The sequence below is a fragment of the Cygnus atratus genome, chromosome 1, assembly GCF_013377495.2.
Source record: "Cygnus atratus isolate AKBS03 ecotype Queensland, Australia chromosome 1, CAtr_DNAZoo_HiC_assembly, whole genome shotgun sequence".
NCBI lineage: Eukaryota > Metazoa > Chordata > Aves > Anseriformes > Anatidae > Cygnus > Cygnus atratus.
The window spans coordinates 197,542,381-197,660,526 of record NC_066362.1 but is presented as its reverse complement, the minus strand read 5'-3'; the positions used below and the strand labels follow the sequence as shown (position 1 = coordinate 197,660,526).

General features: G+C 43.8%; 6 protein-coding genes across 16 annotated transcripts; 4 read left to right on the top strand and 2 right to left on the bottom strand.

Annotated features, from left to right (window-relative positions):
• The first annotated feature begins 3,214 nt into the window (after window positions 1–3,214).
• Window positions 3,215–30,493, top strand: PANX1 (pannexin 1). Of its 2 annotated transcripts, none has more exons than XM_035542688.2 (5): window positions 3,215–3,498; window positions 13,722–13,861; window positions 25,130–25,353; window positions 26,033–26,703; window positions 27,860–30,493. In XM_035542688.2, the coding sequence occupies exons 1-5, from the start codon at window positions 3,318–3,320 to the stop codon at window positions 27,943–27,945; spliced, it is 1,302 nt and encodes a 433-aa protein (XP_035398581.1). In that variant the 5' UTR covers window positions 3,215–3,317; the 3' UTR covers window positions 27,946–30,493. The 2 variants fall into 2 exon arrangements, with proteins under 2 accessions (XP_035398581.1, XP_035398582.1); XM_035542689.2 differs by lacking the exon at window positions 3,215–3,498 and adding an exon at window positions 12,842–13,100.
• A 23,467-nt stretch (window positions 30,494–53,960) lies between these two features.
• On the bottom strand, window positions 53,961–57,752 carry GPR83 (G protein-coupled receptor 83). 2 transcript variants are annotated; one of them, XM_035542568.2, is made up of 4 exons: window positions 56,759–57,752; window positions 56,338–56,463; window positions 55,957–56,090; window positions 53,961–55,190 (listed from the first exon to the last, which is right to left on the bottom strand). In XM_035542568.2, exons 1-4 carry the CDS (start codon window positions 57,143–57,145, stop codon window positions 54,566–54,568), a joined length of 1,272 nt encoding a protein of 423 aa, XP_035398461.1. In that variant the 5' UTR covers window positions 57,146–57,752; the 3' UTR covers window positions 53,961–54,565. The 2 variants fall into 2 exon arrangements, with proteins under 2 accessions (XP_035398461.1, XP_035398462.1); XM_035542569.2 differs by lacking the exon at window positions 56,338–56,463.
• A 3,106-nt stretch (window positions 57,753–60,858) lies between these two features.
• MRE11 (MRE11 homolog, double strand break repair nuclease) lies at window positions 60,859–82,698 on the bottom strand. Of its 4 annotated transcripts, none has more exons than XM_035542492.2 (21): window positions 82,620–82,698; window positions 82,158–82,272; window positions 81,246–81,378; window positions 80,375–80,535; window positions 79,714–79,801; window positions 78,656–78,797; window positions 77,103–77,217; window positions 75,777–75,962; window positions 75,056–75,227; window positions 74,397–74,477; window positions 73,783–73,909; window positions 71,774–71,877; window positions 69,300–69,473; window positions 67,336–67,398; window positions 66,226–66,442; window positions 65,534–65,611; window positions 64,434–64,489; window positions 63,922–63,989; window positions 63,461–63,542; window positions 62,260–62,337; window positions 60,859–61,518 (listed from the first exon to the last, which is right to left on the bottom strand). In XM_035542492.2, exons 2-20 carry the CDS (start codon window positions 82,175–82,177, stop codon window positions 62,293–62,295), a joined length of 2,112 nt encoding a protein of 703 aa, XP_035398385.1. In that variant the 5' UTR covers window positions 82,178–82,272; window positions 82,620–82,698; the 3' UTR covers window positions 60,859–61,518; window positions 62,260–62,292. The 4 variants fall into 4 exon arrangements, with proteins under 4 accessions (XP_035398385.1, XP_035398387.1, XP_035398389.1 ...); XM_035542494.2 differs by having other exon boundaries at window positions 82,398–82,675; XM_035542496.2 differs by lacking the exon at window positions 82,620–82,698 and adding an exon at window positions 82,394–82,534.
• ANKRD49 (ankyrin repeat domain 49) lies at window positions 82,626–85,400 on the top strand. 4 transcript variants are annotated; one of them, XM_035542501.2, is made up of 3 exons: window positions 82,626–82,770; window positions 83,337–83,622; window positions 84,430–85,400. In XM_035542501.2, exons 1-3 carry the CDS (start codon window positions 82,661–82,663, stop codon window positions 84,886–84,888), a joined length of 855 nt encoding a protein of 284 aa, XP_035398394.1. In that variant the 5' UTR covers window positions 82,626–82,660; the 3' UTR covers window positions 84,889–85,400. The 4 variants fall into 4 exon arrangements, with proteins under 4 accessions (XP_035398394.1, XP_035398396.1, XP_035398395.1 ...); XM_035542503.2 differs by having other exon boundaries at window positions 82,708–82,817; XM_035542502.2 differs by lacking the exon at window positions 82,626–82,770 and adding an exon at window positions 82,802–82,915.
• Window positions 85,401–87,622: 2,222 nt separating this feature from the next.
• On the top strand, window positions 87,623–93,692 carry C1H11orf97 (chromosome 1 C11orf97 homolog). 3 transcript variants are annotated; one of them, XM_035542490.1, is made up of 4 exons: window positions 87,623–87,747; window positions 88,417–88,521; window positions 92,220–92,345; window positions 93,553–93,692. In XM_035542490.1, exons 1-4 carry the CDS (start codon window positions 87,657–87,659, stop codon window positions 93,570–93,572), a joined length of 342 nt encoding a protein of 113 aa, XP_035398383.1. In that variant the 5' UTR covers window positions 87,623–87,656; the 3' UTR covers window positions 93,573–93,692. The 3 variants fall into 3 exon arrangements, with proteins under 3 accessions (XP_035398383.1, XP_050568854.1, XP_050568857.1); XM_050712897.1 differs by having other exon boundaries at window positions 87,631–87,822; XM_050712900.1 differs by having other exon boundaries at window positions 87,631–87,822; window positions 93,568–93,592.
• A 7,336-nt stretch (window positions 93,693–101,028) lies between these two features.
• On the top strand, window positions 101,029–104,814 carry FUT4 (fucosyltransferase 4). Its single transcript, XM_035542708.2, has one exon. The coding sequence runs from the start codon at window positions 101,119–101,121 to the stop codon at window positions 102,181–102,183; it is 1,065 nt and encodes a 354-aa protein (XP_035398601.1). The 5' UTR covers window positions 101,029–101,118; the 3' UTR covers window positions 102,184–104,814.
• Window positions 104,815–118,146: the final 13,332 nt, after the last annotated feature.

The following is a 118,146-nucleotide window of genomic DNA, read 5'->3' as shown; positions in this document are numbered from 1 at the left end:
TGGCTCAATGATTCACTGACATTTAACCAATTCTCCCTTTTTTTTTTTTTCTTTTTCTTTTTTTTTTTCCCCACCCTGTTAAATGAGGAAACTACACTGGGGACAGGTTTTTAAAGGCACCTAGGTACCGACCAATATACTTTAGCACCTGATGGAGCTCAGCAGCTGTTACAGTTTTTGTTAATCCCTTTAAAAATCTAGCCCTGAGCAACCTCCTAGAAAGTTATTAGACTTTGTAATTGCTGCTCCTTGTGGTCGTCCTGATTCTTTAACTCTTCTTTGCACCAAGCAGCACTTCACTCCCTAATTTTAATGAAACCAGCAGGAGGCTGATGTCTGTGGTCTGCAGGGAAGAAGGACAGAATCAGGCCGTGTTTAGTGATACTTGAATGTTTATAGCTCATGTTTAATTAGACAGCGATCACTCTTGCCAGCCAGCTGCTCCTGTCAGCTACAGCTCTTGCAGAGGAACTCCAGAACTAACACATCTGTGAAACTGTTTATCCAAGTCGGATTTTGAATGTAAATCCAGGTTGCTGTTCTTTTTTTTTTTATTATATTTTTCCCAGCTCTGTATTTTGAAGTATGTTCAAATCTAGGGAACTTGGCTGCCTGTCCCTCTTACTGCAGCTTAGCAGTGTCCTGGATCCATGTCCAGGTAGCTGATACGTAGAAGTTTCTTGGGTGCTTCTTGGTTATTTCCTGATTCCGTGTTTTCCCCAGTTATTTAAGAGCACACACATGAGGTAGAACTGCAGGACTGAGCCCAAATAGGAGTTATACTATAGCAATAAACACTTCCACACTCACTTACTAAATCTCCTCTTTGAGCTGACAAAAATAGATACCCTAAATCCTGTGATCTTTCTATTTTGTAAACATTGAAATTGAGGTTTTCTGTTCTGTCCAAAAACACTGCACAGAACATTTCATCTCTGTTTACATACAAATTAAAGCCTTTCACTTAAACATACATGATTAATAAAAGAAGTTATTTGGTACTTTTCATTTTAGAATAGCTAATGTGTCTGACTTTTTAGAAACAGAATCATAAATATATTCTGACCACAGTAACCAGCCAAAGTGATGACAAAGATAATAAAGATCTGGTTATTTGTACAAACCTTCGGCACAGTTTCTTTCACCCGGCACACTTCTCAGCTGGAGGGCAGCTGGGAAACAAGAATGAGGCCTCCAGAGGTCCCCAAGGCCTTGGGATGTCACTGCAGCTTGCTGAGGTAAGGCAGGCAGCCACAGAAAGCAGAAGGCATCACAGGGAGCATGAAGCATGGTGGTTAGCATTACCTGCCTGCCTGGAGCAGGCAGCTTGGGTCCAGCTGTGCCCCACATCGTGGAGTTGTGGAAAGCACCTGCAGTGAAGGATGGCATCTGTGCTGGATTGAAGCACCAGCGGGAATGCAAGCAAAGCAACCAAATGACGAGATGACAAAAGGAACAAGTCACCAGGACAATGTATCCAGGGCCACAGGCCCTCGAGGATGGAAAGTCTAGATTGTGTAGTCCAAAATTGTTGGAACTGTCCCAGCACCAAGAGCTTGGCAGGTGACAAACGCAGTCCCAGCCTTGAAAAACTTCCCAGTGGAAAGCTAGGAGATGAGGAAAAAAGTGGCCAAAGGAAAAAAAACCAGACCATGGCAGAATGAATCTTTTTTAAAATTATTATTTTATTTTTTTATTTTTTAAAAGGCAATTTTCCTTTAATGAGGTTTTTGAAAGCCTCCAAGTGTACATAAGACACCTGCATGAATGTAGCCTGCTTACACCTCCATAAGACATTTGAGAAAGTCCATAGTAAAAATTCCTTAAAGAAATGAAATCAGTCTGAGATAAGAGGAAGGAGGCTAAATAACTGGTTGAAAAAGGGAATAAGGGGCCACATTTCATGGTGGAAGTCACTCGTGGGGTGCTGGAAGGACCCCCGCTATTCACTGCGTTCTGTAAGTGATGTGAAAAAGGGTGACTGAGTTTAGTGACAATTGTAAGTGTATGTGGCAAGAAAAATGATACTGAGTGTAAAAAGCTACAAAAGCACCTTGTGCTGCTGAGTGATATAAACTGCACTGGTCAGTTAATGGCAGTTACTTGTGGAAAAAGCAGTCCTAGCCCTATATACATCATTATATGCATAGGCAACTGAGTATCAGCAATCATTAGGAATTAAGAACAGAGCAAACCTGGAAACACCATGGTGCCATGATACAAATGTCTGGGGCACCTGAATCTTGAATGTGGTGTGAGTCCGAGGAAAGGATGCCGTAGCTCAAGAACAGCCCAGAAAGCAGAAGAAAGGAAATCAGAGTTGCAGAACAGTTTCCATCTGAGGAATGATTTCCTTGGATCGGGGCTTGGAAAAATAGAAAGGACAATTGAAAGCAGATAGCACAGCGGTTTTATAAGGAGAGAGTTGAGAAGGGAACAGTTTGTGCCTTTGGGCTGGAGCAGCATGGGCTATGGCAGAGCCACGTGCAGAGCAGAGGAGGTGGCTCTTTAGGGGACCGATGGTCCCCTCTCTAACTCCTGGGCTGAGGATGCTCAGAGCTTACAGAGACTAAAATAAAATAAAATTAAAAAAATAATAATATAAAGGAGGGGGCAAAGCCAGCTAGGGGTTGTTAAAGACGACTCCTGCAAAAAACGACTTGAGATGTGGCGGTGGAGATGAAACACTTTGGCTGGGGGAAATGCTCATGGTGCTGGGTTGGCTGGGGGCTTGGGGCACCTCCAGGGGCAGGAGAGGCTGAGAGAGCTGGAGAAGGCTCGGGGAGGTGTGGGGGGGTTATCAGGGAGCATAAATACCTGAGGGGGGTGAGGATGGGGCAGGCTCCTCGCAGCGGTGAGGACGAGAGGACGAGAGGTGATGGGCACGTACCGGAAGAGCAGAAATCCCAGAACGGCCGAGGTTGGAAGGGACCTCTGGGGATCTCCCAGTCCAGCCCCCTGACGGGCAGGATCCCCTAGAGCACATCGCACAGGATGGCATCCAGGCGGGTTTGGGATACCTCCAGAGCAGGGCACCCCACAACCTCTCCGGACCAACCCCTCCAGCCTTGCGCCGCCCTTGGAGGTGGCGATGCCCGGCTCGGCACGGCTCGGCCCGGAGCATCCAGCAGCCCGGCGGGGGCGGTGTCGTGCCGAGCCGTGCCGAGCCGAGCCGAGCCGAGCCGGGCTGCGGGGGCGCTGCCGAGCCGAGCCGGGCGGAGCCGAGCCGAGCCGGGCCGGGCCGGGCGGAGCTGAGCCGTGCAAAACCGTGCCGTGCCGTGCCGTGCCGTGCCGTGCCGAGCCGAGCCGTGCCCACCATGGCCATCGCGCACATCGCCACCGAGTACGTCTTCTCGGACTTTTTGCTGAAGGAGCCGCCCGAGACGCGCTACAAGGGGCTGCGGCTGGAGCTGGCGCTGGACAAGATCGTCACCTGCATCGCCGTGGGGCTGCCGCTGCTCCTCATCTCCCTCGCCTTCGCCCAGGAGATCTCCATCGGTAACCGGCCTCCCCCCCAAGCCCCGCTCATCCCCCCTGCCCCGGCAGACAAAGGCTTCGGCGGGGCGGGGCTGGGGCTGGGCAGAGAAGGGTTGAAAAGGGGGATTTTGGGGGGGGGGGGGGCAGCGCTTTGTGGGGTTCAGCTGCCACCCCCCGGGGGGTTTCCACTCGGGGCTTGGGGCAGAAGGAGGGTTTGGGCAGTGTGGGGGGTGAGGAAGGGGAGAGAAGCATCCCTGGGAGCGCCGCCATGGAGCAAGCATCAGGCTGGCCTTCCTCTGCCCTCCTCCTCCTCCCTGGGAGCGCCCCGGTCCCCCGAGCCAGACCCCTGGCACCTTCATCCCGTGGGGGTGAATTCAGGAGGGTCCCGCTGCCCGCTTTGTTTCTGGGTGCTGCTCAGCCGTGGGCAGGGGAGACCACCCGAGCTGGGCCTCGAAGGCAGCCCATGTGCTGCGCTGCCATGCCCCGGGCTTGGAAGGAGACCTCGCTGCCTGCCCCGGCACCTGGCAGGGAGAGGAGGCACGGATCAGGCCCCTCAGACCACTTGGCAGGACTGAAAACCCACCGCTTGGGTTTGAACCCTGGAAGAATTGGGGTGCGCAGTGGTGGGGTGTGCTGTGAGCTTCCCCCCGCTACGCCACACTTCTGCAACTGCCCCGGTCCTGCTCCTGTTGTGGGTCAGTGGATGAAGCTGTGCTGTTGGTGAGAAGGGCCAAATTTCTCCAGGATTTTGCACCTCCCCATCCCCAAGGGCTTGTGTTGCAGCCTGATAGCCAGCCCTTTTCCCAGTCTCAGAAATGACCGAGGAGATTTCCAAGCCCAAATGACGAAGGTTTGTAACTTGGGTGCTTGCTTATAAAACCCACTGCGCATAACAATTCCTCATCATTTAAATGGCACTATGTGAAAGAAGATTTCAAAGGTGAATAAGCAGCGCTGTCCATTTAGAGACAGAGGTGAACACACCTCTTCCACGCTTTCAGGAATACTTTGATTTACTGCATGCAGCTGCCTGTCGGTGTTCAGCACGGTACACCCAAGATACATGGTGTATAGCTCTGAGTAAAGCCAGTGACAAGAGACTGGAAGCTGGTATGGGATTGTGAGTTAGTGGTGAATCTGGGGAAAAACATCATGAATAGCATTAATCAGATATCAGAGGGATTACCAGATAAGATGCCCCAGGCCATTGTGTCCACATCTAATTGCACACCTGTTTCAGTAGATGTGGTTTTGACCCAGAACCCTGCGACCTGCAATAACCAGGCAGAAGAGTCGAGGACAGCCAGGCTGGGATTGCCAAGACCAGATCCATGTCCCATGGATGCTCTGGTCAATCAGGGACTGAAAGGATACAGAAGTATCAGACATATTTCTGTAATCTAACCTCCTTTTAGTTTTAGATCTAAAAAAGCTATGTTTTTTTTTTTTCATCATGAAAGAATGAAAAAGAGGACTGTTGTATTAGGGGGCTGTGCAGGTGCACAAACTAGCTCGGATGTGGACCTGGCAGTTCTTCCTTCTGCTTTCCCTCTAAAAGCTCTGGATTCATCTCAGTCTGAAACAGTGGCTACGTATCAAGGTCTCTCTAATGAGCCCTGCAGAAGTAATTTCTTTCATTTTCCTTTTTTAAGTAAAGCCCCAACATGTGATGGTTGAGTTGCAGAGTTTGGTAAAGCTTTCCTTTCTTTTGAATGAGCGACATTCTCCTGTTCACTAACCAAACATTTGCTCCCCAGTGCTTGGTATATAACACCTTTCATTATTAAAATGATTCAGATTGAATCTGCTGTAGTTGCAGATTCACAGAGCAAGAATAAAGTGCGTACTCCATCCTGCATGCCAGGGATATGCCACGTGCTTTATTTTTCCTTGTAATCTTGAGAACCAGTCAGAAGAAAACCTGTGGTTTAAAACCCAGCTCTTCTGTTTGAAGAAGAAATAGATCACTTGTGTGGTGGCAGGCCTCCGGTGTCACTGAAGCTCCACCACGTGGTTTCCATACAGAAAGTGATAGTACGGCAGCCGTGCTGCCCCTAGACAGCTAGTGCTTGTGGCCTTCACGGTGCTTACAGCATAGCAGGCAGGCTGCAGCTCACTGAGATGTTCCCATTAAGGATTTTTGAAGGATGCAGAGGGTCTTGGGTCTTCTGTGAGCACTGCTGTTCAGCCTGTGATGAAATGGAGAGCAGGTGTTTGTCTCAAACACTTCCTGAAATAACCGTGCTTTGAAAAAGCTCAGGGCTGCTAAACCCAGCGAAAATGGTAGGGTGCGTTTTAGGTGTCAGGAAGAGCGACCCAAAATCAGAAGTGGTTGTGAAAGGAGCATGTGAGTCACTGTGTGGAAATATCCCTGCCTCTGGGTTCAAAAATCGCATGCACTTTCCAGAAACGAGTGCTCAGATCCTATTTCTGTTGGGATAGTTGTGTTTTTCCCACCTAAACTAGCACGGCAGCTCTAGCCGTCAACTTCCCCTTCCCTTCTGGTGCCTCATTGCAGCACAGTGTCCGGTAACTGCAATTTTCATCCCACCTGTGGTTGCTGTTGATTGTGCAAAGTGATTAAGACATTTACAAAGGCCACAGGTGTCTTCCGAAGCCGTCAAGTACCTTTGGGTTTTGATAGAAGTTTCAGATAACAAGTGATTCACAGATTCAAATTGCATATCGTGGAGGATTTCTGTGCCAGAGGCATGAAAAACACAGCCGCGGTGCTCAGGCGGGGAGGAGCGAGCCCTGCAGGATCTCCCCGGGGTTAGGAGGCACGTGGTGTCAGATCTGCATGCCGGCATCCTTCTGGGGAGAAAGAGAACTGACGTGAGTTTATTCTTAGTTATATTTCAGACAACCCTGATCAGCTGCAGGTTTGTGATGATTTTAAGCCTGTTCTGGTGTTGCTTCCTTGTGGCTGAGCTGGGCCCTGTCTGCTCTGCGAAGCTTTGCTGCTCAGCACGTGGCAAAGAAGGCTGGAGATCCTGCACATGCCATCTCTGTGTCTGTCTGATACTATTTTATACGGGGAACCTGGAAATAGCACTAGGGTTGTGAGCATTTGAATAGTGCTGTGTGTGCTTACGTTACTTACATTGCTGCCTTACGTTGTTTCCTTAGATTATTTGGCAGCTCTTTGGGCAGATACACAACAGGTTGGCAGGTACTGCAGTAACAGAAACCCTAGAAGTACAGATAAATCACTCATCCCTCTAGAAAAAAAAAAAAAGAAAAAAAAAAAGATGGGGGCACCCTCAGCAATGTATGAGCCAGAGAATCTGTAAGTTTATCCATGCCATTTTTCTCTGACTATGCGTTTAATAAGAGTAGCTCTGAGCCATGGTTGAGATTCCAGTTTTTAAACTGGGTGTTGAGATCTGCTTCCTTACTGTAAACAACTTAGCTGAAGACACAAATACTTATTAGGGAAGCACCGCTTGTTATGGTCACAGAATACTCGTCTTTGTTTGCACGGCGCTGAAATCCTGCGTCCCGGTGTGCAACTTTGCCTCTCTCTGCAGGGAGCAGGGGATTGCAGGGTGGAAGCAGAAACTCCCCTGGCCATACATGGGTGGTTGAAGTCTTTCAGTGCCTCATCTTACGGCTGGGACAGCTTGGTCGTTGTGTGGAGAAGGGGAGGGAGAAGTCTTCAAACCCCTCTTTCCCACAGCCAGCACACCTACTGTGACTGTCGCTGTGTCTCAGGGTGCAGAGGGCTTTGAAGAGCCACAGGGAGGGAGGCAGCACGTCCAGAATATATTCCAGAACAACAAGTGAAACCCTAACCAGGTTGGACAGGGAGGAAATCGAAACAAGCTGCTAGTTTTGGCAGAGGCTTGTTTTTCCACCAAAGTCGTTCTGGGAAAAATGTCGATGGCTGGCGTGGGTCGCAGCTGAAGAAAAGCAGATGTAAGAGCTGTCCACTCAGCGTCAAATACTTACTTCCTTTTCCATAGGAAGGGAATTGGGAATTGTGCATGTGTGCTTAAGCCCAGCAGCTGCTGTCCCCAGACTGTCCCGTTTAACCCTCTGTGTGACAGCAGCAAGCAGGGTGTGTAGTTCAGCTGTGGCTCCACACAGGAGCTGCTGTCAGGGAAGGGAGACAAGGATGGAAGGAGATGGCTGGGGGCAGGAGAAGATGGGCTCAGGGTGGACACCCAGTATCTCTGCTGTATATTTGGTCTGGGCATCGGTTGCGTGTGGCTGATACATTGCTAGCATGACTTACTCCTCTCATTTTAGCATCTGTGTTTATTCTATGATCTAACAAAAGCCCCTGGAAAGCTTCCCAGGATCCAGAAACCATCACGTGCTAAGTAAAGAGACCCAAGAAACTTGGGTATAATCGGTGTGAAGGTCTGGGAAGCGCTACCAGTTGTGGCAGGGTGCTGGGTTGGGAAGTGCCTGGCCGCAGACCGACCCACAGCAGCAGCACGGATCTGTCAAGATGAAGATTTGCTGCACTGAACGAGTCTCGCTGCCCCCCGGTGCTCTCAGGTTGTCCCCACCTTTGCTGTGCTGGAGGGTGCTCGAAGGTGAGGAGCCCTGTGCTATGCTGTGCATGCCATGGGGTTAATCTCCCCACTGACCATTTGGGACTTTCCATCTGGTGAAAAAACCGTCTTTGCCCTGCTGAAATTCCACTTCGTTTCTGGGAGAGGGTGTTTTTTTTCTTTTTCTTTTTTTTTTTCCCCCAAATTGTTTTAGTTCTCATCTCCCCCAGATGGCTGTCTGTAGGCTTTGGGGTGCCTCGGACAGCAGAAAATAGAGGGGATGTAATAGATGGTCTTGATAGGGAGTCTGTGTGCTGCATCTCAGCAGCTTCTGTGGGTGCTGCTGGGGCAGCATTGCACATCCACAGCAATTAGCTCAGCATCCCTCTTCTTGCTTCCTGCTGGGCCCACATCTCTATAAAAATTGTGTTTCTCAAGCAGCTGTGAGAATCAAAGGGATAGGAAGGGAAAAAAATGAAAAAAAAATTGAGAGTAAATCATAACAAATATAGCAAGAAGAAGTCTTAACTTTTGGATTAGGCTCCTTGCCTCTGCTGCTACCCCCTTGCTGACCCTTGCTGCTGATGTGCATCTGCCTTCATGATCACAAGTTGCCGGGACGGCTTTTGGGAAATAATCCTATCTTGTGACTTCCGTGAGAGTTGGGTGTAATTAGGCCAAAGACTGTCACTATGGCAGCTGCTGGCTGGGAGCTTGGAGAGCATATCCAAGTGCTGCCGGAGGAGGCTGAGCTCTGCTCATCTTGCACTTTGTTGCTGAAACTGGGAGCGGTAATGAGAGGACCGAGTCAACCAGCATCTGTCCAGAGCAGCGCTTCTCAGCCCCCTCCGAACTGTGAACTCCGAAGCATCTTGTGTTAGTGGTGCCGACCCAGAAAAGCAACCTTCAGCTTCCTGCTGAAGGCTCTGCTCTTGGTTTTGCCCCCTGGTTCCCCTCAAAGACCTCTTTGGGAGCAGGCTGGGGGCCAGGGACTGGAAACCATCAGTGCAGAGAAATTTTAGGACACGCTAATGTCACCGTGGATGTGGCAGCTATTTGCTGATTATGTTTTTTCCATGGCAGCTTATGCCGTGCTGCTCTTTGCCATGTAAAGAGCCTTCAGCGAAGAGGAGAAGATAAACCCATCAGGGACAGGCCTGCCCAGAGAGCTGGGGCAAGCCTCTAACACCATTTGCTTCAACATCAAGTCTAAATTGTCTTTGGGTGAACATCTTCATCTGCTGGTGAGGAGAATTTTTTCTGCTTTAATTCTGCAGAGCCAGCTTTTAATTTCCTACAGAAATGACAGAAAGCTGCTTTGGGGGCCAGAATGCATTTTAAAAGCCATCTGGCATTGCCAAAGGTTTGGGGTAACAGCAATGTGGGCAGGGGAGCCAAAGGTCCTTAGCCACTGTTCTGAGATGTTGCTCCTTCTTCAGGTGAAGGGACATTTTTTATATTTCTTTATATCTCACTGCTGGGAATTTCATGTACAAGTTCTTTTTCCCATGATTAAAGAAAACTCTGTCACTCTGAAGGCATTGCTGATAAATACCTTGCTCTTTTCCCACTGCATGATTTTGAGACTTCTCTGAGGAATAGCTGGCAGCCCCAAGGAGAGGGACAGATCCTTGCTGGCTCCTCTGACCCACTCTACTTAAATATTGCATCACCTGGGCTTTATGTTCTGCTGTCAGAGTAAACCTTGGTGAACAGAACAGTTTTTTTTTTTCCTGTGCACCCATGTATCTGTCTATAATTCCTTCATAAACACGGTGATTACTCTCCTTCACCCAACCTGCCACTTTGGTCCATAAGAAGCGTCTATAAACCTAATAAAACCATTCCTTCCTGTCTGCTCCTGATGCATGTGTGCACACCCACGCATACAGTCTCTTCTTTGGCATGCATTGGAACATTTTATTTTAATTATAATTAATTTTTTTTTAAATGTCAATGTAAAGAATGTGCATTGGGTGGTGCCTGGCATTCTGTACGTTGTGTACATGTTGCTTGATTTTCTTGTTTGTGGGGTTTTCTTTAGTGGCTGCTAAAGTAGCTAATTCTTCCAAGATAAAAACAGATATTTGCATATCATAGCTGGTTCATTTTGCCTAGTGCAACATTGTATAGTAATTAATAGCCAGGTTTTCATCTAAGCCTATGCAAATCTTTTCGCAGTGATTGCAGTGTAGTAGAAAGCAAGTAATTGTTTACTGAAGGTTTAATCCTGTTACCTACAAACCACCTGATCTTGGTTTAGGAAAAATGGCTCAGCCTATGATTAACATTGATTCTTGGAAGCACTCTCTGTTAGTTTAGTTTCTTAATTAGATGCCAAAGTAGGAAGGGAGGTGCTGAGCCACTGGGGAGGGAACCAGTCCTGCTTGCTGGACATCCCCTCCTGGCAAGGGATGGGTGCGCGGCCTGGGGTGCTGGCCCTCTGCGGGTGTCACTTTGCCCACCAGTGAGGCAGTCACATACAGAAGTGGGACTCTCCTTCTGACCTGGGATTTTCCTTGGGAGGCTGGAAGTGTCTTTTTGTAGGTAGGCTGCTGTTTTGGAAAGCACCTACAAGGGCAGCAGGGTGGGAGCGGCAGAATTGACTTAAATCCTGCTCGTTTGGCATCAATAGCAATATTTCCAACTCCAGTTGGGCCAAAGGAGCCAGCGTGGGCTTGCTGAGCCCTGAGGAATCCCAGCTGGGATGGAGACATCCTCTCTCAGCCACCTGATGACCGATTAGTCCCAAATGAGCTTGCAGGATGCAGGCAAAGCTCGGAAAGATGTCACCAGGACAGGGCCTCCGCCTGTGGCCTGTCCCATGCTGGGTTTTCCAGCACTGGATATGAGCTGCAGAGCAAGCAGCAGCAGGAGATAGGGCTCCTTCTGCCTCAGGCACGAAGGAGACACCTGGGGGTTGTTGCCAAACCAGGCGTGAAGCCGCGGGGAGGCCGGGCAGGGTGGCAGCTCGCTTGGCTGCTCCGTGGTGGCGGTGACACAGGCCTGCCCTCTGCAATTCCTGCTGCCAGCACCAGCTCTAGCTGCAAAAGTGACGTTTTATCACACGCAGGTGCTCATCTGCTGCTATCACTGCCTTAATTTTCTGCAGCACTCATGCGTGGTCCCTCCTTAGGGCAGCCACTTTTGTTTTTAATGCTCCTTTCTTGGCAAAAGTCTAAGTCAAATCCCCATAACTCCCTCCCCGGGGTTGAATCAGTACCAGGAAATGATTAAAAAAACCTCTGTAATGATAACTTGGCCAAGGACTGTGTTGTGGTATCTGCTTAATGAAGGCAGCCGTGTATAATTCCTCATCCTTCTTGCACCTCCCTGTCAGTGTTACAGGCTTGGCTGCTGCTTTTCTATTACTTGTGGGAGCAAAGGGGCAGGAGTGGCTTCGTGTGACCAAGTCAGGAGGCTGTCCCTTTGATAGCCGGGGACTGTTTGCCTTCTATAAAGTGTGTGTGTGTGCGCAGTGGTTCTGGTGAAAGGCATTTAGCCCTTTGCCCAATTTCTCCTCCAGTTCAAACTACAGATTTTCATTTCCTCCAGAATGTCCAAACATAAATTGTGTAGATTCATCGCTGTTACTCCTTTAGAGGGGAGAAGGAAAGGAAAAAAAAAAAGGTGGAAATTGTGATCATTTTCAGCTGCATTCGGTGGAAATTATGCACAAAAATTCCCTCTCTGTTTAAGTCTTGGCATACTGCGGTTAGCACAAAGTTGTAATTTATATTAACAATTATTTACAGCCAGGACTGCAGTAAGTTAATTAAAAACCAGGGCAATAACCGGAGAGTCCCCAGCTTCTGCTGATGTTTGTCTCTTCTCTGCCGGGCTCCCGACTGAAAGTTACAAAGGTTTCCAAAGTCCCTGCTGAAATGCTGGGTATCTGAGGAGCCAGGCTCGCTGCTCTGCTGCAGCCCTGGGATTGCTGCAGCTGTCCTGGTGGGACACTGTGCTTGCACTTCTCTGGAGAAGGAGGCTGGCTGCCTTGCTCATCACTGATTTAAAGACTCCATCACTTTCAGTGGTTTCCCACCCATTCACGAGAACAAACACATTGTTGTTCTTTTTGCAGATAGGCAGACATGGATAAGACAGAGCTTCTTGCTGAACCCTTTGCTCACCCTTTGAAAGGGCCACTTGCATGCTGCTTCACCCAGGGCACAGCCAGCAGAAGGAGGAGGTTTGTGAAGGAGAGCAGAGCAAAAATGATCCCCATGCAGCAGAGAACAGAGACACTCCAATTGCATTCTTTTATTTAATTTTTTTTTCCTGCAGAATATTTCTTGAGCTTCCACGGATAATAGGAATTTTCTGGAAAGCAGAAACTCCCAAAGCTGTGAGAGAGTGCAAGTGGTTGTGCCGTGCCAAGTTTGTTAAATCACGTGAGCTCTAGTCTGATAAACAGCAACTTGTTTTCCATAAGGGAGGCTTGTGACAGGTCAAACCATGTCATTATGATACTACAGCCTCAGAAATAATCGTAACAGTGATTCATAAAGCAAAGCTTTTATTTATAATGCTTGTTCACTACGCCGCATTGTAAAAAGGCGGTACAAGTTACAAGGCTAGTGCAGTCATCTGTTACAAAAGCAGTTTTATTCTCTAAAAGCTAAGCAGCAAAAAGACACAACGAATGACATAATCTTATACAAAAACCTATTCCTATCAAACACACAGGATTGCCCTCTAGCACTGACTTTGATGAATATGTTAAGGAACGAAGAAGGAGGCTGTTCTTGGAAGAGGGCTGCTCATGGAAGAGCTGCCTCCACTTTTCGTGTAATCCGTTGGTGAAACAGCTATCCTGTTTCAGCTTCTAGGAATGCTGGCTGGAAACTACTTTTTACTTTCGCTGTCAAAGCTTCGGAAAGAAAAACAAACCCCCTCAGCCTGTTTTACCAGCTCTCATCTAAGGAGCCACTGATGCTTCACGTCAAGTAACCACTCTTGCACCTTGAGATATGTTGCAGGAAGACTTAACTGGTGCCTGTAGCTGGTTAGAGCACAATTTGACCCTAAGGCTGAGGCTGGCTAAACAGCTGCTGTTGCTGACAATTAATGCCTTGATCTTCAATCTGAAGCTCTGGAGCAGCTGGAGAAGCGCTGGGAGTAAGTGGAGATGACTGTGGTGTGTCTGGTCATGGTCTTGGTCCTGCTAGGAGTTACAGCAGGGAGTCCCTGTTTTCATAGGGGTAACCAGAACCCCTCAAAACGTGTTTGTGGTCTCAGAGGCAGAACCAGTGGCCTGGGACGCACCTACTCTTGTGTTATGGCAAGGGCTCCAGGGCTGGGGGAATGGTGTTTGAGGTCTTGTTTCAATAGACCTGGGCTGAGCAACTGGGAAATGCAGTGGCATGATGGTACATCGTGGTGGTTATTTCCTTGGGAAACCAGCCTTATCTGGTCACGCTTTACGTCTGTTGGCTCCCCTTTGGCCAGCCTGAGGCAAGTGGAGGGAAGAGAGGTCGTGGAGGTTCCAAAAAATATGAAAGGCCTAAGGATGGGTGCTTCTAGTTGCTATCTCAACCTTTAGGAAACATCAGAGAGTCCTTGAGGGAGTTGTGGGAGCAGTTCTGTGGGAATTCAGGGATTCACAGAGCTGCTGTGTTTCCTTCCATCACTTAGTTTAGTAGCTTGGTATACAGCAAAATTACAAGTGTGAGCTGTTCTTTCTAAACTTGTCTTTTTTTAATCTCCTGAGTGCGTGATCACTTCTGCTTTGTTTTCCAGGTGCCCAGATAAGCTGCTTCGCGCCCAGCTCCTTCTCCTGGCGCCAGGCTGCCTACGTGGACTCCTACTGCTGGGCAGCTGTGCAGCAAAAGCAGCCATCCCAGGGCAACCTGGAGAACATACCCCTCTGGCTTCATAAAGTACGTACAGGGCTCCTCGTGGAAAAATTGGCTCTATGTAGAAGCCTGCCTTTGCCTTAAGTTTCTCATTCCTGTTCTCTGGTATAATCCCTGGCTTTGACTTGACTCTGTTTTTAGAGAGAATGTTTTCTTTCCCTTGTTTCCAAAGGGGATAGTGCTGGAGGAGCCATTTTCTGCTTTTAAATAAAGGATCTGTTGTGCTAGAGTAACAAATGTCACCACTTATCTGATTCAAGAGTAATGTTGATGTGTTGTCCTGGAGCTGGGTCCCAATGTGCCTTTAACGGGGCACTTTAAAACCAGGACACAAGACACAGCAGCTGACTTAATGCTTGTATCAAAACCTTAATTTAGGAAAGCAGGATAGTAAAAACATTTCATATTTTTATTGTGTTATACTTGGCCAGTTGGGGAGAGTTGGGCTCAGGGCAGATATGGATTTGGGGAGAGATGAAGTACATCAAGGGTACCAATACATTTAACCCCTGCCTTCTGAGTTTCCTGAGGTGGTTCCCACTGAGTTGTCTTTCACTGCAGGTAAAGCAGCATCATACTGAAGGCACAACAAGGGCCTATTTTGTGGCTAAAAAGTGCAGTAGGTCCTGAGATCCATGAGCTGGCTCAAAGGGGCTAGCTGAGCTTTGGCAGGAGTTACAGACTGACTTAATGCCATGCCTGGAGCTCACTCCCTTGCTTGGGCAGTGCTGATGCTGAAGTCAGAAATGCTGCTGGAGCTCTGCAGGTGTGGGGGTTTGCTACGTGCTACCCTTTTATTACCTCGGGAGCGGCACTGCTGGAGGCTGTGCTGCTCCCAGATCCAAGCTACAGCTCTGTGCTCCAGCAAATAACCCCACTGGTGACAGGGAGCAGGGGAGGGCCTGGTGTTAGAAGGAGCTCAGGTCCAGGACCTGCAGCACCTGTATTTCTGGGTTCTGCTGGCATATCCTGTACCTCAGCTTTTATGATCCGGTCAGCTGGTTGGATCTCCTCGAACAGACTATTCAGGGCTCTCTGGTTCATTTGCTGACCCAGATCACTGACTGTGAGGGTTTACTACTGCCTCCTCCAGTGAGCTCCACTCATAACCTTAACCCAACGGTCTTCCATTTCATGAATACTAAAGCCAGCGTTGTTGGTTTCTGGCCTGAACTCATCATGGCTCAATTAGTGCCTCAGATCACTTCAGCAGAGGCCAGCTGAAGCTGCTGGGACATCTCACAATGCAGTCAGCTTGAGCAGGTGGAACCTCCACCTGCAAGCTGGATGCGTTGCTCCCTCCTGCTGAGGAAACACGTTCTTGTGTTACCTGATTTCTATTCATTGAGTTTATGACACAGCTGATAGCTGGCATGTGCAACTGTAATTCTCTTAGTTTGCCAGCCATGGGTAATAAGTTTTAGTGTCATACTTTTATGACACAGCCCACGTTAATTTGCTGACTAGTGCTGTCTCAGGAATTGATGCAGGGCCCATCCTCTGCGGTAGCTTGATGGTATGTGATGTTTCCTTGCAAAACCCTGCAGACTGGCTGCGAGCAGTGTGTCTGAACAGCTGAGTCAGAGGTTGTAACTGAGCCAGGGTGCCTAGTCCTAACCTCCTAAATCCATGCTTGGCCACCAGCCCTTCCACTGAGCCAGGCACTGGAAGCTGCACATGCTGTTTGGAGGCCAGTGGAATGGAATGGAATGGAATAGTTCAGGTGGAAGGGACCTATAAATGTCATCTAGTCCAACCGCCTGACCACTTCAGGGCTAACTAAAAGATAAAGCATGTTATTGAGGTCATTATCCGAATGCCTCTAGAGCACTGACGGGCACAGGGTACCAACCACCTCACTAGGAAGCCTGTCCCAGCGTCTGACCATCCTCACAGTACAGAAATTTTCCCTCATGGCCAGGCTGATCCTCCTCTGGTGCAGATCTGTGCCATTCCCTTGTGTTCCTGAGGAGCTTCCCTCCTCATGCAGCCTCAGCGCACAGTGAGGCCTCCTCTTCAGACAGGGCACCCTAAGGCTCCTCAGCCTCCCCTCACAGGACACAGTATTAGTTAATATCCATCCACTTGTCATTCATCAATAAGTTTCTGGGCAAGGAGCAGTGTTCAGGCATTAACACAGCCCTCTGATTCCTGCTGTGGCATCTGGAGGCATTTGGTTGTTGATTTTGGTGAATCCAGGGTCAGCAGCCGGCTGCATCCACTGGTTGGCGTACAGCGTGGGCTGGTCTCTTCTGCAGGAGCGTAGGGCTTTGGCTGTCTCCCTATGCTGCAAGGCAGGTAAAAGCTCATTGCTCTGCAGATTTTGGATAGATTTTGGCTAAGTTGTTTTTAAAATGTGCAGAGCAGAGCCTTTGTGGGAGCAAGGTGATGTTACTGAGGAAAGGGAGCCTGCCTGAGCTCAGAGGAGAGCAATGTCACTCCGCAGTGCAAGGGCAGGGATGCTCATGCAGGGACAGCAGGGATCATTGGCCCAATTTTTCTTAAAACAACGCTTGAGGCTTTTTTCCTGCATTCTGAGCAGCAGTACATTTATTTGCAAGGCACCTCAGGTTCTTTTCAATACTGACTCACTTAGTATCTTGCTCTTTTGGCTTGCTGGAAGACTCCATAAGAGATACTTGAGGAGGTGTTATATTATGGTTTTGGGGGCTTGAGTTTGTAGGCCCCAGTTCCTCATTGAAGTGAATGGATTTTGTTATGGCATGCTCTCTGTGCTCAGTCAGAAGTGCTGTCAAGGGTTTGGTGGTGTAGGATGGAAGTAGGACCATGGTGCTTTTTGTCTATTGGCGGAGAAGCCAACTTGCAGCAACTTGCCCTGCTTTTGTTCCAGGTGTCTGGCTGCACTGAAGGATTATCAAAAGCAGGTTGTATTGTAGAAAAACTGAAACCTTCCCATTTCCCTCCTATTTTGGGAGAAATGTTTGCTCTGGGATTTTTTTTTTCCATCAGTAAATGCATGTTTCCATTTTGGGCAATCCCCAAAGCTCAGACCTGTTTACTTGGTGCCAGTTCTGCCCCAGGAGATCTCTCCCAGGGCTTGAATTTATTGGTTGGAAAGCTTGTTTTGGAGTGGAGAGGAGCAATGGGCTGCAGCTCTCTGGGCTGCCTGCTGGTTTGCACATCCCTACAGGATGCCCACTACCTCCCTGGACCCTGCTGCTCCTCGAAGAACAAGACTTTTGAACTTTCCAATGATCTGAAATAACTCTTTGCACTGAATGGATAGTGTACTGAAATGCACAGCTCAAGAAACAATTGATCTGCAGATGGATATGTGGAAGTGAGACAGTGGGGTGTGCCCTGCTTATAATCTAAGCTTAACACTAAGATTTCCTCTGCATCAGCAAGAAAGCTGACAAAATGCCTTTATGGTTGAGTCCTCTGGCAAGACTCATCTTCAGCACTGTCATTGATGGAACTGACCTTGGTCAGGCTTTGCTCTTCTGTTGTCTCTACTTTCTTCAAGGGTTTTCCCTTCAGGCTTAACTCCCCCAAGAGGTTTTCTGCATCTATCTAAATATCAGAACAGAGATACTGGTTTCTAAAGAAGAGTGGTAAAGAGAGACAGATGGAGGAGCCATGTACTTGCTCCTTCTTTGCAGATAGTTTGTTTCTTGTCTCTGAAGATGAGCGCTCCACCTGATGGTCTATTCTGAAAAAACTTAGCTTGATTTTGAGCTGCAATGGAAATAAGCTTTTGGCCATAGTGAGTAGCTGATCTAGTGGAGGAGAAGATTGTACTGTGAAGCCTTTTTAATCCAGAGTGCCCAGAGAAATTTACAGAAACACACACAGGAGAACAGTGAACATCATCTAACTGGCTCTTGATAGCCACCAGACATGATGGCAACCAAGCAAGCTGGGGGACAGTTGGACATTGAGTGATGACCTCTCCCTAGCCCCTAAACCTAGATTGCTGGGATGTAGTTGTCTATGATCTTGTAAGTTTTTTTGAATTGCTCTATTTCTAGTGTGCTGTTAATCAGAGAGAATCAAGGAGGAAGATGGAAGTTAGTAAAACTGAGGTAAAGAGAGTAGGTTCTTCAGAAGAAAGGGATTGGTACCAGTGTGAAATGAAGGTAAACGGTTCATCTGCACGCTGCTATGTGCATGACTGAGAGCAGAAAGAAGAGGTCTTCGCATGTGGCACAGGAGGGAAAAATCAGTCATCTCGCTCAGATCTCTGCAAAAGGGCAGGGTGAGTGCTGTAGGAGGCATTTTGTCCAAAATCTTGTCCAAAAAGTCTTAAGGCATTTTGTACAAAAAATGTGTCTGAAGTCATCGTATGTGTGAACTGAAACTTATCTTTTTCAAAATAACTTTTTGTAATGAAACTGAGATTTACTGTGGACCTGTAGATTGCTTTCTGAGTTATTGTCTGCAAATACACACACACACACACACACACACACACACAAAAAAGAGGAGTGTTTTTCAGTCTGTTGTGGGTATGATTATAATCACAGTTGTTACCAGGTTCTTGTTACTCAGTGTTTATGCAGCTTCTCAATCAGCCGAGGACTCCTCATCTTTCACCTATAAAGCCCCACCCAGAGGGATTAAAAGCTGCCAGTGCAAGAAAACCTGAATGCAGATGTATTTCTAAACCATTCTTTGAGTATGTGGTATTATCAGTAGTTTAGTCACATTAGTCTTACTAGTTGAAGCTGGAAAAGTACAGTTCTTAATCTGTATCATAGCAGAAAGCAGGTAACAGGAGGGATAAAAGAGTGCAGTCAGGGTTTGAGATTCACTTTCAGATCTGAGGTAGGATAACCTCTCAACCACGTGGCTACCTTTAGAATTATGACTCATTTACAGCTCTTGTTCTGCCCTGAAAGCCAGTGAAACATCTCCCATTGACTCAAAAAGGAACAGGATTGTTCGGAGGGAGCTTAATAATATTTCTTCTGGAAATGTTTGTTGCCGTCAGCCAGTTTGGGGCATGTTCCTTTGCTTGGCTCTGCCTGTTGGCACAGAGGAATTAGGAACTGAAGAAGCTGGCACCTCATCATGATTTTATTATTTCGTGAGAACTATTTTGATCCCAAGTCAGTAAAAACACTCCAGTGCTTCTTTTAGTATTACTGTATGCCAATGAATTTTCTCAAGACTGTGCTCTACACCAGTGCAGTTTAACAGCTGTACATTATTGTATTTGAATGTAGTGTTTTACCACTATTAAGTATGGTAGAAATCTGAATATTTGCAGTCATTTTAATAGTGAATAAATAGATAAAGAATAGATAAAGACTGAAGATGCAGTGAAATTAGAAAGCAGTTGTTTTCTTAATGTCACTAAAGTGGTCCTTGCCTTCTGCCAGCTGTCTTTACCCAGATCTCAGCAGGCTTTCTGTAGGTCAGGTCCTATCGAATAGTTTCTGGGCCACTCCACCATTAACAGCTGTATTTTCTTTTAATGACAAAACCATATTTGAGCATATGAAATAGTTATTAAAAAGCCCTTTCAACTTATTTTGTGTGTTTACTGGATCTTAGTGGAGTTGAAGCTAGGGATGTTATATAATAGACTATTTCAGGTTTTAGTCTGATTTTCCTTCATTTTCAGGAGAGTGTGGTGCTAATGTATCTTTAAAAGACAATTCCTTGGTAGAAATGTCTTCTCTGCATGTGCAAATAGATTACTCAAACACTTCTTCTTCAGCCATACATATATTTTGATTGCAGAACTAGCTGATTTCTAAATAATTAATTTAAAATGACTGAAACAGATGTCTTCAAGAAGGCAGGTCAACCTCTAGAAACTCGGAAGGATGCTTTTTAGGGCAAGAGACAGCCTGGGATCTCCTGCTTTCCAGCTTCTTTGCAGCTTGGGGATGATTCTGTTTTCTCTCCTGTAAATAGCTGTGATTGTGTGTATTAGATGTCAGGCTCTGCCCACAGCAGTTTATCTACACTGCACTTGGCTAATCACTGCTATTTAGCGTGACCAGTAGCATGTTGCTGTGTGTTAGCCTCCAGTGATTCAGACGGATACCTTTTTGTGGAGGCATAAATTTGGCAGCTTATTTCCCTGGCCTTCCAATAAAAGGTGATAAAAATCATGCCATGAGAATATTGGGAATTCATTTTAATATTTGTAAGGTTAACACCATATGTTCATTTATCACTGTAGGCTATGCGTGTGCATTGGGGACCGAAATGTAGTGAGGATGGTCTGTGTCATTCTGAATATTTATCTGAACACAGTTGTTAACAAATCCTAGTAAGATAGTTGTTTTGGAAAATGTGCTTTCAGTTTGCGCAGATAATTTTCATGAGAGGAGTCAATGCAGGCACTTGAATAAATGGTCATGGCTTCAAGAGGGCTCAGTGGGTTAAGCAGGAGATTTCTAGAGTTTCTACTCCGTGCACAAGGGTTGTTTTTCCTTTCCATTCATAGTAGATAGTACTGATTTAAAACTGCTCTACCTATTTATGGTCAGTGATATGAGAAAACAGCACATATCTATGAAATGTAAGCATTTTGATGTGTATAGATAATTTGCTTTAAAGATAACCTTCATGGCTGCTTTTATGAGTGCACAACACAAGACTGAAAACCATGTGCTCAGCTGAGGTCTACATCCTAACGCTCCTGTACACCCTGCTCACGTATGGGGTGCTCTTGGCTTTCAGGAGGATTTGAGTGCCAAACTTGTTGGGCATTTGCCTGTCCTTTTATTTTCTCCTTGCAGCTGGGTGGAAATGAAAGTTCAGGGCATCCAGGTGGAAGTGTGGTGTTACAGCCCTTAATGCAGTCTCACTGATGAAGTTCAGAAAAGAGCATCTTGTACCACAGGGTATTTTATCTATTCTAATGTATCTTTTCTAATCTGCTTTTAGAGGACCTGTCTTCAGTTATGCAATGTCATATGCTGCCTTAAACCAGACATTGTGAACTTGCCATTGGAAAGGAACTTGATAAGTTCTACTTTTAGGACAGTAACTTTCCCTGGCATATATTTGATTGTATAGCTCTTGAGGTGAGTGATACTTCCCATTTCATCTAAATACTACAAACTCTTCAAGACTGGAGAGTTCCTCCTTTTGCATTCAGTGCCTTAGAAGTAACTACGTAAAACATGAAAAAACGAGAAGCATATTGCACATGCTTATCCATGTGCGAGTGGCACAGAATCCATTTTGTAAAATGAGAAGTCTTTGTGCGTGACTGTAAAATGTGGTCAGATGAGCTGGATAATTCAAGTCTGTTGTTCTAAAACCTAGGACTCGTGCCAGATGACTTTGCATTTTCACTTCTGCCTGCTAGTTCAGGACCCAAAATTTTAATGATTCAGAACAATTGGCTGGTTATCTAAGCCTGCTGTTAACAAATAGAACACACATCATTCCTTTTTTAAAAAAGACAGATTTTGAGAAGGATGGAGTCTAGCATCAAGTGCTGTGGAAGGGCTGACAAACACAGGCTTTGTTTCCGAACCAAAAGAGCTGGACTAATAATGGTTGTGCTGCTGCTCTGGCTTTGAGACCATTCAGAGAAGAGCTGCATAGTGTCTTCTCATGCTTCCATAAGCTGCAGCTTTGGGGGGTTATAAGAACCTCATGAGGGGAAGTTCATGGCAAACATGCCTTTGCCCCAATAGTCTGATGTTTCTGGGTGAAGAGGCAGTGGTAAAGGAGTCAGGGAGAGGAGGAGGTGCAGGGGAAGAAGGCTGGAGCAAGGTAGGGGTGATGGATGGGACTGGAGGAGGTCTGGGGCAGAGCAGCAGGGCTGATGCCACTGCCACACAAGTGCAGAATCTGCCACCAGAGTCCCTTTCTAGATATGAAGGAAGACATGGGGACTGGGACAATGGAGCTTTTGGGCTGTGACTTCAGCGTATCAACCATCTTGTCTCTTGCCATGCCTCTTGTAGGCCTCTGGGTGAAGAGATCTGAAGGAGTAATCAGATACTGCTCATGTTTTTTTTCCAGTTCTGGGGATCAGAAAGAGAATTCATAAGTCCTCTGACACCTGTAAGATTTCAAGTGAATGAATGGTGAAGCCAAATAGTATAAACTGATGTAAGATGCATTGGTGGCTCCCTACTAAATTAGGTATGCTGTTTCTTTCCCTGCCTGGCACCAGCGGAAGGGTGTTAAGAGGTGTATGACAGAGAAGTGGGTGAAGTCAAATGGTCTTTGCAATCTTCTACAAGCTGACATTTGTCGAGGCCTATGGAAAAGGTTTTGCAGCAATCTGGGCTGAGGAGTGTACATAGGTTTAAGTGGGTTTGTAGGTAGGGGAGGTTATTTCTAGACAATACAGATTTCTGAGGATTTGAAGAACCTGGCTATAAGACCCTAAAGGTATGGGCAGCCTCAGGCATTGGGACTTTGACCTGAGTGACCTGATGGCAGTGTCCACAGTGATGAGTAAGGGCAGGTTCTTGAGCTGTTGGTTTTGAGTTGGACACATTGGAAGTATCAGAGTATTACACCTGAATTGTAAATGATAGACCTGGAGAAAAGCAGATGATCTGAAGTTATTTGCTGTGTAGAAAGAGGGAAAAGAGAAGGCAGAGAGGGCAGTTTCGACAGGCTGGTGTAGGTGGGGGAAGGCTCACATCAAGGGTGCAGCAAGTAGAGCTGAGAGCTGCCACTAAGGACATGACTTCAAGAGAATGAGCTTGCTCAGTTTGCTCAAAATCATTTAGCAGCTCCAAAAAATTAGCAGCACCCAACATCAGGGCTGTTCTGGTTGCTGGTGCAGGTAGGGGCCCTGGAGGGAGGAAATTCCTGATGGTGACTATAGACAACTCTGTGAGCATGGTTTAGTGGTGCAGAAGATGATAGTATGGACTTGGAGGGGGTACTGGGTAAATTACCAGTCCCCAGCAGTGCCAGGAGATCAGAAGGAACCCCTCTAGATCTGTCAGGCCTGGGAGATCAGTCCCCTGCAGTGGACCAGGGACAGACCACAGCCAAAATGCAGCAGCATGGGGTTAGCATTTGTTCCTTGCTGGTGAAGAAGAGCTACCTCTAGTGGGATGTACAGTATAATTACAGTCAGCTCTGCTTCGTTAACTTAACTAGGTTCTTGAAACAAGCCTGGTACAGGGTTAGCCCATTATTATCCCATTCTCTTTCAGAGTAAATGTGAACCTTTTTTTAAGCTTTCTTTCTTGAGGGCTTACCTAGAGACTGAAGTAGCAATTTTGGCCAAGGGTCAAGTGCGTTGCCACTGAACAGGAGGAGTTAAATTATGAATTGTTAAGGGTTGCAATGGAAACCTAGCTTTTAAATGCAGCATTCTCTATTTTCTGTGGTTATTTAATGCTTTTCATTGCTTTGTCTTACAGTGTGTCACCAATTTCCAATGTGACTGCTATGCAGAGAACATGCATATCCTGAAAGCCAGTTCATATTAGTCTCCAGTTGCTGAATGCAGTTCCTTTAAGAAGTTAGTTTTTATTTGGGTGCTAATACATTATATACATTCCTAGTGTTAAGAATTACATAGGATTTTGCTTTAATGGTGAATATTAGAAGCAGCTTTTCTGGATAATGTGCTCAGTAACATCAGATTGTTTATTTTGTGCATACAAAACTTTAATCTCTCCTGCAAACACAAGATAATATTAGGTCCAGGTTCTCATCCTGTTAAGTATCTGCAAATCCATTGATGTAAGTGGAGCTGTCCCACTTGGTGATTAATGATCTCAACCCAGGTTTCTTCTAAAATTCTCCATTAGCTTTTTCAATGAATGTGCACGTGTGCAGCAATAACATTTAAGATAACGTAAATCTGATTCAAATTTGTTTACCACAAATAGCTTAAAAGTCACAGAATCACAGAATCATCTAGGTTGGAAGAGCCCTCCAAGATCACCGAGTCCAACCTCTGGCCTAACACTAACAAGCCCTCCACTAAACCATATCACTAAGTTCTACATCTAAACATCTTTTAAAGACCTCCAGGGATGGTGACTCAACCACTTCCCTGGGCAGCCTATTCCAATGCCTAACAACCCTTTCGGTAAAGAAGTTCTTCCTAATATCCAACCTAAACCTCCCCTGGCGCAACTTTAGCCCATTCCCCCTCATCCTGTCACCAGGCACATGGGAGAATAGACCAACCCCCACCTCGCTACAGCCTCCTTTAAGGTACCTATAGAGAGCGATAAGGTCTCCCCTGAGCCTCCTCTTCTCCAGGCTGAACAATCCCAGCTCCCTCAGCCGCTCCTCATAAGACTTGTTCTCCAGACCCCTCACCAGCTTCGTTGCCCTTCTCCGAGTTAAGTGCAACTATCAGAAGTTGGATGTAATGAATTAAAGGCTAGTCAAATTGCACAGTACATTATGTTAACTAACGACTTGTCTAACTAGATCTTACATCATGTCTCTGTAAGTGTAACGTTATGTATGAATATACACCTTGAATATAATGTCACAGTAGATAGAAAATACCTTCTTTCCAGCAACTGCAGGGAGTTGGAGATTTAATCTCATGGTGGAAAAACTCCTACTTGGTGACGAATAGGAGAAAGAAAGACTTCAAGCTGTTGTGTTTTATAGCTGCATCAGCCCTTTCCCTAAGCAATGGGGACTATGTGAGGGCTGACTTCTCTGCTCTGCTAGCATCAGACCATTCTGATGCCATGTCTTGGTTTCCGTTTAGGAGTTGTCTAAAAATATTTAAATACCCTTACAACCATAGTTATATCCTTTACAGTCTATATGCCATGCACTCTGAACAGCCATCTTTGCTTGTGGGCAGATACAGCGCTATAAAAAGTCTATTCATTAACCTCCTGGTTACTAATGGGCAACAGGAGAGATTTCCACCAGTGTTTGGAGCATTTTACTTGCTATGAGCAGTGGTGGCACATCTAGGAGGGTGAGTTATGTGACACTGCCCTCTCCTTCCAAGCAGCCTCTCTGATAGCTTCTTTGGTTGGTTTTGCTATTTGTGGTTCCCTAGATTAATGCCTCAGAATCATTTCAGGCAGTGCAGTTCTCAATACTCAGTGAAAATGTAATCGGGACTGTGGTAACTTAATTCAGTTTGTTGGTTTTTGGTGTTTTTTTTTTTTTTTTCAAAGCTTTAAGCAGTAGCGAGGTTATTGGAGCTGTCTGAAAAGAGATTTGGCTTCCCTGCATGTCCCTGATAACTGCAAAAATATGTTTTAGTAAAAGCATTTACATAAAGTTATAGGGAATTTAATAGGCTTATGGGGAATTTAATAGGCTTATAGGAAAAGGTGGTGGCAGACTGACTTATTTTATATGTGAGTGGAGCCTAACGTGAAATTTTTCTTCCTTCAGTTCTTCCCATACATCCTTCTGCTGGTTGCTATCCTTCTGTATCTACCATGTTTGTTCTGGCGCTTCACTGCAGCACCTCACCTTTCTTCAGACCTGAAATTTATTATGGAAGAACTTGACAAAGCCTATAACAGGGCAATCAAAGCTGCTAACAGCGTCCGTAGCGGGGACGCCAGAGACCCCACTGACTTAATTCCAACTGCTAATGAAAACTTGACACAGAGGTAAGATACTGGGGCTTGGCTTTCTTTGCTCTTTTCCTTAAGCTCTGAACTGATGTGACACGTGAATTAACAAATAAATTTATAACAAAGGTTTGAATGGTGACCTCACACATTTTTTTTTTTTTAAAGACATCAGAAATCATTACTGTGGGCACTTGGAGTTGGAACTCACAGGTTTCTTTTGTGAAAGAACATATTTGATTAGCCTTTCGGGTTACTAATTACCTGAGGCGTCCTGGTTTCTTTGGTTGCTGTACTTGTTGATTAGTTTTACCCACTGAGCATAAGAAAACAAGAGGGGCTACAATCCTCACTTCTCAGTGTTCTTGGCAGTTGCTCACACCCTGCGAGGCAGAGCCTGTTACTTGTCTTCTCCTGCCCTTTTAAGTCTGAGTCTGCAGAGCTTCTGGTTAAAACAAAAAACAAACAAACAAACAAAAACCCACAAACAAAAAAACCACCATCAACATCAAACCTAACACCCCAACCCCAAAGAAAAACAGCAACAACCAAACAACAAAGGCAAAAAAGCTTTTTTTTTCTGTTAAGTATAATAGAACTACTGTTGATTTACCCCAGTAAGAGAGAACTCAGTCTTGTGTCTGTTTTAGAGTATTAGGCTTACCTGAAATTTAAGATGGTAGCATCTGATCTGTGATTTTTTTTTTCTCTCTTCTAGTTTGTGGGAAATTTCTGAAAGCCACTTTAAATACCCAATTGTGGAGCAGTACCTGAGGACAAAGAAGAATTCCAAATGCTTAATAATCAAATACATTTTCTGCCGTTTACTCACTCTAGTAATTATTTTCCTTGCATGCCTCTATCTGGGCTACTACATTAGCCTCTCCTCTTTGAGCGATGAGTTCCTCTGCACCATCAAAACAGGCATCTTAAAGAATGACACAACTGTTCCAGAAGTGGTTCAGTGCAAGCTTATTGCTGTTGGTGTCTTCAAGGTACTCAGCTATATTAACCTGATAGTCTATCTTCTGGTGATGCCGCTGGTGGTGTATGCAATGTTTGTTCCCTTCCGGTGGAATTCAGGCATTCTCAAAGTGTATGAAATCCTGCCAACTTTTGATGTTCTGAAACTGAAGTCAAAGTGTTTAGATGACTTAAGCCTTTACCTCCTCTTTCTTGAGGAAAATGTGAGTGAACTTAAATCGTATAAATGCCTCAAAGTGCTAGAGAACATTGCAGTTTCAGAGAAGTTTGATGTCATGCAACTTTTGATAAACCTTGGTACAATTAAGACAGATACTGTAGATGGGAAGCCAGGGACAGCTGTGCCAGAGAAGCCTGAAGAAACACCTGTAGAAGAGCTGGAAAAAGATGCAACAGAGCTACAAGGTAAGGCGGCCTGCACTTTCTTTAAAAAAGAACAAGAAAAACAAAACAAAATAAAAACAAAACAAAAAAAAAACACATCCAAATCTGGTGGTATAAGGAATCCATTAATAATTTAAAAAGTAATAATTAATCGGGTTGCATCTGGGTGTGTGTTCCTACCAAAAATGTTTTAATGTATTCTGTAAAGAAATTGACCTGCTTAGACCTTGCTATGTTGTCTGCAATATAACTGCTGTAATTTTATTTACATGCCTGCGTGATGCACTTGGGATAGCAAAAGCTTAGATTAACCTAAAAATAAGCCTGATATTCAGAAACTCTGCTGGTGGAGGAACAAAAAGTGATGAAAAAGGGGAAGTGGAACTGGGGCCAGTGAATGTGCTCTCGTTCCTTCTTAAGCAGAGAGAAAGGAAGATAGTTTGCAAAGTGATTTTCGCCAAAATGGTCTGAGTCAGGATCTGGATTAGTGTACCTGTTCTCTGAATAGTCCCAAATGGACTTCACAAAGTCCAGCACTTGTAGAAGTGGAGATGCTTTAAAACATTTAGCAGCTGACCTTAGTAGGTGAACACCAATGCTGAGGGCAAGTTAAAGAGCAGGAAGACGTGAAATCTTCTTCTTCAATTAACCATGTCCCGTGCTTAATAGAAAAAAAGAAGCATCATCATTCAGAAGGTAACTACTACTGTGCTTTGGTCAAGCACTTCTGGTAGGCTGAGGCTTGGAGGAGAAGTGAATTTATGAAGCAGGGGAAGTAAGAACGAACATTGAGAATGATTTTATACTGTAGAAGAGACACTTCTGGCAGCCAGCTCTAGAAGAGCAGTTTGGAGTACTCCTGACAGACAACAGTCTTCCTTTTAAATGTGTCCTTTTGAAAATACAGGTGGGTCAGTTCTGCTAGGAGGATTAGGAGCCCTAGGTGGAGGTGTCTGCTTAACAAGCTGAAAAAGCTAATGGAGAATCTGACTCATTTTTTTACGTGAAAACAGAACTTCTGAGACTATTTTCATTTCACAAAAACACTTCAAAGGTTTTGGGCTCGCTTGTCTTTAGAGCAGAACGAACTCATGCTTGAATCTCTGTTAAAATGTGTTACAGAGAGAAGCTGATGGTTTGATGGCTTTTCGCTTTTAAAGGTTTGCTTTCTGCTTAGTTTTGACAGGCCATGAAGCAAGTGGTCACATGAGCCCGAGAGAAGATAAGAAACTTCGCCAAAGACTTATTGATTCTTCATGCTGATGCCTTCCAGCCACAGCAGGCAGTTTTGTGCTGCAAGAGGGCTTCTCCTCCGCCTTCGCCGCGCTGAACACAAGGTGCTGCTCTTCGAGTGCAACTGTCCAGGGAGCCTGGCAACTCCTCAGAGGACAAACTGGTTTACAGACTATTTGTTGAACAACAGGCATCATGAAAAAACATGCTGTAGACTTTCATTATTTAAAAAAAAAGAAAAAAAAGAAAAAAAAAGAAACAACAAGAACAAAAGAAACGCTGTTATGAGTAACAAGTGAAATGCATTGAATGCTGGTGAAGCTGACATCAGGAAAGAGCACTATTATGTACAGGGGTGGGAAATATACTCCCATAAATATCAAAAAGGGTTGGACACATTACATTCTGACACGTTGCTCCACTGGGCACAGTCATCATGGTTCTGGGGTGAAAGTGAGGCATTTGGGGGGCTTTCTGTCCTATGAAAGATTGTTGTTTTTTTTGTGTGTGTGTGGTTTGTTTGTTTTTCTGAGTCCGGCTAATCCATGTACCAGGTGTGGCTGGGCACTGATAGTGGCTGTGTCTTCAAAGGAAGAATAGGGGTTTCTCTGTTCAGCCCAAGATGTCTCGATGAGTCATCTCAAGAGTGAAGTGTGGGATTATTCTCTTGGCACTGATGGAAAAAGAAACTACAAACAGTATTATTATAAGGGGGTACAGTAGATTTTAGGGATTTTGATTTTTCTAAGTATTCATAAAATAAAAATGTCAACATTTTTTATACAAAATGATATGTAAGCTAAATGTTAGGCTAATTTTTATTTGGCAGTTGTTTTGGTCTTAGTGACTAATGTATCCTTCTTGGAGTTTGGACTGAAGATCAGAGAAGTTGGCTCCATTTTTGTAATTGTCTTTAGAAGTTTTTTTATGCTTGTACATTTGGAATGTGTTTCATTGTGTTTGTAGCATCAGATGCAATATTAGTCATGCTGTTTTCCGAAACCAACTTGAGAGGACAGTCTTATTTGTGCTAGTGTAGCATCCGAGTGCCTCAGCAGAGCTAAGCACCCAGTAGCCAACATGACATGGACGTGGATATAAAGAAATGTTCTCCCCACACACCATGTGACTGAATTTCAATTGAAGATATGATGCTGAAGTCGGTTGGGACAGACATAGGAAGGGGAATGTTTGTAAAGTAGACAATTGTCCCACTTTGTTATTGTATGGTTTGGGGAATGTAGCATTTGTCCCATCCTATCCAGAGCCTCTACCTTCTGTTAACATTAAAGTGACCTCTGTCTTGAATTTTAGATACCAGGTTAGGTGGGTGGGAGTTTAATTTCCACAGTGACAGTGTGTATCTTCCATATATGTTATGTGCTCCCTTGCTTTTCTGTGTCGTCTGTGATACTGTAACTGAAATGTCTTGTCTGTCACCTCTTCCAGGTTATCTTTGTAGACTAAGTGGTACCTCTGTTTTAGCTAGGTGAGCCTTCTGCTTTCCAGTTCATCTGTGTCATCTGCTGGCTTGTTCCTGCCTGTTAGTGTCCTCCGTGCTGCTGAGAATGGGGGGAAAAAGAAGTAGTTGGAATTACAGCCTTTGCACTGAGCTGCTTATATGCTGCTGCAGATTTCAGAGATAATGCACCTACTTCAATTGGGCCGCTGCTGTTAGACAAGTGGATCCCTAAGTGCTGCCATGATACACATTGTGCTGCTTTTACAAGAACACTTTGGTTATTGTATGATTTTCAGCTAAGACAAGCCTTACTTAAAAGAAAGTCTTAATGCCATAGGATTATGCTAACTTCTCATTGGGCAGTAGCATGGCTGCAATCCTGTCTATTGCATTACCAGCGAGCAGCAGGGTTTATGTTGGTCTGAGCTGCTGTGTTGTACTGCATACTTCTCCCACAAACCTATAGCCACTCTGACCTTTTCTAGGTCTCTCAGCTGTGCTGGTGCCCTTTATCTGTAGGTAAAGCAGATGCACTACTCTGGTTTGGTATGGTTGGTTGGACATGTAATCTGACATGGATTTGCACAACCAGACCCAGCCACGTAATTCTTACTCTTAAGGACTGTCTCATGGGAGCAGCTTCCCTAAAGCTCCCTGATGTGATTGAACTCTGATAAACCTTTGTGTTTCACAGAGACAAGTGTGCAAATACTCCTGAAAGACTAAGCCAAGCCCCTTCCCTTGGGTGGCATGGCTGTGAGCTGTTGGCCACCCTCTGCTGATTCCAGTGCAAACACTCCCGGGCTGTTGTTCGGTGAAATTTGTTTGGTTGTCTTCACGTGCTGTGCGTGTTTTCAACAAGGAGCTGTAGTGCAATACTAAGATTTTGTGATGTGGGTGTGTTTGAACTGTTTGATGTAAGTAATGAGTTTGTAGTCTTTAAAACTCGAAGCTCCTTCAAGTAATATGTTCATGTTTCGTGTTGGATCTGAACCTTACCTTTTACTAATTCCCGTTTTGTATTTAAAAATATGACTTGCTGCGGTCAGTCTTTTGATGTCTTCTAAAGTGTTTAATAAAACATGTATCAATTCTTGGTTATTTAAATAAAACTAACTTGTGAACTACAGCAGTGTAAGTGACTGGGGGTTCCAGGAACAGCCACATCTTGACATCTGAAAAACCTCAGTGCAGGAAATGCAGCCTGATGTTAAAACCTGGGCAAACTCTTTGCACAGTGGTTAAAATTGTGTTAATTTATTATTTGTTCTCATAATTAATTCATCTTGCTCTGACAGTTCTGGTTCAAAATTTATTTAACCTTCAAAAACTGTTGAGAAAACATCAACACATGAAAGATAGCCCATCTAGCAATTTACTGTCAAAAATACGGCCACAGTCTCAGCACATTTGAGCTCTTCAGCTGTATCTTGCTGTTTTAAGATATATTACAGCAACTGCCCGGCTCAGTTCTACTTTTATTGTAGTAGAACTGCTCCTGCCTTATTTTGCCCTTTTAGAAAGATGAGCTAAATTCCAATTTAAGAAATAAGGAAAGGGTCCATCTTTAGCCTGATTATCACTACACACTTTCTACAAACAATTATATCCATCTGTCTTTTTTTAAATACTTTTTAAAGTAAGTAAAATGGCAGTGTTGAGATTCAGGTTTGCTTTGTGCCATCCTTTGAGCCTTCTCCTCTCCATCACTTCGATATTAATATTTCTCCAAATGTGGGAGAGTAGCAACTAGCTCCTCTGCATGCTCTTGCCTTATAACACCACTCAATAGCTCTTAGCTACCTGGTGAGTTTTAAAACTTGTAAAATAAGATGCATTGCACAGGGAAAGAGTAAAAATGCTTATTCTAGTAGCAGATGGTGTGCCTCTAAAAGCAGCTGTGCCCCACAGCCTTTCCTCCTCTGGATGCTACCAGTCACGTCCAGAACGAAGGGTGGGTTCTAGGTCCGTGTGTTGTTTCACCAAGTGGTGGGTGATTTTTCAGTAGGACTGGTTTTAGTAAAGTTTTGATACCAAATTCAGGTCCAGACCTAGAGCTTGTGAGCAAAGGATGTCCTGGCTGTGCTGTGTGACCATGAAGATAGAAATCAAGCAGGTCATGAGTGGTTTTCTGAAGACTGAGGTGGTAAAGAGGGCTTTAACCCCACCACCACGACAGCCTGCTGTGTACAGTGGCTTCTATGTGAGTTACAACTTTCTAAGAAGGAAGCCACTCAGTCTAAATCTTTATTTTTAAATAATGAATGTCATATAACTGATAAGAATAATTTCTACTGTCATGCACTGTGGACTAATTAGTTATCTAACCTTATCATGCCTGCATCAGCTAGACTTCCTCATCAGTATGTGCAAGCCATAGGAAGCCTCATTGCTATTCTTGGCTGAGTCCTCAATAAGAAATCTATTATGATTTCATGATCTAGGGTACTGATTGGGTTTTGAGGTCTCCTGAAGGGAAAATGGCATCAGAGCGACCCACAGCCATGCACTCTAGAAAGGTCAGGTAGTGATAGGACAAGGGGAAATGGTTTAAAACTGAAAGAGGGGAGAGTTAAATTGGATGTTAGGAGGAAATTCTTCACTCAGAGGGTGGTGAGGCCCTGGCCCAGGCTGCCCAGAGAAGCTGTGGATGCCCGATCCCTGGAGGTGCTCAAGGCCAGGCTGGATGGGGCTTTGGGCAACCTGGTCTGGTGGGAGGTGTCCCTGCCCATGGCAGGGGGTTGGAACTGGGTGGGCTTTAAGGTCCCTTCCAACCCAAACCATGCTGTGGTTCTGTGGTTCTATGGCAGCTGGTAAGCACCTGTTGGCACAGCTCAGCACCACCACCCTGGCCATGAGCTGGGTGTGGATGGAGGACTCACAAGGGCATCAAGATGTGCGCAGTGGTGCAGGAAGGCTGTGCCACAGGGACACACAGGAGGGTGCTGAGTTAGATCACTGGTTTCTAAATGCTGTGTGGAGCTTTGTGCATGTGTCCCAAGGAAGTGAATGCACTGTGTTAACACCTGCTTGGAAATCTAGAACTAGCCTTTTTGGTGACTGTGTAAGCCAGTTGTGTGGCCCCAAAGGGTGAGAGAGGACTAAGGAACACACTGGAGAAGTCTTATGCAGATGCTTTGTCCCATCCTAAGTCATCTCAACTCACAACCTGTACAACACTCTTGTACTTCCATGGTGAAACTGTCCCTTCTCTGTCAAACTTCACAGGCATCTACAGCTGAATTGCCCTTCCCTGAATTGTTGTAAGGGATTTTAATTGTATTTTATGATCTACCTTGATCCATGGAAACTATATATTATATACTCTTCTAATAATGCTGCTTAAGAAATCTCTGTGAACTCTACATAAAAAGCATTTCCACTGAAGGGCTTCTGCTCTCATAGAAGTGCAATATATTCTAATGTACCGAAGGAAATTAGTGGTAGCTTGAACCTTTCATAAACCAACAAGGATTTTGTCAGCCTGCCTTTCAGGTTTTGTTCTGCAGCTAGGCTTGTTCTGTAGGCTTGTGTTTTAAGGCTCAGCCTTGTCCAACTTGCTTCTAACCCATGGATGAAAGCATACACCAATTACTGTGTTTTAAAAGATAGGGGAAGTATTATATCTATCTTAAGGAAGCTTGTAATTCAGCTTTTAATGAAGTTCAGAGTGTATTCCCTTCAGTGAATGGTTGTCATCACTACACAAGTGTTTTCATGTGGTTATGACATTGCTCTGGGAACCAGATTATTGCAAACAGAACAAGAGCTGATGAAAGAAATCAACAGAAGTGCTTCCAGTGGCTTTGGTGTGCTCAGGAGTATCTTGCTGTGCTATGGTTTGTGTTGAAATCCCTGGAATACTCCTGGAATAAGAATTAAACGAAATGCTAGGAGGAGCACAGGGTAACCCTCATGCTGTCTGTGAAATCAGCCAAAGAATTAGATTTTTCAGAAAATCTCTTTGTACTTGGAGGTTTGAAAAGGTCCAGGGCATGGGTTTTTATTTGAAAGGCGTAGGAAATTTTAAAATAAATAACAATTTAAAAACAAAACACAATAGCTAAACTTGTTACCTACCGAAGAATAGTATCTCATATTTAAATGTACAGGATCACTATAATTCAAAACTAAAATCATCTCCCCTTTCAGAGATGTTATTTTTCATTTCATCTTGATCTTTAAAATTACACACACACACACACAAAATTATCTGTTCATCTACTTGAAGCAAGAAATCCTAATGAAAAACTGTGCATTTTCCTCAGGTGAAGAGTCCTGGGTGTTGCCGTGGGAGAGCTGCCTATTTACTCAGTTCATGGGATGGGATTATTTCAGCAATCTGTATCTTCTCCTGCACATGTCCATGTCAGACTATGTCGGATTGTTCATTTATTAATACATATCTTGTGCATTTTATTAATAAATATTTTTGTGTAATAAATATAAGTGCTATTAGTCAAGCTGGCATACACTCCTAGTACTTCAACAAGCTGTGGTGGAGCCTGATTTTATTAATAAATGGACAACCTGACATTGTCTATATTTTAAGACAGCTGTCCATTAAAACTTGTCTGTGGAGAGAGGGATGATTTGTCTTTAGATAAAAATCTTTCTTACAGAAGACATAAGGACAATCAGGAATAAAGCCCATCCATCCTGGTGTCCCTTTTTTTCACAGCAGTCAACAGCAGCTACCTAGGGGACAACACTAGGCATAGGCCAAGCAGTCGTAGGTGATGGCCAAGCATATCGTCATACTTTCCCAGAATAGTGTCATCACATTGTTCAGGGACTTTCTGAAGACAGCATCTTTTATTAAACATTTGTATGTGACAATTGCTTGTGGATTTTACTTCCAGTAATTTCTCCAGCTGCTTTTGGAACCTATGAAAACTTTCAACACCTGTGATTCCTACCAGCAAGGCGCTCCACAGCTTAATTAAATGTGCAAAGAACTGTCTATCTCCTCTGGTGATTTTAGACTAACAGTTAGCATCTTAAAAGTTTGATGTGATGGGTTTTGAAGGTTTCTTTCCAGTCTGGGCCGTTCTTTTTTCTATTGTTTTATGGTCTTGGCATCCTCAGCTAAAATTGCTCAACTCCAATTTCTATAATTCCAAGTCAGCAGCACCAAGGAAATCAGCTGCTGAGGTGACCTTTCTTCATCCTTTAGTATCCCAGAACATGCTACTCTGATACTTGCAGGTACTTTCTTCCACCAAGAGTGTCTTGCACCTTTGCATTGACTAAGCCCAGCTGACACAGATACGCTAGCTCAGACAATCTCAGCTGAAAAATGTACTGGGTTATCTCTTTGTGGTTGTTTGATTATAACCCACTGCTGAAACTCCCTCAGGTGAAATTTCTAAGAGTCAAGGATCAATATTTCTGCAGTAGGTTTACTAAATATTTGAACTTAATTTTATGGAAAATGCACCTATTCCCAAAGATTTTTAAATTAAAGCTGAAATTCAAGAAAAGATTTGTAGTTCTGACAGGGAATTATGGGCAGAAATCAGAGCTGTTTGGCGTTATTTTAGCTTGAAGTCCTGTAAATGCTCACGTTTGTGATTCCAGCCTTCTCTGAAAACAGACAATGTGGATTTTGTTACTAATTGGAGAAGGACTCTGTCTGTTTTGTTTAATTTTATGAACTCTCCAGGGCTTCTCAATGTACACGCTGTGCATAGACACACCAGCTACCAAAAAAACACAGCCAAACATGTCTAGAGCTGAATGTGAACCAGTGGAAATTTAGGATTTAGATGTAGGAAAGCATTGGAATGATTAGTATTTCTAGATATTTTTTCAGACTTTTACACTATTCAGGTCCCCTCAAAGAAAACACACTGAAGAAGCAGTTCATTACAGAGCATACAAGTTAGGTGGTGGCATAGGGATGGGATTTGGGAACTTTGGAAGTAGCAATTTTGTCCAAGAGTGGAGGGGTTTGAGGGCAGTAGAGGATATTTGCCAGGCTGAAGCATGAGGTTTTAGTAACCACTAATTACCCAAACCACAGGCTGGCTAAACCCAAATTCTTTTATTATTGTTATTATTATTAATTTTTATTCTTTAGTAGCATTTTGTGGGTATGACTCTGTAGTCTACCTACTGTTTTCTACAACAGACCAGGTTTGCTGCCACATTTCTGAAAGGGACAGAAATTGTTGTAGGTAGCGATAACTTCTGCATGCTTGAGAGAGGAGGGAGATTAAGGAATTATATAATTTCTCAGACTTAACAGACACTGTTTCTTCAGTAAGCAGCAGATGTAGGCAGAGGACTAAATGAAGAACTCGCTTCTTCAGAAAACAACCTAATAAAATCAGTAAGTGGAGGGGCACGTGAACATGCCCATGGTCAGGTTATCTGCCATTATATTATTTTAAAGAGTCGTAGCATCTGATTATATCAGCTCTCCCAGCTCAGCTGGCCAAAGAAGTCCTGTGAGTACGGAACAGGTACATGGAATCTTTTTTATTTTATTAAGAAATCAAATGATTATGGCACTAGCTTGAGTTATTGGGCTATTGTTGCCTGTCTTGCTACAAACTTTCAGTGTGTCTTGCATAATGGTGGTGACTCAGATCCCCTCACTAAAATGAGACTAATAGTGCTTCCCACTTTTACTTGGTGTGGGAAAAAGAGATACAGTGAGTATTGTGACCAATTAAAACGCAAGAGTATGAGGACAATGCAGAAACTTAGAGTAACTTCTTTTCCTAGCAGTTTCACTGGGAGGCCAAAGATAGATGATAACGTGAATTCTGCATGACCAGATTTGTAAACTGTCCTTTCCCTAGTAAGTACTACTAATGAATGGATGTCAGCATTCCCACAAACTAATCGTAGCATCTATCAGCAATGTAGTGTTCATGATCAAGAAGCCCTTGTATGACAAAGCTTGTTGTAAGACTTCTTCACGGTGAGGGTGACAGAGCACTGGGACAGGCTGCCCAGGGAGGTTGTGGAGTCTCCTTCTCTGGAGATATTCAAGGCCCGTCTGGACGCCTACCTGGGCAGCCTGCTCTAAGGAACCTGCTTTGGCAGGGGGGTTGGACCCGATGATCTTCTGAGGTCCTTTCCAACCCCTGCAATTCTGTGATTCTGTGGTTCTGTGATATGCAGTGCATAATGACAAACACAGCCACAGAAAATGCTTCCCACAAGTGTTACATCTTTTCAGACCTGCAGCACTTCTTTTCTTCTCCTTACGTGCATCTGTAAAGCCTTTATCCTCCTCTTTAGCAGCTATGCAATAGCTGTCCCCTGGATTTTGAGGTACTTTCCAAAGGCTAACCAAGCAATATGATCCTGTTTTCTTGATGGAGGAAGAGTTTAAGTGAAGGGTCTACAGGAGTAAGGTTAACTAGGAAGAGTGGGGCCCCTGCATGCCTGTCCTGTGATCTGCTATGATTTTAGTACAGTACTCCAGTTAACTGAGAGTACAGTCAAGACTAATGAAAACTCCTGTGTTTTACCTCAGGAGGAGGCAAAACGCCATTTCTCCTGCCTATTTGGTCCTCCTATATGCTAAAATGAAAGTCTGTGTTTTTAAGATAATTTTCTGTGATTATGTGCTGCTTAACTTGATCGTTGTTGCTGCTAATGAATTTGGATATTCTTGGGGAGTAGACCATTTCTGTGATGTACTCCTACTACAGTTATGTAAACCAAGACAGCTTCCACCTTTTTGAGGCCACTAGATGAGGAAATTACAAGTTCCACAAGGAAAATTGTGATGGGATTTGATCAACATGCTGATGTGCTCGGTCCTTTATCAACATTTTGCAGCATGTTGTAACCAGCATCTGTGCTGCATGCAGCCTGGCACATGGGCTTCCTGCACACCTATGCTTTGCAAAACCACCCCTGATCCACAGAAGCAAGTGGAGCTTTAGGTGAATAAGGCAATGCTCAGAGAGAAGTGACAGCTTCTGTCCTGCTGCTCAAGCCTGCAGCACTGCTCAGTGAAGGCAGAGGTGAGTCAGTGTTGTGGCAGGGGGAAGAATTAGTGCTGTCTCTTCGGAATAAACTTTTCCAGAAACCTTTTCTTTGAGCCCTACTTTATACAGTACACCTTAGAGTGACACAAAAGAAAATCTAGCTGTCTGATAGGCATAATTTGTGTTTCCTGGCTTTCTCTCCTGTAGGGTGCAAGGCTGAAAGCTCTGGAAGAGATTTGCAAAAGAACAGAGACTGCCCTTCTTGTATGACAAGGTGTTCCCAAAAGCTTCATTCCACTTCTTTGGTAACAAAAGCTAGGAGAATCTTTTACTGCCCATTCTGACTCTGCCCTGTGCGTGGATTGGCATACAGAAGGACTTCCAGTTAAAATTAATTAATTAATTAAATGTTATGTTCCCTGTTCGTGCTCAGTCCCAGGTCCCTGCCTGTCTGAGCCCTTCCCAGGCCCTACATCTGCCTCATCAGACCCCTTAGATTGCACTCTCCATACAGGTCAGAAGAACCTGGGATACAATGGTCATTCATGTAAATGTTTCCTTCCTGGCCAGGGCTGTTTCCCTGCAGAGAACAGCTCTTTGTCCCCACCCTCTGGGTTGGACAGGGCTGGATTGTCCGAGGCTGACTATCAAGAGAGATCACCCCAAAGTTTGTCATATACTCTTTGGTCTTGTCCATAAAAGAAGTACCTTCTCTGAACCCAAAGTATCCTCACTTGTAGCTGCATATAGCACACCTCTCAAATGAACCTTACAAAGACCACTGGAACCAGCATTAGGTAATACTGTTCACTTACAGCATCAAAGAAAACCTTGGTGTACAAACTGATGTCTTTGAGAGGGGGGGCCAATGAATGCCTTCAGCTCCTCCAACATTTTTGCTAGTGTTGCTAAACAGTTACCCATGATCTCTTGTTGGACAAGAGCCTGATAACCACAAAACCAGAGGGAATAAGCAGAAATCTTGCTTTCTTAGAAAATCATGCTTTATTGAATCTTAGCACCATCTCAGGTCTCTATGCTTTTCTGTAATGTTGCCTGAAAGGGGGAAAAAAAAAAAAGAAAAAAAAAAGAAACAAACAACAACAACAACAAAACACAGAAAGTTCACATCTACCTGTATGCACAGATCTAGGTCTCTTCAGGTCACTGCCCTCTCCCTGAGCTGCCAGAGAGAGAAACTTTTCATGCAAGAGAGAAACTTTTAAAGACATTTTGCCAAAGAAAAAAAAACCCACGTCTTCTTGAATTCAAAGAAGACAAGGTTGCCTGGGTCATGTTCATGTCCCTTGAAGTTAATGTTACTGAGCTGCTGATATACAAAAGAGGAGATGATAGCCAGCTGGAGAACAATAAAGGAGGCTGGGGAGGTATTCTGGCACACTTCTACTTGAAAAGCTTAAATTATTCTCCCCATTGCTTCAAAGGTGAAATTTGGTATAGATTCGGGAATGGGCTTAGTGTAACAGCTGTGTTTTTAAGTCTTTTAAAAAGATCATACTTTTCTTGTGCTCAGGAGAGTCAGGGAAGCAAACCACGAAAATCTATGGGGGAAAAAAAATCCTTTGCTGGATTTGAGCAAAGTGACTGTAATAGAGACAGAGGAATGGAGAATTGGCTTGGAATGAAAACCCCAAACTGTTGCTGATCAGACTCGGTTCCAGGCATCCTAAATGCAAGATGCACTTGCCCTTTTCTCCCTGTCTCAGATTCAGTGAATGAATTCCTTGGTTTTCTGTGCTTGTGCGTATGGCTTTTGCTTTACATAGTGAGCCGTCTTTATCTCAACCCATGAGTTCTTTTGCTTTTTAACGTTATGATTCTCTTCCCCATTCCACCTGGGGAGAGTGAGAGAGTGCTGTGTGGTAAATTTATTGCTTTTGAACACTGACCTTCTGTGAACCAAGTAGAGCAGAATATAATGAAAAATTACCCTGTAATCCCACACATGAATGTTGTGTCATGCTGGGAAAGCAAAAGTAAGAGCAAAATGGTAGTTTTACTTTGTTACATTACTGTTCTTTTAAAAGCTGTGTGTTTATTATAATGCTGCATAGAGTTAATTTTCTGTCAGTGTCAGAGAAATATTGACTCCAGGGAAACATATTAGGAACAATGTTCACTTTCCAGCCTTGTGTTGAAGTAATGGAGAACTAAAGTTCAGTCAGGCTACAGTTGCCAAAAAGGTATTTGAATTTTAAGTTCCTATATGAAAAATTTCTGAAGACTTTAATCCATGAGCTTTTACTTAAAACACATCAGGATTTTTATAGATTCAGCCAGCTTAGGTATATGTTTCAATAATGAAACAAAACACCTTGGTTTTAAAATTCCACATATTTAAGACATTATCAAAATTATGTAAGAACTGGAAACAGAAAGTGAAAGGTGATTTTTATTCTTTATGAGACAAATTAGCTGATGATTAACTGATGATCTGCTGAAACAAGTCCAGGGAGCTCCAAGGCTGACTGGTCTGGAGAAGCGTGACTTCAGGTTATGAAGTTCTACAAGGTGGAGAAACTTACTGGGAGGAAAGGAAAGGTCTGTATGCAGAGCATTCAAATAATATGCAGAGCATTCAAATAATACCTCATGCCTTTGGATTTGCTTTCCTTCCTACAGATAGATGCTTCCTGCAGATAGATGCTTCTGGTGACAGTTGGCCCTCTCCAAGAGAAAATGTTGCTTAAAGTAACATAGTACAAAACAAAACTCACCTGCCAGTGGTTTGGGATGGATGGCAGCTGAGCCTGCAGAGTCTTTACAGGCACTGCATGGAAACACTGTGCCCTTGACTGAAAAACCCCATACCACTACTTCAGTGGTGCAGGAGAGCTGGAAGGTGATTTTTTCTGTTGAAGGATATCAACAATATCTTTGGCTTCATAGCTTGATACAGAAGCTAAAAACTCTTCTTTGAACATCTGCACCATCATGGCTTTTATACTATGTACAATTTTTATACAATTGCACAATTTTTATACAATCTTGACATTAATTTAGCTGTTATTTCGTAATGGATTTCTTTGAGTGTCTCAAGGGTTGCTACCACCTGCTCCCGCTCAAATGTTTTTTTTTTATTATTATTCTAACATTGCCCTGGGAAGTGACTAATTGTTACTCACCTCTCAGGAAGTTATCTGGCTTGGCAAGCGTGCTGCTGGTGGAGTTACTTGATCTAGCTCATGCAGTGATGAGACACCAAGACTATAATATCTGCAAACACAATTGCTGGTGTTAAGGCTGTCCAAAATCCTGTTCTCCCTTTAGTTATTTCTCTCAGATTTCCTCTGGAAGAAGATGCTCTGGGGAAGAACTGAGCAGGTTTCAGTGTGAGTCAGAATTTGGGAAGTGAAGTGCTCTTTTTAGAGGAACATAATGGCAAGGATGACACTGTATAGCTTGCGGAGGCAGAGATCTTCTGGACATCATTGCACGTGTAAGGCAATCACATCGTAGTCAACTGGATGGCTGACAGAAATGTTATCAAAGCATTAGAATGGATTTTGGCTGTTTTTTTCCTCATAATGGCATATTTGATTGAATGTACTAAAATACAAGTACAGTAGGATGTAAAATACTAGCAGTAATAACTGCTCCAATGGGCTTTCTCCAAGGCAAATTTTGGGCAAGCTTCCTCACTTGAGGAACTACTCCCAAAAGGCAGTGGGGATGAAACCATAGCAACTTGGTTCCCACCACCTGTGCATCCCTCCAACACACCCCATCAGTTTTACCTCTTCAGAGGCCCTGCTGGCAGGCTTCTAGGACATCCAGTACCTGTCCTTAGCTTCACGTTATTGAAAACTACTCTGGCAACCCCCTCACATTATAGTGTTTTGAACTGAAAAGCATACAGAAATATAAATTATGTTTTAGGGTCACAGAGACATCCTCAGAGGTCCAGAGTCAAGTGCTATGTACCATCACACGTCTAGATGGAGCTAGCCCTACACACTGTGGAAACGAGGGAGTTCACTCCTCAGAACCAGGAACTGTTTGTAGGCCTTCAGCTACTGAGCTGGATGGATAAACCTATGTCGTCCTGAACGGCCCTGCACGCAAAATACAGCCTGCAGAAAAGAGACACCTAAGAGGTGGCTGACAGACTGATCTGAAGGAAGTAAAACTGTCCGTGTGTTTGTTTGGTAGACAAAACAGAACTAGTGCAGCCAGCAGGGCTAGGGAGGTGATCATCCTTCTGTACGCAGCACTGGTGAGGCCGCACCTCAAGTACTGTGTTCAGCTTTGGGTCCCTCACCACAAGAAGGAAACTGAGGCCCTGGAGCATGTCCAGAGAAGGGCTACGAAGCTGGTGAAGGGCCTGGAGCACAAGTCCTGTGAGGAGCGGCTGAGGGAAGTGGGGTTGTTCAGTCTGGAGAAGAGGAGGCTCAAGAGAGACCTTATTGCTCTCTACAGCTACCTGAAAGGAGGTTGCAGTGAGGAGGGTGTCGGTCTCTTCTCTCAGGTGACAAGTGACAGAAAGTGAGGAAACAGCCTCAAGTTGCACCAGGGGAAGTTTAGACTGGAAGTCAGAAGGAATTTCTTCATGAAAAGGGTTGTTAGGCATTGGAATGGGCTGCCCAGGAAGGTGGTGGAGTTCCCATCCCTGGAGGTATTTAAGAGACTTGTGGGGGTGGCAGTAAAGAACATGGTTTAGCAGTGGACTTGATGATATTAGAGGTCTTTTCCAACCTTAATTCTATTACTCTATTCTATGATATTATAAAGACAGTTTTTCTTCTGGTCAGGACATTGTGGTGATGACCAGATTCATCCCAGCCTCTCTAAGGATCATTAAAATGCTTTGAGCCTCAGGCAGAAGCTGGGAGGTTTACTCTATCCGTGACTCACAGAAAGCCTTTCAAGCCTGCAAACCAAGAGGACAGGCTGTGGAGGACACATTTCCCAGGAGAAGAAATGGTGGACCAAGGAATCCTCCTGGTTCAGTTTCTCTAGTGACAGCCCAAACCTGCTCTCTCTAAAACCAAAGACTTCAAAGCAGCTGGCTCAGGCTCCAGAGAACGTGTCAAATCTCTTGAAGAAGTGGTGATATGAAGTGAATCTTTATGTTATCCAAGGTGCTTAAAGCAGAGCAGTAGCACAAGGAAGGATCTAATAGTGAAGTGACTGGCATACGTGAGTGAGCAAAACAAGGGGATGCTGCAACCCACAGCCTGAAATCCAAACTCTACAGACCTGTTGGTTTAGCTTAGAGACCTTTTTGCCGTCCTACACTTTAGCATAATACACAACCCAGAGGTCAACAGGGTCTAAGTGTGGGCATCTGGAGGAGCAGAGCCAAAGTCTCACCTCCCCCTGCCACCCCACGTCCTCCATCCACCCACTCTGTTGTGCCCCTGGTAGGAGCGGGAGCTGCCTTCTGCTGGGCTTCAACATCAGGGCAACAGGGGACAGGGAATGTGGGGCAGAACTTTGTCTTCATCCCGAATCAGTGATAAAAGAAAGATGGGGAAATAAGAGAGAAAGCTACAAGAGAGTAAACTCTGAGTTGTCTAGGACCAAGTCCAGACAGCTTTTGAAGGTCTCACTCTTTGGAGGTCTTCCAAAGCCATCTGGACATGGTTCTGGGCAAGCTGCTCTGGGTGGCCCTGCGTGAGCAGGGGTTGGACCAGATGGACCCAGAGGTCCCTTCTGACCTCAACCATCCCGTGATGCTGTGAGTCATGATGTACCAGGCACAGGGGCTTTGGGAAGGTACCAGCTGTCCCAGGCTGTGACAAGTTCTCCCAGCCAGGCCTCTGAGAGCTGTTACAGTGTGGCTGTGCCTTGGCTGGCGCAAACCACTGCAGCTTGGTGGCTTTGCTACAAGGCTGGCAGACTGCGTCAGCAGCGGAGCTGGCTGCGCTCACCGGCACTCGAGAGGTTTATGAATAAGTCAGCCCTGAATAACAGGCAGTCTCCTGGGGAACTGCTCTTCTAAGGCTTTATCTGCGTGTCCAGAGACAGTTTCCAGGCTGGTCTAATTAGAGGTATCAGACATTTCTGAGGCTCTGGGAACACATTTCTTCTAGCTGACAGCTTGCAGTAGGAGCTCGTTGCTTCTTCTAAGTCCACTGCAGCCTAATGGCAGTGGGAATACCTGTCCACAGCTGTGTCATTGCTGTGCTTGAAGCACACAAATGAGTACAGAAAGCAGAGATGAAACTCATCTGGAAAGTCCACGCGTGGGTTGTGGCTCAGTGCCATGCAGATGTATCTGCTCATGTCTAGGAGCTGTACAGCTTTGTTCAGCTCATGCTGAGCTCAGCATGAGCCCCTGTCTCAATAACTTCACTGCACAAAGGCAGCCTGCAAATCAGAGTGAGCTGGGGAGTCTCTGCTTTCACAAAATGCCAGTTCTTAGCTGGCAAAGATGTCAGGCTATCACACTGTGGTCTATTGATGACATTTATGCAGGACATAGCCAGACTGTTTTAATCGTGTTCTATCCAAACTACATCAAAAAACGTCTTGGAGTTTCAATATGCAAATGTTGAAGACCCTCGACAATCATAGAATCACAGAAACATTATGCTTGGAAAAGACCTTCAAGATCATCTGGTCCAGCCATCACCCTGCTACCAATGTCACCCACTAAACCATGTTCCGGTACCCCAGGTCCAACCTTTCCTTGGCTACTAAGATGGTGAAGGGACTAGAGGGGAAGACATATGAGGAGTGGCTGAGGTCACTTGGACTGTTCAGCCTGGAAAAGAGGAGGCTGAGCAGAGACCTCATCACGGTCTACAGCTTCCTCACGAGAGGGAGTGGAGAGGCAGGTGACCTATTCTCCTGAATCACCAGTAATAGGACCTGCGGGAAAGGTGTCAAGCTGAGGCTGGGGAGGTTCAGGCTGGACATCAGGTAGAGGTTCTTCACTGAGAGGGTGGTTGCACACTGGAACAGGCTCCCCAGGGAAGTAGTCACTGCACCAAGCCTGTTGGAGTTTAAGAAGCATTTGGACTGTGCACTTAGGCACATGGTCTGAAGTTTTGGGTAGACCTGTGTGGTGCCAGGAGTTGGACTCAATGATCCGTATGGGTCCCTTCCAACTCCGGATATTCTATGATTCTATGATTTCCTTGAACACCCCCAGGGATGGTGACTTGACCGCCTCCCTAGGCAAACCCGCTCCAATGCCTGACTGCTCTTTCTGAGAAGAAATGTCTCCTAATTGTTTTAATTGTTGGAGAGTAGTGCTCTTTGTTCAAATCTTTGTTTTAATTGTTGAAGAGTAGGGGCATGGTGTTTCCCTTTTTCCGCCCACCAGTGACATCACCCGACTGCCAGGACTTTTCAACTATGATGGAGAGAGTCTTGGCACCTGCATCAGCCAGTTCCTTCAGGACCCTGGGATGCATGTCATCGGGTCCCATGGACTTGTACCTGTTTAGATTCATCAGGTGGTCTTGAACCTGCTCTTCACTTACAGTGGTTGGGACTTTGATCCTCCAGCCTCCATCTACAGGTTCAGGGAAATTAAAGACTTGGAAGCCCGTCTACCAGTGCAGACGGAGGCAAAGAAGTTGTTGAGTACCTCAGCCTTCTCCATGTCTGTCGTTGCCAATTACTCAGATATAGAAACTCACTCCTAGGATAAGAAATTAGCCACCTATAATAGCTTACACACTACTATTTTCACCCCTCAGTCTATTTTCACAAATGTTAAAGGTGCATGGTGGCCCTGGGGACTCCTCCTGTCACCTCAGTGCAGCAGCCCGAAGGAAGCTGGGTCCTCTCTTGTACTCTTCCTCGAGGCTCTGTGCAGAAGGGATGCCACCTCTCACACAAGGGCTGGGAGATGGGAAAGAAGCACTCACACAACCCCTGAGAATTGGCAACAGAGTTCTTTATTGCTGGGACATCTTGCAGGTAAGCCTGCGGGATGTTCGTGGTGTTTGGTGGCTCCTAGCTAATGCTTGGGAAGGAGCCTGAGCGACGACGAGTAGGGAGCTCACCAGGCCCTGCTGCGACGCTGTTGGTGCGCTCTGATGGCAGAGAGCGAAGACATGCCGGGGTAGTTGCAAGTCTGATCTGGCCGAGGTGGATCCACTTCCACTGGTTCCTCCACATCAGCTGGTGGATCCACCTCCATGGGCCCCATGGTGTTTGGCAGAAGGACAAGCCAGTCCTTGCCCGGGACTGCCCAAACGGGATGCCTTCCATCTGGCATGTTTTCAGGCCAGGGTGCCGCACCAAGGGGTCATCCAGTTGCACACCTTGGTCCCATGCCACTGTCCGGTTGATTTTCATTTGTGGGTCCAACGCTGCCGTCTGTTTTATGGCCATGGCTGGGTCCCACGCTGCATTCCGGATTATGGGCATGCCTCTGCTCCCCACGGCTGTCTGCCTGACGCTCCTGCCTTTGCTCCATGCCACCATTGTGCCACTGGTCAGGCCCAGGCCCCCTGTGGCTGTATGGCTGAGGGGGCGGCCTGTTCCCCACATCGTTGCGGTGCCAGTGGTACCGTCTGTATGTGTCTGTGGGCTGCGCGCCACAGGTCCCTCGGGCACTGGTGTCTCTTGTGCCGCAAGCACTATTCCTCTGCCCATGACACATCTCCTTGTTAGGTGCACTCCTTCTCGGTGCTTCCTTGGACTGCATTGCTGTCCTCTCACACCGAGGAGGCCTGCTGCTCGCCTTGTTGCTTCGGCTCTTCTTCCTGCCGCACAAGCCGGCTGTCAGAGTGCCTAGAAGCTCAGCGAATGGTGGGCCAGCTGCAGGGGTCCTGTTTTATAGGGCCCAGAGAAAAGGCGGGGCAGTGGTGGCCACTGTGACCTCAGCAAGCCTCTGCGATGGAGTGGCCCACGCGTGGCCAAAGGTGGCTGTGTTGGGAGCGGCCTGGAAGATGCCCTCACATGGAAGGAGGAGGAAGGCTGGGGGGGCTGAGGGCCCCTTTTGTGGGGCTGGCTCCCCGGGGCCATTTGGTTTGCCAGAGAGAAAGGCTGCCCCCCGGCCACAGGGACTGCCCTCCACCTCCCATCCTGTGCCCTGGGTTTATTTTTAACACTGTTTTTTCAGGTAATTTCATTATATTCTTCATGGAAAAGAACAGAAGCAAGGTGCATATTCAGCCCTAATTCCCATGTGCGCTTTGTACTCTGAGTGAAGAATTTCTTCCTCACGTCACATCTGATCTAAATCTCCCCTCCATTTGTTCAAAGCCATTATTCCTTGTTCCATCACTGCAATCCCTGATAGAGTCCCTCTCCAGCTTTCTTTTAGGCCACTTTTATGGGTTAGGTTAGGTGGCAAAATTGCAGGACCTTGCAAATTGCAGCCTTATCTACCTTCTTCCACATGTTCCACACGACCTTTTCCAGCTCAGGCTTTAGCCTCTGATCAGTGTAACATAGAATCATAGAATCATTAAGGTTGGAAAAGACCTCCAAGATCATCTGGTCCAACCACCCCCCTACCACCAATGTCACCCACTAAACCACGTCCCTCAGCACCATGTCCAACCTTTCCTTGTACACCCCCAGGGACGGTGACACCACCACCTCCCTGGGCAATTGGATGATGGGGTTGAGTAACTGGTCTGCGGTACAGAAATGTAAACAAGAGGATCAACATTTGTGAAGTGCTTGGAGATCCAGACATAAAAGTCTTGTTTTTATTAGCAGTAGCTGGCTAAACACACTCACTAAGGAAATCAGGGGGTTTCTACTCATCAGAAACTGTGATTTTCAGGTCTCAGGAAGCTCCTGCTATTTTTTCCTGTAAGAGCAGTGAAACTGGGGATGGCACTTGATACCCTCAGAAAATGCCCATGAGATAATAACATCAATGTTCCTGAAGTTCCAGGAAATTACTATATTTTTAGCTGTCCTCTTCTCATTCCCATCAATGGAGAGAGGAACATATTCATCCCATGGTGACAGGAGAACGGGTGGGCTGCCCTGTAGTCAGAGAGGATGCCAACAGAAGCTGATATTCAAGTCATGCAGGAGAAATGTGTAATCTTTTCCTTAGCTGATGTTCTCAGGGTGCTTCAAGGAGTCTTGGCGTCCCTGTGCGTATTACAGCGTGAGGCTTTGTGTATGCTCTGCACTGTCAGTTTTGCCTGTACTCCCAAAATATCCCTGCCTCTGGCAGATGCAGCTACATTGCTTCAGCCATCTGTTGCTTTGCTTTGGATAAGACTTGACTTTTGTCCATGAAGCATTAATATTACCACTTAGGCATTATGAGATGTAATACACTAGTATTGGGAAACAGCACATGGTATTTTTATGTTTAGTTTCTCCTCTGTTACCGAGCCCATAGCTGATTTTTGAAATAAAAAAAATAAATAAATCTGAATCTATGTTGCAAATTCTCCAAGCCTCCAACACCCCAGCATGGTTGTACCATAGTTTCTCATCCAGGTTTATTACTAATTATGGCCAGAATAGCAAAGCATATGTGAAGCAAACCCCTTCCATTTACATCCAGTGAGGAGCTGGTCCTTGTCATTAATTTGTCTGCAACAGAACTTTCTCTGTCACAAAGAAACCCACATAGTGGAATAAAACAAGCTGTGCATTTTCCCTGCTGAGCACGGTAGTGTCAGATTGCAGCTTGTGCTCTGCTGCTGAAGACTTTGAGGATGAACTGGCCTGCTTCCCATGGGACTATTGTAAGTGCATGTCAAATACTGTGATGAAGAGTCTGGAGAAGGTTTGAATTCACGTATTTGATGGAAAGACACTGTAAATGGGGCCCTGCAGGCTTCTTCTGTTCAGTACTGAAGCAGATGGCGTCCTACTGAGCACTACTCATTTGAGAAGTGACCTGAACCCAACTAGGTGAAATTAAATAAAACTGAATGCAAAACAACTACTCTTATGAGGGAGAAATCAAATGGAATAATCAGCTAGGCGTTAGGATTTTAGGAAAAAAAAAAAAAAAAAGGATTACTGAGATTTAAACTCACCAAATTGTCACTGATGGTTTTGCAGTAACAAAAACCCAACTACCCCTTCCAAATCCCCCCATCCCTCTGGAATGCCGTAATAGGAACGCCAGATGTAAGGCATGGGAGATGGCCTTCCTGTCCTACTTGGAAGGGGCCGTGGAGTACCTGGAATGGTCTGTTTCAGGCATCAGTTTTCAGGAAAAATGTGTGCACAAATTGAGAGGCTTGGAAAATGGCACCTGTGAGGGAAAGATGGAAGAACTCTGATTTTTGTAGAAGAGAGGGGGAAGAAGTAAGAAAAGTGTTCTCTAAATAAAACTAGTGAGACTACTCTTCTAAAAGGACATGAAAAAGAAGACATCAAATTCATGTGCAAAAGTGTCGAGTTGGCATAAATGCCTAAAAAAAGCTTAACCACAAATCTGGAAAGCCCTGGCGTGAGGGACGTGCTACCTTCACAGCACTGAGGCTAGCTTTAGGTGGAGGCAGGGATGGAGCAGGGGAGCACTAATGGGACACAAGAACTTCTCAGATGCCATGGTTTCAGCAGTGGTGCAGCCCTTCAGTTATTTTTCTGTCATCTGGAGTCGTGACACCCTGGTGCTGATGCACCTCTCATCTGTACCAGGATGGATGCGGAACTCCTTTCAGCAGACTTTTTTTTAAAAGAGGCTGGACAAGCAGCAATCCAAGACATGCTCTGTCTTTTCTCAGTGCAAAGGGGCCGAATAGATTTTGCCCTGACGCCCCTTCCCATCCAGCAGACATTCCTCTTCATCACCTTAAGGAAGGGACGACAAAGGGAGAGAGGGACGGGGGAGGGAGGGAATGAGAGCTGACAGGGAAAAACCTCATCTGACATCAACAAGTGCAAGAAAGGCTTCAAGGATTTGTTCTCCCCTGAGTGCCGCTCAGAATAGCACAAGCTGCCAGACACAGCCTGGCATCATCTTTGTTCCCTTTCAAGGTCTCTGTCTAATTCCTTGTGGAAGAAATTAATAGAATATTGTTAGAAACGGAGAATTAAAATTCATGAATTCATAGAACTTGTAAGTTAATTTTCATAGGCCAGCTGTCCTACAATATTTTTCAAGGAAAGCAAAAAAAAGATTAAAACAGTATTGTTAATAAAAATAATTTCACTTTTGAATACAAATATCACAGCACTGTGTTAAAACCATGAAAACTGCAGAGCTAACCACTCAAAGTTTTGGAGACGCCAGCATTAATGTGCCCTTAATCGAGCTCCCTTATTCATAGGCCAGACGATGCATTCTCTAATTACAAGATCGTGTTTTGTTTTTCCACAGAACTGCAGTTGGGCTGTGTGGTCCTTCTGCAACCAGCTCCATGCCCTGTGTGCACCTTATTGCCCAGCAGATGCCCCTCTGCAGTGGGCAGTGTGTGCCAGGGGCAGAGGGGCTTCCTCGGGGACTTTTCCAAGGCTTGGTTGATGTGGTCAGCCACGTACATGGCCTGGGTGCTGGCGCTGTGCATCTTAAAACAACTTTGGCGATGAGAGGCAGTAGAGATTTGTAATGCAAATATTGGGATGGAGATGGATGGTGTGGGAATGAAAACACACATGCGAAAGCTCCAGAGGAAAGGACAGAGCCAGGGTTAAAAAGAAGACCTCTATCAATAACCAAGGACAGGACTGACAGTAGTCAGACCGGTGAGCTCTGGGGAGCCCACAATTTACCTCGGGGCCAGAGAGCTGTGCTCTGATGTGTCCCCAGCACAGGTGAGCTGGCAGCAGATGACCTGTGGTGTGATGGCCGCAGGAGGACAGCCATAGGGTGACATGAACCATTCCTGTGCCTTCACCCCGACAGCAGTGCAGCCTGCAGCTATAAAGAAATGAAAATGAGGGAACAACGCCAGCAGGCAGTGACCTTGTCTAAGATTTACAGAAGCAGAAGTAGGCAGGGTACCCAGGGAAAAGGTAGCAATAATAAATGTTGATTCCTAAAGATGAAAAAACATCTGTCCGAAACCTACTTCATTGCCAACCAAAAGGAACCCAAGAGGTGTAGTGAGGAGGGGGTGGCCAGCATCCCTTGAGCTGTGTCACACAGGGGTGAGCCTGGCCAGGCCACCTGGACACACAGCTCTTGGTGCTGCTGAGCATGTGGATGTGTCTGTGGGGCTGGGAAAAAGCAATTTGCAAGTCAGATAAAGTGAAATGACCTCAGGCTATGCTCTGATGCTTTACATTCCCTGGGGGAAAAGAAGAGCCTCCTGAGAGTGTGATTCTCACTGTGCTCCAGAGCAACCAACCCTTTCTCACACCAAAATCTCCCAGGCTTGTCCTTGCCATCTTGCAAAGGGCAGCTACCAAACCACCTCTGCGATGGCTTCAAAGCACTGCACCTTAACAAAAATCAAAACGTAGCAGAAAAAGTATAGCTGCAGCAGACAAACATAAACAAAGGAGAAAACAAAAGACTCTCCACCCTGTGCATAAACATATATCTTCTCATCACTCAGACTGTCCCTTCACACTCACCCAGAGGGCACCTGAATGCTGTGTAAGCACCAGTGACTTTTCTCACCTTAGAATACCCTCTGGTCTGCAACAGAGCTGAGGCAGGGTGAAAAAATACCCATGAAGCCTGGATGCCCAATTTAAATTGCCCAGGACGTGATGTTTTTGGAATACTTTTCATCCTGCTGCACTTTGCTTGCTCAGAACACAACCCCTGCTGTTTTCAGCAGCACCAGTGAATGCAAAACGTTCATCCAGGATCCCAAATCAGATATGAAGAAAATGAAGAAGAGTTGATTAGGAAATGCTCATCAGAAATTACCCCATGCCACGCAGAGCACATTGTAGCACTGTGTATTACGTACAGTTTTCAAGGAAACCTTTTCTAGTGCTTTAGCCATGAGCTTGTTGTCCTCCTGCCTGCTTCTGTCCTGTTCTCCCAAAAACTTGTCTACTGGACGCTGAGCACCAGTTCAGGCCTAGATCAGGCTGTTCAGGTTCACTGGCCGTTGATGCTCATTGCTCTTTTCTTTTTACCAGGTCCATCCCTCCCAGCCTTTGTAACTACACCTGCTTCAGTACTTCTTACAGCCCCTCTGTGCCCAGATCCAGCAGGGCACGGGCAGAGCTTGGAGGAGGAAGGTTTTCCTCTCGGGATCTGAGCTGTAACTGCGGGAGCCCTGCTCAGAGCCACCACCGTGGCTGGGCATTGGAGGACGTGGCTGCTGGAGTTATGGCAAGCACTTGCAGTTGTTCAAATGTGTTAACTGCACCTACAGAAGGTGAATCTTAAGATGTCGAAAGGTTGCCTTCAGCTTCAGAAAGCACATGTTACTGAGGTCGGACCACGAGCCCCTGGTCCCGCACAAAGCCACACTACAAGGATGTGCCTGCAGAATCTAACACGTGGATGTACTTGAAAACAGCACCGTCACGTTTACTGACAGGGAAGGAAAGAACAGTGCCGTAAATCATAGCTCATTCCAAATAGTTCTGGTGTGGCAAAGCTGTGCTGAAGCACTGGGTTGGCAGAGCACCACTTGAGGCTCACCTCTGCTGCTGGCCTGTTTCATCGGCCCTGATCCTGGAATCATAGATCATTAAGGTTGGAAGAGACCTTCAAGATCATCTGGTCCAACCATCCCCCTACCACCAATATCACCCCACTAGACCATGAAGACTATTAACCTGCAACCCCTCTCACAGCAAAAGGTCCCTCAGGAGGAGCTGCCAGCACACCCAGCAAGCCCAATAGGAGCCAGGCCCACACACTGGGTGCTTGTCTCTCCAGGTTTAGGCTCTGCAGTGTTCCGTTGTAATCTTAAACTGAAGAAAAGAAGGAAACCCTGAAGAAAACAGGGAGACTGGTAGCCTCAAGCTAGCAGAAGCAAGGTAGATAAGGGATGCAAGTTAGAAAACAGGGAGGAAAACAGCCGAAGGGAGATTCCAGACCGACCCATGGTAACCTTTTGCTAATTAAGGGTCATTAACATATTAAAAACACACCCATCAAAATGTAAACGCATGGAAATGCAGGATTTGGTATCCACCCTCCCACTGGTCCTCTGTAATGCTCAGGGTCAATAGAGATAAGCTAGGCAGCTAAAACAATCAGAAGTAGACAGAGAGAGTTTCACAAGTTAGCTGTGTATAAAAAACGGTGCTCCAAGTCAGAGGTGTGCGTGCTTTGCGAAAGGTCACCCTTGATTCTGCAGGATGATATAATTTATTATTTAATGAAAAGACCTTTGTGTCGATTCCGTCTCTCGCAGCTGAGGCACTGCGATCGGGGAAGGGGTCGGATTTGCAGAACATGGCTGAGGTTACGCCAGTTTTGAAAATAGCTCATCACTGCTTCTCTCTTTCAAGTGCATACTATCAGATTTTCAGGCAGCCAGCAGTCCAGAAGGTTTATGTGTTGGAAAACAGAGGGGAGCTGCTGTCCCCAGACCGGGGAGTGTGGCCGATGGGCCCTGCACAGCTGGGGCCTCACGTTGCAGGCACTAGGGGAGTGGATGGGTCTTGGCTTCAGGGCTCAAAGCAGGCAGGAGAAAACTTTGATTCTGCCCATCAGTGACACAAAGCACTCTGACTCATGGAGCCTTGATAAAGGGTAGGAAAACAACGTGGGATTAAAAGCGAGAGACTGATACTGCCTTGTGAAAGGAAAAGCAGGGGGACAAGGAGAAGCGAGGCGTGCAGGGACGGGCTGGCTGCAAGGTGGGGCGGGCACTGCAGTCTCCTTACGTGCTCGGGTGCAAAAAAACCTGCACAAGACTTAAAATGATTTCAGAATAAGTTTATTACAGGACATTAGGAAAAAGAGGTGGGTTTTTTTCCTCTCTTTTTATTTTTCTTCCCATTTATAAAAAGAAGATTTTTCTCACTTCTCTGCTGGCTGCTGCAAGTTGAATGTGGAATGTGGCACCCTGGTGTGACATTCAAGCTAATTTCCACAGCACAGGAAAAGTTATTGCTTCCCTGTGTAATACAAGGTACAGCTTTTGGAATGCCCTCCCCCCCGCCCCCCTTTTTTTTTCCTTATTCAGAACCAGATATTTTTCTGTTAAGAACACTAAGTTCTACAAAATACTCCAGACAGCTGCAGTCACATCAATTTCTTAACAGCCATCCCATGAAGAACATATCTCACTCATCTTTAAATGCACTAAAATTGTGCATTGACCAATGGAAATCTCACGAAGAAGTGCTCTTCTTTTATTACTTGCTATCACAGATATCATCAAAGCAGTTTATTTATGAACTGATTCCAAAGAGCTAACGTCTGAGCTAAGATAAAATGTCCCAAACGTCTGATCTGAGAAGTCCACGGGTGCTTTACAGGATAAGGGAGCGACATTCAAAGACAAATTAAAAAGTCAAACTGTGGGATCCTTTAGCTACCACTTGAGAACAACACAGGGATGCTCTGATCAAAAGGTCCAAATCCCAACTCAGATTAAGCGATTAATCATCGATGCTCTGTGGATGGTAAATCCATGTTTCTCAATGTTTTTTTTTTTTTAGGATTTAGCTCTCTACCTGAAGAATTTAGAAGCTTTATGAATATTCATGACTATTTTATGAAGGTAAAATTCTGTGTGATTTAGCACTGGCAAAAGATGCTAACAGGTTGGTGTTTGCCATCTACTTACACAAAGAATAAGCATCGATTTTTCACCAGTGCTACCTTAGAGAAAGCATCTGTGATGCAAAAGACCACTCTAATTTTCAGTGGCTGTCTAGCCCTCCACCTCTCGGAAGGTATTTCCACCAAAAAATGGATTTTTAAGATGTACTTGTTTACTCATACTGAGCTGACCTTGACCCATCAGGCCCCTTTAGGAAGAGATGTCTCCCACCCAAGTGCACTGGACTTAAGCCAGCGGCCTACGGTCTACATCTGCCATTTCTGCGGTGCTACCAAGAGATAACGGGGAGGGAGGCTCGATGTGATCAGGCTGTTGCTTTAGCATTTAAATACCAGCAAAATACACACACCACCCCAGCGGTAAAAAGACTCAGTCATGCAGGTAACAGCGGTGTACATGCAAAGAATCCCTCCCTACCACCAGATCTGAAGTCAACGTGACCAAGACAAAAAGAGAGCTCCTTCCCAGCAAGCGTTTCCTTCCTTCCCTTCCAGGGCTCCATATTCTTACCATCAGCCAGCATCAAAGATGCAGCTTCTTCATGCTGCCTCTCACACAGCCAGGCTTGGTGCTGCCACTGCCACCACGCAGGCCAGGGCCCCACACCTTCCCACTTTCCTAGCTCCAGCCAAAATTAAGTGAGGTCCTTCTCAATGCCCCAGGGCCACTGTTTAGCTCACGGCTACTATCGGCTCCACTGCAGAGATGTCTGTCTTTCCTGACGGGATGTTGGAGGCCGAGGGCAGGACGTGAGAGGCCTGCAACCTCCTGAAGGTGCCGTTTTCTGGCCAAGCCAGCCGGTAGGAAGGGAGCGCGGAAGGAAGCCTCTGTTCTGCGGGGCCTGGAGGTTTTCTGCAGATGTTGAGCAAAGCCTTCAGCTCCGATCGGAAACTGTCGTTGAGCCAGCAGTAGATGAACGGGTTGTAGCAGGTGCTGCTCATCGCAAGCCAGTGAAAGGCGAAGTAGAGGGCGTTGTTGGTGCGGATGGTCTGGCTGGAGAGGAGGACGACGTAGCAGTTTAAGGGAAACCAGCAGACTGCAAAGAGGACGACCACGAGCATCAGCATCTTTATAGTCTTCTTGTTCTTCCTGCGAAGGGCAAAGTACTGCTCGGTGGTGACATCTCCGATGGCGTTGCGCAGCCAGAGCTTCTTGGCCACCGTCACGTAGGCAGCCGAGATGATCACCAGGGGCAGGACGTAGAGCAAAATGAAGGTGGTCAGGTCGAGGTACTTCCAAAAGAGGTCAGCTGGCTCAGGGAAATCCGGGAGACACAGGCACCGGGTAACTTCCTCACTGCAAGGAGGAAAATACAGGGCAGGAGATGAGTGCGTAGAGCCAGGAACAGCAGGAGAGGTACCTCAATAACAAGGAGCTAGGAGGGAGAGGGCTCACACAGCAGACTTTGCGGGCAGACCCTTCGTTTATGCACATTTGTCAGTGCTAAGCAGAGCTCTGTTGTCCAAGGATTTGAGCCATGGTGCAGCCGGCAAGCAGCGCGGTGATAATTACTCATGGGCATCCATGACATTATGGTAATTTAATGAATTTCATTAATTACAAGATTTCCAGCTGCACTGAAGCTCTTTCCTGTGGTGAACAGAAACACAGACTCTGCTCATATAAAGGACTGCTTAAACCACTTTACAAATACCTCTGCTCACAACGGCATTTTACAGAACAAGCAGCCGAGGCTGTCCCTTTCCCAGGGCTCAGGAGTCGATTAAAACCTGTTAAGTTTTCCCTCATTCCTGGTCTGCCCAAACAGATTGGTACATCGTGTAAAATGCCAGTGTAGAGAAATAGAACGTCCAGGCCAGATCCTCTACCTTTGTACCCTATTTTATAGGATGAGTGCGACAGAATGAAGATTAAAATATATGTATAAAAATGAGAAGAGGATATTAACCACTGCAAAAGGAAACTGATGTAAATTACAGACTAGATCTGTACCTTGGTGACTTCAACATGAGCTCAGGGCTTTCAGTAGAAGATGCCAGTGTGACCACTGGGAACTTGGCATTTAATGAAACTTCAGAGGAAAAGCAAAGGACATCCTTACCTGTATTCAAAGGTAAAGAGTTTTTGGTAGATAGCGTGTGGGAGGGAAAAACAAGCCGCCATGACCCAAATTACAGAGATGTAGATAACACCTTTTGCAGTAGATATGCGAGGTTTCAGAGGGTGCATGATAACCTGTTCGAAATAAACCAATATTCAGGCTTATGCCATTTCAGGGAATAATTGTATCATTTTTCCGTATTAACTTCTAGCCTCATGCCTATTACTAGACACGGAAATTGAGCATGCAAACTGTGCTGTCCTCACCCAGCTCCCACTGACTGCAAGCTGTGCGTGAAAGCCTGAACTAATTTTCACTGAAATGGGTAAAGGCAGATCCTGGTCCTACCCTTTCCGTCCGCCTGCCTCAGCGGGCTCTCACCTGGTGCCTGTCCACGGCAATGGCTGTGAGGGTCAAGGCAGAGACGTGGAGGGAGCAGTACTGGGCAAACCGACTGACGTGGCACATCCCCTTCCCGAATATCCACGTACTGTTCACAAAGCGAGCCTGGAACCAGAATGCCATTAGCAGTCATGCACACCCCCACATGCTTATATATATATATGATATATATCAGATATATGCATGTGTATATCTGAGCCACCGAGCCACCTCTGGCACAGAATGACTTCTGCTGTGCAAAAGACGTTTTAAAACCAGCAGGTTCTTTCCACCTCAGGTAAATTTCAGATTACTGAAGCTACCAAAGTGATGGCAATCGCTCCAGCTGCCTCCTGTCCCCGCTGCTGCCGCATCCCTCCCCCGGAGAAGGACCGGAGGGAAGCCTCTGCCCCCGCCTTACCAGCGTGAAAGGGGCGTTGAGAAGCATGATCATGATGTCGGCCACGGCCAAATTGACGATGAACAAGCTGGTGGCGGACCGCAGGCGTCTGCTCTTGACGCCGACGTGGCAGACGAGGACGTTGCCGAAGAGGGAGATGACGATGATGACGGAGTACGCCGCGACGAGCAGGGCTTTCGCCGCCACGTGCTGTGAGTCCGTCCTGTGCCGGCTCCTGCCCACGAAGGTCTGCCAGCCCGCCAGCGTGTCGTTATCCCAGGAAAACGAACCCGAGGCGGTCGGGATTCCCAGAGACTCCTCAAGGCTTCTGTTGAGGGGCAACTTTCCCGAGGTCGTGAAGGCGTTAACAAAGTAGGGGAGGGAGAAACAGATGAAAAGGGACAACATCCCCGACGACGATGCTGCGTGCTGCCTGGGATCTCACCCGTTTGCAGCTCGTGCCGTGGCGGGGAGGCTGGCCATGCACTGGGGCTCCTCTCCCGCTCGGCTCCTCGCTACTTTTGCTGCTCCGGCAGGCTCCGTGCTCTTACACAAGCTCGCAGCCAGCATGCCTGCCCACCGGGCTGCGTAGCATCGCCCCGGCTCTGACGCGCTGCTTTTCCACGCGATTACACCCCCCCCGGGCGTTACTCCAAGACAAAGACGCCTGCACTCTGCATGAAAGGCAAAACCTGTCTCTTCGGTCCTCAGCAGCCTTTTTCTCTACAGGCAGCCCCACTCATGCTAATCCGGTGCTGTTTATGAACAGCGATGTGCGCAGCAGCCCTGCTGTCTTCCAGGACTCGTTTCAAAGTGAAGTTCAGCTTTAAAGGACCGACAGGCGAGTTTCAGCCTATGTCACAGCTCAACAGTCACAAATGAGCACAGAGCATAGAAAATCTGCGTATGTGCACTGCTTTTACTGTACTCACAGCATTTTTCCAAAGGCTTTTTTCCCCTCAGAGGGAAATATTTAAATCCCTTGGCAGGGATTTCCTCTTGGCCAAAGGAATAAGCCCTGAGCACCACAGAGAAGCACGCGCATCCATGCCAGTGAAAATACACGTGTGCAAGGTGCTACCCCATTGCCCTAAGTTTTCCCTGGTTTAAGGCTTCGGGGATTACAAACCTGCCCTGCCAGAGCTGGCACGCTGAAAAGGGAGGGCTGGGGACAGATCTGCTCGGGTGGTGCCAAAAAACCCCGGCCAGAGCAGGTTTTGTACATACGAGGCTTTACTTAGGCATTCATTTACAGCCCAGGATCCCACAGTTCAGGTGGTTTTCTCCTCACCATCCCTCAGGAGGCCAACGCTGCCGGGCAGGTGCCACATCCCATCCACAGAGCTCCCCTGCAAGCCGCTGCCAGTATCAGTCACTTCCCCAAAGCTGTCCAGGAGGAGCTCTTTCAGCATTTGTCCCGCTCAGAAATACCCACCCGTAGCAGAGTGCTGAAGGTGGTGGCCAACTAAGATGCCCCTCGATCTGATGCTGCCGGGAAAATACAAATTCTCTCACAACGCGACACGAAGGTCTTGGGAAGTGGCTGAGAGTGGAGCGGGGCAGTATCCTGAAGGGTTTCGGACTTGAACGGAAAGCCAGGTGGCACGCACCTCTCTTCCTCTCCCAGGTCTCCTCCAGAAGATCCCCTCCTTTTCAGTGCTACTGGCCTCTGCACAAGGACTCAGGACTTCTGAGGAATAGCTCGGTTTCCTCCTGCCTTTCTTTCTGCAGACAGCCGTTTCCTATCCCAATGCTCCCCCTGCCCACAAACAAGTAGCGTGAGATTTCCCTGCAATCTTAATTTCTCTCTGCTGCTCTCTCTTCCCTCTGTAGCCCTAGGGATAAAGCAACACACTGCCGGCTTCCACCTTTGCTCAAACAGCCTACTCTTAGATGTTTTTTCTAGTTCTCAAGCTAATTTTTATGTATAATTTTCTGAAGGCAGGGAATGTAGGTACAGCTGTTTTCTGGAGATAAGACTCATTGAAGTAATTTGCATATTTACCAGATGATTACAGGTTGATAGCATCACCCGCAATGCTTTCCTTTATTAAGCAGGAGACACACTGGAGGTACAGAGCAGCACCGCTCCCGCAGGCTGCCGGCCCTTCCCATTCCCAACGACCTATCTATCAAGACCTACTCAGGAGCTCGTCTGCTTTGTCTAGTAACTTCACAAGGATAACTGGCTGTCAGTATGTCAAGGGATGCGTTAGGGTAGAACAAAACCTTCACCCCTCCAGAACTCGTGCCTCTTTCTAAAAGGAAAATCTTAGCAGAACTTCGTGTTTACGTGTTTCTTTTATATGGCTTTTTAAACTCCTGAGATTGTTCAAAACTTTCAAAGCAAAACGTGCGACGGCACAAACATCCTCAGAACTCTTCTAGCTCAATCCACAAGTAACAAACATTTACCGATGTAGCTACTGCTTTATTTTCTATCTTTCTGGGAAGGTAAGGAAGGATCACAGTAGGGTGTGGTATTTCCCTTTCCAAACATTCAGAAGTTTTGAAAGTTCTTACCTGGTCTCTGAGAAACAAACAAACAAACACAAAAGCTAAAAACAACGAAAACCCCGAAACAACCCATCAACACCAGACTCAAGATCAGACAGATCTAGGGCAGAGTGCTGGTTGAAGCTATTAACTGTTTTGAAGGAAAGACATGCTACTGAGATAACAATAGCTTAAATTTCACACCACAAGATACAATTGGCTAAAAAAAAGCATCACTGTATTATACAGCTATTAAGTTTCCTGATGTGATCGAAATACTTCACCTAGCAAATCAGTCTTTCGTAGAAAAGTTTTTACAAGCCTATAACAAAAATAAAACATCGATTACATTTTTCTGTAAAAAAAAAAAAAAAAAAAAAGCAGGACGAAGAGGGCTCAGCCTTCACAAGCTACCCACATATGAAGATGTGATTAGAGAAATGGGCTCAGCAACAGGCCCACCACAAGCAGCACCTGCTTGTGTGGGAAGAGGTGTCCCATCGGTTTGGGACATTTGCACACAAGGTGCTCATGGCCTGTGAGCCTACACGCAGCTGTTACTAGAGAAAAGGCTGTAGCAGCTGTCAGGAAAGTACCAGAACACAGCTTGGCACCTGCTTCTGCTGATTTCACCCAGCACTGCCATCCCCAGCCGTCATCCACTGAGAGCAAAAGGATGTAGCTGTACAGGAACGTCATGATTTAATGATATAGAAAAATACGTATTTATTTTTTGTAAAAGACATCTGTGAAGTGAACTGAAGTACCTAGTGAAATAAAAGGTATTTAGAAAGCACTTGAAATAAAGCTATACAGTTCAAGATTTCAGGTAATCCGAGTCATCATAAGCATCTGTTTGACAGCTCTCTCAACTGCAGCTGTGATTTAGGAAAATAGGCATAGAAAAAACAGCCTGTAACAGAAGTATGAAAGAACACCCAGACAAACTACAAAATGCAATTTGGAAACATTCAAGAAAAGGAGTATTTAAAAAAACAAACTGCACACTGTGCACTCTCCACCCCATTTCCAAGGAAACAACCTTTGATTGAATGTAGCTCTGCTAAACGTTTGAGTTTTCCATGGGCAGGTGGATTGGAAGTTTGCACGAGTGAGAAATGACTTCTCAAAAACTATCCAGTGGGATCTCTGAGAATTAGCAGTGATTTTCTGTGTGTCTTATCCCTGTATAAAAGAAAATCACCTTGATGATTGGGAGTAAGATATTTTTACAGTACAGAAATATCTCTCTATGCACAACAGGCTACATTTTTCTCTCTGAAAGATGCTATTTTTGTATCTTCTAAAAGACAACCTGGGAACAGCTGTAGTTTAACATAATAAATAAAGCTGCTATGAATTTGACAGCTAAGTGAAAAAAAACGTGAAAGAGTCAGAAAGAACCTTTGAAATGATTCTCATTAATCCTACATATTTGGCTGAAATCTTTGCCTAGGATATGCCTGCAGTCGTAAGAGACGGAATCTCCTGAAGAATTTTAAACGGGGTGATTTATTTTTTTTTTCTTTTAGTAACAAAACAGGTTTAATTTGGATAGCAACATGAAGAACCACAATATTTTAAAAAACTCAATCCCTCAGATTAAAGCACTCCATACAATTGACTTTCAGAATTTACTTAACAGAAATAGTTTTATTAAAAACGAAACAAAAACCACAACCCCCATCCTGGAGGGCATTTACAGCAGCTTTTTAATTGCATAGGTAATATTATAAGAGCTTTGATAGCCCTCAATGAAAGGGTCAGACATCAAATTTCCTGATGCAGTATGCAACTGCACTTCTTTGTAAGTTACTGAGCTCTACGCTAGAAATTTGATGGTCTTGATCGTTTTTATGGAAGTCTTCAGGAAGCTCAAGGGACATGCTCTGCTACAGCATATATGCAGACAAAGTAACGACAGTCATGCTCAGCAAGAGCCAGAGCAACATAAATGCCCAATCCCATCTCTTTGATGGAGAACACAAAAATGCAGAAGTATGGCTTCAGTTACCCATTGTATTTGGTATTTCTCTGACACGCTGGGGTGTTAGCTGACGAACACTTCTAGCCTATTCCTTGATTAGCTCTAAAGGCTGCAGCTGCATATCATCATTTTCATGGGAGTGGGGAAAGGGGCAAGGAGAAGCGTGCCGAGGTCTTGGCTCCTTCAACAGAAGGTGTGGTTCCCCCAGGGTGAGTACAGGATCTTCTCTTAAAAGTCTCATTTGGAGAAACATTTGGAAAAACAGTGATGACATTTTAGGATGGCTGAGGCAAGATACCTGAAAAACATCAGCAAAGAAAACTGTAAGAGGCAGTGACTTGCCTGTTACTGGCTCACTGCTTTACCCTTCAAGCAGCATTCCTTGTGAAGCTGTGAAGTCCTAGCTCTTACATCTTATTAAGAGGGTAAACACTAACAAAGCAATTCTACCTGAATTCTTTGGCAGTTCTTGAATCACACAGCAGAAGTCATTCCTGCATACTATGACATTTAGTAACAGTGTAACAGGAGAACTAAACCTACCATTAAGTTGGAAGTATTAGAACATTTTCCAGCTTTATTACTGGAAACTGTAACTTTGGATTAAACTATTACTCTTCAGAGTTTTCATCTGTAACTGTAGAAAACTGCAAGTAAATACAACTTTTGTTTTGCTGGCTGAGTCCATGTCCATATCCATACTTGTATACTACTAAAGATTCACAGCTATGAAAAAAATCAAGTCCAAGGGAGTCTTCTATAAAACATACCATTATGTTATTTACATTTTCCTCCCAGAAAGAAAACAAGTTTTTAGAAGTTTTAGAAAGAATTTAGTTTCAGGGAATACTTCAGAATATTAGATGTTCTAGTCTAATGCCCTAAAAGTAACATAACACCCAAATTATACCGAATTTGGTGCCACCGAAACAAAACCAAAACATTTCATACAAGTGAAGATCGAAGGCAAACCATCATTTTACAGAGAAATGTCATATGGAGCATGCCCTGCATACTACTTTCCATTTTCTTCACTAACTTTCGTGGTCTCTCCTCTACAGTGAGGCAGCATTCATCTATTTCTTCGTGATGTCGTGGCGCTTTGGAATGGATCATCCTGCAATTTGTAAACAGACAGGCATTACTAGAACTAGCATGGATTCCAAGTCATAAAAAGCAAAGTATCTTTAGATTAAACTAGAAAGCCAGGTCACTTTATTTCATGTTTTCTGACAAACTTGTTTTTATTGTTTTTGATATCAAGGAGATTATCTATCAATTTAAATGTCTAAGACACAAACGTGCAGAAAATAGAAACCGAGCTTAAGTCAATGTGGTCAGAGTGGTTGCTCTGAAATGCAGATGTAACCTAGAAAAGCGTTATTGTTCTGAGCAGCATATACTTCAGTCAAGTTTTATCCATGCACATATCAGACATCATGGTTTACTGACGTTTGCATGAATCAAAAATAAAATTTCTTCTTGCATGTTCAAGCAAACGTAATTGCATGTTTCAGGTACAAGGAGAAGAGACAGCATAGCGGAGAGAAGAATAAGAATACATCATCTCTGAAGTGGTCACTGACATTGTTAAGGGTGTGAACCTGACTGTACGTGACGGTCTGCTGTCTATGATAACACGCTGCTTGACAACATAATGTGTGTTCAGTGCAGAACTGTGAATAGATGTTGTACTCATTTACTTATGAAAAAACACTCTTCCTAGCAGTACAAATACATACTGCAAGAACAGATTTTTTAAACCTGAAGACAGATGGGTTTGTTTGTCTTTTTTTGAAGTGTATTTTGATAATGTGCAACAAGAAAGCAGTTAAGAGCCCTGAAAAACAGCCATTTTTAAATGCAAAAAAAAACATGAAAGTCTTCCTTTTTGAAAGAGTAAAATAAAACAAATGAAAGGACAAAGCCATGTACTAGAAGAGATTACAACTACTTCTTCCCCAGTCAATCTAACTTATTGAAGACATTTCAGGAGTGACAATTAACTGATGAAGAACTGAAGGCAAAAAAAGGCTAGATATTTTCCTGGGGTCCCTTTTAGCCTTATTTTTGATGATTATGCATATATTTAATTAAAGCCGGTAATAATAATCTAGTCCTGATAGGAAAAAATAAATATAATAATTTTACTTGGAAATGTTTTGTTTAAATGGCTTCAAAAAAATAAGCTATAGAAATTCAGATACATACACATGCAAAAAGGCCACTATATACCATACCTCATCTGACTCAAAATCAACTCCTCTTGATGTCGTTTGGCTTTGTGAACCTCTTTTACTAAATGAAGATGTAGTTGAGAACCTTGAAACATATAAACACAAAAAAAATTATCAGCATGTTCTCAAATACCAGATATTTTTAATAAATTTCCCTTCAACTTAGATTTGGACCGTCAATACGGAGTTTAATACTGAACAGAAAAAATAATGCGCAGAACGATTCAAATTCTCAAACTTCCATACAAATTCTGATACTTACCTCAGTCGGTAGACCAACTTATTGTTATATGAAGATCACCCACATTAATAGGCAAAAAAAATTACATAAATTCTTTAAGTAATGTTATGAATTAAAAAAAATAATCTATTTCTTCAGGTACTGTATCAGATCCCCGAATTCTGTCTATTACCAGCAAGAAATAAGGCAGTCATGGTAGCACTGACCAAATAAACACACGAACCTTTGATTTACTTTGGAAGAAGGAGTGATATGAATGTCTTCTAGATCTGAGTCATCATCTATAATATCCTGAAAAACAGATACCATTTTTAAAGCTTTTTCATAGAACTTATTCAAAAACATAGTTACATAATTCTGTAGTACAATCACGTAACTATATAGCTTAATTTTTTAGAAAAAGTTACTACTTAATTATAATATACACTTCAGAGGGCTTCAGAGTAAAACTATATAATGTGCAAACAAACATTTGATATTGCAAAAAAAACAAAACCACTCACTTATATACTCTCTGTACCTTAGGCTATGGTCAGAAGTAGAACGTGGTCTTTGTATTTCTCAAATAGACCCTGCACCTAAAGAAGGGTCTACAAATTAGCATGCGGAACTTTGCAGCTGGAACCAATAGCTTGGGAACATCTACTGGGCTGGGCTAACATTTTGGCCATGTATTTATTTTTCAAATGAGAAGAGAGCAAAAGGGTAGCTTCACTCCTGCAAGATGCTTCTTACCTCAGAGAAAGATTTAGATGAATTCTGGAAGGGCTCTGTTTTCAAAGACTTAAAGGCTAGAATAAAAGAAATGTAGTATTTTCAACGTGCTTATGGAATAAAATGCAACGTTACATCATTATTTTCATTAAAGAAAACCTGCTCAGTGTTTGTTTCCTCTGAATGGAAAAAAAAGTCACAAAAATAAAACAAGCGAACAAACCCCAAACCAAAACAACCAAAGGTCCTTGGCAGATAAAGTGTAAGTTAGGTCCCGGCTAGAGTCCAACAGCCCAGAGCTAACCCTCTGTGCAGCTGCAGGTGCTTCCCAGTCTGCCTGAAAAAGTATCGGTAGCATTTGTTATGACAAAAAGAATATGTTACTGTTATTGGGATTCCTCTTTGTCTAACATTTAGTTCACACATTAACACATCTGCTAAAGCTGATTTACGTGCGGTATTTCGGGTCATTTGCTGAGAGTCTGATTAATTTAAACATAAATTTTGCATACACCTTTGGGTATTTTGTGTGGGATTCACATACGGATTTAAGAGCAGTATTTTTTTTTCCTATAATACCCAGATTACCTACGATGTTTCCTCAGAGCCTGCCCTCTGTAGCAAGGAAGGGCTGCTCTCACATATGTGACTTAAACTGCAGGTATGTTATTCTTCCCTACTACAAACTGGTGTTTCTAAAACCTGCTACAAGAGAAGACTAAATGCATTTTTCTTAAAGCTTACTGAACTTGTAAACATCAGTCAAGTTTAAGCTTTTTAACTACTGAAAATATTCTGCATAGAAAGGATGATTTAAGTCACATTCCTTCCGTGTTTATTCCTTTAAAAAAATGCATACAGTACACAGAAAGATGTTGCCTATTCCCAAATGCAGTCAGATATTCCCAGCACATTTCATTTTACCGCCAGCGACAGCAGGACGTAACTACTCTTTTCTTTCTCTCACCACCGTTAGTTATCTTACTTCATTAGAAACAAAAATAATCTCTCCCAACTGAATTGGACTCAGAGAAATAAAGACAATTAAGGCACTTCACCATTAAACACCTTCAATTACAATATGAGAGCAGATCAGAGTAATGGGCAGAACATAGGCCTACCATCCATGATCGACTTATTCTTGGCAGGGACAGACTTGTAGGTTCTGCTGCTAGTAGCTGGCTCTTGGCTAGTGTTTCCTGGAGGAACAATGAACAACATGCAAACCTGTTCAGTGCTCTTCCCCACCCCCCTCCCCCAAAAAAGTTTTTTCCCCCTTCCTGTGTGATGATGTCATATTTATATTAAATATTTATATTTAATAGGCTGCCATAACGGAAGTACTGCTATCACCGTAAAATACACAATCACACATAGCCAAGGAGCTCTTTAATTCATTTTCCTTAGGAAACACACCCCATTTTTTCAATCACCAGCAATAATAAAGTCTCTTGTAAGCTGTATTAAGATAGAGACAATCTGTACCTCCTCGCTATTCTGATCAAACGCATAATGTTGCATATTATTAGCAGCAACAAAGATCTATCCATGCACTTCATAGCACAGACCTCGCAATAATGGATCTCTTATGAGTCTACTACGTTTCCATAGCTGCAAAGAAAGATAATTTTAGTTTAATCACACTGTGAAAAAGTCACAACTTAGGCCTTGGAAGGCAGTCAACTGTGTGTCATACGGTACCAAAAATATTTGAGAATTTTATTTTTCCAATAGGAGTTCTTAAGCAACAGACGAGTCCCCTTTTAAGGAAAAAAAAAAGTCAGCAACTACAATGCAAAGAATTTTTTCTTACCTCTTCCCCTTCGAGACGAGCCTCTTACTGTTGAATTTTGTCCTCTTGCACCTCTTGCCCTACCTCTCCCCCGACCCCTTCCTCGAGTCACTGTTGCAGGAAGGTCATCATCTGAATCACCAGAGGCCTTCGCCCCTGTATCCATGAGCTCTTCATCACTGGAGGCTGACACAAGAACTGCGTCTTCAGATCTGTGAGCTCTAGCCCTGGTCATTGCCTGAAATGCAACAGTAAGTGCTGGAGGAAAAAGAATCCTCAGTGATAAAATGCATCGCTGTTTATCACAGCTAGGATTCAACAACTGAGGCGTAGAAGATCCAAATCCACAGCTTTATGGGAGGCAAGGAAATCTCTCAAAACGCCAGAGAAGTATTTATGCTGTTTAACTTAGATGTGTAGCTCTTAGCTGTGGAGCTTGTTAATGTGGTTGTTGACCAAACTCCACACGGTCAGCAGTTTGGTGAGCAATCTGCCATCCTATATTGGTTACGTACACCTTCGATAACACCCTCTGGACTCCACTGAAGACAGTGGGTGCTTAGACAACTGCTTCCCATGAAGATATCTGAGATTAGCAGAGCTGAACCTCACCACAGGCGTTCTTTTGCTCAAAAATTTCACTCTAGTCCCACAGAGCTTACAAAAACGAGGGAGCACCAGTGCTGTCAGTGGTTGGGAACCCTTTGCAAAGACATACGACATCTAGATACCAATCTCAGGGATATCTACGATCTGGCTTGCTGATAAGGACAATTGTACCACCAGGTTCACCAATAGTACCAACTTCTTCTGTTAAGATCACTCCTATCCACATCTCTACTGGTGATGGGATCACAGTTTAAGCTGACAGAGCTCTGAAGGTCAGCCACCAAGTTCAAAGCAAGGGCAACTGAACCTTCAGCTTCACAAATTTTGACAAGAAAAGGGATTTCAAAGGCCAAATTGAGCAGTAGCTTGGGCACATATTATACAAAGGATGATTTTGAGAAAACTTCTCATCTGCCCTAAGCAGACAGACACTTTGGGGCATGGTTGATGTCAGTCACTTCATTCATATGCAAAAGTCACTACCCCATTCTTCAATCTAAGTCCAAAACTCAAAGGAGTTACCTCACGAACTTCCTCATCCTCCTCTTCGGCGTTTTTTCTTCTACACTCCCTAAATTTTCGCACCTGAATAAAGGAAAGTTCCCATCAAAATAACAGTTCATTTCACACAATAACCAAAACACAGTACGCCTTGATCTCTGAATTAAAGTCAACCTCACGTGAAAGAGGAAGAGTACAATAACTGAACAGTTTGTTTAGAGCCTTTTCACACTAACTACGTTATAAGTGATGCTACAGTTTAAGAATCTCACATTCTGTTAGTAACTCTCCTGTAACTACACCACTGGAAAGAAGAAAGTTGGCACATGAGACACCACGTTCAGGAGAAGCACAGTAACTAGACAGTAAGGGACAGTGAAATATGAATACCTGTAAAGACACGGCAGAGATGAAGAAGCAAGTTCAAAAGCAATGATATCAGGAAGAGAAACACTGATGTACGTACAGCTAAGACAGTTTGACTTGTCAAGTACAGAAAAGTTCCAATGGATGAGATTGTATACTGGTTTTTGCTGGGGTAGAGTTAATTTTATTTATATTATGGTGCTATGTTTTTGATTTCTGATGAAAACAGTGTTAATAACACACCCATGTTTTAGTTATTGCTGAACAGTGCGTACACACAATCAAGGTCTTTTTTGCTTTTCTTGCTGCCCTGCCAGTGGGGAGGCTGGGGGTGCACAAGAAGATGGGAGAGGACACAGCCAGGAGCTGACCCAAACTGACCAAAGGGATTCCCATGCCATGATACTGTGCTCAACGATAAAAGCCGAGCAGAAAAAAAGAAAAAAAAAAAAAAGAAGGGATGTTTGGAGTTCCAGTGTTTGTCTTCCCAAGTAACCATTAGACATGATGAAGTCCTGCACACCCAGAACTGGCTAAACACCTGCCTGCTGATGGGAAGCAGTGAATGAATTATTTATCTTGCTTCATTTGCACATGCAGCTTTTGCTTTACCTATTCATCTGTCTTTATCTCAACCCTAGAGTTATCTGACTTTTACCTTTCCAATTCTCTTCCCATCCCAGAGAAGGGAAGAGAGTGAGCAGCTGTGTGGTCCCTAACTGCCTGCCGGAGATAACTCACAACAGAGGGAAAGAAGATATTAGATCAGAAGACAAAAACCAAAAACAAATAAAAAAACCAACACAAAGGTGGCATCAAAAACCTACAGGAGCTGACTACTGTCTCTAGACCCCTCGTGAATTAAAGCAACCAGCTAGAGACCAGGTGGGCAGAACATTTCTCCCCTCAGTTCCCCACCAAATTATTGGTGCACACACAGTGTAAAGTTATACTACACCGTGACCTGTCCTACCCTGCTTGAATATTAGCTTACAAGGAAATTCCACAAGTTGCCAGAGAAGTTTATTAAGGGTTACTAGCTACACAGACACCAGGTCTGGCTCTGAGAGACCACAGGCTGCAAGCAGTTAGAAACCAGCAAAGCACCTGAAGTATAAGTTTCCTTTATGTTTGTGCTGTTTGTGTACTTTCTCCCAGACAATATGAAAAACTAAGAACAGATTAAATCTACTCTCTTTCCTCACACTAGAGATAAGCGGTCAGTGTAGCCCCAGCCCTTCAAGAAATGAAGGAATTGATTTATGTTTTCCTTTTTCATCTACCACTGCTTACTATAGCAGTGAAATAGCACGTAAGAGTAAGTGCTTGCACACAGCCAGAGAGCAAGTTCTACGTACATTAGCGACGTATGGTTTTTTTATTCATGCATGCACAAATAAAGCGAGACTCAGTATAAGGACACCAGAAAACACACTTTTAACACAAGCTTTTAAAATATGCATCTGAAATTTTACCATACTCATTCCAGAAAATGACAAGAGGCAAGTGTCACACGTGCCCTTCACCCAGGCAAAGCTATTAAACCAGCTTTGTGCACCAACTTCTCTACCATCTGTCTTGATCTCTTTTCCAAAGAGTTAAAAGTAACAGAATATTACCTCCTCATCTATTTTTTCTTCCACTGCATCAATGTGACGCTCCTTAAGAAACCTCTGTGTTTTTTCTAGTTGAAATTTCACAAGCTCTTCTATAGCATCTTTCTCCTCTTTGTCCACAAACTCCTGCACTGCTTCTCCCATTCCTCTTTCCGTTAGAAGTGAAAGCTGTACTTTCTTTATAAAAGGGGAAAACAGTTTGTTAAGTATCTGCCAAAGAATGTGAGAAATATTCCTGTTGTTCCAACTAAATAGTACATTTGGTTGGTTTCAAAACAAGTAACCTGTATTTAAGATTTCAGTCAGAAAATAGCACAGCAATAAGCAAACATTACTCCTCCCTCGTAATATAGTTACAATTCTTTTGTTACTAGCGTGTTACACCTAACTTAGCAGAGTATTTTTCAGATTAGTCAGACAAAACATTTCATAAACAGTAAAGAAATGATGATGCTAGTCATACCCAAAATAATGTCTGAAATGTATTACTGAGAAAGAAGCTAATCTATTTTTTCCTAATCCAACCCTCTTTTCTAAACTAAACTAAGACAGACTTGCAAAGACATAAAAAGCTATTAAAAACAGGCACTGAATTATTACAAATGTTAAATTACTTAGTTTTACTGTAACATTTTAGGAGTGAAAATTGGCAGTTACAGAGCTGGGCAAATTATTGCAAAGCATTAAGAGCTTTAAGCAGAAGTCTACTCTATCGAAATCAAGTTCTGTAAATACCAATAGTTCTCACTCGTTCATCAAGACATATTTATCAAAATACTCTATATCGAGACATTACCAGAGACACTAATTAGTAAAAGTAACAGAAGCTACTAGTGGTGTTTCAAAGCTGCTCTCTTCTCTACATTTCCTCGCCCATACAGTAAGAAGAGACATTCTGGAAAGAAACCCCGTATGGATAGTGATGTTGAAATAGCAGGTTTTTTTTTGTCTGTTAGATAATTTCTTGGTAATAAGCATTATATACGCTTCTTAATGATGTTTGATCCTTCCACATGTCCTTTAGGAACTGTATTGTCAGTCGCATCAGAAGTGTAAAACCCTCCCTGAAATAATGCTTAACAGGGGAATAAATTTTAAAGCTATTATAAAATAAGTTTACAAAATAGTAACGCAAGTGTCTCAACAGAGACTGACTGTAATGATGCAGAATGTTAACGTTGACTTTCAGCAATTAAAGTTTCTTCAGTAGGTGGTGTGTTTTTCCCCCTCCTTCAGAAGAAAAAAAAAATAAATCTTAATTCCCAGGCCTTGACTTACCAGCATCAGTGGAACTGAACAGTTTCCCACATGTCCGATATTTTTGGTTTAACATATTGTGAACATCCATCTACAGCTCTGTGCCACCTCAGGGTGCAAGGACTCGTTTGTTTCCCTAACCAGACAAGATCAGGTGCCTACAAAGCCTGAAGCACAAGCTATCCTAACACAAAGTTTAAGACCCCTAAAATCACACTGGGGCAACAAATACTTCACCCCCACCTTCCTTCATAACCAATGTTAACTTAAAATGTATTATTCCCCTACTGCAAGCCTTCCTGGAACACTGGTGGATTCTTTCAAGTCTTTATAGGTGCTGAATGGTGTAAAGAGGGACAATTTTTGGGAGGCAAACATATTAAAATCAAACTTATTTTTCACAGATACAAAAACCGTACCCTGTGTTTGACCCTGCTTCTCCTCCCCATGGGATTTAGGGATGGCTTACATTCGAAATAGCACCTACTTCTGCACTACTCACCCTGGGTTACATTCCCTATCATATTCAAAAGGCAAGTAGCCCTTCCAGGGCATAATTTACGCCATCCTAATAAAGGCCTGTAATGTATGTTTAACATTAGGCGTGATGATATAAGCCTGGGGATCTTTACCTCAGGAACCCTTCCGTATTCTAATAACCTTCTATAAAGCACGTTCTGAAGTAGCTTCTGAAAGTTATGCTTTATCATTCAGATCAAGCATTTGGGTGGCTGACTCACTGATTATTATTTTTTAACCTCTGAGACTTTGCAGCCCTGCAGACAGAAATAAGGAATAAATCAGGTTTAACGAAAGAGTGGGAAGAAAGCAAACTATCAGGTGCTTTCTTTGTCCTCCATGCTCTGCTTTAATGTCGAACTGCACTACGCCTGAGGATGCAAATAGACTGCAACGTCAGAAATCATTCCGAGTTGGTAAAAGTAACTGGTATGGCCTCAGAATCACCCCACAGTAAATTAAAGTAGCTTCTCAGAGCATGCTGCCTCACGCTTTCCTCCTGTAACAACAGGAGGCATCCGTTAGTGCAGCGCAGGCACTGCAAGTAACATGAAGAGTCACCACGATGTTATCAAAACAGCGTTACGTTCACATATCCTACACCCTTTGTACACAACAATTACTTGTTAACCTAAAGCATATACTTTACCCAGCAATACGCATACAGTTACATAGGAAATTCATAGAAGGTGTAAGGATACCTTCTCTGCTGTCTGAAAATACTGCTTTACGAGGTCTTCCACTCTCAGCGTCATCCCCTCAGAAACAGGTCTGCTGACCAGGTCTCCAAAATTGATACTGCTTCCTAAAACAGAAAAGCATAGTGACACTGTTAGCCATCGTTTATGTAGGAGTTTCCAGCTTGTATTTATTATCCCAATGAAAGTAATAGGAAAAAAGATTAATACAGGCCTCTAAGAACCGTGGTCCCTTTTATACGTAAAGGCTTATTATTCAAGCAGTACACTATTCTATGCAAACAGGTAAACTTAACAGATACAACAGTTGTACACGACAACTACATCTCTAGTAGTTACAAAAGGTATTTCTAACTACTAAATGTCTGGAATTAGAAGCTGAGCACTACATCCTGAAGGTTATTATGAGTGAACTCTGGAAGATCAGGACAGGAAGAGAATTGAAAATGCATCAAAGCACAAGGGACTTTTTATGAGTAACTCTGTTACTAGAGAAGAAACTGTCCTCCAAAGCCTGCTGGTTGGTTTTGAGTAGAAAAGGTTCACGGCTCAATGAGGGTGCCCTGCACTCCCAGGAAACAAGGTAGGAATAACAGACAAATGACTGTCATAATCAACTGAGGTTACTGTATGCCGTGAAAAGCAGTCTCAAATGACTGCAGCCTGTTTCTAGACATTTGCCACACGCAAGCACTAAACGCTGTTTTGTTAGCCTTGGTATATAAGCAGCATTACAAAAGAAACAATAACAACTTCTGAACTATTAAGTCTAAACATTACCCTGCACTGAACAATAGCGTTATGTAGACATGTAAAGGCAATTTTGACTGTTTTATTAGCCACCTAACTCGTAGAAGTTATCAAATAAAGTAACGCAGAGAACCATGGCATTCTTTCTAAGTTTCCTTCCTGAAGCCGAGATGCACACTAAGCAGGGAAATGAAAATGTGTAGATAAAAGATGGTAAGAGACCTATCTTGCATTCTGCAAATGTTGATGAAGTTATTTAACTCGTCAAAAAAAACACAAGGTAAAATAAAACAAGAGCAACACAGCATAATTAAAAAACCTTCACTAAAAGCAGTTTCCATTTATGAGCCATCACGTTTTGAACTTTACAAAACTGACAATGTAAATAAAAACTGTCAGTGGAGTCGGAGTACTTACAATGCACTAATGTGCAATATTAACAGTTCTTTAGATTAGCACAGTATGTTCTTGTGCAAGCTGTACCTTTATTAGTGACTATTACAAATCCACTAATTAGGCAACGTTTATGAACCATTTATTAAAAATTCTAGGCACAGTGAGAAAAGGCACAATAGTAACAGCTATTATTTGTTTTGCAAAAATGCTTGAATAGAGACATACCTGGAACATGCTGAAAAGCCAAAAGCACCTCAAACACACGACTGATTAGGGCAAACAAAATGCTGCCGTACATTCACACCACACATCAGATTCTATGATTTGGACTTTTTTAAATATAAAAACAACTCTGAAGCACATCCACCCTATTAGCATTTCAGGCATAAATGAACAAATTAATTATTTACTACGTCAATAAAATTAAGAAAAAAGAACACCACCTACCTTTTTTCCTACAGAGTAGGAAAAAAAACAAAGCCAACCATCTCCTTCTGAGAAGTTCCAGAAGCGAGATGTTTAATTCCTTTCATGGCAATCATCATAGAGTCATGGAATAATCCAGCCTGATATGGGGCTACGGGCAACTCAGTAAGATTTGAGGCCAAAGAGAAATGAATTATTTAGCAGTAACTATCGTAAAGATCCCGTGACGAATATCAGAATTTTTAGACAAACCCAGGAATCACTTGGAATAGAACAGAGATACTTGTGCAGTATCTTACCCTTAAATAGGACTATATATCTTTACTCCTCCTGTAACCCATTAGATGGTAGACACCATGGTTTAGTAATGGCTAGGTAATGAAACAATAGAAGAAAAATGAAAATCAAGGAAAGGGAATGATTCCTTCCTTTCAAATTACCATTTTTCGCTTTTTGCTCACGACGTCTGAAGAAGTGTATGATGTCTTTTGGGTTAGCCACCTTATCCACATACTTCTGGCTAAAACGAAAGATGCTGAATGGCTCAAAGCCACCTGTATAATCAACCTAAGGAAGGATTGAAAGAATTAAAAAAGGAAACAAACAGAAAAAAGAGAAGCCACACAAAGCAAGCAAGCTTGTTATCCTTCAAAGCAAAAATTAAAGTAAAAAAAAATCAGCCTAAAATTAATACTTTATCATGCCATGCAGAATAGCTAATAAAGAGCCCAGATTCATAACTTGTTCCATTTACTATCCTTAAGGAAAGCTTCCATATATTAGGTTAGGAACCAACACAGGACAATATGACTTAAAAAATAATAATCTTGGTCACCTTACTCAGACCAGCAATGAAGTACACTGATGAATAATCTCATTCTTTACCATGCAATGTTGGTTATATCACAGGTTAACAGAGTCAAGGTATTAAAGCAGTTTGTATTTGCCTGTAGACAGTAAGAAATTCTATGTATTTATACAGTAAGCATGATTTTGCTTTGAAACTTTTCACAGTGACTTTTCAAAACAAATCCCAAATGGAACAACGTCTTACTCGTAATCTTATGAGAGGCTTTTCCGGCTGGCGTGGATTTCCTAGGCGTTCTCTTTCTGCGTTATCCAGCATCATTTCAACCTACGAAGCAGAAGGAGGATTTCAGTTCCACTTTACCCTCGTAAAGATGCCTGAACCCTTCAAATATAACTTGCTTATCTTTGAAATACAGCTTAGTCCAGCAGCACCTACATCAGTGACCATTCACACTATTTTACTCTGTAGCCACTATCCTTTGCTTGAGTTCCAGTTCCAGGGAAAAGCAGAAAGAGTCAAATACAGACCTAAGAACTGAGAGCAATCAATGAAACTGCCTTAGTCACTTGGGCCATTTCACGCTGCACAGCCCAGCTCCCAGGGTTTAGGTGCATGTATTTACGGTGGTTCCAACGGGGACATCTAACACTGTCCCATTCTCAGGTAGGACTTTCTGTAGAAAGATGACATGCCCCCCCCCAAAGTGGTTACAGCTTGCTTTACTACGTCATCCTAGCCTGGAGGCCAAAGCTGCAGTGAATGTCATGGAATTGGCCTCTGGTGGAAACACTGCTTAACTCAGTCCCAAATAACATTGGAAAAGAAATAAGGTTTATCTCCCCCTCTTAAAACCTTCCCTGCCCACATGCTGTTATCCATAAACCGTTAGCATTACAAGTTACCTTTTCCATGCAGAATGCTTGTATTGCCTGAGTTACTTTAGGATTGTCAGGATTAAAAAGATCTGGATGATCAGCTAGAACAACATCCTCCATGTAGAAAGTTCGCACTGTTTCTAGAGCAATCTTGTGCATTTTCATTTTTTTCCCTTTAACATGCAGCAAACCGATGTGTCTAGGAACAGAAAGTTCTCTTAAGTTTATATCTTCCAGTACAAAAACCTGTCCTAAATTTATGTTTATTTTAGAGGGGCCAAAACTTAAAAGCTATAGCAAGTTCTCAGATATCTACTTCAGGGTTGGCACTGCCAAACTTCAATCCCATTATATTCAGATTGTGTTTGTTCTTTATATAAGCAGATTTATATATTTATATAAGATTTATATATTTTTATATTTATATATATATATATAGCAGATATATAAGCAGATTTATATATTTATATAAGCAGATATAACAGTTCATGTATTCCAATTTATCTGGGTGTAACCCCTCTTGGATAAGTTACATTTGCTTCAAACTTTAGGTTTAGTTCTAAGTAAACCAAACTTATCCCAGGCACTGATTCAATCTACTTCATTTGTTATGTCACACTGATGTTAATCCACACTGTAACACAAATCCATTTATGCTCAATAAAAGTATTTTTCTTTTTGTATTTCGAAACACAACACACGTAAGGCAAGAGATAAACAACACAAGAATAAAGAAAAACACACACACTTCTTCACAGCTTCTCCAGGGGACAGAGATGTCACCACCGAACTTCCTGGCTGAGAAACATAGAAATTTTGCTGTTCATTTGGGACTGGAGCTATTTTACACTCATGTTCATGACCCCACACAACAAGATTAATAAAGTCATCCAAAAACTGCTCTGGAATGTAGTTGGTGGCTCCATGTTTGCTCCTGTACAAGAAAAGAGAAGAATAATTAGAATGTGTACAGTCATGGGTGAGCACAGGTGGGGAGCGAAGGAGGCGAAAACCAGCGGTGTGACTTAAAGCGATAGAGACGCTCTAGCAAAAATATCTGACGTACATTTCACATCAGCTACTCTTCAAGGTTTTTTCCTTATGCAATTATTTGAAGTGTCTGGGTAAACAAAAAGGCAACTTACAGATTTAAACCATAAAGTTAGTTAATTTGCACAGGGAAGGTTTTCAGTAGCATTTTTTCTGTTCTGGATGAAGCTCACTCTTTTCTACTTCCCTCATTGGACCTCCCTTTTCTTTTTAACTGGCTTGCAAAGCTTTCAGTTATCTTCCATGTGAATGCTTTTATAGCACGACATTTTTTTGGTTTGTTTGTTTGCTTTTTAAATGGTGAGGGGAAAAAAAAGATGAAATACAAAGACATAGGACACACCACCCTCTATCCCTTTCCAGAAGATGGAGGAAACGAAGTAAGAGAGAGCTCCCTTCAGCCTACTGGACAGAGAGCAATACACAGGGTTCCCAGCTCTATTTGTTTACTTCTGCCTCACCATTACTTCCCACATGAGGACTTCAGGAAAATTCATGAAAAATTCTATTAAACAATCTGGAAGAGAACTCTGCCTGCTCCTCCTGACACTGCTGGGAGAAGTGTGCAGGCAGAAAGAACACACACTACCTATCCTCTGTCTGAGACACTGTAAAGGATATGAATGCAAGTGAAGACACAGCACTAATGAAATTATAGTTCAAACAAGCACAGAAAATGGCATAAGAATTTTGCTGCTCTTTCAGCTGCAACATGCAGACTTAAGACTTAATTATACACGTATTACACTACCTACCCTCTCTCTTCCCCCCCAACTATGAGTCTGGGAAGCAATTTCCCAAGATCTCCAACTCATTTATTTCAACTCTTTTCCTTGATGATTCTTCTCTAAGAACAGCTGTAAATATTGCTTTTATTGGGGAAAAATCTTTAAGTCAGCTACTCGCAAGAAGCACCAGCCACCATAGCTGGCTTTCCCTACTATGCTTTCCAAAGCAGTTTAATTAAAACAAACAACAAAACCCCACAAAGTTTAGGTCACCCTAATCCATTCAATACTGGTACCTGTTTTGATGAATCACAAACAAGTTAAACCAACTGTCCTCATCTTCCTTTGGTCTCAGCATGGTTACTTGTTTATTGACAAACATACGATACAACCTCTCGTCTGGAATGGCTCCTGTAGTAGACAAAACAATACATCATTGTTGTGTGGTATATGTATGACCCAAAAATATATCAACTATCAACTCTTGATAGGTATCAAGAGGTATATATCGACTCTTTATTTTATAGCATTTTAATTAGCCACTCTGTTAAAAAGAGCATAGGGAATACAACTCTGTGGCAAGACCAGATCTTCATTTTCGTGACCTAAGAAGTCTAAGGCATTGTTCTGTTTGAATTTATAATAAAGTATAATTTTTTTATTTTACTAGACAGGCTTCTGAAAGTAAGACATTGTAACATGAAATCTACCTTTAAATAACTGCTAAAAGCAGTTTTGTTAACTACATCAAGTTTAAAGCCTCTTGTTAGTTTTCTGTGCTGAGCACACTATGGGCAGAATTAAAAACATGAGTTTTTTTTATTTTCTTGTTGATGGAGTAAGTAGTATATTTTGTTGTATGGTGGACTTGAAAACCAGATTCTACCGAGTTCTTAAACATCTGTAGAAATTCTCTAGAAAACAAGAAGTAAACCATGAATTCTACAAAGTCTACACTTTCCCACAGAGCAGGAAAAAGAATGCAGCACTTTTGAACTATCTGTCACTGGCTACTTCCTTAACGTTTTTAAGCAAGTAGGGAAAGAAGAGGGAACCAACCCACATCCAGACGTAATTTTTATGACAGACTTCAATAAAATCCCATATGGAGTTTATATCTTTTGTACATGAGCAAGTGCTCTGTAAATCAGAGAGAGTCAAGAGTGTAGAAAATCCTGGAACAAGTTCAAAAAAAAAAATCTCACCAACCTTCTCAAACAGCAACACCTCCACTTTAGAAAGTTGCTGTGTTTCTCAATAGCACTTTTGGGCATAAGAAATTCAATTGATTTTTGAAAACTTTTATACTGTGGCATTAGAACACTCAAGCCCTTAGAACATCAAGCAAACTCTAAAGTATCTCATCAAACACATGGAATCATGGCCAAATAGGACCTAAGATACAACTATAAATGTTGCTTGGAAATTAGTGCTTAAGCATTCATGACTGGACATAAAATAAGGGGGAAGTGAAAACCTTAATAGTTAACCTCTCTAAGTGGCCAAATGTAACCTTTCAAAGAGGTGAGGGTAAAGGGGAAGATGAAAGGGAAAATAAGACAGGACAATTTGGAGACGAAAACCCACCACAGAATCTCTTTATAATCTGTAAAAATGGGACCACGAGATCAAGAGGTTAACGTGTGAAAGTCCCAAACTACGGGCACAGCTGGCGCAGCTGCATTTCTAAGCAACAACACTCTCACCGAATTGATACACCGTAACTTACTTTTCCTTAGACATCTTGTGTTTGCTGCAGCACAGGATGTTCATCCCAACTTATTTCAGAGCTGTTAAGCTTTGGTAATACACAAACAGTTGAGCCACAGTCTGGCAGAAGAACACTTACCTAAGCCATACAGAGCAATTTTTGTTCCACCCTTGCGCAATAAAATGGGGCTAATATCTATTTTCTCCACAGAAGTTGAACGCCCGAAGTGATTCACCAATCCTGCACAGCTTAAAATATCCAATGCACACAGTGCATCTGCCTGTGGAAAATAGTAAGAAACAAATCTATAGCCTTTAAAGTCTTAGTGAAACAGTCTCAAAAGGGAAAGAGAACATCTTTTCTTAAATATCTTCTGCAGTTGGAAACCCCACCACATATATTACCATTTTTGGTATTCACTGTTACAGAAGCAAAGCCTTCTTCCTTATTACAACTTTTCCCTCATTTTAACAACATGAAATTAAATATTAATTCATTCAGAGAAACAAGCAAACAAACAAACAAAAAACAACACAGAAACCCAGCCAGAGTCTCTAGAGTATTACAGAAAATTACCTGGTTAAGCTAACTACTTCATAGTAAGGCTGAAGTTCAAGTTTTGCTGTTATAACACTCATCTCCACAATACACTGCTATTTGATATAAAACACAGAATTCTTAACTCAGAATATGCTTTCCAAATGTTTTTTGTGCTTAGTTTTAGATGTTTACTTTCAAACAATTATTTCAGTTATTATTAGTTTATCTTCTTCAAAAATAAAAGTTCATGTAATTGAAGACGCGTCTCAGTTGTACACGCAATCAAAGCACAAGTCCAAGTATCAAAATTTCCTTTCCTTAAGAAAAAGGCTTTCAGTCTTCATAGAAATAATTTGTTCTCAAAACTTTCCGAAGGGCTGTCACTTCTTGGTATGTTCCCAATTATCAATGTTTACGGAAACTAAGAAATTTAATATAGTACGTATGGGTATCTTAATTTCTTTCAATTCTTTTTAATACCACACTTAAGCTGTTGTCACTAATCAAGAGGACTTCTAAAGAAACACAAAATATTTATGCAGAGTGGAGCAACTGACTAAAACCAACCTGTTCGCCAAGAACTGTATTTCTATAAAAGCCTAAATTTCTACAATACTGGTTTTGTAACACAGCAGTATAACTAGGACAATAATTACCCCTGTTGGATCATCGTGATTGCCATGAATACTAAAAATTGGAATAGAAATGTTGAGATTTCCATCTTGGTAGTTCACCCATGGAAACCTGAACAAAAAGAAGTAAAGTTAAATTGTATCTGCAAATCTGTGTACAGATAATTCCCAACATTCTCTTCAAATTACTGTCATCACAAATACATGACAGTGGCACAAATGATTACCAAGTGGCTATGTATAAGTTTAAGCTCCACAGCATAAGAAGATTCTTATTCATTGACTGGAACTTCCTACTAGGAACGTTGTAGAAACATATATATATATATATATATATATTTAGACTGGGTTGTGCAGCCTTTATTTACACACAAAGAACTGTTTATTCTAGCACAACACTCCATTTAAGTTGGTTTACTTGCAGGATACAACCTAGTTTTTACTTAAATATATAAATTATTACAACACATTCAGAAGTTTCTCAAAAATATGGTGTACAGTCCTTTACAGACTTAAACAGTGAAAAATGATAGATGAAGTGATCCTACCAACTGCCCCATACAAACAAGCCTAAAGCTTCAAAGTTTCAGTCACAGAGGAAAAGCATTAAAAAACAAAATCACAACACATTCACCCCATATGAAAACGAAACACATGGTGTCATGATTTATAGAAAGGGACTTACTTGCTATATTGAAAATTAACTGCCTGATCACTCAAAATCTCAAAGTGAATAGGACGATCACCCATGCAGTATTTTCTCAGCGACTCTAAACAAGAATGGATTGTTTTCCTGGAAGGTTTGTTGTCATGAAAGAGGTCCCCACCTAATAAAACAAAGTCCACCTGTATATAACAAAGAGCTCTATTATTTCAATACAACATTTTGTATTACTTTGAAAGACCTATAAGCAAATCGATTAAATTAATTCTGCTAAGGAGTTCCACATACCTCATACCTGAACTTCTAGATAAAATGAGTCTGTGGCTGTAGATATTGGTATTTAATTTTCTCATGAAACAAACATTATATATATACACAGTTTTCAGAATAATTTAGTTATATATATATATATATATATATATTAGTAGACCATTTATGAAGAGCTATAGGAGAAAACAATGGATGGTGTTTAAAGAAGGCAGCAAAGCGTTTTAATAAGTGTCCCTAGATTGGCTCCTGAACCTTTCCTTTGATGGGCCTGAGGAATTGCTTTATCTTTTCATTGCTACTGTACCGAGGGGGACGAAACCAGTGCCTCTGTTTGCATTACTTTGAGAGAGTACTAGTTTCAGCTCAGCTTTTGAAACAGCATAGAAAATACAAAAGTCAACATTTCAAATAATTTGACTAAGAAATCTTAGAAGCTTTTCAAGCTCTACATCTGTTTGTATCTGAATGAAGGAATATGCATTTCTTTTAGAAATGTAACTGGTTGCAATAATGTGTTTGATATTAGTAAGGATTACAGCAGAACTAAGCTTTGTGGTTTCCGGCAGGTTGGAATGGGTTTTCCACAGTATCTCTGCTTTACTTTCTAAAAAGCAATACTTACTTCATTTTTTTGAGCCTGCTCCAAGATTTCATTAAAAGTTACAAACGTGTCATTTCCACGCACTGGGTCCTTCTCCAAGTAGCCAAGATGAATATCAGTAGCAATCAGTATTTTAAAGGTATCTTCATCATCCCTGAATTAAACAGGAGAATTTGTTGGCAGAATACTTCAGAATTTCAACACACTTGATTAAGATAAGCGGTTCTGTCCAAAGTTATTCATTACACAGTAGATTTAGTATAAAATTCTATCAAGATATCCTTCCTGTAACACTCTGAAAACATTTCATTACATTACTTGCCAATGGCACTCGACCAAACAAACTGATTTCAAAACAAGATTATCCTGATCAGTCCGCTTTAGTGAAGGGCTGCTGATATCTAATGAAAAACTAAATCATGGAATCATACAATCATTAGGGTTGGAAGAGACCTTCAAGATCCAACCATCAAGTCCAACCATCCCCCTACCACCACTATCACCCACTAAACCATGTCCCTCAGCACCACGTCCAACCTTTCCTTGAACACCCCCAGGGACGGTGACCCCACCACCTCCCTGGGCAACCCGTCCCAATGCCTGACTGCTCTTTCTGAGAAGAAATGTCTCCTCATTTCCAACCCGAACCTCCCCTGGCACAACTTGAGGCCACTCCCTTTAGTCCTAGAGCTAGTTATCTGCGAGAAGAGGCTGATCCCCAGCAACTTTGCAGGTTTTCCGCCTTTAATTTGGGGAATAGACGTTGTATTTCTCCGTTTGCACTGGTAATTATGAAAATACAAAGGGAAGTACGATGCTCAGAAGGCCCTGAAGGGAAACATAAATGCACGTCTGAGCTGTTAACTCATTCCCAGTGCACAAAATCCTTGTTATCGCATGTGAAAGAAGAAGCACACAGAGATAGGAGCTTACTGCGAGCTGAGGGCGCTCATCTTGCTGCCAGCACGCCTCACCACAGGGCTCCGGGCACAGCGCAGCGAGGCAGGGCACAGAGTTCCCTTCTGTTTTCACGGATTCTGTGCAAACCCTGAGGGACGAGAACACAAACGGATTAGAAGGAAGGGCACAGCAAGCTGAACTGGCAACTATTCGGTCCTTTACTTAAAAATAAAAATTAAAAAAGAAAAAAAAACAAACGCTTGGTCTACCCACTGACGGCCGGCCTCGCCGCCCGCCCCCTCACACGGCCGGGGAGCTGAGGAGAGCTGAGGAGAGCTGAGGAGAGCTGAGGAGAGCTGAGGAGAGCTGAGGAGAGCTGAGGAGAGCTGAGGAGAGCTGAGGAGAGCTGAGGAGAACCGAGGGGGGCCGAAGGGGAGCCGAAGGGGGCCGAAAGTAGCCGAAAGCGGGGCCGAGGGGAGCCGAACGCGCCCTCACCCTCGGCCTAACGCGGGCCCCGGGCGCCTCGCGCCGTCTCCATGGCACCGAGCGCCGCTCTCGCGAGACTTCCCGGCTCGCTCGCCGGCGCGATTGGCCGGCCGGGCGTTCAATCACGCCCGCCGGGCCCCCGGAAGGGTTCCCCGCGCAGGTGGGCGCGTAGCCCCGCCCTCGGGGAGGCCGTGCTGGGAGGGGCAGGTGCGCGGGGGAAGCTAAGCAGGGCCGGGCGGGGGGCGAACGTGGATGGGAGACCTGTGGGGCTTGTGCGCTGAGGCAGGCGGTGGTGCTGCGTTCGGGTAGGGACGGGGAAGCCGGGGGGTACCGGGGCGGGCTCCTGCTGGTTCCAACCGAGCCTCCGAGGGGCTGGGGTGGGTATTGAGGCCCTCCCTGGGCTGTCCCTGGAAGGCTGTGGTGGCCGGGAGGCAGGGCCGGGGCGTGAGGGGCAAATGGCGGCTGCTGGGGTGGTGCTGGGGCGGCGCTGGCTCTGGGGAGAAGCAGAAACTCTGCTTCAAAATAAAGCGTTTCGTCCAAATCTTGTGTTTATAAGGTGTTTGTGGTCTCAGGGAATGAAATATATGCTTAGTCCAGCGCAGTCTGCGGCTGGTATAATTTCTAGTACTGGGTTATGTGGTATTTTGTAGCATGAGTATTAATGGGGAGTTCAACAAGTGCGTAAATAACTTATTATAAACATTATTATATCTCTGCTCCTTGCAGATGCTGCCTAAAAATGAGTAAAAGCAAGCATACTGCTGAAAAGGATGTCGACGAAAGAGATGATGACAGCGATGAGCTAGCTGAGTACACGGAGAGCTTTAACCAGCTGGAGCTGCTGGAAACGCACAGGCACCTGATTCCTGTGGGCACGCAGAGCTGTTGGTCAGGGCAATCGGATGACGAAGATGATGAACAAGAGAGAAGCGAGGAATGGTATGAAATGCAAGAAAAAAAGATGGAAAAAAATCCAGAGAAACTGCTACTCTGGGCAGCCGAAAACAATCGGGTAAGACATTTATTCAGTGTATCACCAACAGGAATATTAACCTGAATAGGCGTCTACAGCTTTTTTAATGAACAAAAACTTCCCTGTATTCTCCTTTATCTGTCTGAACTACCTTGATCCAGGTTTTGCAAGGCACTTTGAAAAGCATCTTGCTTTTTAGTCCACACGCTAAAATATTTCTGGGTAAATTAGCTTTCAGAAGAAACACTTTGATTGTAGTTCAAAGTTAAAATAACAGTGCTGTTTTAAAACTTGTATAAACCAAAACCATGCCAGAATCTTTCTTCAAGGCAAGTAAGCCTTTTAACTGAGGTGGAGAGGGCATATCTGAAACTTTATTTTCTTCAAAGCTGCTTGTACAGAGAATGTGTGGCTGTTTTTCTCTCTCTTTACGGAAAAAATAAACTTCTTATCCCCTAACTTCCAAGAATAAAATGGAGATTCCTGTTAGGTAGCTTGTTACACCCATGTGTGCGTTTATTTTCATTGATTGCCTTTGTTATAGACACAAGATCCACCTGTAGTTTTGTGGAGGCATGTGTTTCTTAGTGATTGGGGAAGTCTAAGGCACTGCAGCTAAATGCCCAAAGCTAGGCGGGGCAAACCATGGTTGTGTGTTTTTGTGCCAGTCTGAGCTGAATATCTGTTTAAGTAACCATAACTGGTTTCATCTTGAAATTTTGTGTTACATAGTCCAGAGGCTGAGAGAAACTGCTTTTTCCTAAAACATCTAAAGTTTGGTAGAACAGCAGAAGCAATACGTCTTGTTTTTAGTTTCATAATAAATTACCCATTTCACTTCAATAGCTGAGTACAGTGAGGAGGCTCCTTTCCGAAAAGCTGGCCCCCATTAATGCTCGTGACGAAGATCAATACACTCCTCTCCATCGAGCTGCCTATAGCGGGCACTTGGACATGGCACGGGAATTGGTTGCCCAAGGGGCAGATGTTCACGCACAGACGGTGGATGGCTGGACGCCCCTGCACAGTGCGTGCAAGTGGAACAACACGAAAGTGGCCTCGTTCTTACTTCAGCAGGGCGCAGACATCAACGCCCAGACAAACGGCTTGCTGACACCGCTGCATATCGCTGCAGGAAACAAAAACAGCAGAGAAACCCTTGAACTTTTGCTGATGAATCGCTATGTGAAAGCAGACTTGAAAAATAATCTGGATGAAACTGCCCTCGACATTGCTAGGAGGACTGATGTATATCACTACCTTTTTGAAATAGTAGAAGACTGCATAAATGCTGTGACCCCTTAAAAGTTGTGGTTAAACTTGTGAATGTGGGTTTTCCTACCTCTTGTCTGTCACGCAGCGGTCTGCATGCTTGTCAGTGGTGGTCTGTCCTTTCGCAACAAGGCTTTCAGTTAAGAAACTTGGGTGTTCTTCAGCCAGGTTACTTTCTGCAAATCAACTCAGTGGTTTCCCTCATACTTTGAAATGTTATTTCTGTTATCAAGGTAGTCAGAAAATCTTAGTGATCTCAGTAATTTCAGTGAGTCTCTGTTTAATTAGTGCAAATTTGAAGGGAACTTTGTGATTGGTCCAAAACAATGTCAAAGCAAGAGGGAAAACTGGACTATTTATGTGAAAGAATTCAGGCTTGGTTATACAAAATTTATTACAGCTCCAGAGAAAATTATTTTTTCAGAAATTTAATTTTTTTAAAAAATTGCATGGAAGCTCAGTATGAATGTAACTTATTTGGGTGATATACAAAATGCTGTGATCTGTTGTAAGGCCTGTTATAAAATAAAACAGTCAACCCTACATATTTTATTGTCATTTTTAATTGAAAGCTCAATAACCGATGCGATTGCCTGTTCATAAATCAAAAGAATTATTCCCAGGAACTTCAACCGTTTGTGGATGAACAGCCAACATACTATTGTGCCTAATTAGTTACAGCCAGTATTGCTAATTCTAGCCAGACAAATCTGTCAAATCTTTTGGATCCCAAACTCAGATTTGACTGCCATGACTTAACCATACTGAAGTTGGTGGGGGTTGGTTGGTTTCTTTCAAGATTTTCAGGCCATTAAAATGCACTTGAGTACAGCTTCTCTCTGCAGTCATGCAAACTAGAATCTCACTGATTTACAATGAAGGATTGGGACTCTTCACCTGAGGTGTTCTTAGCACTGAGCACTATTTGGTTTATCTAACAGGAAAAAGGTAAATAATGCTCTGTGTTTTCACAAGAGTCATTGTAATTTGCTTCTGCTGTTTGTCAGTTCAGCCTTTCTGCTAACAAGTGAAAAATCCTATGATTTTTGAAGTTTTAGAGTTGAACTTGCCTGTACTACTGTTCACATCAGCTGTGTTGGTCTGCATCTCTCTCAATCTTTCAGCTAGTTTTGAAGAATCAACATCTCTGGATTATTTAGCTGTGAAATGTTCAATAACGTATACTTCCAGTCGTCTCCACCCCTCCTTGGTTCAAGTGCAAGTTTCAGACAAAAATCACTACCAAATGATAGTATTTAATGAGTGAGTTTTTCACCATTACAATACATCTCAAAATAATTATTGTGAGCAGGCAGGTCTTTTTCAGTCAATAGTGGTTTGGAAGGATACTGGTAGAACTTGAATGATGTTGTTAGCCCAGCAGGTAATGAAAGGGTAAAGCAGTGTATTGCACAGGAATTAGCCTACTACAGGATTTCCCATGATAAAGGCATGCAGTGTGAGAGCTTCAACTTTCCAATTTATAATGTAGGAGTGGAGAAACTTGCTTCTCTTTGTTAATCAAATTGAGCTAGAAAATGAATGTAAGACCTGGAATACAGTCTCTCAGTAAGACAGCTGTAAGAAAACATCTTGTTCTGTGCAGACACCTTACTGAGTGATCCCAAGCTCCTTCCAGACACCGCTAACAGGTCTGAAGCACATTTGTAACAGCAGCAGCAAGGCTGGAATATTTCAGCATTTGTCCTCTGAGGACCTACATTTATTTGGTCCTCTGATCAAGCATCTTTGGAGGGCATCTCCATCACCCTGGCTTTCTTGAAGCCCTGTGTTGCACTTCTGTTAAAAAATAGAGAGCTGCCTTTGAAATATGAATTGTACAAAGTAACTTTAAATGCTTAGTATTTCAAAAGCTTGGTTTCAGGATATTTGTGAAAGGCATATACTTTGAAATGCATTAAGGAAAAACAGATTATGATGTGCATTGGTTTAACTAGACATGGCTTGTGTCTTACAGATTCTCACTTCCACCTGTATGCAAAGTTTTGGCTTCAAGGAAGCTGTCACAGGGCAAGTCTCCCTGCCGGGTGAGTGGGACAGCTTGCTGGCGTGCTGATCTGCTGCTATCCGGCAGCATTCTCTGCTTGCTGTGGTACCTGCCAGCTGCTCTTCTTCCTCATAGCATGCACAGCAGCAAGATGAGTGGAGTCAAAATGCCACCTCAGTCCTATCAAAGTTTCAAGGTGCCTTATTTTACAAAAAGTGCTATTAAAATCAAGCCAATACTCCTGTAAGTTGATCTGCGTCATCCCCTCGGTCAAGCTGTATCCTTCTGTCTTTATTAGTCTGAAGACTGATATAAGATGTGACATCCTTTTAAAAGGCAGGGCAGTGGCAACACTTTTTAGGGACAAAGCGCTAGTGATGTGTGTGCATACCAACGTGTAATGCTGATTGCCTCACACGAGTGATGTTTAACGATATACCATGTACTGCAGCCTGCCCTGTGCCCGATGGCGGCGTGAGGTAACCCTGGGTCCCCACACGGCGACCCCGGGACTCCTTTGCACCGGGAGCTCATCCGTTATTTTTTTTTTACTAAAAAGAACCGGATGTAAATGGTCAAAGGTCTTTTTCAGGTCAAAGGGGAAGGGGCAAAACACCCCGGCGCTGTGACAGAAGGAAGAAAGAGGCGGCACAGCCCGGTACAGAACATCGCCCCAGGTGCGCGGGGCAGCCACAAGATGGCGCCGGGGAGCCGCTGGCGGGGCGCAGCCCGCCCGTCCCCGCTCCTGTGGCAACGGAGCCGCGCGGCTCGCACCCGCCCGGGCACGGTGGCCATGAGGGCGGCGAGCGGCGAGCAGCCGGCGGAGGAGGCCGAGGAGACAGGCAGCGATGGCCGCGGCGAGGCGGCGAGAGGCGGGCAGCCCTGTGAGCGCGGCGGCCCCCGGCTCGCCTCACCGCCTCACCTGGGCAGCCGCTTCCTTGCCCTTTCCCCGCCTCAGGGTCCTCTCCCCGCCTACTCTGGGCACTACGGGGGTGGGCTCCGGCTTCTTCCCGAGGGATTCTGCCCTGTCCTGGGTCTCCAGAAAGCCTTGGAGGGTGGGGATGAGGAAGGAAGGCGTTGCGTACCTCCCCAGGCCGCCTCCGTGGTGGCCCCACGCAAGGCTGCACCCCTGGGTGCTGCCTTCTTTTAGGGGTAACCTGTTATGAGGCGTCCCCTTCAGCAAGGACATTTTGGGGGCCTCCTCCATCTCCCCTCGGCAGCACTCTGCTCCAACTTGGGCTTCCCATGGAGGGACCCCATCGCCCCTTCTCCCAGGTGCCCGGCAGTTGCCTTGGCTCGCTGCCATGGATTTCACCTTCCTCTGAATCCTCCAGTGCTCCCCTTTTAGGTACCCACTGTGGTACTGCTGTGAGGAATCCCTTTTGGGGCTGGGCATGTCTGAACGCTATCACGTCTGTAAATTTGTCTTAAGGTGTATTAAAGATAAAAGTAGAACGGGACAGGATGAAATTACATTAAGCAAAGTATATTGACATTGGGGTGGGAGGCATGGGTAAAATAACTGGTTCTTTTGTAATGTGTTTTGCTAACAGGGAAGAAATTTGTATATGTTGAGCCATCTAGGAGAGTTAAAGAAATCCTTCAAGAAGAGCTTTATTTTCAGAAAGAAGAATACCACATTAAACATCCAGCTGCAGGTAACCCTCCTTACAAGCAAATGAAAAGTGTTTGTCAGAGCAAATGAAACAGAAGATGTTTTGAGAACTGTGGCAAAATTATTGATTAAAACAAACAACCCTGCCAAAAAAAAAACAAAACACAAAACAACAACAACAACAAAAAAGCAGCCTATAGCATTTATATAATGACCTGGAGAACATTTAGAAACAGAACAATTGCATATAGTCTTTACTATTTTTTTAGCCTGAAATTATTGGGAACATAGTTATTGAGAACATGTAATTCCATATGATCTATCAGTTTAATAAAACAGAAACAAATACCAAGTGCTAGGGAGGTTTATTACATCTTTCTTTGAAAGAGGTGCTGTATTTATTAGAATACTTCATCCGTTTCTGAAGTTGATGTTGAAAAGAAGAAGTTGAGGTAAGAATGAATAAGGTTAAATAAAGGACAGGAAAACAGTGAAGGCAATTAAAAAATCAGTCTGTTTAGGCAGTTTGAAGGTTATAGAACTGCTTGACTATAGTAGGCAAATGAGGAAATGGAAGTCTAAGAGGGAACAAGGTGTTTGGTCTAGATAAGAAACTTAATTCTGAGAACTGGAGGTAAAAATTAGAAAATCAGAATAGGAGTAATTAGCATTTTTTAACAGAAAGAGCCTAATGGTGGAACAATTTAACAAAGATCAATTAGATTCTCCATTTTAATACAAATTTTAAATATTTTCCACGTAAACAGCCCTAGCCCAAGCTCATTTGCTAGTCGTGATGCAGAAATGAGTATAAAGCCATGTGACCCATGTAGGACATAACTTACATCGTGGTGGTTTTCTCTTACAGCCATAAGATCTATTAATCTAATTGTAGAAAATTATTTTTCAGAAATATGTAGTGTTTAAGGATAGGACAGCTGATCTGACTGTCTCTACTGGTCAAGCTGCTGTACCTCAGTAGGTGCCTGTCTGTAGAGCCTGATGAATAAAGCTGGTTATTGCACAGCTTCCCAAATTAGTTTGTTCTAGTGGTTGGTGTGTTAAAAAATCATGCCTGATTAATAATGCTACGTTTCACTGCAGGCTACGCAAGTAGAAAAGGTGACTGTTAAATGAAGCCAAATTATACTTCTTTTGAGCAGAGTTAGGATTTACATATATTGTGTATTTTCACTTCTTTGAAGAAAACATCTCTCTAGCTGTATGCTTGTAACTATATTTCTGTCTGGACGCAGCCTCTCCTCGTGTTTTGGTAGGGCTTTTAAGAACCTTCCTGTTGAAAAAGCCCTTGGCATCTGCCTGCAAGGGGGGTATTCTGTGATTCTGTATCCTCTTAAAGCAAGAAAAAAACATATGCATGAATTAAGGGGACTGCAAAACCTCAGTTTTGGGGATGCTATAGGTTTCGTTGTGGTGGAAGTTGACTGAGGCCTAGTGGAAGGACTTTTTGTCCAGGGCTGTAGTGATAGGGCAAGGACTAATGGATTTAAATTAAAAGTGGGGAGATTCAGAATAGATGTAAGGAAGAAATTCTTTCCTCAGAGGGTGGTGAGGCCCTGGCACAGGCTGCCCAGAGAAGCTGTGGATGCCCCGTCCCTGGAGGTGTTCAAGGCCAGGCTGGATGGGGCTTTGGGCAACCCAGTGTGGTGGGAGGTGTCCCTGCCCATGGCACAGGGGTTGGAATTAGATGATCTTCAAGGTCCCTTCCAACCCAAACCATTCTATGATTCTGTGAATAATTTTGGTTTGTATGATTCAACTCCTTGCCTTTGTTGGGTCCTTTGTTGATAGTCTTTTTTTCAGTATCCAGGATTTTCTTCCAGAGAAGTTATGTATACATTGTAATGAAAGTCACTAGTAGTCAGTAGTTTATAGCTTAAGCAGTTTAGTGTCTCAACATCTCTCCATGTGAGTACTATGTCTAGCGCTTAATTTGATTTTAGCTCTTTAAGAACTCTGACCAATTGTTTTGCCTCGCCTTTTAAAATGTAAATACCAAATCTGATCATGTCATTTCAGTATTTGTATCACTAGTAGCCTGGAGAGAGAGAGAATTATCTACTTATTTTAACTTACTTCTTTACTAAAATCTAGAGCTAACATACGCCAGGGATGTTGAACTATTTGCCAACTGTTACTCCTAAATCTATAACACGTGAATAATATGTATTTCGTCTTTTGAATATATAATACATAATTCATCTTTTGCTCCATAATACATGATTCCTGTTCTGTAAGCCCATATTCTTTTCTACAGAGTAAATCTATTCCTTGGTTATATTAAGCTGCGTTTTGTTGGAATAGGCATGCCGTTACCTTTCTTAATCATGACAACCTCCACAAATGTGGCAAGGGTAATTCTGCCTTTATTTCCAAATCTGGAAAATTTTGAAAAAAAAAAAAAAAGTTTTTCCATTTTCTCTTTTGTGGGATTAAGACCCAACTGTAGATTTACTCAAAATGAATTTCAAACAATCGGATTCACAGATGAAAACGTACAAAAGTTAGGTGATGTAATCTGTATCAGGTTTAAAGACCATTTGAACCTGCAACTGCATTTCTCTGGTTAGGCTCCTTAGGCAATTACAGCACACAGGCAAATGAACTACTTATGTAAGCTCTGTTTATAGTAAGTGGAGAAAAAAAAGACATTTTGAAAACACAGTTCTTGTCCTAGATACCTACCTTTGCATGAGTCATGCTCTTTAAGTGCCTGTTCTGTGCCCAGTGACTGTAAAGGGAATCTGGGCAAGTAGCTGAGTTGCAGACCTTAACATTGGTTTGCTCAATCTGCTCCTGTGTCTGATGTTACTGAGAGCTTAACACGCCTATATTGGACTGCATTCATCTGCCAGTGGATCAAAATAGGAAGGCTTCAATTTGATCATATGAGTGGATGCTACAGAATATACTCTCGTGATTTCTGGAGATTCTCTCAATGAAATGCATGTTACAAAGGCTTAAAGTACTTCAGATAAAACAACCTCCAAAAAATATTTGTCACGGGAATGTATAAAATCTGTGTATAAGAAGTTCAGTGTATAATGGTATGTAGAGCACAACTGTTACAAGCTATGCTTAGTGTAATAATGCTATGTATAATAAGGTCAATTAGATGTCGGCGTGCAAATTACTCAGCAAGAGCGTAGTTCCTTTTTCATTAGTATACATCTAGAGAATTAGAGATGTTCCACAAGTGGCCAGGGCGTTGATTAAAAACTAACTGTCAGGTTGGAGGGTTACTGATTTACACAGTTCAGGTGATTCGTAAGCTTACTGTTTTACATAAATTAGACGACCGGTAAATTGTAACCTTTCTACAAAATAAACTACTTTTTTTTTGTTTGTTTTTTGTTTTGTTCTGCTATCGCTTTTATGAGGCCATTTGGTATTCCAGTATGACCAATAAACCATACTGGTTGCATTTACAGTATTACTGCTGTTTCTTATACATCATAGATCAGCTACATCTTGCTTCAGTTAGCCTAGTAGTCCTAAACTGTTCCACAAACACTAAAGAGCTATATATACGTTTAGCAATCCAAATTCCTCTCTGAAGATGTCAATCTGTTTTTCATTAATTATGGAGGATGATTATAGTGTTCTCCCTAACTATTTGTACTGTACTGACCAAAGGGACTGTCTTGTAAATGTTACATTCATCTAGAACAAGTTGAAGTAATCAGTTGTAACAGGGTTGTTTTAACAAATTATTAACAGTGGCTCTGGAAGGAATTTGGAGTCTGAAAAAGAATTTCTCCATCGGAGGCCTGAAACCAGCATCACAGAACAGAAATGGTTTACTCTTACAGCCTCAGTTCTACTCAAGGCATGCAGGAATGAAAAGTAAGAGTCAACAATAAGAAACTTTTGCTATAACACCTCACTTTAAAGTTGCAGGATAATATTCTTTTGTAATTCATAGATATCTCACTGGACTGCAGATCTATTTTGTTCAACGTTATTTTTCCATCAAATCACCTATATGGCCTTAGAGTAATCACAGCTGGGCATCTTTCTGCAGGGCTAACCCACCCTTATTAAGCAGCCAACAGACTTGAAATCTTTGCATAAGAAACCTGTTTAGGATTGCTGTGGCGAGTCACCTTGTTTAATATTCTGAAACCTTCTGTGAATGTAGGGAATAATCACTTCTTTCCTTTGAATGGGTGGTGAGTGTTGGTTACATGCAGGTAATGAACCTTACTTCCCCTTCACATTCAGCCTTAATCAATTCAAATGCTTGGAAAAGCCCTCCTCCATCATGTCTCCTGAAAGGAGATTGATCTAGGTACCATTTCAGGCATTTTCACATTTGCCTGCTTTTGCATAGCAAATTGCCATTTGCAGTTGGTGCTCTGGGGCACATATTTCTTCCTTTGCAGTCGCTGGGATGTGGCTTTTGTGGAATGGACCTACTCCTTATGAGCTGGTTGTTTTCAGCTGTCTTCTCAATGTGCCCGTCTTCTCTCTTTTGCTGGAATGTGTTAACTTTGCAGTGCGAAGTGAGAGCTTCCAACCCTGAGGGAACACAGAGTTCATGAGCTTTTTAAGAAGAATATTATTAGTGCCATAAGGTTGCGGACTATACAAACTCAGCATATTTGCCATTAGATGAAGCTACTTGTCATGTTCTCAGGGGCTAGTGGTTTAAAAATACAGCTAGCTGCATGAGTTTTATATCAGCACCTCTTTCTTGCTCTCTTGATCTGAGCTCTGGAGATATTCGCACCTTAAAAATTTGCTGCTTTTGCTCATAAACGATTGTCTAGCACAAATTAGTCTTCCAAATCTGTTTTGATGTGTCAAGCATTAAAATGACTGTGTATGGGAACGCAGATCTGTATTTATAAGATTTTGAAGTTCTGGTTGGATAGGGAATTATTTTCTCTTTATAGTTATCTCTATTCATAGCTTCACGCTGCTTTTTTACCTGTTGTAGTAGCCAAATCCGATCCATATTTCAGTTAGTGAAGAAGGTGTCACGATCCAAAAATTACGGAATGTTTCTGATGACAAAAATGTACTACTGTGAAATTTGACATTTTTATAGGTTTCTCTGTTGCAGAGTGATTACAAGTTCCAGCAGAAGATCATAATACATAGTTGGAGATGCCTTAACATTCCTTACGCTGAATCTATTCATAAACCCAGCAGTTCTAGGCCAAGAGTTTGTGATTCAATTTCTAGCCTGATTTAATAAAATGTTAACATAAATAAGCCTGTGATGTCTCTATTTATGTAAGAGTTATCGTAGTGTTAGAGAATGATAGAGGCAGCATGGAACTTGAAATAACCTGCCACTTAACTCTCACTTGTAACCATTATTACCGTGAGGTAATACCAAATGATCTTTAGTTTGTATTTGTTGTATTATCACAGAACTTCGGAAACAGAAGATCCTTCTAGGATCCTTCTAGATACTGTAAAAAAAACAGAACAAAAGAGAGCTTCAAAAGGTCGTGGGTGAGTGGGAGAGGTACCGGAGGACTGGCAGAAGGAAGTGGCACTCCTGTCTTCGGGAAGGGATGGAAGAAGATTCAGGCACCTACTGGCTGGTTAGCTTTCCCTCAGTCCCTGGGGAGATGACGAAGCAAATAATTTTGGAAGTCATTTCCAAACATGAAAGACAGAGGTTGGTTGGGAGTAGCCAGCAAGGATTTACAAAGGGGAAATTGTTTGACAACCCCAATACCCTTCTGCAATGAGACGACTTGCGTGGTGGACAAGGGGAGAGCAGGTGATGTTGTTTTCTTTGACTTTAACGAGGCTTTTTGACACTGTCTGCTCCAACATCCTCATTGACAAACTGATGAAGTTACAGGTTATGTGAATGGGTAAGGAGGTGGATTGAAAACTGCCTGAACAGCCAGGCTCCCAAGGTTGTGACGAGGAGCATGAAGTCCAGCTGGAGGAGAGTCACTACGTGAGAAGCCCAGGGGCTGACTCTGTTTAACATCTTCATCAGTGACCTGAACAATGGGATGGAATTCGCCCTCAGCAAGTTTGTGGAGAGTACAAAATGGAGAGGAGCATTCGATACACCAGATGGGCGTGCAACTATTCGGAAGGAACTCAGCAGGCTGCAGACCTGGGCAGAGAAGAACTTCATGAACTTCAACCCAGAGAAATGCCACGTCCTGCACCTGGGGAGGAATAATCTTCTGCACCACTACAAGCTGGAGATTCACAGGCTGGAAAGCAGCTTGGTGGAGTTGGCATCCTGCTGGACAAGCTGCTTTCCAGCCTGTGGACCTCCAGCCTGAGGGAGGTGATCCTTCTCTCTGCTCAGCACGGGTGAGATAATCTGGAAGGCTGTGTCCAGTTCAAGAGACATGGAGCAAGCCCAGCAAATAGTCATGAGAATGATTAAGGGATGTCACCGAGGAGATGCTGAGAGAGCTGGGAGTGCTTAGGCTCTTTGAGGTCTAAGAACCGCTAGGAAGAGATGAGATCCAGCTCAAGGAGTGAGGCAAAAGCTCTGTTTGTACAGAACCTAAAAGGATCCATGATTGTGTCTTAAGTGCTGTGATAATACAAGGACTCCACAGTAACGACTGCCGTGAGGCTGGCCAACCTGGGGAGAGCTACAATTAGAAATAACAGGGGAGGGAGATGATGACCCACAGTCAAACGAGGCTGGTGAGCATGATATTTCCCGTCTTCACATTTGGCGATCTAAATTAATGATCAGTCTATGCCATATTTATAAAATAAGTGTAGCACATTCTTTTCCAAATTAGTAATACTTTGCACACTACAGTTTTCATTGTCAGAAATCTTTCCAGACATCCGTCCTGCATTAAGATAACAAGTGCTACTGTCTTTTTGAAGGAGGAAACTGTTTTGTACAATGAAAAAAATGAACTGATGGATGATTTAAGATCAGAGTTGAAAAGTTCTTTTTTCCTAGTGCCACCTCAAACTGATAATTCATGTCACTCTTAAGACATTCATGTGATCCTAAGAGGTGGAGATGGGATTTTTTTGTGGGACTCTGAGATTCTAAGGAAGGATCTGAATATTGTTATGAAAATACTATTTTCTTATTCAGAAATGTTATATTCTTATTCAGGAATTATTCAAGATCTGATTATTGTTAAGAAAAAAGTCTCAGTGACAACTTTATGAAACTAGACTTTGTTTGCTTTTTTTTATGCTTAACTGTGAATGAAAAGGGATGTTTGTTTTTTTTTTGATTGCCTGGAAGTCTTCTCAAATACTAAAAAATTGGTTTTATTTTGGTATCGGTGATAAGGGAAAAAACCTTAGTTGGCTTGAAGGTAACAATTTTCATCATTTCTATTTGATTTCTAAATAATACAAATATTGGCACTGAAAATTGCACCTGAGGCACTAGAGGATTTGCGGCTTTTGAAAACATTATTCTTAGTTTTCAGATGCAAATTTGATCGTGAATCACACAATGATGTTTCAGAAGCACTGGGTTATCAGATAGAGGCTTTGATTAATTTTGCTGTATCTCCCTTCTGCTCCTTCCTTCATTTTTATTCAAGCCGCCTCCGCCTGTTTTCTCATTCTTAGTAATTATTTTCTTTGTGATCTTATTTTAAAACTTGCCAAATGAAAACACTTTCTTGGTTCATCACAGATTTCTGCACTAGCTCAGTTTTGCTACAACAAAAACAGATTTGTGGAATTCATTGATGCCTTTGCTTCTTTTTCACGCAACTTTGTACAACGGAGAAATGTCTTTTAGATCTTTTCCACCGAATATTTTGTTATTTCAATGATGATTATAATTTCTTTTAATGCCTCTCATCTTCCATTTGAATCAAACCAAGCAATTTGTTTAAATATAATGTCATAGCAATACTATTAACATTACTTTAAAATTTATAATATAATATTTATAAAACTGGATTTCCACTAATCTAACTGCACTCATATTTTATCATAGTCATTTTTTACTCTCTAGCTGTTCAGCTACCCTTTTCTGTTGTTTTTTATTTCATTTTCAAACCAAACAATGCTGTTTTGAAAGACAACAGTTAGCATTGCTTCCACATTTCAAGCATTGCTTCCACATAGAGTCATTTCAAGCGCTGACATCTTTCAACACCTCTGTCTGCACTATCAAGTAATGAGGCACAGTAGGAGGGGTTCAACATATTAAAGCAACCGGTGTCGAGGGCCCCAAAACTATGTGTTTCAGGAGATTTACTTCAAATTAGAGCTAGGCTTGTCCCCTGGACTGCAACGTTGCTTCCGTGCTTGAGGTTTAGAGATGTGTGAAGAAAAGCTGTACCACAAACCCTTGCGCTCAGGCCCGTGGGATGCTCTTTGGGTGCAGTGAGAGCATCAGAGCATTCCCCTGGGAGCAGGCGTTTGCCTGTTCTGTACAGATGGCCACGAGTCACTGCTCCTGCCGCGGGTGCTGCTTACGATGCAGTCCAGTACTTCAAAAAACAAGACAGATTGAAATCCATGATAACTGCTAGCAACTACCCACAGAGCCAAACTCCAGCTTGCTGGTACACACACACACGTGTCAAATTATCTGAGGATCACCTGGTTTTGGCAGGAAAGTTTCCTGCTCTGATTTTGGTTCTGATCTACACTGGTGAACAAAGATGCATGCTGCACTGGAAGGTAGAAGAGACGGGATCCTTCCTCCATGGTGTGCACAGCACATCTGTTCGTGCCCGTGCCTTGTCCTGGAAACGTCAACTTCACATAGTTTTAGTACAGCGCTGCTCAGTCACAAATAGATCTGTATAGCCAGGCAGAATATTTTAACATCACATTTGCTGCGTGTGCAGTCATGTGGGCTTGACTGTTCAGAAGCTGTTCATCCAGTGAGGCAGGCATCAGCTTTCAACTGAATCTTTTATCTCTAGTTATATTTCAGAATTTTAAACTTCCAAGCAGAAAGATCATAATCCCCAACGTGAAACATTAGTTAATCAAACTGCAGGCATTTAATTTTTATACTAAAATACAGCATGCAATTTATACAGAACAGAACTTTTATCACTCTTTTTCACACAGGATTTAGGGCCTTACCTGGCAGAAGCTTGCACTGAAACTACAGGGACTGTTTATGATAAGAGATTTCAAAGTCATTCTTAAGTGTCATTTTGGTATCAGGTAATTTCTGCCTCTCCTTGAAGCTGGGCACATTCTTTCAGGATAAAAAAACACCTGCATGGGGTTTCCCTGGTTGATAGGACGTCTGACTTGATAGCTGTGGCTGAAAATAAAGCATCCTTTGGTACCTTTTAAACCATGTTTTCAAGAGAGTTGACAAGTAACTTCAAAGAGTCTTCTAGGCCTAAATACTTCTCATGTGTGACAAAATAGAGTGAGTCAGAGTACAAGAGGAAGCCAGCTGGGAAGCTCTAGGCAAAAACATTAACTGCTGTTAGAAACTGCAAACATTTAGCCTTCAAATAAGCAAAATGTTTTTTATTTTGCAACAACCTCATTACTAACAGACGGCATTTGATTTTAAATTCCTGTCTATCAGCAACAGTGGAGCTTACTGCCATTTCCACGGAGTGGTTCAACCACGGATCTCCAATTTGCGTATACTGTACCGAGAAGTCTGTGTGGTCCTCGGGCCACAGAGCGACAGCCTGGGCTGGCTGACCTTCAAAAGCAGACAAGATCAGGTCTGTTTCCGCTGGGATATCTGCAGGCATCTGGTAATGCTACTCGGCCTTCATCACGTTGTACTTCCCATCAGCATCAGTGGGTGTGTTTCCCAAGTCAGAGTGAACAAAGCTGCTTGAAAAAACCCTCTCTTTATGAAAAAGAAATTTTGTAAAGAAAAGTGCTGCTCTAGTCCCCACGTTCCTAGCTCCGGTTGAGGTGCAATTTGCGAAAGAAAGGGTGCAAGGGACATAGTCATGTTTCCTCTTGTTTTTTTTTTTTTTTTTTTTTTTCAAAGTTGTCACTAATTGTCTTATAAGAACTTCCATGTTGAGTTGTCCTGAAACATTTCATAAACCTGAATGAAAGACAACGTTGTTGTTGACTTCACTATGTGCAGGATTGGGCCTGGCATGATCAATGGATTCTACTTGGCTGGGTTGTGGAACTGGAATAGCTTACCAACAAATCTGCAAGACCAGAAATGAAAACTTGATTAGGCAAGTAATATCTGGTTTAGCTTCCTCCAAACTCATATATCAAATTTATGTTCTTGAAGGAAAACAAGTGCCATTGTGGCTCATACAATCAAATTTATTGGGTGAATCATAATTCCACAGAAGTCAGTTGAGCTCTCCCACTGATTTTTATGGGTCCCAAATTTCTCACGTTACCTGCAGAAGCAGCTAAAGAAACAACATTATTTACTGTAGAGTTGTTGACCACTTTATGTCTTTCATTGAAGCATGCCAGGGATTGTGCTCATTTTAGGTAGGGTTCATTATATTGGATGGGTTCTGGACTGAGTGATTCCAAGTACAGCTCATGCACTCAGAGGATTTGAATCTGTTAGCAAAGTATTTCTACATGCTTGCAGTTTTCTAAAATAATTTTCCCAGATCCCTGTTTTGTGACTAAAATCAGTGTTGTTTGTCAAGGCAGGTCCTATGTTTATTGCATCATTGTTTTATTTTACTACTGTTGGCTAGCACACTATATTGAAGACAATACTAAATTAGAAAAGGGGATTGTCATGCTGGTTTGGACAACTTCAGAGAGGACTGGAGAAGCTTGGTTTGAGCCAGCAGAAATCTTGGGGAATTCAGCGAGAGGAAATACGAAGTTCTGTATGTACAACAGAAAAGCCCCGTGCACTGGTACAGGCTAGGAACTGACTGGCTGATAAACAACCACGCTGTGAGGGACCGGGTGAACAGCAAGTAAAACGTGAGCCCTCCTTGAAAGGAAAGCAAGCCATATGCTGGGCAACATCAGGTGTATGTGCAGTGGATTGAGAAAAGTTGTCCCCCTGCACTCAGCACTGGTGGGGGCACAGCTGGTACTGTGTCCACTTTCCAGCCTCCCAGTTTGAGGTGGAGGTTGAGAATGTGGAGAAGGTCCAGTGGAAGGCTACCAAGATGATGAGGGGTCCTACAGCACACAAACTGAGGTTGAGGGAGGCGGTCTTGTTTAGTCTTCTGGAAAGGAGGCAAAGGGATGATTTAATAGCAGCCAACAACTAGCTACCTGAAGGTGTTACGAAGATGATGGAGCTGTTCTGTCCTTGGATATAACAAGGGGCTATAACAGCCAGAAATTACAGGTTGAACAGCAGGAAAAAATTCTTCACTGAGAGGGTGGCGCAGCACTGGGACAGGCTGCCAAAGGTGTTGTGGAGTCTCAGTCCTAGAATATTTTCAACTTCTTGCCGCTAGTCAAGCCAGCACCTAAGTGAGCAACGTAGCTGATGCTGACAGTGGTCCTCCTCTGAGCAGGAGGGTGGAGTAGTGACCTCCAGAGATCCCTTCCAGCCAGCACTGGGGGTTACAGCAGAGGCAGTAAAATGTTTTCTGTAACCACAGCTGTTGGTGTATTTTTTATTTTTTTTTATGAGTGCTTAGATCATGGACTGTGGAAGTCTGCAAGTGTTTTCATGTACAATTAATAAGTTTATGGACACACATGACCTAGTTGCTAATCTAACAGCAACCTCACCTGCAACCATTCTGTATTTTGGGGCATAAATGGGCTTGAATTGCTTTCTTTACTAACACAGAGACGAGTCGCAGAGTCTTGACCTATGTGGTATGGATACATTGTGCGGCAACCCAAATGGTAGATGAGAATCTACGCCCCATGTACCTTTGCTGCCCTCGGTGAATGTCTATGAGAGGTCCTTGGATCTATAGCTGTGGGTACAAAAGTGCATTGCATTAGAGCTGCCTCCAGCTCCGTACAAATATTCTCTGAATCGATGAACTCTTGGTTTGCTGAAACAAATGACTGTGGAAAACATCTCAGGCCTATCTGATCAGGTTTTTCACACTTTCTGTGTTAAACTGAGTTTGGAAAAGCGATTTTCTAGTAACCATGGACTTTTTTAAATAGCAGTGAGATTTAAAAATTAAATGAAAACATATGTAGTCCTAAAAAAAATTAAAGCGACTACATAATATATAATACATATATATATAAAATATATACACACACACATATATATATACACACTTTCCCAATTTGATAGTCCTTTTAGAGGTGCTTGAAACCGTTTGATGACTTGGCAGGAAGTCAAAGCTGCTGTGGCTGCCGTCTCTTCCTTTATTTTTTTCCCCCTTTCGCTCAGTAACCGATTTATTCAAGACTTTGCTCGACCTCACCCTCGAAACCGAGAGGGCTCGAAAAGATCCCCCCCCGCCCCCCTTCTTCCCAAGTACTCCCAGGGAAACGGCGGGCGTGGGCAGTGGGGGAGAGCCCTTTCTGCCGGCCCCAACCCCAAAATCATGAAGAAATAGGAAAATCCGGGTTCGGGGGAGCCCCTCTCCTCACGGGGCGGCGGGCAGGGCCGGCTGCTGTGGGCGGGAGCGGGCCGGCATGGCCGGGAGGGGCGGCGGCGGGGCAGGGGTTGGCCGCTGAGGGGAGGAGGCGGCGGCGGCGGCAGCAGCAGCAGCAGCAGCAGCAGCAGCAGCAGCATGCGCTGGGCGGCCCCGCGGCTCCCCAGCGGGCGATGGAGCCGTGCCCCCGCCGCAGCTGCCCCAGGAGATGGCGGCGGCTGTGGCGGCGGCGCTGGGCGCTGGCGGCCGGGCTGCTGAGCGCGGCGCTCGCTTTGTTCGCCTGCCTCCGGCAGCCGCAGCCCCGGGTCCCGACAACGGGCCGGGCGGGGGACGAGGTGACCGTGCTGCTGTGGTGGGAGCCCTTCGGCCGCCCCCGGCGCCCCGCAGACTGCCGGCGGCGCTACAACGTGACGGGCTGCCGCCTCAGCGCCGACCGCGGCCGGCTGGGCGAGGCAAGGGCCGTGCTCTTCCACCACCGCGACCTGGCCCTGCACGGAGCCCAGGGGCTGCCCCGAGGGCCCCCGCCTCGCCCCCCGCGCCAGCTCTGGGTGTGGATGAACTTCGAGTCGCCCTCGCATTCCCCCGGCTTGCGGGGTCTGGGCGGCGTCTTCAACTGGACCATGTCCTACCGGAGGGATTCGGACGTCTTCGTGCCCTACGGGTACCTCTACGCGCTGCCGGAGCCCCGGCCCTTCGTGCTGCCCCGCAAGACGAGGCTGGTGGCGTGGGTGATCAGTAACTGGAATGAGGAGCACGCCCGGGTGCACTACTACCGGCAGCTGAAGGAGCACCTGGCCATCGACGTGTACGGGGCGCAGGGGCTGGCGCTGGTGGAGGGCAGCGTGGTGAAGACGGTGTCAGCCTACAAGTTCTACCTGGCCTTCGAGAACTCGCAGCACACCGACTACATCACCGAGAAGCTCTGGAGGAACGCCTTCGCCGCCAGCGCCGTGCCCGTCGTCCTCGGTCCCCGCAGGGCCAACTACGAGCGCTTCATCCCTGCCAACTCCTTCATCCACGTCGATGACTTCCCCAGCCCCAGGCTGCTGGCCACCTACCTGAAATTCCTCGATAAAAACAAGCCTAACTACAGGAGGTATTTTGCCTGGCGGAAGAAGTACGAGGTCCACGTCACTTCTTTCTGGGACGAGCATTACTGCAGGGTTTGCGAGGCTGTGAGGACAGCTGGGAATCAAGTCAAGACGGTACGAAATCTGGCCAGCTGGTTTGAAAGCTGATGTTCCTGGTGGGTGAGGCTTGCTTGGTCAGCCTCTCTGAGCAGCAGCCTTCACTAAGGCATGAGGAAGGCTGCATCTCGCAGAGATCACCACCTTAGCAAAGTTTGTCATCTGTGAGAGAGATGTACGTAAATAAGCTGGGGAAAAAAAAAAATAAAAAATGACAAAATGAAGATTTTTACTACAGGGCAAAATCCTGAAAGTACAGAGAAACATCAGGCAAGAGGATTCTTCAAGAGCAAAGTTTAATTAAAGTTCCAGAAGTCATGCAGATCTGAAACCTTCGCAGTTGTGCACAGCTAAATGTAAATAAAACATGCCAAGTTCCTCGGCTGTACAGCTGAAACCAATTTTGTCAGCTATGACAGCTTCCTGGTCTGTGAAACTTTCTTCTGCTTATAGGGGATACGTGATCAGTGCTGGCTTTCTGCATTCCAAAGACAAAAGCAAATACTTTTAACAGTGATTATTAAGAAAATCAAAGTTATTTGCCGACAAATGCTGAGCCGCAAGTGTTGAACGTAAGAATGTGATGATACGGTAGCACTTTTTAGCAGTGCTAAATTGCAGCAGCCAAATAACAATTCCTTGAGCCAAATAAAAATTCCGTTTAGGAAAAAGTGTATGGAAGGGTCTGGGTGTGAGTGGAACCAACAGCTCAGATGATATAAAGTATTTCTTCCACTCCTTACCCAAACCATGAGCACATTTGTCCTGTATGAAGGCAGAGAAGAGCCGCAAGTACAGGAAAAGACAGAATGTAGAAATAAAGTTGGAATGTTTCCGCCCTCCCTTTTTTCAGGAATTTGAAAATGTTTACAGGAGTCTGCATGTTTTTCTCTGCAAAATTACTGCCATATAGGAAAAAGCAGGGAAAGGCTCAGAACCGCAGGGTTTTTTATTACTGTATTTAATATGTATACAGAAAGGCTAACTTACTTCTCTAGTATCATTCAAATGTCTTATTGTATAGCAAATGCGTTGGTGTATGGCATGGATTTTTAAAAATTCTGCCAGGTGACAGACTGCTCAGAATGCTAGCTCTCTGTTTGTGAAACAATAATTACAACAAAAATCCCAAAGTCCAAGTCTCAAATCACTACCTTCCAGAAGGGAAATTACTGTAGAGAATACAATCTAAACCGTTGTTAAATACAGGTTGTATGAGGGAAGTATATGAAAAGGGAGAGGAAGGATTTCTTATCTTTGGTTTTGAAGGTTTCTTCCGCCTTTTTTTTTTAATGTATAACTAGTTTTCTAGGCTAAAACTTCCTTGTGCACTGCCTACCCAGAACATTTACAGGAGGCGTTCCCTTTTAGACTCTGCCATCCTGCTGGACTAAGATCTTTGGAGCGGTCAGTGTGTGGTTACTTTTTGGTTATTTGTAATCTTGCATACTGAAATCCAGAGAGGGTCTTCAGTTGCAGTTACTGATCCACAGGAACCTCAGCCCTTCCTGCCCTTTGCAGCTGTAAGATTTGGTGGCAAAAAAAATGATAACCTACAAGAGTGCTGTAAAAATCATTAAGGGTTTCATCCTGCTCCTATTTAAGGCCATGAAATTATCCAGAGACTTCACTTGGAGTAAAATCATGGACACAGAACAGGTGGGGAAAGATGAGTTAATTGCAAATTAGAGAGAGGTCAGTTTGTTGCCATTTGCGAGTCTTATTTAGGTTAGATTAGGATTACACTTGATGTGAGCAATAAGGAATGTCAGGTTAGGTGCTTGGAGCCATCAGCTGACAGCCTACTGTAATTTATTGTAAATTACATGTTCCCATGATTAGGTAAGCACGGAACTAAAGATTGCTGAAAAAAAAATCTGAAATAATGATACAGTTTGTGAATAATTTGCAGAGATCTACGCCTTCAGATCTTGGTGGCTCCTGTTTTTATTCTCTCCTGCTTTTGTGGAAGGGAAGATGGGTAAAAGTACTTCATGAACGTGGCTGTTGGTCATGCCAGAGTTGCTGCAGAGATTTTATCAGGAAAGCAGAGAAGACGATCAGCTCAATGCAGAGTGCAGTAGAGGTGCTCCCTACTTACTGCTGCGCTTTCATTTAAACAGTTCCAAGGGATTCTTTAAAGCAAAGGCATGCTCTTCATTGCACGGTCGTCTGTTTCTCTGCCAATGGTTAATGCTCCCATAAAACTGATTTTGATAATTTTTAAAGTAGAAATCTAAGTATAACATTAACACTAACAGCCAAGTGTCAGGTTAATAGAATCTCTCTCTTTGATTTATCCATTTTTTTCTTTTTACTGTTTATCTCAGTTCATGTAAGCATATACAAGCATATACAGTGGGTCTATGAAAATGAAGCAAGTTATCTTCTATTCTAAATAGACAAATCTTTTGTAACACATTTTGAAAAAAACTGTTTTATTCCGTGTATTAAAATGTTGGGGAGGAGGGAGAGAAAGGAAGATGATTATGTTCTGTTTTTCGGAAGGAGAAGAATTGATATCACCCTTTGATTATAAGTGGAGTAGAGAACTGTGATCCTTTCAGTTACATAACGTGTCTCAGGGAATTTTATACTGTAAAGTCTCTTCATCTTCATAGAGTGGAGTAACTTTGTATTAATCATGTAGATTAACACTCAATAAAATTACAGAAAGGAAGTAGCACGAAATGACCCTATTTTTGTATTTCTTTGCGTGTTATGAAGGGTAGCTGTAGAAAACCAATTTTTAAAGAAAAATTCTTTTCATGTTTTCCACCTTTTAATCAAGAGAAGTGGCTTATTGTTCTCAAATTAGTCAGACTGTCTGAGGTTAGGAATGAGACCTGGTTGTGCCAGGGGAAAAATATTTTCGCAGGAGAGGCTGTACTGGGTTATTTTCACTATGAAAAGGAGCATTTATTGAAGTTGGATGTCTGCTGGAAAAAATGTCATTTAAAACAACAACGAAACCATCCAACAAACTCTCCCTTCACCTACAGAGAATTTGAAAGTCCTCGGAGTTTTTTTTTCTTAAATTTCAAAGTGTAACAGAGATTGGGGTTGGTGTTCAGCACGTAGAGCGACTCTTTTAGCTGCAGCTTTTTTCACGCTTGTTTATTGACGCCTTCAACCGAGCAACAAAAGACAAAGAGCCCCAAACCTTTTTCCCCTAAATTTCTCAACGTTTTTTGCAGCAAAGGTGATTGATGACCTCTCTCTTTATTCATCTGTTTCACGTAGTGGGGAGTTTTGAGTAAGTTTCAGCACTTCTCTTGAAACTTCCACCCCCCTTCCCCAGGATGTGGTAAGTGCTGCAGTGCTTGCTTTTTTTTTTTTTCCTTCAGGTGGTTTGTGCTGTGTCACCACTCCATTTAACTTTTGTAAACCAACTGCTTGTTTACCTGTGCCCAAGATGGGAAATGTTTTTTTGCTGGTTTTCCAACCGTGATTGGACTGTGGGCGGTGGAAACGGGTGGAAATATTTATCTACCAAACATCGGGTACCATTTGTTCAAGCTTGTTTGCTGACTTTTAAGTAAGATGTGAGTTATGCTTGATGAGTTTTAAACTCACTCTTTATCCAGCAATCATATAAAATGGTATTTGTTTTCAGAGTGTAAACAGTCCCTTGTAGGAAGCATAGAGCTGGCTCAATCTGCAATCTGTTCAAGAGAACATGGTGACTTAACATGGATTTAAGTGGTACTTAACTAAAGATAAACCAGGATCCAAGTCTAAACACCTATTTCTAATCAGGAAAAAAAAAAAAAGGGTTATTTGAATAATTCAAATATATCTTGTAACTGACTGTTTATCAGTTATGCTCCGTATACTCCTGTGCTTTCTCCTGAGGCCAGTTTGGAAGTGATACCTGAGGCCACAGTACCTATGCCTCTGCTAAATTCTGCAGATGTTGTGCCTTACAGTTGCTGCTGTTCCTGAGGGCCTCACTGCAAAGACTCCGAGACGAGTAAGAGAAAACCTGGTCCTCGGGAGGCTTCGGAAGCTGCGGGGATTCAGCAGTGAGGTGCTCAGAGCGCTCAGGAAGCATTTGGAAACCAGGAGCCCTGTACAGTGGGCAGTTTTCTCTTAAGAAGTCAATACTGCCCTAAACCAGTAAAGTCCTTCAGGGATTTCAGGTCTTTGGAATTATATAATTGTATGGGTTAAAATTCTGTGAAGAGAGTTCAAATTGTACATTATTTTAGTGACACGTAGGATTTTAGTAATATCCTTTTAATTACTATCAAAAGGCAGTGCAAAACTTGAAACCTGGAGCATCTTGTATTTTCCCTATTGTTTATTAAACCATCTTTTGAAGTTAATCAGCCCGTGGCTTGGCTGTATGTGTTATGGAAGTCGGCTCAGCATTTACGTCCTCAAATTTGACACCAGAGTAAAAAACATTCTAGGCGTTTTGGATGATGGGATGCTAAGTCCAGGAAGAAACAGCATTAGTGATTTATTTGTGAAGATTATATTACCAGGTAGCCCTGAAGATTTCCATTCCTTTATTCCTCAGAGATGGACTATGAACACAAAGACCTCACTCAGTATGTCTGCGCTGTGAAAAAATGAGTCAGGTTAAGTACAGCAGAATTTGTGCTGGGTTCAAGCTCTCATTGAGCACCACCAGGCATATTCATAAAAAAAGCCACAGGTTTGCTGTTCACTGCCCAGCCTGTTCAGTGTGGTGAGGAATATTTTCTGCACCGAATTTTTGGAGGAAGAGCCTGAATGGTGCTGAGTTACTCTTCATTCACAGTGGCTTCTTATTGCAAATATAAAATTGCTGCCATTATGTTGAATCTATTCCTAAACACAGATATTAAGTGTATTCTCCCACTCTTCAAAAGTACTTTAAATAATAACAAGAATTAAAAAAATATATTTCACTGATGTAACTGGAAAGGGAAAGTTGCTCTTGGATTTGATTCCCAGAGAGTACTCCAGGTGTGCAAAGCTGTGACCTGAAGCTTGCATCCTGGGCTTTATCTGCTTGTCCCTACTTCTGCCCCTGCAAGACAAGAAGAGCCAAAGTTGCCACCACCTCCTCTGTCTCTTCTGCTGCAGCCTTCCATTCCATTCCCATCCTTGTTCTGGCTGATGCTTTTAGTACAAGCTCAAGAGAGAGCTTGAGAGTGCAGCAGGGAAATGAAGAGAATGAGAGAGATCTTCCCAATCACGCTTCCCAATTTACAGTCTTCTTAAACTTCTTGACGAAAGGTGGTTGTGCTAGGGGAGGCACAAGCTAGTTTCAGACCTTTTTTGCACCTGGAGAACTGCTAGTTATCTGGGATCATTGTAGGAGAGGACAGAAAACACATCCCTTCTGTCCTCATCACTTTCACAGCCTGAGGTCGCCTCTGTTGGACCACAACTGCCCTGTGGAATAAGAACCTTTCAAAATACCATGGAAAGCAGTAATCCAACTAAAATTATGGCTGTTTGTCCGAGGGTCAAGTGCTTATGACTCCATTTCACGTCAGTAAGAGTTTGGACACTGCTCGCATTGGAAACAGGATTCCATTCGTTTTGCATCTGCCCTTGGTAATGGATAAAATCAGTCATTAAAAACCCTGCTTTATCCACAGCGCAAAAAATGAGCATTCTGCCAAGTTGCGTGAAGCTACTGAGGTAACCTCATCCTGCGAGTTATGGCTGTTTACTTTATTCTTCTCCTCAGTGGCGAATGTTCAATTTTCAATAAAACTCCCATTGTATCCCATAAAAAAAAAGCTTGAGAGAGAGGACTAGGAGGGCAGGGTTCAGTGCAGGAAGATGCAGGGCAGAGATGGCAACTGAAATGCTCACTTGGACAGCCCCAATTAATATAGAAAAAAAAAAAGGTGTGGGTGTCTGTTTTGCTTATTTTATTTTTGCATTAGCCCTGGAGGGAAAGACATTTCCTGAAACTTGGCAGATTCTAGCAGTCTTTTTGTCTCACACAGTAACCTCTCCTGCACGAGGTGTCTTTCTGCTTCAAACTTTACAGGGAGCTAGGAAAATGAGATCAAGCTCTTAAAGAAGGAAAACAGCTTGTCCACCTTTACTTCCTAAAGCACTTCATTTCATTCTTGAAATATTAGTAGTTGCTAATTAATTAGTATTAATAGTACTACTAGTAGTACTAATAGTACGAATAGTAGTACTAATGTCTTCGGAAAGCCACCTTAGATATATTTTGGGGTTTACAGAAGATGCCATTCCCTTAGTTTTGGTATTTAGTTTTCACTTCAGATTCTTTGCCTGAAGCTGTATGATAGCTTGGCATTACAGTTTAGCCATTTCCAGTTCTACTAATTAGAAAGTTACTGAAGTGAGGAATAGTTTACAGCAGCTGGTGAGTTAGCAGTAAACATTTTTTCATCTGTGATATCCGTATGGAAGAGAGGAAATCTGGCCTGCTCCAAGCCAAGGAGTCCGGAAAGCCTGTCTGCTAACCACAGCTCTGCCTTGTCATGGGCTGCAAACCACCGACAGCGAGACACCACCCACAACTGGTTTGCCAGGAGCAGTTCAAAGCCCAGTGCACGCCCCAAAGCTTTCTCTTCTCACCCCGTTCAGGTTGCTGACAAGCCCTGCCCGGCAGCGACGCGTGGGGCTCAGGGAGGCACCCACCAGGTGACAGCGCCGGAGGGACAGATGCCGAGGGGATTCAGGTCAGTGTTTCTGCCCACACAGCACCTGGGCTGATGCTGCAGCTTGGGGCATCTTCTCTCCCTTCTGGACACCTGGCTTAGGGTGTTCCGGGGCAGCCCCCAGTGGCAGCAGCAGTGCAGGCAGTGTGAATGAATGGCAGACCTGGCCACGTGTGAGGCAGAGAAATGAATGTCACCAGAGGATTTTTTTTAAGATGCTGAAGTAATACTTTGAGACCCAGTGCCTGAACAACTTGAGGAATGCAAAGAACTTCACAGCACAACACAAGAAGAGACCATTTTGATGTCAGGCAGGGACTTTGTCGTAGCTGGGCCTCAGCGTGTTCCCATAAGCTCCAAGGCTTTTTTACACATGCAGCAATCAGAAGAGGGCAAGAGAAAGCAAGGGCATCACCAAGGCAATAAAAGAAATGTGATAGATGAAAAAACTGCAGGAACTTGGGAGGCTGATGAGCATCCCCTGGTGACCTGACCAGGGCTGGGGGGCTCCCTTTTGGATCTCCCACCTGGGAGCAGTTACACCCTGAGCACACCAGCAGGGTGTACGATCCACTCTGCCCCTAGGCTGGGCATCACTAGGACCACCAGGGCACCGAACATCAAGCTAAGGTTAATTAGCTGGCTAAACTAATGACCGTCAGTGTCTGCTAGCTGTGGGACAGCTAGATACGGATAGATGATTTATGGGTTTAAATGTTTTCTCTGTTCCTATTGCTCTAGGGGTTGATTTATCTCCCTGTGCACTTATCTATTACACATCTGCTGTGGGCCATCTTCCACAGCGTGCTTTCATTTCCCTCTTCATGGCCTGCTCGGCTGCTTGGGCAGCCAGTCTGGCCTGGCGGGCTGCGGTACTCAACTCGGGAAAAGTACTATCATGGAACAACCGGTATGTATGAGATTTTCTTTGTTTGGTGCTGTTTAGGGATTGCAGATAGCCAGGCTGGGGAGTTATCAAGCAACTGAGAAGAGAAGGAAAGTTTGGTGATGAAATGAATGCTGTATTTCCTTGCCTTAACCACAGCTTAATCGTACCTGAAGGATGGAAGAGCTTCCAGAAGGCAAGTGTCTCGAAATGGCAAACTGACAAAACTCCCCATATATGTACTGTAATGTTCTCCACAACAGTAGCAGAAATGGAGATGGGGAAGATCTCCATTTCTTTTTTATAAATTCCTGTTTCTCTGCAAATTTAGATTCAGTCCCTGACTGTCTCAATCCCTGACTCCCTCATCTTGTGCCTCTTCACATAACGTGTTCACCTGCTTCATCTCGCTTATCTGCAGGGGGATCCAGACTGGTTATAATCTTCCCTCAAGGTTACCCACTTGCTGTTGATCGTTTCCTCTGGCAGATGCAGGGGACCAGCAGCAGGCAGTGAGCTCTGTGCTGGGAGCACCGATGGTTCAGATCCCATGCACACAGCTGCCGAAAGGATGCGGAGCCAGACCTGGTTGCACAGGTCAGCCCTGTGAGATGCCTGGTGCTCCGAGGCACCCCTGTGCCCCCCATCTTGTAGTTTGTCTAAGTACTTGAATAGCATTATTTGTGGTGCACTGCCTCTGTTATGGCAGATTATATCTTAGACCCACATCCTTAAAAAACCCACAAGCTAAACTCACAAGTAAATCAGCACAGTGATCTCTGGATACATCCCTTATGAGGTCTTGGGTAGCGCAGAAAGACTGCACCACTGCAGGCCATCTCCTGTTTGTTTTCTTGTGAATGACCTCATTTATTTTACAAAAGCTGCAGTGTCATCTTGTCTGAAGAGAAAGCAGCTTGCTTTTTTCCTGATGCTACCTGCTGGTGTATGTACAGGCTGCCCGAAAAAATCTGGCTGCTTGGGATGTTGGTGAGCCACGTGCTGCTTACACTGTCTGCCAACATGCATGCGTCCTCTGGATTTCAAAAGTGTGCAAGTTTTTTGGACACGTTATGCGCTAGGAAGCCAGAAATTCAAGCAAAACTGGTAAATTTTTCTATGTCATGTCCATTTTTCTAAGTCTAGATTGGGACCAGTGTTTTAAATTGTGCTGAAATAACACAATTACTGCACTGGTGCTCTGTGCTGCGCTGCCTTTGCGTATCTGGCACGTATGCTGGTGTAGCAGCTTTAAGGCTGCCACGAAAACAGAGGCGAATAAACAAGGGAATCGAACAGATTTCATCAGTTCAGATGAAACAGCTCCTTTATTGTAAAGCTTTAACCTGAGAATGGAGAAGATAATTGTAAATGGGTTATCTCAAGTTGCACAAATACCAGGCAGCTTTAGTACCTGCTACATGGTTATCCCAGTGATTGCAGTGTTGCTTCCAGCTGGAAGCTTAAATTTGAGCCTTGCAGCTCCAGGACAGAGCAGCTGAGAGCCCATCTGCTAAGGCAGGGCTCGCTTGGCAGAACACAAGTGAGGGGGGGCAACAAATTTCCTAACTACGCTGTGACTGCCCCCTCCTGCTCAGGCATGTTGAGGCTGGCATGGCAGGTCCGTCTCCGGTGAGGTGGAGTTCATGGCCTTCAGTGCTTGCAGAGTCATTTTTCTGTTCTTCAGGTGAAGCCTCAAATCCTAACTAATGTTTATTTATCTATAGGCTTTACTGTGTCATATGGATGCATATGTTGATTCCCTGTGGCTTACCCGCTGGCTTTAATTTGAAGTTTGCTATGAAAGAGCAGCACGTGTATCATTTCTGTGTATTATGAATGGGCGATTTTGCTGCAAGATGCTTCGGCATCAAAGATCCAGCAGTCAAAGCAGAGTGCTACACCATCCAGACTTGGACCACTAGTTTCACTTTATATTGAAATTAAGGCTAATTGGCACATCTGTAGGAACCTGTATTTGTTTCAGGAAGTCAGCATGCAGAAACTGGCTTTTACTGGCACACCACCTTTCCCCGTTTGAGCTGAAAAAGTGCCTGTGTAAGCCCACTGGTGGATTAGAGCTGTAGTGGGGGCAAGCAGGAGGGGCAGTATATTGGGGGGAGCAATGAACAGTGGGGAACATGACGGGGGAGGCAGCATTTGTGTAGGTGTGAGCAGGATCCAGGTCCTGGGTCAGGCACGGGGCTGGCACCCGCTCATAGTGCTGTCTGCACGCAGCCCTGCTGCCTTCACCAAGGTGTTCGTAGGAAGAATGGTGTCCTCCACTGCATTTGCAGTCTAGATATACCTTGGCACGTGGAAATGCTAAAGAAATATGGCCTGGATGATTGACAGGTCAGTAATAGCACAAAGAGTGCCTGGTTGGTTGTTAGGGGCCTGAATTTGGCCCCAAACCTAATTGCAGGGGGACGGTGGCTTTGTTCTCACCGAGGGGTCTGATGCGTTGTCCCTCCTGGACTCATCTCATTTCTCCTGGTGCTCTCAGTATATTAAAGCCTTCTATATCGATCCCTCTAAAATGCTACAGCTGGATGAAAGTAAAAGTATGCATTAGTCTCAGCAGCATCTCACCCGTCTGGTTTAACTGGAGCAGGATAAAAAACGCCAGCGAGGCAATTGACTGCTGTGGGGATATTGAATTTCCAGGGCTGTCACTCAGCCGATTTCACAGGTACTGCTCCACTCTGCTGAGAGAAAATAAGTTCAGTTATATCTCAGGTTACTTGGTATTTTAGCTTTAAGCTAAAAGAATTTATGGCTTTAGTGAAAATGTCAAAGAAACTTCTCTCGGCTCCTGCCTCCACGAAGTCGGTATAAAACACGAAAAGGATGTCTGAGGAGTTTCAAAGTCCATGTCCAGCCTCAGCATCTTTCCCAGCTGACAGAGCCATTGCACTTGAAAGCTTAGGGCCCTGTTGTAGACATTTGATCTGCTCCTCAAACAGCAACTTGCACTCTTTATTGGCAATAACAGGAATTCAGTCTCTCCGAGCCAGGAGGGTATGTGGCCAGGCTGTCCACACGCAGCCGGTGCGGTGTGGGAAGGGGACAGCAACTTCTGGAATCTATTTCATTTGCTCCTTGGGTTTATTCCAGCTGGTGGAGTGGAAGGAGCTTATCTGTGTCCCCTACCTTTCTGATAAAGGCCTCAAACTAGTCTCTACAATTCATATAGGCAGTATTTTTTGTCCTTTTGATACGCTGGAACTAGGGCTTTTTCCTAGTGTCCTGGTGTTCTGGGACACAAATTCACCGCCTCTTGTATGAGAAACGCCTCATCATTAGCCAGTTACTAAGATACCATTTTTCATCGAAGCCAAGCTGAGGTATAGTGAGATAGCTTTTTCCATTAATGAAGTATTATAAGATCTACAAAGAAAAATCTACCGTGGTAGTGCAGAGCAACTGATGCTGGAGACGACACGAGCAGGTGGCAGCCTGAAGAAAGCAGAGTAGTGCTGTACGAACACAGCCTGGGCCCAGGGGCTCTGCTGGGACCAGCCACGGGCATCTTTGCTGAGCTGATGCTCTCACGGGAGTTCTCACTTCTCCCTGGCAGCACAGCTGTAACCCCCGGGCTTTGCCCTCCTGAGGAAATTTGCAGCACAGCGATGCTGATCTCAGCCTCTGCTGGAGACGGGGATGTCTCCTTCGGGCCAGCACTCCCAGTCAGTTTGGCCTGGTGCACCAAAGCCATCTCCTCACCCAGCACTCACCAAAACATGGAAAGTCCCTACAGAGAACGGTTGGTGTCACCTGAAGGCTAGGTGCTGTGCCTACACGGCCACTGCAGAAATTATCTCGGGACAGGGCACTGCTGCAGCGCCAACCCGCGCTGACGTGGTGTTTGCTCCGAAAGCAGCAGAAAGCAAAATAAGGTCAGATTGTTCCTTCCAGGAGCAGTGTTTACATTGCTTTAATTTAGTAATAGGTGTACATATTCCCGGTGCTTTACATCCCTTTGATCTTTGTAATCACGCAAATTGCAGCACAAATAGAGCAGGGGCTGCAGGAAGTAACGCCGTGTTGTGTTCCTGTGCTTGCAGTGGGCATAACCTTGTGGATTTCATTTCTCCTGGACCTAAATGCATGAACCTTGGCTGTGTCAAGAATAAAAATACTGGGGAATAAAAATACCAAGGTCACTTGCTCTGCATCTCCCCTATTTTCAAGTGGAATTTCCTTTAAAGTGCGCGTGACGTGGTATTTCTGACCAGTTTTGAGCCAGATGACAAGTTTAGTCCAAGTATGTAACATCACAAAGCGTGTGGTGGAGCTCTGGGCTTTACACGAGCTTTGTCCTGGCTTTGAACGGCAGCCCTGCTGCAATACCTCGAGCTGACTCTTAACAGGAGCAATATACATCAGCGTAGGCTTTTAGTAAAAATTTTAGGACATTTTCTCTCAAGCTAATGAAGCAAAGAAGCTCAGAGTTTCAGAGAAGCCCACGGCCCCAAAGCAGAGCACAAGGAGATGGCAATGGGGAACGTGTTTGTGTCTGCGTGCAGCAAAGCACATCCCGTGGCAGGGATGTGTACAGGAGCAGAACAGGGGCTGCAGCCCCTAGAGCAGGCAGAGAGGCACCAAGCTGCTCAGTGCTGGTGGCAGCCGTCACTACCTGTCCTTGGCCAGGCTACTACGTAGGTTTTGGGTAAACAGAAGTGGTTTTTTTTTCTTTTTTTTTTTTTTCCTTTCTCTCTGGAGATGGTGCTCCTTATTCTCTTTGAAGCTTAATAGGGCATTAATTTGCTCTCTCATGCATGGGTGTCCAGAGTAAAACCTCACACTAATGGGCTGAAGCGAACAGAAGAACACTTGACCTGCACAGTAAAGAACGACTTGCCCTAATCCTCCGCCCAGCTTTTATATACCGTGGAGAGAAAAACCTCCTGAAGAGCAATACGTGTAGTAGCTAATGAAAGCCCCTGCTAGCAATGTCCTTCTTAATAGGAAGGGCAGGTTTCTACCTCAAAAGTTGTTATTGATTTTAAATAAGACAGCATTGAACAAGAAGAGTCACACAGGCTCTTTGGTCGCACATCACACAAGTGGCAGCTGAGTCAGGCACAGGGGTGTAATTGTCACTCCTCCTCCTTGGTCCTTTCCAAAAATCGGGTCCTTTATCTCGGGACTTTCCACACTGCATCACTGCCAGAGGGCTCTCATCCAAGGCCAGGGCTCATCTGAATGCCCAACTCTTTGTTCCGCTGCACTTCCTCAGGTCAGACAAGATGCAGATAATCAGATCTCTGTTCAGTGACAAGCTGTGTTCCTTAGCAGGTATTGCAGAACATGCCCACAGAGACTGAGATCAAAAGCTTTGACGATTGCTTTTTTGCCAAATCTTCATCTAGCCTCCGATATTTTTGGTGCTAAGCTTCTATTTGGGACAACCACAAACACGGCTAACTGCATTAACGTTTCACTCCAAACAGAACGTATGCCCATGAACACACAGAAATACTGATTACACTGATTTTCTCTGTTTGGAGAACACTTAATTTTGTTTGTGGACTAGCAGGGGAATTGCCTGTTCTCTTGTTGTCACATCACGTGTGACAGCCAGAACGGGCATGCTCTTGAAAACTGAATGGTTCCAATTAAAAGCCAAAAAATTTGGCTTGTTTTCTCTGTGGATATTTACTCGCTTATCAGTTCTCCAACTGTATAGCTGATATCTTGCATTTTGCTGTCCTTTATGTTTTTGTACCTGTGCATTAAGAATTATAAAATGAACAAAGGGCTTGTCTAGGGCTGCCTGTGTCCCACCTCTGATAGAAACATGGTGTTTGCAGGTATCAGAAAGAAGCCATTCATACTTCCTGAAACATAAAATAAGAAAGGAAATGTCATATTAACAGCAGCCTTCCAGTACCGAGCTCAGCTTATGCACTGCTCCTTCAAATCCCGAGAGCAGAGATGAGCACAGTAGCAGACGATGGATATTATTAGGTCTGAGTCATTTCTGTTTCAGGAGGCAAGGAACTGACTTTTAACATAAATTGAGCATAAAATCAACCCTGCAAGCCCTGGCCAGAGCTGCTGTGGGAGCACCATCCCTGCTGTAACTGTATCAAGATGGCTCAGAAATCTCAGATTTCAGGGATTTAGGAATCAGCAGAAAACAACCCATAGTCCAACACACCATTAGCAGGAGTCCAGGATCTGGGGGGTTGTGCAGGGCAATGATGCTGCACATTCCCATGGTCCAGCCCCATGGCTTGTGTGCTTGTCCTGTCACCGCACCCCCTGACAAAGAGTCCCTCCCCAGCTTTCCTGTAGCCCCCTTTAGGTACCGGCAGGTCGCTGTAAGGTCTCCCCGGAGCCTTCTCTTCTCCAGGCTGAAGAAAGGCAGGGAAAAGGTTAAAGCTTCTTCCCTCTGTTGATTTTCTCTCTGTAAGCTTGCTGTTTTAGCTGAAGCGTTATGTATTGAATATCTGTTCTGTTGCTTCTTTCGTGTCACTGCTTCTGCACTGTGTTGGCTTTAGGGCATTAAAGCTTTTACTGAAGAGTAAGGTAAAGATGTGCTTTAGTGTCCTTGTGCATCATTTCTTTAATGTCTTGAATCTGTAGATGGACTATGCAAGTCTGGACGGGAGGACCGAGCAGATGCTGATGTTTATTGGCAGATGGTAAGAGCAGAGGAAGCCCCATTTCCCTGCTTGTGCAGTCCCTGGTACAGTGGAAGCCAGACCCAGACAAATAAATATGGTTAATGGTAGTGGTAAGACATAAAAGTGGCAGTCCTGGCTCACTGTTTTGTATTAGTCACGGGCCCCGTGAAAAGGTCCACTCTACATTCCTCCAACAGCAAAAAAAAAAAGAAAATAGCTCTGCTAATTTGGGGACGAGTCGTTTTTCTTGTAACTCTTGAAAGATATTACTGTACTGAATGCACAATGACTGCTGTGTTTTATCTGTGCTGCACAAGAATATATAGGAGGAATGGATATTTATCAGCCTGTAGCTTAATTTACCCATGCCTCTCCAACTAGCTATTTTTAGGAAGAGCTGAATTATGGCCGATATCTTCCCAGTGACTAGAGAAGGAGCCTAAAATGACCATCTCAGAGGCAACTGTCTTTTGTAACCTTTTTGTAAGAAAAAAATAAATAAATTTTACAAAAATAAAGCACCACTTTTGTTTTCTGTTTATAAAATAATTTATCTTTGACATTTTCAGAAAGAGGAGTTAATAGATTACACTGCCATACTAGTCATTAAGCTGACTGGGACAAGTTTAGTAAGATTAATTTTGTCTCCTGATCCTGTGTGCTCTGCTGGCCAGATGAAAAGCAATAAACTGCAATGAACCTTCAGATTTGCTATTCATTTTGCAAACCCGGGGAAACCAGAAGACTGTAATACTAGCTGCATCTAAACTTCACCAGTCCCACAGGACCCAGTAAAAATGAACAATCTTATGCTTTTCTCTGTATTTCCATTTTCCCCCACCTTTTTCCACACTGCAGGAGAGGATGCAGCAATGCAAAGCCACATTTTTGCTCATGGGATGCTGTTGTGTGTCAGCTATCCCCTTATGCTTGGGGATAACTGGAAAGTCAGTGCAGGGTCGGCGGTGTGGCAATAAGCATTTTACAGGCACCTGCTTCTGGTGACAGCAATTTTCAGGGCTCTCTGCATTTGCTCTCAGCATAGTTGTGAAGGGGGTCCCCATGATTTTGGTCCTGAGTCTTGTTTTATAGACCTTCAGAGGACTCCAGAAGGTTAGCTTAATGCTCATTTTCCCATATTTACTTGTTGCTTTACAGTTAGCTTTTTCTGTTCTTCCACTTAATTTTGTCAGCAACTTCATAATGTGTGTTCCCATAAGGTAATAGATGTTGATGGTGGAAAATCTTTTTTTTTTTTTTTTTTTTTTTCTCACTTCAGGCTGCTTATATCTTCTCATGCTTCACCAAAGAAGATACCAGCAGCACACGTTAATAGGAATTAAGATATTAGTATTAAAAATGTTCCCCCCTTTTTTTTCATTTAGAACAGACTTCTGTAGGTACCAGCGGAGTTGCAGGAACACGGACATGAGACTCAGTAGCTGAGGTTTGCTGAAGCTTGCCTCTATATCAACGACATGCGATCACAGAATTGTAGGGGTTGGAAGGGACCTCAGGAGATCATCGGGCCCAACCCCCCTGCCAAAGCAGGTTCCTTAGAGCAGGCTGCCCAGGTAGGCGTCCAGATGGGCCTTGAATATCTCCAGAGAAGGAGACGCCACAACCTCCCTGGGCAGCCTGTCCCAGTGCTCCGTCACCAAAACATGCGACGTTTGACTCCAGGTTGGATTCAAGGTGCCTTCTTGAATCCAGGTTGGATTCAAGGTGCTTTGCTTTACAGCCTTGAGGATTTGCATGGAAAGGCTGAAGCATTTGATGGAGCAACGCCTCAGTTACAAGAGCTAGAAAACCACATGAAACTTAACACCGCCAAGGTAGATAAATTGGG

Excerpts from the sequence above, each read along its gene's own strand:
- PANX1 (XM_035542688.2), top strand. The coding sequence starts at position 3,318 with ATGGCCATCGCGCACATCGCCACCGAGTACGTCTTCTCGGACTTTTTG. Across the intron at positions 13,862-25,129 it reads TACCCCTCTGGCTTCATAAA|TTCTTCCCATACATCCTTCT; the intron begins GTACGTACAGGG and ends TTCTTCCTTCAG. Across the intron at positions 26,704-27,859 it reads AGATGCAACAGAGCTACAAG|TTTTGACAGGCCATGAAGCA; the intron begins GTAAGGCGGCCT and ends CTTTCTGCTTAG.
- GPR83 (XM_035542568.2), bottom strand. The coding sequence starts at position 57,145 with ATGTTGTCCCTTTTCATCTGTTTCTCCCTCCCCTACTTTGTTAACGCC. Across the intron at positions 56,464-56,758 it reads TCAACGCCCCTTTCACGCTG|GCTCGCTTTGTGAACAGTAC; the intron begins GTAAGGCGGGGG and ends TTCTGGTTCCAG. Across the intron at positions 56,091-56,337 it reads TTGCCGTGGACAGGCACCAG|GTTATCATGCACCCTCTGAA; the intron begins GTGAGAGCCCGC and ends TATTTCGAACAG.
- MRE11 (XM_035542492.2), bottom strand. The coding sequence starts at position 82,177 with ATGAGCGCCCTCAGCTCGCA. Across the intron at positions 67,399-69,299 it reads AAGAAAAAATAGATGAGGAG|GTGCGAAAATTTAGGGAGTG; the intron begins GTAATATTCTGT and ends TCCTTTATTCAG. Across the intron at positions 64,490-65,533 it reads GAATAAGTCGATCATGGATG|CCTTTAAGTCTTTGAAAACA; the intron begins GTAGGCCTATGT and ends CTTTTATTCTAG.
- ANKRD49 (XM_035542501.2), top strand. The coding sequence starts at position 82,661 with ATGGCACCGAGCGCCGCTCTCGCGAGACTTCCCGGCTCGCTCGCCGGC. Across the intron at positions 82,771-83,336 it reads CGGAAGGGTTCCCCGCGCAG|ATGCTGCCTAAAAATGAGTA; the intron begins GTGGGCGCGTAG and ends TGCTCCTTGCAG. Across the intron at positions 83,623-84,429 it reads GGGCAGCCGAAAACAATCGG|CTGAGTACAGTGAGGAGGCT; the intron begins GTAAGACATTTA and ends TCACTTCAATAG.
- C1H11orf97 (XM_050712897.1), top strand. The coding sequence starts at position 87,657 with ATGAGGGCGGCGAGCGGCGAGCAGCCGGCGGAGGAGGCCGAGGAGACA. Across the intron at positions 88,522-92,219 it reads CATTAAACATCCAGCTGCAG|TGGCTCTGGAAGGAATTTGG; the intron begins GTAACCCTCCTT and ends AATTATTAACAG. Across the intron at positions 92,346-93,552 it reads AAGGCATGCAGGAATGAAAA|GTTTCTCTGTTGCAGAGTGA; the intron begins GTAAGAGTCAAC and ends ACATTTTTATAG.
- FUT4 (XM_035542708.2), top strand. The coding sequence starts at position 101,119 with ATGGAGCCGTGCCCCCGCCGCAGCTGCCCCAGGAGATGGCGGCGGCTG.